The sequence below is a fragment of the Argentina anserina genome, chromosome 1, assembly GCF_933775445.1.
Source record: "Argentina anserina chromosome 1, drPotAnse1.1, whole genome shotgun sequence".
Lineage (NCBI taxonomy): Eukaryota > Viridiplantae > Streptophyta > Magnoliopsida > Rosales > Rosaceae > Argentina > Argentina anserina.
This window is the reverse complement of record NC_065872.1, coordinates 23472285-23615854: the sequence shown is the minus strand read 5'-3', so window position 1 is coordinate 23615854 and position 143570 is coordinate 23472285. Positions and strand designations below refer to the sequence as shown.

Sequence of the window (143570 nt, the reverse complement as noted above, 5' to 3'; positions counted from 1 at the left end):
AGGTAGTTTATAGAAAAACATGGATTAAATAGTGACCCTGTAAAAATTTCATCCAATTCGGATTTCGTTGACCGAAAATTCTGACGATTAAACGAGGTCCGAATTGGATGAAATTTTTACAGGATCCCTAAATATATATATCGACAACATTTCGAAAATAGAATTTATTTGTGACTTTTTTTTAGAATGTTTTCTAATAATTCTTTTATTGTTTTAAACCTTTAAATTAGAGTTTTATATTTTTTTTCTAATACAAGCCCGCAAGGCCCGGCCCGCAAAAGCCCTCAAAGCCCGTTTTAGGTAGGCGGGCTTGGATCTTCGTATTTGTGAAAATACCCAGCCCGCCACTTATTTAAATTTATTAAGGCCCAGCCCGGTGACGAGCCCTAACCTGTGAGGATCAATTTTTCTTCAATTCAACGTTGTTAGTCCGCATCTTCTCCAGCGTCATCAGTTCGGCGTTGTCAGTCCAGTCATCAATACTGATCCGCGTCGAAGCTTTGTCTCATATGTTCTTCAATTCGGCTTCTCGCAGTTAGCCATCCGGCAGGTCCCAAGACCCCAGGCCGACGTTTTGTCTTTGAAAGTCGGTAGATCGGTGTCTGTAGTCACATGGAATTCTTATGCTGTTGTCCTCCTTCAACAACCTCAGATCAACGTCGCCAAATCCCAAATCATCGCTGTTTTTTAGTCCAACCCGATTTAGCCATCTCTGATCCGTGTTTTAGTTCAACCCGATTTCTAATCTGATAACTGAAATTTGGTTATGGCATCACTGATTGGGACATTCATCTTTCTATGTTATGAAAAAAGCATGCCTTCCCTGTTTATTGGTGTGGATGAGTCTTCTTTGTGTTGTGAAACATGTGTCCTTGCTAAGAGTCATTGTTCTACCTATTCTCCGAGCTAGTCTAAGAGTCAGACTCCTTTTTAATTAATTCATTCTGATGTTTGGGGACCTTCCAAAGAGCCTACAGTCACGGGTATGCGGTATTATGGGTCTTTTATTGATAATTGCACTAGGTCGTCATGGGTTGTTCTTCTTCAAACCAGAGATGAGGTTTTTCCTGCTTTTCAAGCTGTTCATACTCATGTCCAAATACATTATGCTCGTACCATTAGGATTCTTCGTTTTAATAATGGGGGGGGGGAGTATGTTAGTCATGTTTTCAACAGTTTTTCAAAGATCATGGGATTATTCACCAAACCACATTTCCAGGAACACCAGAGCAAAATGGGGTGTCCGAAAGGAAAAACCGTCATCTCCTTGATATGGCTCGTTTCATTCTTTTTAGTGCTCATATACCTAAGTATATGTGGGGTGATGCTATAGCAGTTTTAGCTCATCTTATCAATCGTCTTCCATCTAGTATCCTTCAGGGAAAAGTTTCTCTTCAGGTTCTTGCATCTCATGTCCCCATTCCGTCTTTTCACAATATATATGCCCGTGTTTTGGTTGTGTGGCTTTTATTCATGTCCCTAAAACCCATAGAAAATCGAAGTTGGATCCCCAGGTGATCAAGTGTATGTTTGTTGGATATGGAAGCAATCAGAAAGGATAGAGGTGTTATCATCCACCCAACAGAAAGTACTATGTCACTATGGATGTTACTTTCTTTGAAGACATGAGTTATTTTACCTCTTCTGATCCAGCCCTTCGGGGGGAGAATTCAGTTTTTGAAGAGTTGTATCATGGCGAGGGGGAGGAATCAGAAAGAGTCATTGTTGGAGGTTTTTTTGACTCCAATAACATAAACTCATTGTGAGGTGGAAACTTCATATAATCAGGTACCAGTTGTAACCGAAACTCATTCTGAGGTGAAAACTTTTGATAATCAAGTACTGGCAGTGACATAAACTCCACCAGAGGTAGAAGAATCAGACACCCAGGTTCTAGAAGGAGCACCAATAGGTGAGAGAACAACTGCCCCTCCCGCCATCACTCATACTCCCGACCAACAACAAACTGGTGCAGAAGAGAGGGTGTCCTTCCACTGGTACTAATAGTGAGTCAGATAGTGGACAATATGTGTGACCAAACAGGTCTACTAGAGGTCAACCCCCCAAAAAATACGAACCTAGTTTACATGCCAAATCAAAATATCCAGTAGCAAACTATATGTCCACTAGGAGATTATCAAAGTCATATGAATCTTTTGTGAATTAAATATCTGTTGTATCAGTACCTAACAAAGTGCAGGATGCAGTAAGGATCCAAAATGGAGGAAACCAATGGAGGAAGAGATGTAGGCATTGCAGAAAAATGGTACTTGGGAACTTGTGCCTCCACCACATGGCAAGAAGGTTGTAGGTTGTCGTTGGGTGTTCACTATGAAGCATAATTTGGATGGATCAATAAGCAGGTATAAAACATGCCTTGTTGCTAAGGGGTTTACTCAGACATATGGTATTGAGTATGATGAGACTTTTGCTCCTGCTGCAAACATGTACACTATCCGAGTTCTCCTTTCATTTGCTGCTAGTTTGAATTTGTCAGTCCGACAGTTTGATGTCAAGAATACATTTCTTCATGGAGAGTTAGCTGAAGATGTGTATATGAGTCTCCCTCAAGGGTACGTAACTACTTCTGGTGATTATATGTGCAAATTGAGAAAGTCTCTATATGGTCTCAAACAATCACCTTGTGCCTGGTTTGGAAGGTTCTCATAGTTTATGCAGAAGACTGGTTACATACAGAGTAATTCATATCATACCCTGTTTCTTAATCATCAACAAGGGAAGATAATAGCTTTCATTATATATGTTGATGATATGGTGATTACTGGCAATGATACTGTAGAGATTGATCGGTTGCAGGGACAGTTATCTTCTGTGTTTGAGATGAAGGACTTGACTGATCTAAAGTATTTCTTAGGGATTGAGGTAGCAAGGGGGAGAGATGGGATCTACTTGTGCAAGAGGAAGTACATTCTTGATTTGTTGACAGAGACATGTATGTTAGATTGCACACCTATCGACACCCCTATTGAGCAAAACCATCGTCTAGCAGAGTATCCAGACCAGACACCAACTGATCGAGCTTACTATCAGAGGTTAGTTGGACGCTTGATTTATTTGACCCATATTAGACCATATATTGCTTATGCAATGTGTGTAGTGAGCCAGTTCATGCATAATCCAAGTGAGAGTCACATGGATGTTGTTGTGAGAATTTTGAGATACTTGAAGTTAGCTCGTGGGAGAGGAGTAATGTTCTCTAAACACAACAACATTTTTGAGGTTAGTGGCTTTACAGATGCAGACTTGGTTGGAAATATTACAGACAAGAGGTCGACATCAAGTTATTTTACTTTTGTAGGAGGTAATTTGGTGACATGGAAGAGTAAGAAGCAGAAAGTTGTGGTCAGATCGAGTGCTGAGGCTGAGTATAGAGGTATGGCTCAGGGAGTGTGTGAATTGTTGTGGCTGAGAAATCTACTACGTCATTTGGGTGTTAAGTTGAAAAGTGTTATGCAATTGTATTGTGACAACAAAGCAGCAATTGATATATCATAAAATCCAGTACAACATGATTGTACAAAACACGTGGAGGTGGATCGTTATTTCATAAAAGAGAACCTAGATGCAAAGATTATTAGCTTCCCTTTTGTCCCAACTGAAGAGCAACTCACAGATATACTCACTAAATGAGTTTCTAAGAAAGTGTTTTAAGACTCACTTAGCAAGTTGGGCATGGTAGATGTGTATGCGCTAACTTGAGGGGGAATATCAGCATGAGTCATAAAATGTAATTTAGGGATGTACATCATGTAGTTAGTAATTACCTATTATGTATATGGTAGTATGTAGTACATAGAGTTGTAGTGCAATGTATTCTATATATATAGCCTCTAAAATTCATTATCCAAATAGTGTCATATTTTACTATTATTTGTTGCTGAAAACACGATAAGATCTTTTTGAAGAACAATAAGTGGGGTAGTTGCCATGGTGACCATCACAAGGATAATGGCGCCCGATGTCCAGTGAGAGGAACTAATGAAAATGGAAAGTGTTTTGAAGAATTGGTTCTTCATTTGTGCTTAGTTTTCTTAGGAGTTAAACTATTATACTTAGTTATTTTCCTAAGTCTTTTCTATGTATGAATAAGATCCTAAATCTGAAAGATGAGACTAGGATCTCTTGTATTCTTCCAATTCAAATGAGCACCTATACTATTGAATAAAATTTATCAATCGGGATTTCTCCAAAAGCCACTCTTGAGCACATTTCTTTATAAAACTATTGATTCCAAAGACCTTAAGCCTCTTGAAACTTTCAATTGAGTGTTTGGTTGATTATAGTAAATACAAGACGCCGATCCTAGTTTGCAGGATTGTTTGGCTTCATCGTGTCCTCAAGGCTTATTTGCATAAAGTCCTTTACACACAAATAATGGCCGGAAATATAGTCTAAACAAAATTAATGTTACAACGTGCCTTGAAGTAATAAGTTCTCTCGATATACCATAACTCACATACAAGATTTCCTATTTTCCAACAATACTTGGGGTACCAGTAAACAAGCTCGCCAGATACAAGGAATACAACACCAAACGACACTGGTGTCTGAGCTCCCAAAACCACAACAATGATCGATTGATTGGTAGAAAATGTTACGGAACTAAATCCTAAGGAGTATGAAAAAAAAAATTGAAAGAAAACAGAGAAATAAAAATATTAATTATTATCGACAATGAGCCAAGAGCTCCCACACCACCCAAGCAATACGTAGAGAGAGCAAAATAGCTGTCACCTGCTGCGCACATGACTAAATGTGACCAAAATCATAACTGAGGTATTGTTTGTTTATTACTGGTAGTATGATAGAGCGTTAATTAAAACGTCTATAATAAACCCTGTAAAACATCATCGTTAGTATAGATTAAGCAAAGATCAATCAGTCCGGGAAATTGAAGGGAACTCTAAATTTTTAGTGTTAACAAATAATATGGGGTTTGAGATTGATTGTTAACTACTAAAATAAAACATAAATTATTATTTACATGATCGACTTCTCTTTAACAAACTTAGAAAGATGAAGACCCCTAATCCAACTTGGTTTCCTAATCCTACAAGAATTCCAACTCAAACTAGGACTTTAGACCAATTCTGCGTTTTTAACTCATATAAGCACACAAAATGCATCAAATACCGCCTAAGACTCTTACTATGACTCAATAGTATAACAATAAGGGCTAAGCAAAGTACAAATGGAGGTAAAAACATATTAAGAACGTCGCACAAAGTGCTTCTATCATAGCATAAGCCAGTCATTGTGCAAGCAAGAAATCATTTACACCCACACCCTATGATCAAGTGCACCCGACGAACAAGGTTAACGTTGAGACGATTAAAAACCTTACAAAAACAATTGCAATTACTTCTTCTCTGAGGAAAAAAAAATGATCCGAGAAAAAGAAATGAAATGCAGATAGTGCACAACGAACCCAAAATTCATTTTTATATATACATTATCTACATTTCTTTTGTCAAAATCTACCTAACAGAAAGAGAGATGCAATATCACCGATTAGGGCCAAACTGATTCCCCATAAACTCTTGAGCAGTCGAACATATCTTCCAACACCATAATTTGTCCAGCTTGTTGATTTTTGGGAACTGAAACTGTTTTAGTGGCAGCAGCAGCACAAGAAGCTGAATTGAAAGATAAAACGAGATCTTGTTCTAAGTTGATCTGAGCGGAACTGAGGATTGAAGAAGAAGAAGTGTAAAGCTGATGATCCAAGTCTGATGGATTGTAGTGTGTCAAAACATATGTATATATACTTACAGGCCGGTGGGTGTGAGTAGGATGTTGATTAAAGTAAATGAAGAGCCCACTAGCATGCCTAAACCACGTCCAAGGTTTTCTCGTTTGTAAATCTCTCATGACCATAATTAATTGGACAGCTTTTTATTTGCTCAACTAATTCCGGGTGGTGCTGCTACCAGCTTTAATGGCTCCATCTTTTTTTTTTCCCGCTTGATATCGCTGGTTTACGACATTTTGCTTTAGTCGGTCCATATTTACGCCCTTTTACTTCGCTTCAAAGTTCTACACTGATAGAAGCACAAAGTGTGACGTTCTTAATGTATATATGTCATATTCTTATTCTTTGTTACTTCTTATTTAGTGTGTTTTAGTTCATTTTGTGTGAATAAGTGTTTAGTTAGTGCTTATATCGAATATGAATGAATTGATGATGAAATCATACTAAGTATTGCAAATCCATATCAAGATTGGTTTCCTTATTCGACTAGGACTCTACCTTCCTATTTTTGTTCTTTCCTATTTTTAACTTGACGATTCATTTCTAGAAAGACAAATTCATGTTGAAGAAGGAAATGTGAACTCCTAGTTGAACAAGGAAAAACTAGAGATGAATTCCTATTTAGAGTTGGATTTGAAAACCAAGTTGGAAATGAATTTCCAAGGTATAATTGAAGATATTTTGTGCATAAATGTTCAGAATATCAAGGAGGTTGAAGATGTTCACTTAAAGCCCAATCCATACAAGAATCATAAATTTGTCAAGATTCATAGTCCAACTTCGATGGACTCCCTTGGACAGCTCAGAATGAATTAGAGGACGTTCCATATATGTATAGAAATCTATATGAGTTTAGTTTCAATAGAATTTAGAATCACATCAATATCTTATTCCTAGAGGAAGTTATGATTGAAACATTACTCGAAGGTCCAGTGGGCTCGGCATAATTATTTCAGCCATTGATTTGCTTTTGATCCAAGGGTTGTGAAGAGAATTTGGGGCCATGTTTTCTCCTATATATAGAGGTAAGAATGAACATCAGAATGATCATCAATCCTATGCAAAAGACTAGCCAAATCCCTGCACAAATACATCCTCAGCGATCCAAGAACCCTAACATCAAATTTCCATCATTTCATCATCTCTTGCTCCGAAGCACGAAGCCTAGGACGTTCATCCCCTTAGTAGTCTTGGACCTCCCCTTGTGAATTCCCCAAAGGATTTCTAAGTGCAACCATGACTTACTATTTACGAGTTCATGTAGAGTGTATGAATGATGTTGTTGTTTGTTTTGGTTTTATTTATCTCGACTTTGTCTATGAAGTTGCTGTGAATTTCAAGTTTATATAATGACAATGATTCTCAAGTTTTGATTCAATGATTTTTGGTTTTTGCCATGTATGTTCTTAGGTGATTTCGAGAGTGCTTACTTATTGTGTTTGCCCGAAGTATATCATGATATCTAGGTTGTTCGCTTTATGAATTGTGCTATGAACATGTTTATCTTCTCTCTGTGACTCAGAAATGCATGGTAGGATGTGTGTGACTTTTGAGTTTTATGGTAGGGTTAAACGTGTTAGATGTTAAGTAAGGCCCGAAGTTGTGCTTAATTTTGTATAACGTGTCTCCGTATTTAGGATAACCCCGAAGACTCCTAATTGCATGATCGATCCTTAGTCATTTATGAGTGTGCTCGACATGAACCCTAAGGAGATTAGAACTTGATTATTGTTTGTGTGTTGATTGATTGATCACATGTATATATTAGTTAGGTTTTATTTTTTCTGTTCTTAATCCATATATATCGAACACTTTTATTCCTTTGTTCATTCATTGTTATTTGATTGTGATTCAGTCTATAGTTGGATCCCCAATTTGTAACAATATCATCTTGTTTTATACTACTAATGATGCTTACATGGTTAATATTGATGTCGAGTAATCGAGCTAATCAAACACCGAATTGAACGGTCCCAAATCAATAAAACTGAGTTTTTTCATTTGGCCAACACTGAAACACATAGTTTTCTACGCTAAGTCAAAATATTAAACATTCTAGTTGTTCTAGAAAAATGTAATCAATGATCTAAAGCACGCTATCACTGACATAAGTCTCTTTAGATCAATAGCTAGGAAAATTATTCAACGCACTAAGGCGCAACTGAATTGGGTGTCATTAACGAATAAGAATCACTCATTTTTTTATCGAAATATAACCATTAATTAAAGATAAAAAATGTTACAAACATTAGAATCATTATTCATCGATTCCATAAGCCATCTTTTCCCATTTTCGATACAAGTAAATAGAAATCGCTCAGTTTAAGCAAACTTAGCAACACAATGAGCTACAAAATCGCATTCACGGCGTTGGAAGATAACTGATCCTACATCAGATGCATTCATGAGCTTTTTAATGTCTTCGATGATTGGCCCTTCTTTAGACCAACATGTGTTTGAGCAATCAATCTGTTAGAATCATGAATTTAATTTGATAGACACATGATACTAACCTCGATGTTACCTCTATTAAACCAAATCAAACCAAGAAAAAAAAGTCAAAACATGATAGATTGGATACAGTGGGTAAATTGTGGGAGACAAACAAATCTACACGCATCGAGCATCATCATATCTCTCTCTCTATCTCTATATCTCTCTCTCCTACAAATCCTAACTCCTCCATGCCTCCATGGACAACAAATAAGACGACCCAATAACCCTTTTCATGTGCCTCGACTATATTAGGAAATAGTCAAAGTTGTGAAAATTTCGTACATGGGCGGCTGATTGTTTCTCTGGTGATTTGGAGATCGTCTGCCCTGAGCCGGATAAAGATTATGCCAGTCTCTGTTGTTGTCCCAACGGTTCAGGTTATCCTGGCGGTCTGGTAGGAGTATCCCTCATGTGTCCGCCCAGCCTTATCTCAGCAGCTCCTATCAGAAACAGGGATTAGCCCTTTTGTATCATGGTGCCTGCTGAGTCTGGACCGGGGCATGCTATATTGAGACTATGGCTTAAGGTTTGGATTTGGAGGAATTAGGGTTATTATAGGAGTGTTTGCGCCCATTTGGTGGAGGTTACCATCAATGCCTCATAAGAGGGAAGGGGATGGTGGTTTAAGTCCATTAAGAATGGTCCGGGGAGGCAAGCCTACTGGAAAGCCGCCTCCGTAATAACGTGGTCCAAATTATGGCACCGGCACATGGTTGATCACCATCGTGAAAAAAGTCATGGAAGGACTCACCTTTCTTTTGCCGGATTTTGAATAGGGAAGTGGATCTGTGATATATGCTAGTTCGGAGAATGAAACATTTAAGGAACCTTTCAGACAATTCAGAGAAGTTATTAATAGTGATGGCCTAGAGATTCATGAACCAACTAAGGGTCTCTTCGATCAACTTTTCTTGTAATGCATGACATGCCATATGATATTAGGATTAGTGAATTAGGTGCAAGCCAAAGCGCGTTGGAAATGGTTTGGGTGAGTCCACAGATCATTTTTCCCATTGTATTTGTTGACTTTTAAGATTTGGCTTTGTCCTGACGTTTTTTGCATTTGGATGTATGGTGTGAACAGACCAGGTCAACCTCTATATCCGGGGAATAAGGGGTGGGTGGGGATCCTGGTCTCAATTCCCTCGACTCGGGAAGAGATATGCTGAACGGATTGACAGTTGGATGCGTAGGCGGGTTTGAAGATCTATACAAGGTTTTTTCTCTTGGAGGATTAGTACTGGCAAATTGTGGGGAATGGGGATCTGTTTGGGCTTGGGTTTAGGTGCCAATAGGTTACGGATCAGGGGGCGGGCTTGGAAGGGCATCGTTTAGAAGGGAGTGGGAAATATAGACCACATCCTAGGGACCGGAGCTTGAGGCGCCCAGGATAAGTTGGAAGTCGGGAATGGTTGTTCCAAGTGTTGGGATGGGGGCAGGGTTTTTTGGGGTAAAGTATCTCTGGTGGGCAGTGGCCAAGGTGGCCTCATTTCCCAAGCGGTTTTCCAATGTCGCTCGGATGCTGCTCTTGGTCTACCTCAACCACCCTACTATGTGCTGCGTGGGCTTCTTCCCATTCTCTATCTCTCTCGGCTCTCAGCTCTCAGCTCATGAAGTTCCCGAAGGGCGATATTTAGAGCGGTCTCTGCATTAGAGAAATTTCTCCAAGCGGGCTGCTCTGAGGTTTTTACTGGATGAGTGGTGTTGGTTAGGAAAAGGTTAACGGTGCTGACGTTGTCGTCCCGTGGGGAGTCTTCCACATTATCAACAACTACATGTTAGGATTATGAGCTCCTAAAAAATGGTTGTCGTCCCAATTGTTATGAGTATCTCTGGGTGCAGAGTTCAGTAAATTCGCTCAATCATAATATCTGCTTGTTTCTTTTTGTCTCTCCCGGATCCTGCAATAGTACTCGAGTCATAGGCCAAGACCGGTGGTGTGCTAGCCTATGACTCTTAGATACTTAAGTTAGTAAGTTTGAGGTTCTAAGCCGAGAGTTAAGGTTTTAGGAGGAAGTTACTTGTTTAGGAAATTTGGGCCTATTTATAGGCCTTGAGGTGCGAGCGTTTAACTCACATTTCGATGTAGAATGTGTGACTGTTTTGAGGAATGGAAAGCTGTCTCGGCAAGCCACCTTTGCGGTACTGTAGCCGGCCTTGAGGCCGAAATTGGAAGTTTCCAGCCATTGAGTTTTGAGGCCAGCGGTACTTGGTTTGAGTTCTACCACCCAGCGCGCCCATCAATGGCCGGAGCTAGGAGGAGCTCGTCGGTGAATTTTCCCTTGACAAGGGCTGGTGTTAACAGGTAAGATCTCTTTCAGACATCGTGTGTGCAACATTTACCTCTCATTTCGGTATTTGGCGTGCTTGTTCTTCCATTTTGCCTATTATTGCTTCTTTTACGATCTAAAAGAGTCTTCTTAGAGAGTAGGTGGTACTTCTGTAAAGAGGAGGAGACTATTCGACATGTGAGTAGAGATTGTGGCTTTATTAGGGACTTGGTGAAATCTGATTTCCCAGAGTTACAACAAGTGTTTGCTCATGCTACCCCCCTAGAAATTTTATTTATAACTCGCAAGCGCACGAATCATCATTAGTATAGTGTGCAAGTACGAGGTCGTCCCAACTAAGGATTGAGAACCGATTTAATCCTAACTTAATTGATCTAAACTAAAAACATAGATTTTAGGTTTTCAAATAGCAAATTATAAAAGAAACAAACAAGATAGAACCTATGGTATTAGAATCAATCACTACAATCTTATTTATGTATCAATGCAACTAATGGATTATTTCGTATCTCTAGATGACAATTCTCGTATCTAAGTCCAGGTACGACACTTAGACCATAGTTTTCCTTAAGTGTATGATACTCTCTAGGTACGGCAGAGGTTGTATATCCTAGCATGCAGTCTATCCAGGTACGGCATAAATTTAACATGAATGGCTCATTACGTTCTAGAAAACAAGAGAATCATCCAAACCATTACTTCAGTTACGACAATAATGTAATTCACAACTCTTAATCACAATAAGCTAAATTGAATTATATTGCAGGTACGCCTCAAATTCATCTTCTAATTACTAGATGCAAAGCCCTAAGGTGATCAATTAAATAACTTATTCATAAAGCATCAGTTCAGATAGTGACTAAGAATTCATCATAAAGAAACTATAAATCCATCAATTAAACATCAAACCACATAAACAATCATGATAGACATCATCCTAACCCTAGAAAAAGGTTTAACAAACTACGACTAATAAAAACATAACAAAAACAATAAAAGAATGGAATGTGGAAGATGGATGGATGATCTCTGCTCCTTTGACGTCTACATTGTGCTCTGGAAACTCCCCCCCCCCCTCATATGAAATTCGTGCTCCCTTATAGGGAAGATGTTTGCTCATCTTTGACTTCAATTTCCTTGTAAGACTTGGTTTAACACTCCTAACTTGATATGGAATGGGAAAACCTTGAAATATCTTTTGTAAAAGTAAGAATCCATGTACTCTTTGCATCTTCATCTGAATCATTGACCTTGATGTATTGAAATTGAATGAACTTAGAAACACAACTTGAATTCTCCATGAATGCTAACAAACCCGGGTAGGTTTCAGCTCTGACCTCTCGTAACTCAAACGATCATAACTTCCTCTCAGAGTATCGAAATCAAGATCCGTAAAATCCTACATAAACTAGACATGTGTATTTGTCCAATGATATAAGGCTCCTGATCGATCTGGAACTCACACAGTAGCTCGGCAAAATTGGACATTCTGCATAGGCAGATTTTGACAATGAAGAATATAATTGCTATTTAATATTTGTTAGCTCATTTTAGCTTTTTTCTTTTTCCTTTGACACACACCTAGAAAGACACTAAAATAACATAAATCAATCATAAATTAGAGAACTAAATAAATAAACTAAGAATATGATGCATAGAAATATAGCATAATATGAGCACATCAGTGGTACTTCTCTAAAGAGGATGACGAAACTATTCGACATGTGAGTAGAGATTGTGGCTTTATTAGGGACTTAGTGAAATCTGATTTCCCAGAGTTACGACAAGTGTTTGCTCATGCTACCCCCCATATATTGGATTGGCTATTTGATTGTTCTAACTATCCCAACAAGCATGAGTTTAGATTATTTTTTATTATTCTTTGGTTTAGTTTGAAAGAGATGAATTAGAGAGTTTGGTCTAGAAAGTTTAACTCTCTATCATAGTTATATTGCAAAATCCATTCTTATGTGGTCTTCATAAGGTCTGCTAGTACCAGAGAGAAGGGTCTGAAACATCAATCCAAGCCTTGGGTTCCGCCTTCTTTGGGGAGGCTGAAGCTAACTTAAAAGGTGGTTTTGATACTACTCGTATCAAGGGTAGTGTTGGGGTGGTCATATTCGATTATTCGGGAGGCATTGTAGATTATTCTTTCTTCAGGATCGATCTTGAGTTAATAGGCTTATGTTGGAAGAGCTACTTATGCTTTAGCAGTTGGTTATGGCTTGCCCCCAATTATCTTTGAGTCTGATTGTCTGATATTGGTCAAGGTTGTTCAAGAGCCAAGGCTGATCACTCAGGGTTAGGTGTCATTATGGAAAACATAAGAATTTGTCGTTACGAGATTTCTTGTTTTTGTAATCATGTTTATGTAGAATCTAATCTAGTTGTTTATAAAGCTACTAAGTTGGATCTTCATTCTGATGCCTCACGTTGTTGGAATGGTGGTGGCCTTTTTGAGTTTTTAAACATTCTGCCCTCTATTTGTAATCTTTGAATTTCTTAAATATAAATTTCGCCATTCTTATATGTTTTTTATTTGTATTAGGTTTATGCCTTGTGCCCTGTATATAAGCCACCTTCGCTTGTAATGTAACATCCTAGTTTATTTAGCTGAGATATTGTCTGTTTTTGAGGTTGCATCCCAAAACTTATCTCCTAGAGTAGCTACTAGTGCCCTCCAAGCACCCTCCCACTCACAGCCAAATTTTGTTCGCTCTGGGCCCCATGCCAAATTAGCACCCCACAAGTTTGCACGGATATTTTTCCTAAGGCCTTCTCCTAGAACGCGGCTCGCTATGGGAAGATAACACTGTTTATATAAGCACAACTTTCACTCTCCACTATGACCAACCTGCCTACTAATTTTATAGCCAGGCGTCACAATCCACCTCGTTAAGAGGCCGACGTCCTCATCGCACATTTTCGGCTGGCAACAGGCTCTGATACCATATACAACAGTCAAATCTACATAGCTGAGATATTGTCTGTTTTGGGCCCGCTAGCCCACACGGTTTATTCTTGAGGTTGCACCCCAAAACAAGTCTCACAATAGGAAGCTAACTCTGCTCATATAAGCACACGTTCCACTCTTCTCAGCGATATGGAATCAGTGTCCTACATGCCTAGCTTCCTAACCAAACGTTACATGTAATCTTAGAACCAATTATATCATTGTTAATCAAACTGAGAGTTATCACTTATTTTCTGCTACATTTATGAGTTTTTTCTTAAAGTTGTGCTTATAGTACTAGATTCTATGTTATCTCATATGGCTTTTGACACTTGGTGGAGCCTCTTACTATTGTGTTCACGCTTCCTATGTCATTTATCATTAGAGTAATATGATACAAGAAGCATGAACAACTAAAAACATGAGCAAAAAATTGCTCGTTCAAACAAGCTATGAAAACTTAAAAGCTACAATTCAAAAAGCTACCACACAATTACTATGGTAGCTTACCAAACCAGAGACTCACCGCATCATGTCTCCTTAAGGCGGGAGCAAACAAGATTTTGCCAACCTCACTCCCTTTTCGCTGCTTGGTGGAAATATATGCGCATAATTGTGTGCTTGTCTGCTGAGAAGAAATCAGAGACAAAGAAAACTTTGCATAGCCTATAACGTTGACTGCTGCAAGACCCGCTCCTCCTCTCGCTTCCCTAAGTCACCGTAGGTGAACGTCACCCTAAGAGTTGTTAGAGAAACAGTGATATATTGCATATATAATTTAATAAACTGAATTATAAATAATTATAAAGCAGAAACTAAACTTGTAACTCTAATAACGAAGAACACAAAAAAGAAATTCAACCAAAATACCGAACGATTGGTGATGGAAGAACTAGTCGAGATGTGTGTGATACCACACTGTCCTTAAGACATTTACGCCTCCTCTACCGGTGTAAGGATGCTGGGCGCTTGTCTCCCAGGATACAACGACTAAAAAGTTCTAGAAAGTTGCACTACTAACTAGAACCCTCAAGAACTCGAAATGTACATCTTTCTATCACCAGAGAACAGCTAAGAACTTTGAGAGTGGGAGAGCAGATTGTGTTTCGAATGGATGATTTTACAATGAAAGGATTGTGGCTATTTATACAGTGAGGATTTGCAATCAGCAATAAATAAGATGGCTATTATAGAAATCAAAAGATCATAACATATATGAGTTACATATGTTACAAGCACTTATTTCAATCTGTTATAATTCTCCATAAAACACAATAACACAGTTGTTACAAAAGAAAAATTTGAACAGTCAAGAGAATTTGAAACGTCCAAAACGAATTTTCGGAAATGCAAAAAGAATCTGCGTTCCGACCCTCAATTCGGTGTTGCATTCGTGTCCGCAGGTCGCACGGGCATACACGAGTTTCCCTTGTGACCTGGGATTTGCACCCCCCCATCTGCGCGTGCGCGAGAATGTATAAGGGGGCTTACACACTTTACAATCCATACACAATGGATTCTATATAAAGTCTTTTGAACACTTCTCTTTTCCAATGTGGGACAAACACCTTTCCCTCATTCTAAGTAGCCATCTTTGCGTGACAATTTCTTATTCACCCACAAACCAAATTACACAAACAAACATATTATCTTGTAGCCCTCATTATGGAGAACTCAAATCTATGTTCATCTTTGATTAATTATAAGTTTAACTTAATTTAATTAATCAATTAAATTTGGTTTTAAATGGTTTATTAACCATTTTTCCAACAATTCCCCACATAAATGAATTTGGCCACCAAAGACTCGATTGAATTTGGTGATAGATTTCTACTGTTGAAACCTGTATAGGATAGGTAGGTTTGACCCTTTGAACATTCCCTTATGAAAGTATGCTTACTTTACTAACTAAATAGTAGACGCGATGTCTTTGAACTATTCGTCATTTGTGTAAATGATGACATACTTCACACAGAAGTATCCCTGGTACACTTCGGTTCTTATTTTTGTGCCCATTTTGGCCATGGAACACACGCCTGGTTATGCAAGTAGTTTGATAAGATTTATGCCCTCATTAACTCTCCTAGAAGTGGCCCCAGTTCTCTCTTGCATAGATGATCTCTTAATTAAGGGTAACCCGCATTACTCTGCTCGATTTCTCGACGCATAAGAATCATTAAAAGTTTTAGCTTAACCTCATCCTTACGGGTATCACTGTTTTTCATCATAGGAATGGACTTAGGGAACTCCCCACAATGATCCGAACTAATCTCCACAATTTGGTTTTCCCTTTTAAACCTAGATCTTGGGATCTCCAGTCAGCTAGGTTGGGTATCCACTATAGGATTTTTAATTTCCAATGGGTTTTAGTCACATTTCCTTCGATGATTTTTCAACTAACTCCCTGTTTAACCCTTTGGTTAAAGGATCAGCAATATTATCCTTAGACTTTACATAGTCTATAGAGATAACTCCAGTTGAGAATAGTTGTCTAATTGTATTATGTCTTTGACGAATGTGTCTAGACTTACCATTATACATCTTGCTATGTGCCCTGCTAATTGCAGATTGACTATCACAATGTATACCAATCGCAAGCACATGTTCTGTCCATCTAGGAATGTCCTCTATGAACTGGCGTAATCATTCTGCTTCCTCCCCACAATTGTCTAGTGCTACAAACTCAGACTCCATTATGGATCTAGTTATAACTGTTTATTTTGAGGACTTCCAGGACACGGCTGCGCCCCCTAGCGTAAATACATATCCGCTAGTAGACTTTCAGTCTTTCATGTCAGATATCCAGTTCGCATCAATGAACCCTTCTATAACAGCTGGGTATGATGTGTAGTGCAACCCATAGGTATGAGTATATCTTAGGTATTTGAGTACTCTTCCAATCACTTGCCAATGCATAGCTCCATGATTACTTGTGTACCTACTTAGCTTATGAACCGCATAAGCTAGATCTGGTCTTGTACAACTTGTTAAGTACATTAGACTCCCAATTATTCTTGAATACTCTAATTGAGAAACACTTTCACCTTTATTCTTGGACAGATGTAGATTCAAATCTACAGGAGTTCTGACAATTCCAGAACCTTCATTGTTAAATTTCCCAAGAATATTGTCCACATATTGTGTTTGATTCCACACAAGTCCTTCTGATGTTCTCGTAATTTTAATTCCTAAAATGACATCAGCAAGTCCCAAGTCTTTCATGTCAAACTTAGAATTCAACATGTCTTTAGTGGATTTGATCATCTTATCGTTGCTCCCAACGATAAGCATATCATCCACATACAGACATAGTATGATATATCCATTTTCAGTGTCTTTGACATATACACACTTATCACCTTCATTTATTCTAAATCCACTGGTGATCATGGCATTATCAAATTTCTCATGACATTATTTTGGTGCTTGTTTTAAGCCATATAATGACTTAACCAATCTGCACACCTTCTTACTCTGAAAAGGAGCATAAAAACCTTCTGGCTGTTCCATGTAGATTTCTTCTTCTACATCTCCATTTAGGAAAGCCGTCTTTACATCCATTTGGTGTACTTCAAGTTTGCGCAACGCTGCAATTGCAAGTACCATCTATATGGAGGTTATTCTCCTCACAGGAGAATAAGTGTCAAAATAATCCAAACCCTCATTTTGCCTATAGCCTTTAATAACAAGTCTAGCCTTGTATTTGTCTATTGACCCATCAGCTTTTAATTTCTTTTTGAAAATCCATTTGGAAGTCAAAGGCTTACACCCAAGTGGCAAATCCACTAATTCCTAAGTGTGATTTTGCATGATAGAGCCAACCTCACTTTTGATTGCTTATTTCCACAGAGGACCATTAGTAGAGCTTACTGTCTCTTTGAAGGTACGGGGATCACCTTCAACCATATATGACAGGAAGTCAGGTCCATAGGACTTTGTGATCCTTGCCCTTTTACTTCGTCTAGGTTGAACCTCAGCCTCAGACTCAGATTCGGACTCCGACTCAGATTCTTGATCCTGAGCATCATCAGTTTCGATTCGGTTGTCTTCACATGCCCGTTTAGAAGAATTAAATTCCTCTCTAGACTTCCGTGGAAATACATTTTTAAAGAATGATGCATTTCTCGATTCCATTATCGTATCCTTATGGGTTTCAGGAATATTCGAATCGTGGACTAGGAATCGATAAGCCGAACTGTTATGTGCATATCCAATAAAGATGCAATCAACTGTTTTATGCCCATTCTTCACCTTTTTAGGTTTAGGAATTTTCACTTTTGCCAAACATCCTCATACTTTTAAGTATTTGTAGGATGGTTTTCTCCATTTCCATAACTCATATGGAGTTTTCTCTTCTTTCTTTTTGGGTACCTTATTTAAAAAGTAACTTGCTGTGAGAATCGCGTCTCCCCACATGTTGGGTGGCATCCCAGAATTGAGTAGCATAGCATTCATCATATCCTTTAGAGTACGATTTTTGCGTTCTGCTACACCATTGGATTGTGGTGAGTATGGAGCAGTCATTTGATGTATAATCCCATTCTGAGCACAAATCTCAGCAAATGGCGATTCATACTCACTCGGCTTGTTGAGTTGGTTCTCAACCTCATTTTTATAGAGAATGAACTTCTCTATAGCCTCACTTTTGCATTTTAGCAAATACACATAGCAACATTTCGTGCTATCATCTATGAAGGTAGTAAAGTATTTATTATTCCCTCTAGATAACGTTGATTTTAAATCACACACATCTGTATGAATCAGATCAAGGGGTTCACTGTTTCTTTCAACACTTTGGAAAGATGATCTAGTCAGTTTTTCCTCTACACAAGTTTCACACTTATATTTTGAATCAATTTGGAATTTTGGTAAGTGTTCCATGTTAATTAACTTTCGCAAAGTATCATAATTAACATGTCCTAGTCTACCATGCCATAAATTGGAAGACTCAATGATGTAGGTGGAAGTAGAAGCTTTATTCATTTTCTTGATCATAGTCATTACATTCATTTTGATCATCCCACCCTTACCCACAAACATTCCATTCTTGGATAAAAAAATGTTTATCAGACTCTATCACTATACGGAACCCATGAGAGTTCAGCAGTGCACCAGAAATCAGGTTCTTGCAGATCTCTGGAACATACAGGACATTGTTCATAGTCAACTCCTTTCCAGAGGTCATCTTCAGAATCACCTTTCCTTTCCTCTTGATGGCGGAGGTAGCAGAGTTCCCCATGTATGGAATCTCCCCTTCCTCAGATGGTTCGAAGGTAGAGAACATCTTCTTGTCAGCACATACATGCTTGGTGGCTCCAGTGTCCATCCACCATTCCTTGGGGTTTGAATCCACCATGTTCATCTCAGATATCATGCAACAGAGGGTCATGTCTGCAACATCCTGAGTGACAGCTTCAATCAGGTTTGCCTCCTTCTTTTTGTTCCTCTTTGGTTTGTTGCAGTCGACAGACTTGTGACCACACAGTTGTAGCATTTGCCTTCAAACCTTGGCTTTTTGACGATGCCTCCTTTCGGCCCCAGCTTGGACCCTTGGTACTTGCCTTTCTTATTTTTGGAACCTTGACCATGTCCATCATGTTTGCCTTGGCAGATACGTTATTGATCCATGCTTTCTTTTCAGATCCTCAGTTATCTTCCTCATGCAAAGCCTAACCTCTAGATCCTCCATGGTCATTTCCTTTCGCTTGTGCTTCAGATAATTCTTGAAGTCCTTCCAAGCAGGTGGTAACTTTTCAATAGCACATACCACTTGAAAACTTTCACCTAGCTGCATTCCTTCACGGTTTTTGAATCCACCATTTTATAATCAAGGAATCGGCCCACGATAAAATTCTTAGCGCCGGCATCCTCGGTTTTATATTTTTTCTCCAATGATTCCTATAGCTCCTTTGTTGTTCCCATGCTAATGTACACATTGTACAATGAGTCGGCTAGAACATTCATGATATAATTATTACATAAGTAGTCAGAATTATTCCATGCATTCACAGAAGCAATCTTTGCTTGATCGCCTTGGTCATCTTCCTTGAACTCAGGAGCATTCTTCCTCAGAAATCTTGCCAGATTCAGAGTGGTTAGATAAAACATCCTCTTTTGTTGTCACCTCTTGAAATGCAAACCGTTGAACTTCTCAGGTTTTTCCCCATGGGATACTGAGACAAGTACAACGGGGGTAGCAGGCACAGTTGGCACCAAATGTCCATTGCCATTTCCAGATTTTTCTCCGTTAGTCATTTTTGGAAACTAAAACACACACACAAGGTGTAAGTTTTCTTGAAAATTTGTAGAAAAATATCGAATACAAATTAGATAAGCAATATCCAAATTAAATGTCTTAAAATTGTTAGAGAAACAGTGATATATTGCATATATAATTTAATAAACTAAATTATAAATAATTATAAAGCAGAAACTAAACTTGTAACTCTAATAACGAAGAACACGAAAAAGAAATTCAACCAAAATACGGAACGATTGGTGATGGAAGAACTAGTCGAGACGTGTGTGATACCACATTGTCCTTAAGACGTTTACGCCTCCTCTACCGGTGCAAGGATGTTTGACGCTTGTCTCCCAGGATACAACGACTAAACAGTTCTAAAAAGTTGCACTACTAACTAGAACCCTCAACGAACTCAAAAGGTACCTCTTTCTATCACTAGAGAACAACTAAGAACTTTAAGAGTGGGAGAGCAGATTGTGTTTCGAATGGATGATTTTGCAATGAAAGGATGGTGGCTATTTATACAGTGAGGATTTGCAATCAGCAATGAATAAGATGGTTGTTATAGAAATTAAAAGATCATAATATATGAGTTACATATGTTACAAGCACTGATTTCAATATGTTATAATTCTCCATAACACACAATAACACAGTTGTTACAAAAGAAGAATTTGAACAGTCAAGAGAATTTGAAACGTCCAAAATGAATTTTTGGAAATGCAAAATGAACCTGCGTTCCTACCCTCAATTCGGTGTTGCATTCGTGTCTGCAGGTCGCACGGGCATACACGAGTTTCCCTTGTGACCTGGGATTTGCACCCCGCACTTGCGCGTGCGCGAGAGGGTATAAGGGGGCTTACACACTTTACAATCCATACACAATGGATTCTATATAAAGTCTTTTGAACACTTCTCTTTTCCAATGTGGGACAAACACCTTTCCCTCATTCTAATTAGCCATCTTTGAGTGACAATTTCTTATTCACCCACAAACCAAATTACACAAACAAACATATGATCTTGTAGCCCTCATTATGGAGAACTCAAATCTATGTTCATCTTTGATTAATTATAAGTTTAACTTAATTTAACTAATCAATTATAATTTGGTTTTAAATGGTTTATTAACCATGTTTCCAACAAGAGTTTCCAAAACAAACTCAATTGAACTCGAAACCTTGAACTAGACCAACGTAGGCTAGAAATAGACTGAGGCCCGCTTTTCACCTTCTCTACTACCATGACTAGGAGTGGGCGTTGTGCATTGCAATGTGGGTTGGAGATCAAACCTAATCCACTTTACATGGTTTGGCAATTCCGCAAACCATATCCACTTTCCAGATCAGTCAAATCATATATTTGGTGGAAGTACTTTTCCACGGAGTTTTAGTGTGTTTTTCCTCATTTATACGTATCAAATTGAAATAGACAACAAATTAACAACTACACAAAATTTCTAGTGTTATCAAATTGAAATAAACAAGTAGTTATCAAGTCTCCATATAATATTACAAACTAAGTTTTGAAACCTTTATGGTCACAGATAGAGAAAGAGATAAAAGCTTAGAATAGGTCTTGTGGTCCTTAACGATATGGCATTGGTGTAATACGGATTAGGATATTGGTGTATTACTAAATACCCCGGTAGTCTTAGGGTTAAAATCGATAGCTTATCTAATAACTAATAAAAATAAATGTTTAATTAAATAATTAATATATCGGCCTAGTCTGGTTTTTATCCAATATGGAAAGAGTCTAATCCTAATCTAATCCATTTACATGTGGGGTTGTATTTTAGAATCCAAATCATGTCAGCCTTAACCGATGTAGCATGTTATCCGAGATGAAGTTCCCCCTAGGCACCAAAGGCTTCTTACAACATTTGAACATTTATTGGCTCCTTGGTGCTTCCATGCACATTGGACCTAGGTTTTAGGTTTCGATATAGTGATTTGGGGAAAGTAGAGCTTTTTATGTGAGTTTTCTCTCCAACTTCTCTACCCACACCTCCAAACTATTTTTTTATTAAAAAATATAATGAATCTTGTTAACACCACCCCCTGAATGGAGTGATCTCCGGCTTAATTTCCTTTTATTCCGGCCACTGGTTCGGTGGCCGGAACCCTAGCGAGCCCAGCTGGTGGGAAATACGGTCTGGTAGCCTCACTGCATGCACGAGTATCACCATTAACGCCACTCCCGGTGGCTTGCCTAAATTACAGACGCTATGTGCTGACACACATTCCCACATTGAAGGAATGTCAGACACATTTCCCAACGCACTTATAAATAGGTTGCCTAAACGTCCTAAAAGAGATAACGTATTCCTAAGTCCTTAAATCTCAGACTTATTTTGTACCGGATTCTAACTTATGCTTCGGAGGGTCAAATGTCAGCGCACTACTGGCACTTTGACTTTGACATGTGTAGACTACAAGTCCCACTAAGCTGACACATCAGAATATAAGGCTACGAGGTTAGGTCCCCCGAATTTAACTCCCGTAAAATTTGGCGCTAGAAGGAGGGTCCTCGTCAGCAAGACTCTTCCAGCTTGATAAACAATGATGACTATGAACGAACACGAGGATCCACAATCGCCCTGCCAGTCCTTTCCCCGAAGGCAGACACGATACTTTCTCTAAGACTTTTCCCTGACCCGCAGCTCGGAGCCAGGGCGTTGTTCCCTAATTCACAGACCACAGCCGAAGGATCGTCCTAAGTTCCCTTCACTGACCCCCAATCAGCGCTGGAATTGGCTCTCCAAGACAACGAGAGGCTCCAGGCCGAGATGGAATTGGAGCGCCAAGGCACGCGTGCCGCCCTGGCACACTCGGTTGCGCTCGAGAAAGAGCAACAACTCATCTGGACCGCTCTTGAGGGCCGAATAAATGCATATAAGACCCTGGAAACGGCATGACAACGGTTCCATACCCCGGATACGCGGGCACTAGTCGCAATAGAAATGCCTGCGGCCCCACGATGTTTGGGACCACCACACAAAACTGTTTAGGTTACCCAGCCTCTTATCAATCTTTTACTAGACAGGCAGCCCGGCACCGCAATATGTAGACCTAGCGCGGAGAATCCTAAGTTGGATCTGGACAACCCAGAGGTCCCGGTGGGCCTGCCCACGTAAGATCTTCAGACTGAGCTCCTGCTACGCATGAATGATACAACGGCTGACCACTAGCATCGATGAGATTGAGGCCAAGTCACGCCTCGCCCATTGCACGGAGGATATAGGGGCCGAGCCGACCCGTTCACTCATCTGGTGCAAGTAGAGCGGCGCCCATCGGGGGATAAACCGCTTAAGATCACTAAATACAATGGGCGCTTTGACCCGTACACTCATTTGGAGAACTTTTGATCTTCCTTTGCCCACACGTGGTACACAGACGCCCAGTCCTGCCACACCTTCCAGGAAACGGACATTGATGAGACCTTGGGCTGGTTCCTCAATCTCCCCTTAAACTCGGTGGATAGCTTCGGTGAGTTTACGAGCAAATTCCTCGACTATTTCATCTTGCAAGTCGATGCCCACCATGACACCAGCTCACTATTCCAGATAAAGCAGAGGAACGACAAGAAACTCCGGGACATTGTATCTTGATAACAGACCGCCACGGCGCGGTACCATGATCTGGATTATGTTCTTGTTGTGGCAGCATTCTGGAAAGCTCTCAAACTAGGAGATTTTCTCCACAAGATCAATGAGAATCCTCTCAAAACATACGAAGAGCTAATAGAGACTGTGAAACGGTGGGCAGAAGTCGAGTACCATACTTATGGGAACCCCAATAGAGCAGGCTCCTCCACGCAAACCAATCTCGGGACGGTGGTCGCTAGTCCGCATGGGATATGTTAGACCTACCCCAGGGGACTAACAAGCAGGATGCTTGAGATGGGAGTAGAGGCGACAGACGCCGAGACCGCCCGGGAAGACGAGGTCGGCATCATTGAGCAGCTCGCCGCCATTAAGTGCTTCTCTTTCACAACGACTCCAACCTCCCTAGCTAGCCACCTCGAGTCTTGCTTCTCCAAACCCAAGTCTTTCCAAGCCACCAAACCCAACTCCACCACCGCCCCAAACAACACCACTCGTCTTCTCCGTTGGGCTCTTCCTATCCGTTGAGGGAGGACTCTCCCTCACCCAGATTCATGAAGTAGCAACTAACGTCGCAGTCAGAATTGACACGAGCCTCGAGAGTGGTAGACCGACCCATACTCTGCCCAGGTTTGTAATCCCCTAGCGGCGTACAGACAACCGGGAGCCCCCTAGAACGAGGTCCTCACGAGCCTCACCATGTCCTACACCAACATATACGAACGTCACAAAAATCTCCTTCCAAGGGCCCCCAGGCGAAGGTACGACAAGGGCCGAGGAGGAACACGGACACGATCTAATTCTCCAACGGGGAGATAGCAATCAGGGCCTCCCAGACTGACCCATTGCTGATAACTGCACAGGTAGACCACTAGTCGTGTCGAAGGGTATTGGTGGACACCGGGGCAACGGTTAGCATAATGTTTGCCAACTGTTATCGACAACTTAAACGGGATCGGGCGAAGCTTCACAAAAACCATGACCCGCTGGTCAGTTTCTTCGGAGAGGTTGTGCAGCCTCTTAGCTCAGACCGTATGACCCTATCGCTTGGTTCGGGGTAGAAACATGCCAAGATCACCACCCGGTTCCTAGTTGTAGATTGTACATCCTCCTACAACATCATCCTGGGTCGGGTTGTGTTGTGGGGACTCTAGTGCATAATCACCGGGCACATGCTTATGCTAAAAGTGCCAACCCCTGGTGAGATTTTAACAATCATTGGAGATGAGGTCGATACACTCAAGAACCATCTTCACCTCAGCTCAGTTGGACGGGGACCACTTGAGATACTACCGGTAGCTCCAATGGAAGCCATCGATGATCTGCGGGAGGAGATCCCAATAAAGTGAGAACCCTCCAAAGTAAAGAAGAAAACCGCCAAGCACCCCTAAAGGCACATCCGGTAGCGATTAAAGAGACCAAGTGGAAAAGTCTATCGGACACACATCCGGACCGAAATATTCGGATAGGGATGGATTTAGGACCAAATCTCCGGGACTAGCTGGTGGTGTACCTCCGGGAACATCAACACGTCTTCACCTGGTCATATGTAGACATGCCCAAAATCTCCACGGACTTCAATTTCAACAAGCTAAACATCTTAGAAGGGTCACGGCCTGTGCGCCAGAAGCGTCGGGCCTTCGATCAAGAAACGTATCAGGCAATTCAAGCCAAGGTCAAGCGACTCCAGGACATTGAATTCATCTGAGAGGTCGACTAGCTAAGGTGGGTCTCTAATGTGGTAATGGTCAACAAGCCAAATGGCTCATGGTGGATGTGTGTAGACTACACCAACTTAAATCAAGTCTACCCAATCGACAACTTCCTCCTCCCCTGAAAAGATTAGCTAGTAGATATGACAACCGGTTTTGTTCTATTAAGCTTCTTGGACACCTACTCTGTCTACAACCAAATCAAGATCCATCTTGACCACCAAGAGAACACTTCCTTTGTGACTGATAAAGGTCTATACTGCTATTAGGTCATGCCTTTGGGCTTAAAGAATGTTGGGGTGACTTATCAGAGGGCGGTCACCTGGATGTTTGAGAAAGAAATTGGCAAGACCGTGGAGGTCTATGTTAATGGCATGGTCATCAAGAGCAAAACAGCGGAAGGGCACATTGCCAACATTGACAAGATCTTCTCCATTCTTCTCCTCTATGGCATGAGGTTGAATCTAACCAAGTGTGTGATGAGCGTGGCCGGACAAAAGTTTTTAGGCTTCATGTTAAGCGAGAGGGGCATAGAGGCCATTCTCGAGAAGGTCCAAGCGATAATGGACATGAAATCGCTGACGACCCGGAATGAGGTCTAGTGCCTCGTCGGCCGAGTGGTGGCCCTCGCCCGATTTATCTCCCCCCTAACAGACAAGTGTGCCCCATTCTTTCAATTGCTTCAGACCCAGCACAAGAAGGACATTACATGGGGCCCCGAGCAGGAGGTAGTTTTTCTACAGATCAAAGAATACCTAGGATCAGTCTCGGTGTTGTTAACCCCGGTTCTTGGGGGTGTTCTATTTCTATACTTGGCAGTTTCCCGCTAGTCGGGAAGACAACAAGAGCTCCCGGTATATTACAACAGCAAAGGTCTAAGTGGCCCTAAGACCAGGTACCCCGAGATTGAGAAAATCGCCTTGGCACTAATCACCACCCCTTCCTGGCGGCTTCGGTAATACTTCCAGGCCCATGCTGTCCATGTATTGACTAACCAACAACTCCACCAGGTACTTCAGAAGCCGGAGACCTCCGGGCGTTTACTAAAACAGACAGTCGAACTTGGGTAATTTGACATTCAGTTCAAGCCTCAAACGGCGCTGAAAAATCTTGCCACAACTGATTTCATCACCGAATTCATCCCAACAGAAGGAGCAACAAGTAAAACCACCATGAGGCAGCTGCACCGGCACCGGTGTGGGAGCTATATGTGGATGGTTCAGCCAACAAGAACTGCAGCGGTGCAGGTGTGATCATCATAGACCCAGAGGGGAATGAGTACCCATATGCTCTTTGGTTCAAGTTCGAGGCCTCTAATAATACAGCTGAGTATGAGGCCCTGATCGTCGGGATATAGTTATGTCTAGAGTTGGCAGCCACCAACGTCCAGATTTTAAGTGACTTCAAATTGGTGATCAACTAGGTTGATGAAAGCTACCAATCCAACATACCCCGGCTCAACTTATACCAGAAACTGGCTGAGTCATTACTCCGGAAGTTAAATCACTTTGAAATCAAATATATCACCCAATTAAAGAACGCAAAGGCCGATGCACTCGACCGGCTAGCTACCTCTGAGACTGGAATGACAATGCCCGGTGTCCATCTGAAAACTCTAGAATAGCCAAGTATCTCCTGACCTTATTTAGAGATTTTTTCCATTGAGCAGGCTCTGCCACCATCTTGGATGGACCCTTTTGTCACATTCCTAACAACAGGAGAACTGCTAGCCTACTAGACCGAAGCGAAGCGCTTAAGGCATAAGGCCACTCTCTACATGGTCCGAGACGGTAAGCTTTACCGGCGCGGCCAGTCTTTCTCCCAGTTTAAGTGTCTGGCTCCGGAGCAAGGCCGACAAGTGTTGAGCGAATTACATAGTGGGGTGTGTGGGAACCACACCGAGGCAAAGAACCCGGCTTTTAAATCCCTCGGTCCCGGATATTACTGGCCCACAATGGACGCGGATTCCAAGGCCATAGTTGGGGCATGTGTACAATGTCACCAATACGCCAACTACGTCAGTCGCCCATATGTCCCACTTTCAATTATTGTATCTCCAGTCCCTTTTGCACAGTGGGGGCTCGATTTAATTGGAGAGTTACTGGTTGCCCCAGAGTAATTCAAATACGTCACCATGGCGGTAGACTACCACACTAAGTGGATAGAGGCAGAACCTATGGCTAAAATCACCATGGACCAGGTGATAAGCTTCTTGTGGCGATGTGTATACTACTAGTTTGGTGTTCTAGATTTGACAACGATAAGTTCAGGGAGTTTGCCATAGGAATGGCACCACCGTTTTGTATGCTTCTTTGGCACACCCCCAAACCAATGGACAGGTCGAAGCTGTCAACAAACTCATCAAGAAATATCTAAAAAAGCGCCTCAATGAGGCCACAAGACTTTGGGCTCAAAAACTCCCGGAGGTGCTATGGGCCCTCCGGACAATCCCCACTGCCGCCACGGGCCAGTCTCTCTTTCTGTTAGGTTTTGGCACAGAGGCCGTATTCTCAGTAGAGATTGAAGTCCCCTCTGAACGAGTCGAAAGCTACGACCAAGACATAAACGTCGTTAGCCTCCAGCTCAATATGGACTTGCTTGAAAAACGCCGGGAGAAAGCCCACCTACGGAATATTAACGGCAAGCAACGCATTTCCAAACACTACAACAAGCAAGTTTGCCCCTGGCCCATGGTGGTTAGTGATTGGGTGATGAATGAAGTCAGGCCCCGGCCTGTTGGATTAAACCTTAAGTAGGAATTACCCATGGAAATTATTAAGGTCGCCGGGCCAGCCACGTTCTATCTACGGGACACGTCCGGACGTAAGTTGGCACACCCAATGAACGCTCAACATATCTGTTACTTTCCCAAGTAGACCCTAGGGCATGTCATCGCCCAACTCTAGTTTGTCTCCAGATTATCTTTGTACTATTTCTCCTACGGACTTGGTCAAGTCATGAAGAATTTCCAGACATGTGTGCATTGAATATCTCCATAATGGTCTCTACCCTAGTTCAATCCCAATTTATTATACGATTACTCGTCAAATGAACTAAATAAAGGTTAATTACTAAGGGGTAAACTACCCTGGTAATTTTTATTCTCCAAATTCTTACAACAATGTTTACAACATTAAATGAAAGAATCAAAACTATTCATTACTACGGCTCGGCCGAACCGGCCGGGGGTACATTCAAACAACAAAATAAATGGGAATCGCCCCTGCGGATCCCTGATATCATCTCTCCCGGGAAGACCTCTCGGCCTCTCTTTTCCTTTCTCCGCTCTATGATGCTATCAGCTACGAGAAAACACGACAGCCATCATGCATATTGGCCTTACTACCCGCCTTTCGCCGCACTCAAACTCAGCAGAAAAATAGTGTAGTGGAGATCCAACTTGGCATCCAACAGGTTGCACTCTGCTTTTGTAGGGTTAGGAAGAGAGCTCAATCCTCCTACGAACCCTGCACTAGAGCCAGACTAGCTGGAGTGTTCCCAGCCGCCCTTCAACCGAAGGATTCCAAGAAAGTTTAACATGAGGATAGGTTTTTACGCCTATCTCATGAATGAAGATGGATTTTTACGCCTAAATCAATCTATAGAAACATGCAAAAAAGTCTGGAGGGAAAAATTTAGGGCATCTGAAAGGCTTCAAAATCCAGAGAGGAAACAACATATTCAAAACCATGGATACTTGTTGTGTTTTACCCTTAAGATAATCTCCTTTTATAGAGGAAAACACCACAATCCAACGGCCAGGATTCGTCGAGGAAACATAGGGATTAAAGCTGGCAGTTACGCCTAATTATGGTAATCGGATAAAACAGATGGACATGTTGAATGAATTTGTGACTGGCCATTTTCCCTAGGTTTCACTCTACAATCGCCATTTATTAGGTAATTGAACGTTTCAAGCAGATGAATTGGGACTGACACCGAGGCTTTATTTCGGGCCTAGGAGCGGGTACACAATAGTCCAATATTAGGCCCAGTGGGCTAAAAGTTTATAGAAGGATACATATATGAAAACTCCAATTTAAGATTGATAATTACACAAGTGTTTGAAGCTTCATATTCATTAAATCGCTCAGCTGAATCGGCGGAAGTACATTTACTATAAAAAAAAAGGCAAAACAAGTTATGGTTACCCTATCGCCCAACAACTTCACCTCTTCCCTCGATCGTACGGCATTTTTTGCGCTGAAGATGCCACCGAAGGATTTGCTAGTGTCAGGCCCTGGAGTCTGACATGGAGTTATTTGGTTGGGCGTGTGGAGGAGGCGTCGACGAGTTGGTTAAAGTTTGCCCATATCCACAGCCGACTCCGGGACTTCGAGTATGCACAGAGGGCGCCGGGGCGTTTTGGGGTAAGTGCACCAGGGGACTAGGTATGGTCCTGGCGGGAGGCATCACAACTTGGGAATGCTTCCCCGGCACCAAGGCCAAAATCTGGATATGCCTCCGGGCTTTTTCGAGGTTGATGAAGCCCTGCTCCACTCAAAACTCGAAGAAGTTTTGGCGCCCGTCATTAAACCCGTTACGCTAACCGTCGTTGAACTCCTCTAAATAGGCCTCATTCGACCGCTGCAACGCCGCCACCCTCTCCCTCTTTAGCTCCTCCACATGCTCCTTCTCCACCGCCTATCGCCGTAAAGAGAGATCTGCCTCTTTCTCCTTCAACTCCTCTAAATAGGTCTCTAGCGTCACCGCTGCCTGGTTCCATGTATTCTCCTTCTCCTTAGTCCGGTCATCTCCTTCTCTTTCTCTGCCAACTACCCCTCCAGCTCTAGAACCCTAGCATCGTTCACAACGAGCGAATCTTTGCTCTTCTGGAGCTCCACCTGCAGCTCCCCAACCACCTCGTTGGTCTCATCTACCCAGGCGACATTGACCACATGCCGGTCCTCAAGTTCCTTCGCCCTCACCAGGATTGACTCATTCGCTGCGACATACTCCTAGATGACATGTTCATCTTCGGCTGCCATCGTTCGATATTGGGCCTCCAGCTCGGCCGAGAGCATTTTGTACTACTTTAGGGTTAGCGACATGGGGTAGATGCATTCCTCCAGGATCTCCAGCACCGCGAAAAAGCCCTGCCTCACCTTGACATCCTTTAGGCCCCACTTTTAGACAATGTCCTTGATCCGATGTATCACCTCCTCGTCCGTCATCTTGTCATACGGCCCGGGCTCTTTCCTCACTAGCAACTTGATCCATCGTCGCTGCAATAAACACTTGTTAAATTCCCGCCATAAAAAAAACTCAACAACAGCTTGGACCATTCACTTCCTGGCCGATTTGACAACGTTGTACGCTTGATACACGCCCATCTGACACCAACGGTAGACTGACCGATCTGTTATCTCCTTAAAGGCGAGTATGCACCTCATCAGTTGCTTTTCCATTAACGGCAACAGCTCAGTGTGGATCAGCACTGCTAGCCAAAACTTTGTTAGATTACGAGTATGATAATTAACACTGGGCAACATACTCCACAAAAAAAAATTACTGAGAGCCTAAAAAGTCCCTAGGACCTGGAAAATTGACGTCTTCTTTTTCCACGGCCCCTCCACTACGAACGCCAAGTCTCGCCAGTTGGTCGGGGTGGAGCTTGGGGGGTCGAACACCAACGGGGCGTACTTCTTCCCCGGGGAGTCATCTTGATGCACACATGTGGTTGCAATGACCAGCAAGCTAGGAACTTCCGTCAGCACAGTTATCCTTGCCTCAATGCTCGGAACACCGATATGTTGGGCGTGACCTGCCCCGGGGCAATGTTCAGGCAGGACAAAAGGTACTGGACGCCGAATGCCATCGGGAGTGTCAACCTGCACGACAACGCTTGCTCTGTAATACAACATACTCCCTCCGACGGCATGTGGAACAACTCCACCTCCGCCGGGATATGATACCTCCTAGATGTTCTCCAGTTCCTCCGTCGTCGCATCCGAACAGGGCGGATCAACCCTCTTGTCGCCCAGCCACCATCTCTGGTCATCGTCGCTGGTTTCCGTCTCCTCGTTTCCTCTTCTCTCAGCCATCTCGATACCCTGCAACAAAAGACCGAGCGGGTTATTTGATGACCATGCATCGCTCATATAGGAAAACCCCCAAAATCGCCATCTCCCCACCTCACAGTCTGCTCCAGTGTGTTGGCAGCCGGTGGATCCGAGTACGAGTCCTCAGATCCGCAACACCTAACAACACAGATTAGCACACGCCCATTAATCCCATCCCAAACCAAAAAGCCGAAAGAAAACGAGAAAATACCTCTGGTGATTGTCGTATAACAGAAGTAGCAATTCATGTGGTTGCAAACACTGAAATCTTTACTCTATTCCGATCACATTCGCTGGGAATTCTTCTCTTTCTCTCTTCTTTTCTTCTTTTCCGCAAATGTGAAACAAGAACACAGTTCACTCTCCCTCTATCTATAGTCGCTCGGGCTGATCCGGGCCGTCAACCCAAACAACCCACATCCGTCGGATCGACACCACATGCCCCATTGACCATAAAACCGCCTCGGTTACCCATCCGACGCGCCTCACGAGCGCGCATTAACCCGTAAAAACCTGCTCCCTCACCTTCCCTCATACGCCATCATTGTCGCTAACGTCACCGTCACTTCGCTTCCTTGAAGTACCCATGCTTGTTCCCTGCATTAATTGTCCTGAACTCCGGGGCAAGTTGGCCACTCGCTCCGGGCGGTTTCGACCGTTGCAGCGGGGAATATTCTGTGACTAGGGACTTTGGGGACTCGCCATGTTACTCTGGATTAAGGTAAATCGCCGACCTGGGCCACTCTCCAGATCCATAGATGGTCCGAGCGTGTTAGTTAACCCACGTGCCTAACTGTGTTTGTTAGTTAACCTTCGTTTAACATTGAGATCCCGCCCACTCTCCAGGTCGACGACGCTTGCGCACCTGGTTAACCCATGCGTCTGATGTTGAGGTCCTTGACCAGATCCATGAGTGCTCCATACGGTCAGCACCTGACCAGGCGGTCAGTACCTGACCCCGGCATACTTAGGTTAAGCCAAATCCATGGACGCTCCGAGCGCGCTAATTAACCCATGTGCCTAGCCCTGAGGTCCTGGGTCACTCTTCATGGCCACATATTAGCCGGCTCAGGTCCCGAGTAATTTAAACTCGGATATTTGCAACGATGATGAAGATATGAAACTCCCCACCCAAGGAATCTCCTCGATCGGGGACATGTTAACACCACCCCCTGAATGGTGTGATCTCTGGCTTAATCTCCTCTTATTCCGGCCGCCGTACCGGTGACAAGAACCCTAGCGAGCCCAGCTGGTGGGCAATCCGGTCCGGTAGCCTCACTGCATGCACGAGTATCACCATTAACGTCACTCACGGTGGCTCGCCTAATTGACAAACGCTATGTGTAGGCACACATTCTCACATTGACGGAAGAGCCAGACACATTTCCCAATGCACCTATAAATAGGCTGCCTAAACCACCTAAAAGATGTAACGTATAGGCTGCCTAAGCCACTTAAAATATGTAACGTATTTCTAAGTCCTTAACTCTCGAACTTATTTTTTACCAGATTCTAACTTAAGCTACGAAAGGTCAAAGGCCGACGCACCGATGGCCCTTTAAATTTGACTTGTATTGTGTGTTGGTCTCACTGAACTGACACATCGAAATATAAAGCTACGAGGTTTGGTCCCCCGGATTGAACTCCCGTAACAAATCTTATTGAAGTGTCAGGAAGACATCTAATGTTTACAACATCAAACACTACTTCACCAACCACAACATTAGGTACACTATCAACTCATCGTGTATTACTTAGCTTATGACCTAAGTCCGCTACAGCATCGGCAGCGAAGCTTGTCTCCCTAAAATCATGTTAAAACAAGTGAAATGAGAAGCTATCAATCTAATGTCCCTCACGATTTTGTCCACACCTCCGAATTAGGGAGGACACATGTTGTCCCTGTTCATTAAAATTGCATAGTGAGTGAACCCGATTTACTTATTTGATGTGACTTTCGAACCACTATTTTCCTCCTAAATAGGTACCACAAATTTCGCTTATTTTTTATTTATTAAATCATGAATGTGTGACCGGGAGAAGAGGGTACTATCACGTTCGGTGTCTGAGTCCTAGGCATATTAATTAGACTTTCGATCTTAAGATACTTGGGAATACAGCGATCAAATCTTGAAGGCACTTCCTTTCTTCTCAAAGAAAAGTAGAAAACACAGTACGTACTTACTTGGAGGGGTAGTTATTTTTCTGATTGAATACAAGTGAAGAAAATAGCCTACAGAAAACTAATAAGCAAAATCAATCTTCTTTTGCTCTCTTTAGTTGGTACATGGAAAGCGTCCAGAAAACTAAAAAGCTCGGTCATTTCCTATTTGCTCTTTTTTTCTTTGGAACATCAAATTAAAGAGGCCACCTGAAGATGGAAAATGAAACCAGATGATCGATCATGGATCAATCGCTGTCGCTGCTGCTGCTGTGGCCGTCGTCTTTCTTCTTGTCCTTCTTCTTCTTTTTCTTCTTGTCGTCCTTGTGGTGATCATCGTCGTGGTCCTTGCTCTTGTGGTGATCATCCTTGTCGTCCTTGTGTTTCTTGTGGTCGTCGTCATGATCCTTGCCCTTGCTGTAGTGCTCGTCCTTCTTGTGGTGCTCGTCCTCCTCCTTGTTATGCTCGTCGCCTTTGTTTCCTCCGATGTGGAGCGCATCTCCGATCTTGTTCATGATTCCTGCCATTCTCTCTCTCTCTCTCTCTCTCTCTCTCTCTCTCTCTAACTAACTGAATGTGATGAATGGAATGTATGGGATGGATGGAGCTGGAACCGAACACACATATTTATATGCAAATTCCGCTTTAGGTGGTTTTTTGGAATGACCAATATGCCCACACCACGTCTACCATTTCCATTTGTTTCGCCATCATCTCACCCAAAATTCCTACCATGTCGGTAAGGGCATAAGAAAGGGTTCATTTTAAAAATAAATAAATAAAAGATTTTTTCCTATTAAATAAAAGAGTACCCTAACAAAAAGATGATAAAGAAAAGTTTTTCATAATCGATCACACTCGCATACTGTGTACAAGTAGAAACGAGAGAGATCAGAGAGAAAGATGACAGCCGGAAATGAAGGTGGGAGGAAAATGGCAGACACCCACAAAATGAGTCCAGAGGAAGTGAAAAGGGCTGGAGTGGAGGGATCAAAGAGGCCACCTGGCCACAACCCTGGGAATGTTCTTCACCAGAGGCGCAGCCTTCCTTTTAGCACCTCCGGCATGTTTCTCGGTGGCTTCCTCATCTGCACCGCCATTGGCTACTTGACCCTCTACACCCTGAAAAAACCCGAAGCCTCTGCACGAGATGTTGCCAAGGTTTCCACCAATATGGCCGACCCAGATGATACAAAACCCAGGATGTGAACCAGTGCTGGCGCTATCTGTTGAGCATGACTAAGCCTCTTGTTTGTTGTTGTAATCTTTGTGCACTAGTTAGTTCGTGCACAACACTAAAAAATCAGCTTGCCTTTTTTTTTTCTTTTCTTTTTTTTTTAAATGCAGCTTGCTCTTTCAAAAAAAAAATTAATAAAAGAAGGTTGAAATCGGCAATCAAACTCGTTCACAAATCTTTATGTCGCTGATGACCAGGCTGATTTTTGTTTCCACAATCCCCGGCCATCTAATTAGTCACTTTCTTCTCCAATCGATGAACCCACTTTCCATTTAGATCAGCTGACACTAGGGAGTAGCTACAAATTGTCCTTAAATTGTTGTTTTGCAGTGCTTTTTCTCGGAACTCGTCTGGAAATTCGGGTAACTAATTTGATCTGACGGAGAAAATGCCAAAATGGTAGCTTAGGGGCTGCCAGTGAAAGAAGTAAGAGGAGAACAGATAGAAATGTTTAGGCACCAATAACAAATAAATGTGAAAAAGAGACTGGTATGACTTATGAGGCGGAGGAGAGATATTTTGATTGCGGGGGAAGGTGACATTTGGATAAGGAGAGAATCTAATCTAACATGTCATGGATTGGGATAAGCCACAGTCAGAGGAACACGTGCACCATTTACAAACCGATGTCGGTAGATTTTTTAAATTCTTGAAAAAGATATTCTTTTTTATTCGCACAACTCCTTGATAATACACAACGGTCAGATTTTGTTATAAATTTCATTATATAAAAAAAAATATCTATTGACATAAAATCATAACGGATTAACAGCAACAAAGACCAAACATATCGAGCGACATGTCGCTCAACTATAAGCTAAGCTACTAAAAAAAATAAAAGCGCGCAAAGTGATTATTCAGAGAAACTAAAGTCGGAACGACTAGAAAAGCAAATGGACCGAACTAAAAATCAAATTTCAACTCCACACGCTAGTTTCAATAACAGCAAGCGACTCAGGCCTAGGCCATTGAATGTATACAATATATCGGATGATTTGTTGAAACTAATGTTTGAGGGTAATTTCCCCATATGGTCTAAAAATAGGACCAAACCCACATGAGAAAAAGGAAGGGGTTTGCCCAGCCCATCAGGCAAAACAACCCAAAAGGTTAAGGGTATGAAAATTAGAAAGGTTTCTGTTTTTCTTTTTCTTTTTCTCCTGCCTCAGATATCTAATCGATAGAAATCTACATATGTAGAACTACATGGAAACTGGGAGTCATCCTAAAAACAGCCATCTGAGGCAGAATTCTCCCCTATTAAGTAAATTATGGTAACTATCACAAGAGACTACCTTCTCTGTACAAGCCAATACCACTTAACTACTTTGGTAGCATGAATTTAGATTTGAACATCAATTTCTCACATTCCAGTCACAACGTAGACAAAGGGTGTAAAGTTTGGTTTTATACACACGTATTACAAACCTCAAGATGAATGTAACATCACTCCAGTGTCATCTGATTGCTCCAAGCAAATTAGCACCATCAAGCTTTGCACCTTCTAAATGCTGTTTAAACCACGATTATACAACCATCAATTGTATGCATTTACTCAGCACAATCATCTAGCCAACAGAAAAGATGCTTGCATTCTCAATGCCGATATGTCTAATAAACAATAACATAGAAATAATTTAAACAATATAACTAATTTACAAGATAATATGTTTTCTATTTTACGGCCAGAAATCCCTTTGGAACACATGGAAGAAAGTAAGTACCAATTGGAGAGCAACACTTTTCTTATTTTGGTTATATCAATTTTATTGGTTATGGAAATAAAAACCAAAAGAAGTGATAAAAGTACTTCATCTATTCATTACCGTATCTCGAAGATTCACTTGCCGCAAATAAGCTCGTTGAAGGTTTGCATCCTTCAAATTGGTATTAATCAACTTAGCGCCCTAGGAAAAAAAATTCAGGGAAAAAAATTATCCAATATATAAGATTATGCAGATGTTGTGCATATATTATTATTGAGCATCTAAAACACATAATTTCAACTCAACATGTAAAATTTCTTGTTTAAAAAATTGAACAAAAATTTAAGAAATGTCGGTGCTTCTAAAATGCAGTTATGCATAAGAATTACACAAAGGAGGGAACAACGAAAAAAGTATAAAAGAGCCGGTAGAAAGTGGACTTATTTCAACCATTAAACAAGTTGTTCAAAGCAATAATATATCAAATAAAAATCTAAATGCTAAGCCAACAGTATTTAAATGTCATTACGAATCCAATTTATAAGATCCTCAATGGATCGCATAATAAGAATGGACACATACATATGTCAACTCAATTTAATGGATGTGATGTTGAACCATAATCCACTTGTCTTTCTTCATTACTTGTAGGTTCCACACCTTTTTTTTTCTTTGATGAGAAATGTTCAGTTTGGGTTTAGGGTTTAGGGAACACACCCTACCAAACAACCGAAGATATCAGGAAAATTGCCTTTTTGTTACCATTACAACTTACACAGCCGACATTCCCTCTCCAGTATATGTCAAAGAAAGAATAAACTCCTGGAGTCATTTAGATTACAGTTTTGCTCTTGTTCGTTAGTGAACATAATGGAAACCTCAGCAGATGACCCATTTATAATCCTAAAATGATACCCCTCAAAATTCAGCCGTAAAGAGAAATAAATTGAGATTGCAAACTATCAATACCTTCCCCACCCGCCTCAATGTATATCTAGTCAATCAGCAGTGGTCATTTTAAAGAAAGCCTCACAGAAGTGTTTCAAACCCAGAGTATCAACATGGTAAGTAGAAGATATCGTGCGTCCCAGTACTCATACTGTCATTCCCAAGGCAATCGCATCCATACCGACTTAACAGTAAGATGTCTAGTCTATAAATAAATCAAAACGTCAGCATAATATTTAACATCACTGCTATTTCTTCTATTTGAACCTTGGGATAATATAATGTCTCTAACTCATCCAAGTGTCTCTTGCTGATTGATCGGTTGTCTGTCTTTCATTGCTTTTCAATCAGGAAATTGGAGCATATAGTGGAATAAAATAATCTTCATGTCCAATCCTTTCCCCGATTAACCCAGACCAAGTGTAGGAGAAAAAAACACACACACAGAGGATCTGCTAGCATGGAATACTAAATAAAATTTCTCCTTTGGAACAAAGGTGAACAAGGCATCTTTGCTGATGGTCACATGTGTTGGAGAGCCATGTAAGTTTGTGGAGTTAAAAGTTTGGAATTAAAGTAAAAATTGATAATATCATATTACTAGGTTCTGTCAAAGTCAAACAAATTTACTGATAGATGATTTTAAGCTATCAGTCATACTTCATATAATCTCACTGCCAACTTCCTAGACACTCAACATCATTGAGTCATACTTCATATAATCTCACTGCCAACTTCCTAGACACTCAACATCATTGATTTTACAACTTTGTCATATTTACGTCATATTAATCAACATTAGATTCTATTAAATGTTTGACGCATAAAGCACGAGTTTACCTTCAAATTTGCTCCTTCCAGAATAGCTCCCTCTAAATTGGCATTTGTAAGATCCGCATTCTGAAAAATAAGAGAACATAAGATCATGTATGAGATACCATGTCCTGAATCATAGGAATTCATGTTCATTTATCAGATAGTTAAGACGGCTAAATCCTGATCAAATGTAAAATCAGGAAACGTTTTTCTTCTTTTAAATCATGGAAAACATAAATAATTGCACAAAATGTAATGGAAACTGCAACACTAAAATATTCTTGTGTCATTAGAAAAATTAAGCTTTGCCTGATAATATATAAGCTCATGGGCAACAACTACTTGGAATCTAATACAGATCACATGTTAGACTTAGTGTTGGGCCACACATTCCACATCACCCAATATCAGAACTTGCCACTACATGCGACTGTACTGATCTTTCAACATTTTTGAGCCTTAAATTAACAATATAAGATCATAGGCTTCTCCATCTATTGATAAAATACTAAAATATATAAGATCTTGTTCTTGCTTAAATCTGAAATAGGTAAGCCGGTGCTAAAATTTATAAACTCATTCACCAGGTTCTACACCCCCACATCCTACTTTCTTCCACTTTTCGGTAACTCCAATCACAGTATAACCACACTGCATGCTTATTCCAAGCATCTGACCATTAGTTTCCAAATTGTCAAATCCACTCAGACTTGTCATATCAACCTAATAAATTCACAAGTCTGGCTAACTACTGAAAATTTTCTAATTTAATTTGGGTTGTATTCTATTATTGAGAAAATCTCATAGATTGCTCTGTTTATAGCAGTTGTTTAGGAAATTGGTTTTACTATTGACCTGTTTATCTATGTCAGAGCAACTTATGAAATCCTCCATAATCAGGCTTTCCCTCTTGGCAATAAAATCATCAGAGAAATTTTTTTCATTTGTCTTGGTCATTAGGGCCAAGTAATCTTCCAATAGCTGTACATTGTAATTTCGTCTTAGAGTGCTATTTAATTACAAAATCAACAGTGATGGTAAAATTAGGAGCTAGTTACGGACGTTGCATCTTAATTAAAGGGGACAAGACAGTTCTTATGGGTCAGATTAATAACAAGACTTAGTAAGCTTATTAAAAAGTACTAATGTCCTAATCATTCCCCAACTGTAAGATCCAACTAAAATCTAAGCCTAATCTCTACTTTCCTTTCATGTGTTTAATTACATTACACATTTATTGATTTCTTTGATACAATTAGTGTTACCAACAGAACGTATTAAACTTCAAAAAAAAAAAAAAGGAAAGTACAAAATTAAGGATACAGCAGACTAAAAAGAATAAAGGACTGCTGCAATATAGGAAATGACCATCATCAAAGACATTCAAGTAGGTTCACTTTCATTGATGGAAGATTGGAAGTATATATGTACATCATCATCTTAGGAATTGAATGGCGTTAGATAACTACTTTATTTTACTTGCATAAGCATGACAGGCAACCAAACAAAATGAACAGGTCAAGCTGAGAAAAATTATAGAAATTTATATATGCAGAACCTGTAGGTGTGCAGATCGAAGGTCTGCCTGGCAAAAGCTACAATCTATTAAGCATGCATCTGCAAGAAAAACAAATACGAAGGTGAATCATTTTTTGAATAAATGTAGACTGCCACCAGAACACAAGACACATTAGCATATTAGCGTTCAGGAAGTTGACATGAGCATACCAACAATTAAAGCAGCAGTAGTTTGAAGCTAACGAATAAACGATTAACAGACTTGCCTTGTAGATTTGCACTCTGGAGGTTTGTACCAGCCAACAAAGCTCCACGGAGATTTGCCCCAGTAAATTCACATCTTCCTTAGGCAGGAAATTGAATTAATCAGGAAGCCCATTAAAAAATTTTGAAATTTAAATTAAACCAATAGCTAATGTAAAGTTCAGATTCCTTACTCTCGCAAAGTTGCATTGTGAAATATGGCACCCTCAGCGTCTGCATCCTGTGACAAAATGTAAGAGCCTCAATTCCTATTATATGTTATAAACAGAAGGGATAGCGATATTGTCAATAATATTGATAGTATCTAACAGAAAGTTGGGGTGCATAACACATGATGCTAACCTACCCTGTCCTTCTGTTATTGAAAATGTCATGAGTTTTATGATGACATTTACATGTAGAAATAACGTTTTTTCTTAAAGAAGCACATTTACCGTGTAGTCTATGTAAAATTAAGACTCACCTTGAACTTAGCACAATGAAGGTTTGCACGTGAGAAGAACACATTTTTCAGACATGCATAGCTGAAGTCAACAAATGATAGATCCTGAAATTCCAGTGATAAACACAACAACAGCAGAAGCAGTATCAATAGATGTTTTCACAATCCAAAAGAAATTCCTACACAAAGAAAGCTAAGCTAAAGCAGCATTCTTTGTCACCCATTGGTGATATTATTAAATTGGCTGTCCTAAGGTTTATTCTAATCAACTGAAGTACTGCTCTGTTTGACATTCTTGTTTACTATTATGCAGCAACCAATTAAACTAAAGTAGCACCAGCAGAAGATAAACAAGACATAACCAACTGCATTAGCTTGAACAAGCATATTTGATGACGACTAGATGTAATGATTACAAAGGGCAAATTAATTAGCATAAGAACAAGAACCCAAAAATAGCATGGGTGAGGCAAGTAAAAAGTATCTAATTTGTGGGGATGTAATAAGAGGTTTCAATAATCAATTATGCCTGTATATTACCATCATCAAAACACTTTTGAGTTCATCCAGGTTTCACTTCTATTGATAAAGTGTACTTGCCACCCCAAATCATGAGATTCCAATTGATCAAAAGGTTCAAGTAAATAAAACAGGATGTGTCCTTTCTTAGAAATTTGATTTCAATATATATTCATATTAATGTCTTTAAATCTGACAATGCCACAGCTCATAAATTGTTATTAGAAACTGAAAATGCCATATGCTGTACACACCACGTTATGCAGCAGCCATGAGTTGGTTGGGAAATAAATATCCTCTTTGGAAATCTAAGACTAAGCCCAACCCTTTTTGGTCCAAAGGAAAGTATCCATGGTAGTAAAGGGGCCAGGGCCGGTCCTGTGTTACAAGAGGCCCTGTGCAAAATTTTCTTGCGGCCTTAGTGTGTGTGTGTGTGTCTATATATATATATATATATATATATATATATAATGTTGTAAAAAAAATTAATAACGAACAACAAATATAGAATTTTGATATAAGGAATACATATTATTCTAATCCTCAAAATAAAAACCAAAGAGTAACGCAAGAGTACAAACTGAGCGAAAAATTCATGTCAAACATATTGCTCAATAAGTTATTAAAACAAAAATAAAGAGTTGTCGCATAAATAGGAGGAAATTAAAAAAAAAAAAAAAAGGAAAAAAATCGCTGAAAAAAAACGGAGAGAAAAGGAGACAGAAAGTTAGAAACATGAGAGAGAAAGAAGGGAAAAAGCGCTCAAAAAAGGAGAAACTGGGGTTTGAACGGTGATTGCTCATTTATAAGCAACACTACTTAACCAACCCTACGACATCAATATTCATTGGCTTACTTGCTTTGTTTTTAACTTACCATCAATTTAGTATATATGATTATAAAAAATAAAAAAATATTGGCGGCCTTGTGCCGCCGCCCGACCTGCACATGCCAAATGCCGGCACTGAAAGGGGCTTACTGCCAAGTGCTAATGCAACAGAAAAGACTAACTGTAGAAGTTAAGTACTTGAAATATTAGAATTTCGTGTCCTGGGAGCCACAAATCTACTTACCAATTTCGAAAGATCAAGGCCAGAAAGATTAACACCACGAAACCTGACTTTCTTAGACTGTATACACTTGAGGATATCTGCGCGTGTTAGTTCTGAATCTGACTCTTCCTCATCCTTCATTTTATTTTGAACAGCATGTATTCCATCAATCAACCCCTGAAAACAGTTTTAAGAATTCATATCATCTCAATACAGAATTTCTGTGAAAGCATAAAGAGAAACCATCGAAGTCTATACATGACGGCAAAAATGGGACAAAAGCGATACGGACCAAACTCACCAAAGTGATGAATAATGTTAAACATGCAACTTTACAAATAAACTCAAAAAAAGAATAGTAAAGACCAGAAAATACAAAAATAATAAAAGGATTGTGTAGTTAAAATATACATGTGTGTGTGTAGTTAGATGAATGAAGACTAGTTATATCCGTGTGTAAGAAATACTAATTTAGTGATTTATATTCATGTAAATAGGTTCAGTTTTTACAGAGATTACATAAATAAGGCCAACCACCACCAGCAAAAGGCAACTTGGCAACCAAGATACGTAGCACTAGCATTAAAGGCAAGCAATAAGGCCCTCTATAGATATTCATACATCTGCATTTCATTGGCCTTCCTCTCAAGCCTAGCATACCATGTTACCAGAATTATGAAATCGTTCAATTTTAGTAATCAAATCTTTCTAAACAAAATTTTCACTATATGAGCAGCACGTACGCATCATCAACCATAACGCAATCCTGATGCAAAATATATTGAGTATGCTAAAATTTATATAAATATATGAACATAAAAACCACTTACAAGTAGTTGATAGTATTCTGCCTCGCGAAGAAGTTCTTCATATTTAGAATCTTTTAATGTGGGGACAACACCATCTCGTAACCAATTAAGTATGTGGCGGAAATGTTTCCCGTCCCGATCAACAAAAACATACCCCTGCAAGAATTAGATATAAACATGTTATCACTAACTAAATAAGAATAACTAGAACTCCTTGATACTCTCCTTAATGATTCATATTTCCATACAAGTCACGTGATTTTTTCTGATAGATTCTGCCCATTTACATGTCATATTCTCCTCTCATAACACTGTCCCCTATGTTCATCCAAGTCTCTATTTCTAAAGAAAATTTACAGGTCTTTGTTGAGCATGTCCAGACTGTGAACTAGGTGGTTAGTTTTATCTCATTTGTCTCCAAATGGTGCTTCTTAAACCTTGTCAAGTATCTTTAACTGAAAGCTGAATGAGTTGAAGGGTGTACCTGTTCCACAGACACAGTGTGTCGACCGCTGAACATGGCGGCGAGCATTGAATCGGGTTCACGTTGAGTCAGAGTAGAAATAGTGGTGTAAAATTTATTTCCTCCTGTTTGATACCAAATCATGATCTTAGTGCTGTTCAATATTACCAACTAATAACAGAAACAAATTCAATTGCAATTACTTGAAACTCTCAACAAGAATTAGGGTTCTCTCTCAGTTCGTGCTGAGATTCCGCAAAAGTTTGAAATTACAACAGAGAGAGGGATAGAGAGGTGACCTATGTTAAGGCGAATCGGAGAGGATAGATCGAAGTCCCTCATCATTACTCTCACAGTGGGTCAGCTAGTGTGATCCGATTTACCGCCTCGGACTCGGAGCTGGGTTTTATGCTTCCTTTCCCATTTTCCAAGCTCTCCCACTTAAACCTTGCCGACTTTAAATAGCACCTAATTTTGTCCTCTGCCCAAATTACACATAATTAGAAACTGCACACACCCAAAAGTGTGGGCGGTTATTAATGTAAAAAAAATTTATAGTTTAAAATATCTAAATTGTGACCGTAATACTTTATCTGTTTGTTTGTTAATGAAATATGAAAATAGTATTTTTGTAAGTTTGTATTTTGGTGATACATGGGTGTTTGTTTTATAATAGTAGTAGACTCGTACCCGTGTAATACACATGTTAATTTATATCACGGGTTATTGTGTAAAGATGACAAAATAAACTTTATTTATCGTTACATGTTTTATTTTATTTTTTAAGGGTTTATTCATTTTGATTTTTTTAAAAACAATCTTTTTATGTAATTGTGTTTAAAAAGGTATTTTGGACAAAACATAATTTGGTGATTTTTTAAGGGTGTTGGCTTTATAGTAGTGGAGATAAATATTACGGTATTTGATTTTTTTAATTATTATAATTCATTAATTCATCTTGTGAGGATGTCAAAAGAATCATCACTTATTACAAGCATCCTACTCTACCATGAAGCTCACTAAAGCTCTTACAATTTTAATGAAAAATCAAATGACACAAGAATGAAGGACTAATCGGCGATACCTACCCAAAAAAGATAGAGATAACACATATAGACCCGTCCCTTTTGACCAAGCAAGAAACCCCAAAATGCAATCACCCATCACGTCGCCGACCACCACCCTCGGAGTATCAAGCCTATAGTCAAATTGGTGCATCCCCTCCAAAACCACAACTGCACCAAGGCTTAAACCACTAGCGCCAGACAACCAATGGAAGCCACCACTGCTCTCTTAAATTATACCATGTATGTGGTTCATGATATCGAAATAAATTCTTGTGGGCATTTTTTTAAAGATTATTATTTCATCATTTTCGTCACATAAGAATGAAAAATAAAACAGAGAAAAAGATTGATTAAAAGACTATGGTCACTGAATATTGACGAAACAATAAAGAATCATCCACGTACTATTGCACTCCTGATCACCTAGTCAGCAGTTGAGCACCAGGTGGCGCTCAACTGCCGTCCGATCTGGCCAAACAGTGGTCAGCTGGTCAGATCGGACGACAGTTGAGCGCCACCTGGTGCTCAACTGCTGACCAGGGGAACAGGGCTCCGTACTATTGAGGGATGATAAATTATCTATGTGATTTATTTCCTCTAGATTAATAAGCTAATTATATATAGAACCATGACGCAAAATTCATGGGCAAAACTCTACTTTACTTCAACACTAAAGCTCAGAGTAGCCTATGTTTTAAATCAACTTGCCTCACACACTATATATCTTCTTTTTGAAGCTAAATATCAAGCACACCACTGTGCTACGCTATGTTAAAGTGACAAACGTGGCTTATAGATCACATTGCATAGATACCGTTATCTAACCACCTTTAAAGTGTTAGATTTTAATCACAAAATGTTGTAGGAGAATAATCTCCTATGCATTCTTAGTATATTGTGTCCTAATTAGTATTGCCTAGCTAGTTTAAGAAATGTTATCATATTCTTGATTCATCGGGATCTGATGTAATATCTATATATAAGGTCATCTATCTATCAATAAAATTACAGTTATTCTCTCGAATTCATTCTATTGTTTCACGCTATCAAACACGTAGCTCTAGCCATGAAAACACTAAGCCTAGAACCCGAAAAAAAAAACCTAAACCCTGGATTTTTTTTCCGACTGGCTACACATTCTCCTAGAGCCGCCGACCTCCTCCCTATCCCATGTCCGACCACTACCTCTCGGTGGGCTAGCTTCCACTGCCGCCACACCAAGTTGAAGACTAAGCTTCAAGATTATTGCCGAGCAAAGGAGAAGAAAAGAAGAAGAAGAAATTTCAAGACTTTTTTTTTTGCATAATCAAGGTAAATTTATAAATTAAACTTCTTGCTTTCGATGAAATTTACTTTGATGTGATTTTTGTCTTGCATCGGGAACTTTCAAACTCTTTTTTTCTTGTCAACCCGATTCTTCTGCTTCTCGGGTGAAACACAGGGTTATGACTCCCCTGGTATCGAGTTTTAGGAGCGGCTGGAAGTGCCGCTGTTACCATCCGTAGTTGTTGTGTGTAGCTATGTATGAAAAAAAAAGACGAACAATAAAAATTTCGATTGTGGCAGTCATAACCGCAAATTCGCATCGATTTGACCCATACAATTGTTCTGAAATAGTTTTATTTAATCAAACTTGTTTCGTTAATTTGAAACTAACATCTTCAATATTTTTCTTGTAGATTCCTGAAAATACACGAACAAAGTTCGACATCCTAGATTCTCATGGAACTGAGTATCATCGATGGGTGTCCGACATGCAAATCATTCGTTTGAAAGAAGTTTACTGCTGTCATCAACCCTCCAAAAGAAAAAGAGGACCAAGCGTCCGATGAGGTGAAAGCCCAAGCCCTGATGTTTCTCAAGCGCCATATGGACAAGGTGCTCAACAAACAGTACCTAAAGTATACATATCCGAGTGTTCTTTGGGACACTCTCAAGGAACAGTTTGATCATGTGCATGACGCACGGTTACCAACTCTTTTGGAAGAATGGATATATGTTCATCTATTGGATTTTGCCAAGGTTCATGATTACAATCAGAAAATGTTAAATCTCCAGACAAACTTAAATTTATGTGGCAAGGAGAAAACTGACAATGACATGATCGAGAAGACCCTAGAGACTTTCTCAGAATCTGCGAGTGAAATAGTTCACCCGTATCGCCTTGATTATGAGGCCAAAAGAATCAAGAGTTTTGCAGATTTGATGAACCTTCTCAAGAAGAAGGAACGTCATCATGAGATCATTCTCAACAACAACAATCTAAGACTTGCAGGGACGAAAAGAGTTCCAGAAGCTAATCAGGCAAGTAAAGGAAAAGGTCGAAAAGAGAAATCAAGGGGTCGATCTGCCTCATATGAAACTAGAGGAAACAGAGGGCCTCGTCGTAACATGACTTAGACTAGGGATGACGTCGCCGACAGCCCCCCTAACCCTCGAGGTCGTGGTCCCTCTCGACCCTCCAAATCTGACAACTCGGCCAAGGTTCCAAATCTGAACCTTCCATGCTACAAATGAGGTTCAAATAAGCACTTTCATAGGCAATGTCGTGCTCCTAAGGAGATTGTTCGAGCTCAGAAGAAGTGCAAGCAATACTTGTCCAATGAAAGCAACTATGTTGAAGATGTGGAAATGCCTGATGTTAATGCTACCATCAAGCTCAAAGTTGAGGACTTTCAGACAAAGGAGAAAGAGAAAGTCGGTCCTGAGGCTCATTCCACTCCTGATTTTGAATAAGATCTATGTCGATTGATTGTCGTGACATCGCTTATTTTATTTAAACTTTTTAAGTTTGATTCGTAATGACAGTATCGCCATAATAAAACTTTTTCAAGTCAAGTGTTTATTTTTCAAAAACAATGTTGATATACGATTATTTTGGCAATTAATAAAAGTTTTGTTTTTAGTTATTTTTTATAAGAATGTATACATGCTTTATTTTGTTTTTCTTAAAGCATAAATGGTTTGGAATCTATAAACGGAAGGATTCATATAACTAAATTCAACTGGTTTATGGTGATGATTGAGAATTAATGGTTCCACAATTGAACTAACACATGAAACTTAGGGGGAGTGTCAAACTATAACAGGTTCGCGAGTTACGGCCTTGGAAATCCACTAAGATGTTCTGTCTGCCGCTCGGTTTATCCCCGCAAGACGTTTAAAATGAAAAAAAAAACTTTTTGGCCTGAAAAAGTCGACAGAAATTTGTTGGAAAAGTCGCCTGAAAACTAGATGGAAATTGGCTGGAAAAAGTCACCGGAAAAGTCGCCAGAGATGCCGCCGCTGCAGCCCCTCTGCACGGCCCCTGTACGGCCATGGAGCTCCCTCAGCACGACCCATGTACGATACCCCCTTAGCACAACCCATGCGCGCCTCCCTGGAGTCCCTCCTGCAACACCCCCGCGCGGCCCCTGCAGCCACCTCGCAGGACCCCCGAAGCATGCTCTGCAGCTGCCCTGCACCCCCCCCCCCCCTCCCCCCGCGCAGCCCTTGCATGACAACACTACAGCCCCGCCTAAGCCCTGTAGCCTCGCCCTGGCCATGCGACCTTGCAGTGCTACTTTGATGTTTTTCGCCGATCATAGTTATTTGATCCAATGACAACGTGCTTACTCTTTGGCACACATAAGTTTCTCATGTGATTTCTCTAAGTATCTATGATACCGTTATGCACATTTAAGGGATCACAACTTGTTTTCACCCTTCATATTATAATTTTCTCTTCTCTTAGAGAATATTTGCATTGTCTTTTCAAATACTAATTATGTTTTACAATTTACTTGTAGATGTCCACTGGCGAGATATAATGCTTAGCAGATTATGAAACAACTCACACATTTTTGCAGGATACCCAACTCTTTACACAATTTGTGCCGTACAAATCCTCTGTGACTTTCTAATTGGGATTGATCAATTGATCCAAGGGCGTGGTATAGCGCAATTCCCTTGCTCCCTAATGATACTCCCATAATAATCAATTATGCATTTTATGCACCAGAGGGGAACCGAACCTTACTCAATTTTAAGGATATTCGTGCCAACAATTATCACTTGAACACCAAAATTATTAATAGAAATGAGTATCTTTGTGTTACCTCTTGTTATGGACGTCATCGTCGTAACCTAGAGATGTTTGAGCGTGTTAGCAGTGGGTTGTACTTTACCACATTACGTGCAATTGAATCCAATGAAGTTAGCAAGTCTTTTGGTGATTCTGACGCTTTCAAGCTACGGCATAATCATTTGGATCATCCTGGACGTGATATGATGATTCGTATATTAAAAACTTCACTCGGTCATCCATTTTTCAAAGCCAACAAGCATGTGGGAACCCCACACGCCATGGATGATGGTGGCACGGGTATGGCACTTGTGTCCGCCATGGCTTGGCCTCACGGCCTACCAAGGCTTTCCCACGGTCCTCTAGGCCGTGATGGAACCCAAGGAGTTATGCGATGCCTTTTTCGCGATCTCTAATGCCCATAAATCATTTTGTAAAGCTTGTGCATTCGCAAAGATGCAAGCAAAGCCTTCATTTGCAGTTGATAATACACATAACATTCCATTCTTACGAAGGATCCAAGATGATATATGTGGACCAATACATCCAGACTGCAGATCATTTAAATACTTTATGGTTCTGGTAGATGCATCGACACGCTGGTCACATGTCGATCTATTGTCCACATGCAATACTGCATTTTTCGAAGCTCCTTGCTCAAATAATAAAACTCAAAGCTCACCACCCTGACCATCTGATTAAGTCTATTAGACTAGATAATGCAGGAGAATTCACTTCGAAGACAGTTGATGATTATTGCATGTCAATCGGGATAGAGGTTGAATATCCCGTACGCCACGTTCATTCTCAGAATGGATTGGCAAAAGCGACAATTCAGCAATTACAGCTTATAGCTCGGGCTTTAGTTATGCATTGTAACTTGCCCATAACTGCTTTGGGGATATGCAATCTTGCATGCAGCTGTTCTTATTCATTTCAAACCCTCCGCCAAACAATCTGTTAGTGCGTACCAATTGGCAGATTCGATGCCTGACGCCTTTACGGATATTACAAAAGTGACGAGATCGAGTATACTTGCTACAAACTGTCTTGTGGGGTTAGAAGTCCCGAACTTTGGGTAAGATGTCGCCGTATCATAGCAAGACTCGGCCGAACCTACCCTAGGTGGAGGCATGGCGACAGTGTCGGCTCCTCCTAAAAAGAGGGGGAGGCCGAAAGGTTCCATTGACTCACAGCCAAGAAAAAGAGCTAAAGTCAAGATACGAACTAATCCACTCATCATAGACTCGAACAACTCGAGCTTCGAGATTATCTCTGATTATAGCTATGTCCATGAATCAACACTTGAGGATCTGAGGGACACTTCGGACTCATTGTTGATATCATAGAACAAAAAAAAATCTCATTGAGCGAGTTAAATGCTCCAGAAGTCATGGATAGGAATTCCATGGGCATAGATAATGTGTTTTCTTATTATGTCGCTCGGGAAATCATCGACGATGACGAATGGAACCGCGCTCGGTTGAAGAATGTCAACGAAGAGCATATTGGCCGAAATGGAAGGAAGCAATCCAGATGGAACTAAACTCTCTGAATAAAAGGAAAGCTTTCGGTCCAATCATTGAAGTACTGCCGAATGTTAAGCCGGTTAGACATAAATGGGTCTTTGTTCGTAAGCTGAATGAGAAAGGTGAAGTCCTGCATTATAAAGCGCGACTCGTTGCTCAAGGATTCTCTCAGCGTCCTGATGTTGACTATGAGGAGACATATACTCCGGTTATGGATATCATTACCTTCTGATATCTGATAAGTCTAGTGGTATCTGATAAGCTAGACATGCATCTATTAGATGTGGTGACCGCGTATCTTTATGGGGATCTAGATACAGAGATATACATGAAGGTTACTGATAGACTTCAAGTACCCAAGTCAAGTAAGCCACGCAATGCCTATGTCATTAGGTTACAACGCTCACTTTATAGACTTCAATAGTCCGGTAGAATGTGGTATACATGTTTGAGCGTTTAATTGATTGGGAGGGATACAAGAACGATGAACTGTGCCCTTGCGTGTTTATATGTAACATCCCTAAATTATGAACCATAAAAATTCAAATTTAAGGATACTAACACTCTAAAATAACTTTAATACAATTGAAATTACATTACAGTTGTTGAATATGCTTCCTGAGTTCAAACAACAACTCAGTTCACAACTAAAAACACAAACCCATAATTTACATCAAGTAAATAAGTACAGTTTGTGTTCCTCACAACCCTCACCAAAACTAAAAGGGAAAACAGCTTCAAGACAACAAGCTACTGCCAAGTTGTTAAACCATCCACTGCTGCTAAGTATTACCTGCATCACTAACTCATGCACCATTGATTGATACACCGGGATTGCAAACACAAACTCGGTAAGCTTTACAGGTTGTATGAGTAAACCAAATAATTACTCAACAGATAAACAACAACAATTATATCAACATATCCAACAACAACGACAATATGTAATGCATCAACATCTCAATCACAGTTAAGTTCTCAACTTAACATCATCATTTCAACGGCAACAGCCACAATCTCAACAACAATCACGCTTGACCAACTCACCCAACACAATCACTAGGATTACTGCGATCAACTTATCGCCTCTCTTACGAGAATATCGAATGACTTAACTCACTCAACACAATTTCTGAGATTACTGCGACCAACTTATCGCCCCCTTAAAATAACTCACTCAACACAAATTCTGGGATTACTGCGATAGCCTTATCGCCTCCCTTAAAACAACTCACTCAACACAAATTCTGGGATTACTGTGACCAACTCATCGCCTCCCTTATAACAATAATAACAACCACACAACACAACCCAACATGGCACAACTCAACACCACCACACACAACAACAACAACAAACCCACTCACACAAGACGAAAATATAAGAAAACAATTAGTGAATCCTACATGAAAGCATAGTTCATGATATCACTTAAACAAATAAATATAAAAAGTATAATCCATGCATAAGTTTAAATTCATGAGATTACACCTAAAAAGAAGCACATAATATTGATTAGTGATTCCTGCATAAAAGCATAGTTTAGGAAATCACTAGACAAATATAAGACAAACACAAATGAATAATTAGTGATTCCTGCATATTAGCGTAGTTCATGAAATCACTAAACATACAATAAGAACAAAGAAATGAGAAACCAATACTACAACCCACAACATCAACACAATGATACTCAACATTTAACATAGTGCTTGACCATAAACCTTTTGAAACCATTTTATAAAATCTTATTTACTTACCTATGAACCGTAGTCGATCAAGTTCATATATTTTAAAACAAAACATATTTTAAAATGATTTTATTGGTTAATGGTCCAAGGACTACGTTAACACAAAAAAACAACAACAAACATAACAACATCACAACATGCCACTAAGGCCACACCATAAAATCACACAACCACAAACACATCAACAATATCAACACACCCACAAACAAATCCATTTTACGGGGAGGTACCTCTCTTACCCTCCTGGTCCTTTTCTCCACTAACACAACTCAAGAAATCAATAAAACTCACAAACGCACCACAACATTACCGAAAGGTACATTTTATTCCCTTCCGGTCAACTATACAGTTATTCCATCCACAAACGTTCAATTTACCGAGAGGTACATTTTATTCTTTCTCGGTCTCATCCTCCACAATCAATATAAACCAACGAAATGCACACAATATCTCAAAGCATTAAATGAACAAAACACTATATAAGCAATAATATATATATATATATATGCATATCCTTTAGATATCCACATATATATCACCGAATATATACACAATCTAATTATAAATTAAAAGCAAGCAATTCAACAAAATGTGTCTAGTTACCGCTAAGGGTAACTAGCATAGACGTTAGGTTTACTCACCTTATTTGTTGCTTGCAACTTCTCACTACGTCAAGTGAGACTCGCTCACTTCCTTCCACAAACACACTTCAATTCGACTCGATTTCTTTTGTGGGAATGTTGTTGGGACTGAGACGACCAAAACCCCCCAAGAATCTCGAGCTATGGCAGCCGGAGGAGGCAGCGCTGACACATCAGTAACATCTAGCGGTTGCTGCACAGTGTGTGGTTGTCGCCGGCGTGTAAGGCGTAGCTCAAAAGATGGAGATCGTCGAGCCCGTCATTTTGATTTGTGGCACAACGCAAGGCAATGTGGGACGATGGAGAAATTGGCCGGAGAAGATGTTTTAGTCGGGTGAATATTACCCGAGCTGGTTTTGAAAAAACAAAACTGATTTTCTTAATTTCTAATCTCCTCTCCTTCCTTTTATACTCTTTCCAAAATTGCAAACCAAACTTTCGTTACTAACAACTTCCACATACGGCATTCGATTAAAGCGTGACGTACGTCTAAGAACTTGTATTGATGAACTCTACAACTTTCATGAAGGAAGTTTTCTGAAAAGAGTGACGAATTAAAAGTAAACTCTTGGGTCAAATGAAATTAATCGAATAACACACCGTTGGCTCTCGAAACCAATTTCTACTTCGAACAACGACAAATTAAAAGACGTAGAATGAGATTATAATCGAATTACCAAGCCTTTAATTTCCGAGAAATTACAAGAAATGAACTTGGAACTTCGGGTTATTACATTATCAAACGCAATAGTTCCGGTTTTGCTATAGTAGTTGTCTATGTCGATGACATGAACATAATTGGATCTTTTAATGAGATTGGTGAGACAATAAGCTACTTGAAAGCAGAATTTGAGATAAAAAACTCGGTTTTGCTTAGGTTTGGAAATTGAGCATAGAGTTGGTGGAATTCTTGTACACCAGTATACATACATCCAAAAGATGCTCACACAATTATGTATTGTCACACCTCAATTTTTGGTAAAAAAAAATTTTGAGGTGTAATTCATACTCTATATATGAAATGAATTTCCACAACAGAATATGAAAAAAAGTTGGAAAAAGAAACTCAAATGACACCAACTGAAGGTAAACGCGTTATTATTCAAAGTTCAAACATATTTCAAGGATGGACTCATCAAAGTCTATTTTTATTCTAGGAAACTAAAGAGCAAGTAAAGTTTCATACAAAAAAACACCCTTGAACAATAACTTCAAACAACTTGTTTCTCACCTGCAAAATATTATAAAAGGGTGAGCATATAAAGCTCAATAGGAGGCAAACCTCTTCAATTAATTTTAGCCATGACCAACATATTGATGCAACTTTTTCTATTTCACATAGTTCTTATATTAGAAAACACTAGGTCTACATGTCTCATACCATGTATTTTACCACAAGGGTGACTTATAGTTTTCTTTTACATGAACTATTCCCTCATCATTCCCATAAACCCCTTTTGCTAGTCGCCCATTCCCCTTTCACCAATCCCAAATTACCCTTCACATATCATATACTACTTGCGCATTATCTTGGGCATACATGAGATATGGTACTCGTTGAGGTCATGGACTCAAGTACACAAAAGTTTGATCCTAACTTCTCTACTTAAGTGCCTTCACCATAGCACCATCCATTCCTACAATTTATTATGTAGTAATATTAGTACACATAATCAAATCAACAATAGGATCAGAAACCAGCAGCAAAAGCAACCAACTCAGACAAGAAAACCAAAAAGCATATATATACAATCATAAAGGATCCCCAATGTCTTTCTACCTTTGCTGATTTCCACCTCAGGTCTCAAGCTCCTAATAAAAGGGTAAAACCATAGAATCAATGTCATATAATTAAAGGATTACACTGATACAAAGTTTAACAAACAAGCACAACCTTTGTTTCCACAAAAGTTGGTTTTTAAACAACACAGAACTAATATTTTAGTTTTTTGACCTTAATACAAACACACTGAAATCTGTACCAAACTAATAGGATTTTGATCTCAAATTATTCTAAACACTTGTAGGTAACACTCTAACAATACGCTGAGACTTGGAATCACTTTAAAGCAATGTTTCTAGAATAAATTATGAATTTTCAAAGTTCCACTACAATTTCAGGAATTTTGGACGAGTCTCTGAACAGGAAAACTGTTTCGCTAAAAACAAATCATTTAGACTGGGAAAATCATGTAGGTGTCTTCATAACAATTAAACTAAACATCCTAAAGACAATTTCAGAGTTGGAAACACCTGCAAACGAATTTTCTATAATTAGTTATGGAATTTCAAATTCCAGGTACATAATCAATCTTCACATGTTCTAAAAGAATAAAAATTTGGAGATCTAACAGTAAACTTGACCAACACATAATTTATAAAACCAAAACCAATTCTAACTTTACAAAATCAATTCCAATTAAACATCTAAATATAGATATCAAATTCTAATTGTAGAAAACTAAGAACATCAAAATCTCAACTTAGCCCAATAATTATAGAACAAAATCCAGTACCTATTCTCTTCCAATGCTCTCTATTCAGGTTAAACCTCTAGAATCCTATCTTAAAACGTAGAAACACACCCCTATTTATAGTATTTGGAAAGGGATAGAACTTGGAGCTTAAGAAATGAATCAATGAAACTTATCTGAATTGTTCACATGAAACCTATGTAGCACAGATACGGACACAATTTGTTACGCGGACACGGCACATGAAATTTTTGTTGGACACAGACACGTTTCGGACATGTTAATTAAATATTTTTTTAATATATATATCTAATTAAGAAAAAAAATATAGTTTTATAAAATAAGTAATATAGCTTTGAGATTAACCTTAGGGCACCCCACAATTCCCCCTCTTTCACTCAACAAATGTGCCCGAACTCTAGTATACGAGCCATTGTTGTACATATTGCAAAAATTACATTGCCACCTCCAATTACCTCTATTTGACGATCTTCATGACCACTTCCATCTCCAACATTACCACCGGCATTAACTGATCTAGCACTAGAACTAATAGGAGTTGATCCTCCTGCACTCATACTTCCTGAAAAATAAAAACAAATATGTCGACACAAATTCAAAATCTGTGATTTTTTCAATGCAGGTCTGCAACTTTAAAAAATGATAAGTATTGTAGAAAAATTCTTTCACTGTGATTCAAGTTCCCAATTGTTCTTTAGGATGTCTATTACAAATGTCTAGAATATATCATTTGCCAATACCCAACCTAACTACTTCATTTTCAGCCACAATATTTACTGCACAAAAATCACAGATTCAAAATCTGTCATTTTTTCAATGCAGGTCTGAAACTTCAAAAAATGATAAGTAATTATAGAAAAATTATTTCTCTGCAATTCCAATTCTCAATTATTCTTTAGGATTTCTATTACAATTGTCTATGGGACACCATTTGCAAATACCAAACCTAACTACTTCATTTTTAGCCAAAACATTTACTGCAAAAAAAATCACAGATTTAAAATATATGAGACAATTAAGATTCAACCTCTAATGTATATGTAAACCATGCACTGAAGTTGAACCATCCCACATAATCTAGCATTTCCAAGTCAAATGCATGAAATATTTTCTTCCCCCGAAAAAAAAAACAACACATATGGCTAAGAACAATATTTGCCAAAGTTTAATTAAACAGACTTCTTATGAAGCCTGCTACACCAGCAATCAGTCAAAGTTTAATTATGGAAACTTAAGAAATGTTACAGACGATATATCACTATGGCCTAGCGTAAAAATCCTAAACCTAAAGAGATTTAGTTGAATAAGCAACTGAAAGTCTGAAAAGCCTATTTAACAGAAACTTGCTAGTCTGAAAATAACATACTTCATTCTCACTTGATGAAACTTCAAGCAACTTAAATGAACCAACTCCAAAGAAGAACAATCCTAGAAGATACAACTTTTAGTTGTAGGCTTATAGACAAACAAACTCCAAATGAAGCACTGAAGCCTAGACTTGAACAGTTTGTGTAATTGCCTTGATGCCAATCCAAATTCATTTCACACAACCCGTCAAACATAACGAAAAATAAGTAACAAATTTCCAGTATATTCCATCTTCCTCCAGTTAAGAATGAACAATAACAATTAAGCAATGGTAAAAACGCTGATACACAATTTTCTCCTTCTATCTTTACTTGGAATGATATTTGAAATTCTACGAATCTTGTGAAATAATATGCTTAGCTAGAAACAGAGAGAAGCTATATAGAAACATTGAATACCAATAAACTTGAACCATAAACACACACAGTCACCGAATTGAGAGATTGAACCCTAAAAACAATCCCCAAATTATGATAACAAACCAAAATACAAGAACACTGAAAAGAGGAGAAAAGAGACTTACAGTAGAAGAAGAAGACTGAAAGGTGTTTGGGGATGAGAGAAAAGGAAGGAGCTGTTGTTGCTGGGTTTCGATGACTTGGTGAAAAAAAGAAGTGAATTCAATTTTGTTCTCAGTTTCTCAAACCTAGATTCTAATTTTCTCCCTTTCTTCTTTGTTCTTCCTCTATCGCCGACCACGCCCTTTTCTTCTTCAATCTGGACGACTCAAGAACCACGAGGACTCAACGGAGGCTATGAAGTAGCAAGTTAAGGCTTGGGACGATCTCTGATGTAGCTGCCATGGACCTGAGCGAGAAGATTGTGGGTAGTGAGGGTTTTGGTCTAAGATTTTTGTATGGACAAAAATAACCCACCGTGTCCTCCTTAATTGCGTGTCCAATGTCATAACCCCAAAATTTCGAGTATGAAACTCAAATTTTGAAGTCATGAAAAACTCTAAAACAATCTCAATAAATCGAAATAATTTTAATGTCATAGTGGATCATTACTGAGTTCAAAGTACAACTCAGTCAAATGGATTATTACAAACCAAATTTATAATTCAACATTATATCAAATGGAAATGTAAAAATCTTCACAAATCCTCACCACACAATAGAATAAAACAACTTCAAGTCCTCAGAGTTGTTCGTCGATTTTCGCTAATCCACACATGCGGAATTATCCCCTACACCATCGAATAGGTGCACCGGGATTGTAAACACAAACCCGGTAAGCTTTACAGCTCGTATGAGTAAAAATGACAATACAACTCGCATAAGAATATATACGAAAGATCAATCATAAATGCACTCATGAGTCATTAGACGGCCCATCTGGTTGTCTAAAAATATGAAAATATATATGCTCATGAGAAATTAGGCAATCATCTGTTTACCCAAATGCATTTATAATACGGATACTCATGAGATTCAGGTACACCTATGTTACCCTTCATGTTAGTACACCACCGACATTGGACAACCACCTGCTACCCAATATTCACAATATGGGTACTCATAAGCCGATATCCCAACTGTTACCTCTTATGTAGTACCTCGGCAGACAGACTAGAGCTCTAACTGTATCGTAAGTTTCGCCCGGCCAAAGGCTAGGTTCTGACATGCCAGCACGTCCGAAGACTGGTTCGAAGACAGAAAACACGTCCGAAGACATAAACACGTCCGAAGACAAAAAACACGTCCAAAGACAAAAACGTTTTAACAAAACTCAATGTTAAAACCACGTACATTAATCATCGCACTAAATTGTACAAATCAAATCAACATGCTCAATATATATATCTCAACACCAAAATGAACTTATTCACAACGAAAATTACGACAGTATATAATATAGCAAACCATATATATGTACCTATTTACCATTTATACACATACACAATCCACTATATCAAATACATATCATAGTTCATTCTTTAACACTTAGCATATTCATGAATCTCCACAAGGGTAGATTCGTCACTGTGAGATTTTACTCACATTATAATCTCGAAAGTAATTTCCACAATTCCCAAAAATGAATCATTTACTCGATGTATCGATCACCTAGAATAGATAATAAAAGAATTTAGAATCGTTACGTAAAACCTTAAATGCTGAAACAGTAATAATATTTTACTGTTTAGCAATTTCTGGTTTTACGAAATCACTGTTCACGTAGTTGTTGTTCACATATTACTGTACAAATACATATTAATTACGTATTCATGTACGAGTATATACTGATTACATATTTCTGTACATATACATACTATTTACGTATTTATATACATCCATGTACTATTCAAATGTAAATTCTGTCTCAGTAAATAATAATTACTAATTTACCCCTTCCGAAATTATTTTTACAATTACGGTATGTAATTTTACATTTACCGTATGTAAAATAAATTTACATTTCACTATACGTAAATTACTTTTTACATTCACCGTTCATAAAAATAAATTTTACAAAAGTACTATTTCGAAATCACTATTCACGCGCCGCCGCACGTGGCGGCGCGTGGGGTACACGCGCCACCTTCGACGACCGTGCGTGGCTCACCACCGCTGGCCCCAAACCACTCCTTTCTTTCTCCTCCACCCCTACGCGGCCCAAGGCCACCTCCAAACCTCCTCACGCACTCACACGCGCCGCCTAAGGCGGCGGTGTTCACCATTCCACCCCCTCCTCCGATCCTCCCCAAATCTTCCTCAAACAATCCCAAAATTCATCACAATCATCACAATCATCGAATTGAATGCATCCTTACCTATATGGTGCCCTAGAACGGCCGGAGACCGCCACAATCGCCACCGTAAGGTCTCAGATTCGAGAGGAGGAGATCGCTGGCGTCGCCGCTCGAATCAAGTCTCACCGTAGGTCATAATGCGTCGAGGAGGAGGAGGGAGAGCTCGTCGTTGTGGCTCCGAGCTCCTGCGATGCTGGCGACGTCGAAATCGACGGACCCGAGGTTGAGCTCCGTTGGCACTACTCGATCTCCGCCTGGGGTGTGTCGCCGTCACCATCGGTCGATGCGCTGTGGTTGTGCGTTCCCAAAGACACCGGCGGTGTTGAGCACGGAGGCCGGTGGAGGGAGATCGCCGGCGAGGGAGGTGAGGGTCGGGGAGAGAAAGCGATCGGGGAGAGAGAGAGAGGAGAGGGAGGCGGGGGTTGAGGAGAGAGAAAGGGTTTCCAAAAATCGAAACCCTAATCTCAAAAACTTCCTTTTTATGCTCGTTTCCAAAATCGGAAACTAAATTCCGACGTTAATAACTTTCACGTCCGACGTCCGATTCGAACGCGTGACGTGTCCACGAACTCGTATCGACGAGCTCTACAACTTTCGTGAATGACGTTTTCACAAACAAACGACGGAGTAAAAGTCGATTCTCATGTGGCAGAAACGTAACGTTTTTCTAATTCACATTTCCGATATCGATTCCGTTTTTGATTTCCGACGTCGCAAAGCGAAACAAACACGTTTAATGAATTTCACAGACTTTATAAATTTTAAAACAATCCAATAAATTATTTCAAAAACTCGGGTCATTACATCCAAACAGGACACACGCGTGTCCATTACGTATTGCAGCGTGTCCAAACCGTGTCCAAAATCAGTTCGCGTGTCCAAGCGTATCCGAGTGTGTCCGAGCGTGTCTGTATCCATGTCGGACACGTGATACGCAGCTCAGGCGGGCTTCTTAGCCTGAAACCTTAGCCATTTAGGGTCTAGACTTGCCACCTTCATACTTCTAGGGTTCCAGTTTTGCATAATAGCTTTGAGGCGTCATCTGCTGGAAAGCTTGCTCTCCACCTAGTTGACACCTCATACTTCCCCAAGTTTTTGGATAGAAATTGGTGGCTTAATCAACGTCGGTGGCTAGGTTTTGGATGAAGGAGAATCTGAAAGGAAGAAAAGGGGAATAACATGATGAATAGAAGAGACAAAGTTTTGAGTTTGTGAAGAGAATGTAGGGTGTTTTGATCGTTGTCACTGTAATCATCTTCTTTCTTACTTGTTTTTTGCTGAACTAGGTTTGGGTCAGTTCATGAGTTTTAGACCAAAATTTGGGCTTCTCTTCTATTAATACCCAAATCATAGAAACAACCTAAGACTTAAAAAAAGATTTTCAGCTAAATACATACTTATATATATATAACACAACAAAATAGTTTTTATATACTATATATATATATATTCTAGTTGTTACATGTATGGACAAAGTTATGCACCCTTCTTGTACTCCAATAGTCGTAAGAAGTCTGGATACTAAGAAAGATCCATTACGTCCGAAAGATGACGGTGAAGAGATACTTGGTCTTGATCCATATTTGAGTGCTATAGGAGCTTTGCTTTATCTAGCTCAATGTACTCATCCAAACATTCATTTTTAGTGAACTTGTTGGCAAGGTTTAGTTATGTACCAACTATGCGTCATTGGACCGGTATCAAGAACATCTTTAGGTTCTTCATCATTATTCCGACAAGAAAAGTGTTATTCTGGCAAGAATTGATGGTCAAGATCAACACAACGTCACCGCTATGCTCTCCCGGAAAGCCGGACACGGCTCTGCCGCTGCCGTCGTAGCCACTGCTGGTTCTCGGCACTTGAATGGCAATTCCTCCTTCTCTACAACTTCTAATGATGAGTTGGTAGGATTCGCTGATGTGGATACTTTCGGATTCACACAAAGGACGTTCCCAAATTGATTATGTTTTTACCATGGGGAATACAGCGATTTCTTAGAGATCAACCAAGAAAACCCTTGTTGCTACTTCCTCGAATCATTCTGAGATTATAGCAATGCATGAAACAGTCAAAGAGTGCATTTGGCTTCAAGCAATCATTACTCATATTCGGGAGGCTAGTGGATTACGTTATACTATAGTTGAACCTACATGTCTTTATTGAGCAGATGAAGTTATGTTATATTAAGGGTAATAACACAAAGCATATTTCGCCAAAGTTCTTTTATAATCAACAATAACAAGAGATGTTGAATATCCAAGTTAATCAGATTCGTTTTGAGGATAATGTGGCAGATTTGTTCATTAAGTCTCTTCCAAAATCTACATTTGTGCAGTATGTGAGACGTATTGGCTTGCGTCCTCTATCAGAGCTCCAAGATTGAGTTAAAGATCAGGGGGAGCAGTTTTGTAGACATCAGGGGGAGTCTACATCACACGCATTGACCATTTGTAGTTAGTGCGTTGTGCTCTTTTTCTCATTTGACCAAAGCTTTTAATTTTACCAAAGATGTTTTTTTTTTGCTTGGCAAGGTTTTGACTGAGGCAACAGTATTGCACTATGTCACATTAGGATCGCGATACAAGGGGAGTGTTGTAAGAGAATCATCTCCTATGCATTCTTGGTGTATCTTGTCCTAATTAGTATCGCCTATCTAGTTAAGGAATGCTATCTTATTCCTGATTCATTTGGATTTTTGATGTACTGCCTATATATAAGGCCATATATCTATCAATATAATTACAGTTATTCTCTCGAATTCATTTTATTGTTTCACAAAATTATTTGGTACATGAAGGATGTGGTTAGTAAATCGCATCATACCCACATTGTCCCAACTTGATTACCATGAAAGATTTGAGTTTTAATCACGAAAAGGTTTAATACGATTGTGTAGTATCCATCCACTTATAAGTTATAATTTATTTTTCACTTATGTAATACAAGACTTCTCATCTACAATGTGTTAAGTACTTCCATGAATTAAGCTTGTAAAACTACTTCTAGTAAGGCTTTATCCAACACCCTATATGTTAAAAAATTAAGTTAAAGGTAGCCACCTAAAAAGTTACAAACCAAATTCCCAAACCCAATAACTTAGAAGCCCAAACCAAATACCATGACCACGAGCCGGCGACACATACAAGGCACAATAGACACCCCAAGTTGTCACTGTCAAGCCTTTGGTTCCACTTTTAGAGTCATTTTCATTAGACAACCTTTCCAACACAACAACCTTGTCTATGTCTCGCTTTAACAAAACAACAACCCAAGCCAATAAGCACCATTATCAAAGCATAGTTGGAACCCATTGAACTAAAATTAGTCCAAACCCATATTCCAAATCAGTCTACTAGAGCTTGTACCTTCATATCAAACTCTCTACAATAAGCATAACTAATGGATCACATTGTACAGATATTGTTCCAATTTAATAATCCTTAATGTGTTAGATTGTAATCACAAAACGTTTCTGTACAATTAGGTATGATCCACCTAATTATATCTATATTTTATTTGTCACTTTTCCGACGTGCGACCTCTTCAAGACGCCCCAACGTGCAATCTAACTTCTAAATCTATACGTCAAATAGATTGCCACACCAATTTCACACTGTGAGAATGATATAAGCATATATTGTGACAATATTAACATCTCTCTCATTTAACTAAGTTATTCTTTTTAAAATGGTCATTTTAACTTGGTTTGTTGTTTTTAGGCACATTGGAGAAAAAAAAGTTTGAAGAATCTGAAATCTAGAATCTGTCTCAGTAGAACAGTTAACTTCGATGGAACATAACTGGTAGCTAGCCTACAAGGAGGAAAATTACAGAGAAATATATGTTGCTTGATGAATAATAGATGAGAGTAGTGATTTTGGTTGCATATCTAAGGCTTCTTGGTTTCTCTGATGCTTCCACATCATATATACGCTGACATATATATCACATCTAAAAAAACACGTAGACGACATGCAAGCTAGATTTGTCTACTATACATCTAATGCATGCTATACATCCAACATCCAACGGTTGACAACATATATTATTTTTCTGACCACACTCATAAAATTATGTCAACTGTCGGATGTAAGATGTATCATATGCATTAATGTATACTAGAATTTTTCATAAAAGCCAAGACAAAATTTAAAAAACTAAACATGAAAACTACAAGACATCAGAGATAAAAGACTGAATAAATTTCTCCGACTTCAAGGTCTGCAGAGTCGATCCTCTGACAATCTTGTTCGTATGGGCTCTCTTGGTATATTGAAAAAGCGGCCAACACCGGTTTATCCATTTTAACATGACCATGCAGCGCTGTACGCTGGATTTTTTCATTAGTTTCTTAGAATTTTTCTCAAAGGGCCTGTGCCTTAAAAAGGCCCAACAGAGAGGATAAGAGAGATTGATCGAGGGAGGGAGAGAAAAATGGGGAACGGGCAACAGGTGTTGCACTCCTGCATGGCCGTACAAACGTGGCACGTTGGTGAAGAAACAAACACAACGCTGCCTCTCACCTCTTCTCTCCTCTGCTATTAAGTAAGAAGAATAAGAAAAAAGACGAAGGAAAGGAAAGATAGGAGATAGCTACAATGTCGACAATGAGAATGAAACATCTCTCATCGGTTGCCAATGATGTTGTACAAGCCTGCGCTGTGTAAGTCTTATTATTATTATCATCACCATCTTCTTAGCTTTCAAGAAACTGATCAACTATGATCATGAATTCATGATATCAATTCTACGTACACGCCCTCCAGGAGACTGAACACTTCGGTGGATAAGTTGGTGGAGGAATTTGAAGCGACCAGCTCAGGGAACGATGAAACGGCTACGTCCCTCGGTGGCCGTGGCGGTGGTGTTGGCACTTACACAAGGAAATTTTTAGAGTTCTGCAGTGCAAAAGGTGTGAGAGAGTTGAGCCAAAACAATATTGAGCAGAAGATTGCCGATGGAATCTTCAGTCGTTTCACATTCGACATGATGCTCGCCTGGGAGATTCCCGACTCTGCCCAAGAGGACTCTTTCACCGTGAGTTCATTCCTAAATTTCCCTCAGTTTATTCTTCTGTGGAATCAGAGTGACTCATAATCTAGTTTTGTTTTACTACGTATCTGCATTATATGTATGAGCAACCAAAAATACTTGCAGTACTTCACAGAGATTTGCTACAGCTACACTGAGTGCGTGTGCAATAATATTTCAAAAATGAATAATTATTCAATATGTATACCGGGCTTATGACTATGCATACTAACTCTATCCATATGAAACTATAACCATTGTCTGCAGCATTATAATGAGTAATGCTATTGGGCGAGTTGGCTGGCTACATATAAACCTGCTCTTAGAAGTATAGGAGACCATGCACCTGAATGATTTTTAAAGTGTCTATATTATCATTTCATTGAACTCGCATTAGTAGTTCATGCTATCGCATCCTTACTAGTTATTACCCCACACCCAACCACAAAGTTAACACTGTTATTCTAGCCCTATTTTTTTTTAACGATCAATATATCACACTAGTCTTTCTATCTATAATTGATTAATCATATCCTTTTGTCTGCCTGCATCACATTGTTTGGGTTTTCAGGAGTGTGAGGGGAAGGAGAAAGAAGACAGAAAAGTTGTTGCAAATTTTGCTGCAGAACAAGAAGATGTTTCTTTGTTCTATACAGACCTCATGCCACTTCTAGTAAGCTCCATGTTTAGAGCTTCCATTCTTTATATAGTAGGCATTCATTTTTTTAAAAGACTAGTGTACCTTTTGTTTTAGGTAAGTATATCTTCTGTTCTTGTTAATGATTGTGTCTCGCAGGTTGATAACGAGCGGAGCGTTGGAGAAGACGCATTCGTGTGGTTGGGATCACTTGTTCCACTAGTCACAGATATTGTTAATGGAAGATTTACCTTTGAAACTTTAACGGCACCTACAGGAAATAGGCTCCATTTTCCTGCATATGACAAATACATCAAGGAAATCGACAAGTAAGTGCATCTTTCGAATGTCTAGATGACAGATTGATACAGCATCTGTACACAAATGATTGCTATCAATTTATTAGCCTCAGTTGGAACCAAAAGCTTCAGGAAAGTCTGGGAATTTTCTAGTGAAGTCGAGAAAATTGTACATTTGGCATGCCACAACTCATTCTTTGGCCTTTGAACAACGCACATACAAAACTTGAACTTCCATTTTCCTTTTGGTCGGGGAATCTATTTGTTCAAGTAAACAACAGCCATCTGCTTGCTGATGTCTGTGTGTGTGTGTGTGTGTTTTGTTTTTGTTTTTGGGTCTGATGTGTGTTTAATCCAATACAAATTGGAAAAATAAGATCGAGAAGAGTAGCATACCAACTTATAAGCATGCTTTTATGTCAAATTCTGAGATATATATATATATATATATATATATATATGAATTGTTTTCCATGTTTAGATGTATAAAACATCTGCAAAAACAAGCAAAGCCAAAGGGTGTGGAGTTTGCAGATGATGAGTTTATTTTACATGTGGAGGGAACTGCTAGCACACAAAGAGTGGTACGCCACATTGGAGGAACTAGTTGGCCTGGTATGTTCAATACAGAAGGAAGTTGGTCGTCTCTGAGTTTTTTTTTTCAGATATTAAATTATTATTTGTATCTGTGTACTTGCTCATCTCAGGTAAGCTTACCTTGACCAACTATGCCCTCTATTTTGAGGCCTCTGGTGTGATAACGTATGAAGATGCTCTTAAAATAGACCTCTCAAAGGATAGGGAGCAGAGTGTCAAATCAGCCTCAACAGGACCGTGGGGTGCCCCACTTTTTGACAAGGCTATTGTTTACGAGTCTCCTGAGTTGTAAGTTGCATATATATATCGTTGCTCATTGATTCGAACTTCTAACTAGTATCACAATTACGGCAGTTAAATGAGTAATACGGTTAATATGACTCCTTAGCAGATTGAAAGTCCCTACTTAATTACAAATGGATATTCTTGAAAGGTCGCAACCCTCCTTATAGCCTCTGATGCCATCCCTAGAGGAAAAAGCTAGTAATTTTTGTATATTTGTTGAATGTCTCATTTTACCAACATTTTAGATCAGAGGGGGTTGTGCTCGAGTTCCCCGAGATAACAAGCTCCACAAGGCGTGACCATTGGCTTGCAGTAACAAAGGAGATCATGTTGATGCACCAGTTTCTATCAAAGTTCAAATTAGAATGTCCACTACAAGCATGGGAGATGCATGCAAGGACAATACTGTCAATAATAAGGCTCCATGCAGCAAGGGAAATGCTGAGAATATCTCCACCTAAACCGACAAGATTCTTGATCTTTTCCTTGTCTGAGGAGTTACCTAAAGGGGATTATATTCTAGAAGAGCTTGCTGAGAGTCTAAAGAAGGTCAATAGTGGTCATCCATGTAGTGCGAGTTCAATCCTAAGGAGCATGATCATTACTGAGTCAATTCACTCGAGTGTAGAAGTAACAGAAGTGGCAAAGGAAAGAGCAGGTCCAAGTGGTCCTGGTGAAGACACATCCTTACTAGAAAATGTAATTAGTCAAGCAAGAGAGGAAGAGAAAGAAATTGTTATTGCCAAAGCAAGCGCAGAAGGACTGAAAGAAGAGGGAATCACTGAAAGTACTACAATTTTCATGGTAAGCATCTTAATAAACCATCCCTATCAGGAATAGCAACTTCCAGGTAAAGATGAAGTTACTCATCTTGAGTTTAAAAATCCAATGGTGGGGAGTAGGCTACATGAAGCACCTTTATCCATTATATTTGATTCTTTTGGTAGAGTCTAATAAAATGCCAGCAGCTATTTCTCGGTCTGCTTTTCTTTCTTGTCCTACAGGCTTTATTCCTAAACATGTTTGTAAATGACAGATTGTAATCAAAATTATTCCTTTGCTCAAATTTTCTTCCCCCAAAACTGGACAATATTTTGGATCTTCTCATACTTGAATCAGCATATTATTTGACCATTTTAAGTCATCCTTACCTAGCTATTTGAAATCCTGATATTAAGTTCAGGAGCTTTCTTTAAATGGTTGATTTAGTTTATTCCCATTTGCTTCAGTTTTGTCAACTTTTCATTACACTGTTAAGAGATGGCATTGGTTTTATCATGTAGGAGTTACTAAAGCCCATTGGGAATGTGTGGCCCGGGTTTGAAGAAGTCCTTACATGGGAGAGGCCAGCTATTACACTAACTGTGATCAGTGTGGCTCTAGTTGTCACCTATGAGTAAGTGCCTGTTGTCAAACTTCAGTCATAACTAAACGAAAAACTTGGTGCAGATATGTTATGAGTAGTTCAATGCATGATGAGAATTTTTGCAGGGAGTGGGTGGGCAAAGCCATTGCTGCTTTCTTGGTCTGGGTGGTTGCAAAGATGATTAGAGCAAGACAGGAAAGAATTGATGAAAAATGCAATGAGCTAGTTGTGTACACTGCATCTGAACAAACTACGGTGGAAAACATAGTGTCGGCTCAACACGGGATGCAAACTGTACATGAGGTAGTGAAGAAAGCAAATGTCTCGGTGTTGAAACTGTGGTCCATATTCATTTCAAAGGCTCATAAGGTACTGAGTTTGCCATGCAATTTTACAATTGATTGGAGACTATTTTCCTAAATCAGTATAAGTAAACCTTGGATGTTGCAGCATGCAAATACAGCAATGGTGGTGCTGATTGCAGCGTCTATACTTTTAGCAGTGGTTCCAATTAAGGTATTTATAATGGGAGCCTTGTTGTCTTACTTCACGATGACATTAGTATCGAAGGTAGGGAAGAGCAAGGAGAACAATCAAGGTTTTCATAGACGACTGAAAGAATGGTGGGATTCAATCCCTGTTATTCCTGTGCGTGTTGTGGATGAGGTTCCCAACAGTCCTAATCGCATGAAATGGATAGGGGTAGAGGCTGAAAGGTAGATCTTTTGTGCTCATGTAAAACTTAACTAAATGTTCTTTTCTTTTCTTTCCTTTTTCCTGTAGCAAATCAGAGAAAGGTATACGAACGTAAGTAGATATTTTTCAGTAAAATTAGATGCATTGAGAAACTGGGATTCAACACTGCGGCCGCACCATATTCAACATTGCATCCAAGGAACGTAGTCTGTCAGTCTACATTGAGAACATTTTCAGGCTTTGTAGAAAGGGTGATGCATCTTCTGAATGTTTGGGGACAATTTGTTATACCAATGAGTAAGAGATGCAGCAGCAGCAGCGGCTAACATGAAAGTTTTTACTGGCAGTTTCATACTTCACATAGTACTGTGAAGGGCTGCAATCTCTCCCATTCTTTTAGGTTGAGACAGAAAAAAAAATTAAAACAATTGAGCAAAAGCAAAAGGGTCAGCACTACCAAGCTCAAAACAATACGAAGATAGTTACAAGCATATGTAATGTGCATAAAATTTGACCTTAAGGAGTAAGTTAACCTATGCTATCCTAGAGAAAGTCGATGGATCATCTCGGGCCCTAGCTAACATGCGATGATGCTACTTTTGTTTCCTTGCCTTCTCCAAGTCCGGCAGATCTGTGAATCATCAAAGAGGAGGATGTTAATAGTCACATGAGAGATGAAGAAAGTGATATCAGAAACCAACTGCAACATTTCGCACAGGCCAACATGGTTAAATAACAAAAGTGCCTGTGCGAAAGTTACTATACCAAAATGCATTGCCAATGTCCCTTCACCTTCAAAGACATTGACAAAATTAAACTTGGAGCTAAAACTACTTAAAGAGAGTTTTTTTATTACTCAGGAAAACAGCAAGTGCAAAATTGCGAAATTTACATAAGAGGAGCAATGTGTGCACAGATTCTGGTAATTACTAGAAATGATGTCAAATGACTGGATAACATTAGATGTCGCTAGAATTTCTACAATGGTTACATCTGAGTGGACCTAATAATCAATGGGTCTGACCATTGAAATGCTCCACAGTACTGGATCTTCCATATTTGCAAAACTCACTGACTATATAACTAAATTGGTCGTTCAACTTCAGAAGGTGAGATCCATTGATAGGCTCTGACTCATAGCCAACATAGTTAATCTTATATGAACAATTTTGAGTAGAAATCAGACAAGCTGGTAATAGCATAATCCTACATGCACAAATCTGCAAAATCTGGTATAACAAAAATGAGGGTGACATCCAAACCCTATATTTCTGTATATACTTACTGAAAAAATCTCTCTCCCCTATGACATGACAAAACAGTGGTTTTAGTAAAGCTATTGGTGGTTAGAGTAGATATACCCTCCTGAGAAATCTGCTTAGTCCTTTTCGGTCCAAAATTAAGTCTTGATGGTAGTCTAGTATTACTGTCTGAATAAGTAAAATTATAACACAAAAATAAACCAAGAGTAATCTAGATTCTAGAACTTATTATTGTTCAATTTTATTAACATCAATTATTTGAGACTGATCGCTATGTTTTAAGTATTTCAACACCAGCTCTTATCTGGTATTATAGGACTTTGGGGTGATAAATTTAATAATAAAGCCGAATATATGATTGCAAGCGTAAACAGGTTGGAGAGAATAAAGTCCTAGTTCTTTTGACGGCTTGGTTACCTCAGTATTTCTTCTTCATTAACATTAATTATTCTTCCCTTTATCCTCTCTCTCAGTAACCACTAGAGCTATAAGCCCTTAATCCTAAACATTACACTATTGTTTAATTTTACAACGTCTAAGCCCAACCACAACCAATAATCACCATCTCCCAATCTTTCCTGCATCATCTATAAAAATAAAAAAGAACAAAAAAAGAAATAGAGACAAAACAGAACGAAGTTTATCTATCTAATGGATGATGAGATGGACAATGACAGGGGTAATGCACAATTCTGCCTGTACTATATAATGTTGATGGGTAAGACAGAAAGTTGGACTTACAGAGCATTCCTTCATCTTCACTGCTTCCATCCTCTTCACCAATATTCTGTAGATTATAAAAACATTTTTCCTGATTAAGTGGATCTATTCCATTAATTTAAATGGTAAGGGATGTCAATTTACCGTATCGACATCATCATCAGAGGCCAAATCAGCTGCACAGACCATAAAAAACAAAGTACCATCAAAAACAGGAAAAACTTGGAGATAATAAACCAAACTTTCAGGAACTTGTGTTTTAAGTAGCTTTATTACAGGCAGAGTGCTCTTAAAGAAACCAAAAATGAAATGAAAGATCCAAACAACTCAGGTCTTAAAACCTTAACTCAGAGTTTTACATTTCCAAAATCCAAAGTAACAAACCTATCAGTCCTTAATGATATTAGGATAATCATAAAAAATGAGTTCAGTTATATGTTTGATACACAGAGAGAAGAATCAAGGGGGACATACAAGTAGAGTCTTTTTCGTCGTCCTCATCGCACCAATTGTTCCAGTCAACCTTAATGTAAGGGGCGGGCTTTTCTTGGGTCTTGAGAAGCCGTTGCCACCAGCCTTTGTGTTGTTTCTGGATGGAGCAGATGATGTTCCTTGAGCCTGTCTTTGTTTTACAACCCTGCAGCAGCAAAGCAATGAAACTATCAGACGACATGAATACGGAGAGAGAGAGAGAGAGAGAGAGAGAGAGAGAGAGACCTGAGGTAGTATCTGGCCGTAGAGGTGGAGAGTGAAGTGAAAAGGGTGGCCTTGGTCTCCGGTGGCGGAGAAGGTGAACAAGCCCTCAGCCTCACATTTGACGTCAACGTCCTTGGCATCCGGCAAGGCCACCGTCAGGTATACTTTGTCGGACCGCTGCGCCCATAGAACCTCCGGGTGCCGACTGTGCCAATACCCAAGTTAGATACGGAAATACTTACAAAAATTGAATTCAGATTTTCAGAGAGAGAGAGAGAGAGAGACCTCATTTGGAGAGAAAGGGAGAGACAGATTGGGTCTGTAAGATCGATTACGAAGTGGTTCAAGCCAAGAGTGAGACAGCCGAGTATCAACCCTAGAGATAATAATATGCTCTGTTTTGGGGAGCCAACACTTCAACTTCCAATTTTACCCCTCAAATCAAAAAGACCACAAAAAACTATGTTCTCTTTTTCCGGATTTACTTAAAACACAAAATCAAAAATAATACTCACGCGTGCTTATTCAAATTGAATACTGAAGTCACCAAGGCAGAAATGGGAGACTATAAGTAACAGAAACATGCAATTGGATAATATACCTGAAACATCCTTCCCACACCCGTCCACAAAAAGAGTCCAGCTCTTTTCAGTGTGACCCAACAACTTTTCATGTTCGTCAGTGTAAATCTCCAGACTTGCGAAAGGAATCAAGCAATGCATTGCAGCAAGAGGCAGGGACTGGAGAAGATGACAACTCCCTGAGGACATACTAGAAATATACATAAACACAGAAATTTTTAAAAACAGTTTATAACCTGAGAATTCTATAAGCTAAATTAAAAATCCAACATTTTGTTTCCAAATGAATTACCTTGACACAATCAACAATGACATGCGCATCCTCATTAGGAGAAAACTTAACTTTCTCTGATTTCTAAAACTAAATAGAAAATTCGATCAACCTAGAACTTGAGATTTAGATGCATATTTCAATCCCAATTCTTATCCAGGGACTCCTCCCAACCAAAACTCAATTCTATCGATTTCACTATTTAGATCCAATTAAACTATGCAGAAAAATTATCAATACATAATTAACCAAGAAGTAAATTGATCCAGTCTGATCTTGATTTAAAACTAACTACCCAATTAAGTTCGTAAGCATAGATTCATCAACACCAATTACCCAATTTGACAGTTTCATATCAGCAAAGGAATGAAAATAGACATATGAATTCAAACTAACTAATCAGATCAAAACCTTTTGATCCAACTCATAGTCGTATACGATAGCAACGTCGGAGGCCGCCGGAGGAGGGATGCTTGTACACTTGTACGGAGAACATAGAGAGATTTTGATCCAACTCATAGCCGTAGTCCGTAGATGATAGCAACGTCGGAGGCCGTCGGAGGAGGGACACTTGTACGGATAACACAGAGAGAGAGGTGGGTAATTTGTTGAAACTTCGGAGGGCACCCAATGGTATTTTGAAAATATCATTTATTCGCTACAGTCCCCCGTGTGTTTTTGTGGCTGGCTTATAAGCTAAAGTAGAGTTGGAGTAACTTCTCCTTTTCAAGAGAAAATGACCCTGACTTAAAAGAAAAGCCACTCACTTCTATCTCTGCCAAACACCAAACACCTCCTCATCTTATAAGCTAAGGAGCTTATAAGCCCCGCCAAACGCAACCTATATTAGTATATTATCCACCACAAAATTGACTTTCTCTACGTACAAGAATGGAGTAACAAGAAAAGTAATATCTTAAACCAGAGACTTGATTTGATACACAAGAGGAGGAGTAGATGCCCACTTAGTTAAGTGCTGAATTTATACTTGAAAGAACCTTCAATGATTATTTTAAATAATGGTTGAAGAGAAATAAAACACAAACTTTCGCGTAAATCAGGTGAATCAACTACTTTTGACGTAAGATAGGAATGAGTATGTGAATTTTTGTCCACAACCTACATCCCGGTTTGTAGAGTTAGCTTAATTTATACCAGTCTCGTGTCTGTGCAATGCATGTGTTTTAATGACACGAGTTGTAAAATTTTATTTGAAATGTATTTTTAAAAGACAATCATTTTATGCAATTTTGTTTCCTACAAATGATAGTTTGGTAAAACACACTTGTGAAAATATTTGTGTTTTTACATAATTGTTATTCTTCATACGTGTAAAGATAAAATTAAAGAGAAGTAGATTTAGTAATTTATAATTTAGTGAAATAGTAGTAGAGATAATGTACTTATATTGTAGAACAATATATTTGACATGTATGTAGAGGGTGTACCATGGTATCATTGATACTATATGTTGTTACCTATTATTGCCAACGTCGTTTTAGTCATGTGAAGATGGCAAAACACAAGAAGTGGGTTTTCCAAAACTCACAAGGAAGTTGACGGCACCCAGGCCACGTGACCTGCCGTAACTAATTCCATATCATCGAAATCGCTGTCCTCCTCCGACCAAACCCAGATCAAAATACCTATCTGCAAACTGGAAACCCTAGCAAAACCCTAAAGCCGCGCCATGAACCATGACTCTCCGCCACCGAGGCCCCGATTGCTCCATAACCTAGCCACCGGCCGTCTCGCCTCCTCCGTATCCAACCTCTCCGGCTCCTCGCGGGCCATCCCTTCTAGCGAGGACTTCTTCTACTTCCGCAATTTCGACGAATTCAAACTCCCCATCGAAGAAATGGCCCGGCAATCGCAGTCCATGCTCGAATCCATCGCCGCCTCGGACAAGACGCCTTTCCCTTCCGATTTGGACGACGCCTACGATTGGCTGGTCAATGCCAACGACGACGTCCTCGAGCGAGTGGACGCGTCGGTGGACGAGTTCAAGAGGACGAGGAAGGAGGACGAAGAGGGCTTCCAGTTGGTGTCTGGGAAGAAGAAGAAGGCTGATCATCATCCGAATCCGACTCAGGTCAAGAACAAGCCCAAGGTCCCATTTCACGTGCCCTCCATTCGTAAGCCTCAGGAGCAGTTCAACATTCTGGTCAATAACTCGAACCAGCCCTTTGACCATGTTTGGTTGGAGAGGAGTGAAGATGGCCACCGATTTGTTCATCCCTTGGTAAGCTTCTCACTGCTTCCTTATGATTTCATGTTGTTTTAAAATTAATTGGGGACTGATTATTGTTCTCTTATGATAAAAAGGAAAAGCTCTCTGTTCTCGATTTTGTTGATGAGGATATGGGGGAGGATGAGCCACTGAAGCCGCCGGAACTAGAGGCTACTCCATTCAAGCTTGTGGAGGAGGTCAAAGATTTGAAGGAGCTGGCAGCTAAGTTGCGTGCTGTTAATGAATTTGCGGTAAAGTTTGATTGCAATCATATGAGTTGGAATATCTGTCGTACTTGGAATTCCCGCATTTCATGTTTTTTAACGTCTATATGTGGAAATCTAGGTTGATTTGGAGCACAACCAGTATCGATCCTTCCAGGGATTGACTTGTTTGATGCAGATTTCTACAAGAACGGAAGATTTTCTTGTAGATACTTTGAAGCTAAGAATTCATATTGGTCCATACCTTAGGGAAGTTTTCAAGGACCCTTCTAAGAAAAAGGTTTGTTTTTCGCTTGTGGTCATCTGATTTTTTAGCTACATTTGTCGGTCAATAATTAATAAGACCTAATTAATCAGGTGATGCATGGAGCAGATCGAGATATTGTGTGGCTCCAACGTGATTTTGGAATTTATGTCTGTAATTTGTTTGACACCGGCCAGGTACTGTACCTTGAACCACTGAGCAAATTGATCCTGTTCTCAATTTAAAATAGTACTCTTTTTTTTTTTGTGGCGAGGCAATTTTGGTTTGTGTTGTAGGGTATTTCTTTTCAAAGTCTTTCATTCTATGTACTTTATTTTTTCCTTTCTGAAGAATCTTTTACTCTTCATTGTGTGCTTCTAATAAAAAAATTGACCTCATGTCTTGATCATCAGGCGTCAAGGGTATTGAAATTGGAAAGAAATAGTTTGGAACATCTGTTGCAACATTATTGTTATGTTTCTGCCAGCAAAGAGTGAGTGTTATAATTAAACTCCCCCCCCCCTTTTTTTTAAATTTCAGAAGCTAGTTGCTTCTTTTACTACTCGCTGCTCATATTGTTCAAGTTTGACCATGTAAACTCTTTGCAGATACCAGAATGCAGACTGGAGATTCCGCCCTCTTACCAAAGAGATGATCAGGTGAAAACATAAATGATGTTATATGTTCTGTTTAAGTTGATTCAGGTGGTAGTTGGATGAGCTTATTGCCTCGATATTGTGCTGATAGAGTTGATTGGAAATTATGGTCCTGTTTGTTTTGTTGGTTATAGGCTTGGAATGGGATAAGAAATTCCATATCCAACTTCTGAAGCCTAATATGTTTTAGAACTTGAGTTAACATCCAAATTGAACAGTTAAATTTGTTTTAGAACTTTAGTTGTACAATATGAGAAGTTGTCATTACAAACTTTGTTTCACATTATAAAAATTTCTCTATCTGAGCAGATATGCCAGAGAAGATACACACTATCTGTTATACATATATGATTTGATGAGAACAAAGTTATCTTCCATGCCAAAGGAATCTGAGAACTCTGATGCTCCTTTGGTAGAGGTATGCACATTATTCTCGATGATGATATTATGCTTATCCTCTAAATTCCTGTACTGTGTAGTATTATTATTTATCTAGTTTAGCTGTAATTTTATTCTTGCTCATAAGGATAATAATCCTTTTTTTACTTATCTTTTTTTTATCTAAACTGTTCTTTTTAATTGCATTTTGTTATGGTTTTGATGGTTATAACTCAATATTATTAGCTTGCTGTCAGTTCTTGGAAGATGTAGATCATATTAATAAGCATAATTTGGCGTGGTTATTGTAGCTTGACCCTTTGGGAGAGGATTTGTTCAGTCTTCTTTCATTCATTTTTAATTAGTTTGGTAACTGCATTTGAATACTATTCGTGATGGCCCTGGCTTTTGGCTTCACTAAATTGCTGAAAACCTCTTCACTACTCTTACAAAAATTGGCCGCCGTATGCATTGAAAACCTCCGATGATGTATACTATATTGTAGTCTTATAGGCATTTTTTTTGGGGTGTGAAAGTGGAGTCATTTTGCCTGATGGTGTCTTGTGCGGTCATAAAAGTCGCTATCAAGAGTTATAGCTATGAATGATCTGAATGTGCAAGGTAAAAGATGGAAAAAGTTACTTTTGAACCCACTAGCACAGATATTCTGAAATCATGCCGGTTATGTTGTTTTGTGGTGGCTGCTTTTTCTGGTGCGTTATTCAATTGGCACATTTGAAGGAAAAGTCGCTTTCAAGTTTGGTAGCTGCTTTAATCTTGTGTATTGAGTTTGGTGTCTATAGGTCTGCAGCATTACTCGTAGCAGTAGATTAAATTGTTTGGAAATCTGTAATTGTTTTTCTACTTTCAGTGTGGTATATTAAATGTCTTGACTGTATATAGTTTAGAAATGATTCTTTCGGTCGTCGTTATTATTGTCATACCGTTTTTCACTTTTATACTTCAAACTTTAAACAGTTTCAATTAAAACTCTAATTTTTGACAGGTTTACAGGCGCAGTTATGATATATGCATGCATCTCTATGAGAAGGAAGTTTTCACTGAGAATTCATATCTCCACATATATGGGTATGTTTCACTCATGTTTTAAATCTTTTTGATTAGATAACGTCTTATTTGTATATTTTGATGGGCTTTCATTTATCCATTCTTCTTATCTTTGTGGTTGGTTTGGATGCAGGTTACAAGGTGCTTGTTTTAATTCTCAGCAGCTTGCCATTGTTTCCGTAAGTTGCTTCCCTTATGGGAATCTTCCGTAATTTACATAGGGTTGATCTTGACATACTTTTGAAAATATTGAAGAAATTCAAGGTGCTTGTTTTTAATCCTTAGCTGCTTGCCATTGTTTCCCTAATTTACTTCCTATGGGAATTTATACATTGGGTTATATTGACCTCATCACGGTTCTAGTTATGTGATTTAACCACACCATTTACCATCAATGACCACATGTAGGAGAGTAGTGTAAATGTCAAAGTTCAAATGATTAGATGGATTTTTTTTCTTATTTGGGATTAGTTGGAATTTGAAATCAGGACTCACATTCAGGATTAAATGCTTTTGAATGAGCAGTGTCTGCAAATACTCTGGCACATTCATAAGTTGGTAATCACATTGTTCCTCGTTACTGTTGAGTCATTGAAGTGTTAGGCTATTGCTAATATATTTGCATATAATTTGCAATACATGTCTACTTATTATAGATGCAAAACTAATTTTGTTTGTATCTTTTGCACTATTCGCCACTTACTGTATATGCACTTGTAAAAATTTGTTATCAGGGTTTATGTGAGTGGCGCGATGTTATTGCCCGCACAGAGGATGAAAGTACTGGCTATGTATTACCAAACAAAACTCTACTTGAACTTGGTAATGGAATATTACTTTTAAATTTCTCTTTTTAAACAGTTTCTTCAGTAAACATTCAGCTAACTCCTCTTCTCTATCTCTCTCTTCTTTTTGTTGGGGATAAAAAGCTAAACAGATGCCTGACACAACTAACAAGTTAAAGAAAGTATTGAAATCAAAGCATGCATATATCGAGCAACATCTCGCTCCTGTTGTTAGTGTCATTAGGCACTCTATGCAGAATGCTGCCTTTTTTGAGGCTGCAGCTGAAAGTCTGGAGGTGGAACGTTCGAAAAAGGTAATGGCTGTTCTCATTAGTCTGATGGTCATCGTGGCTAAGCATTCTTGTTTACTTTTCTTATGGCCGTTTGCATGCATAGTAGACATGTGATTGATTAAATTATCAAGTGTTGCATGCCTCTGGTTTGATGATAAATGTTATAAATAGCGGAGATAGTTTTGTCTGACCTTGTGCCTGGCAAGCCTTGAGGTGGAAGCTTTCCATGTACCGCAGAATAAGACTAAGAGGAGTGTGGAACAATGCTGTTATGTTTTTGTGAGGTTTTCAAACCATTTAAATCCCCAAGCTCAAATACGCAGGGTCTGCATTTACAGAGTAGGGTTAAAATGATAAATAAATAGGTCTAATAGTTTCCATTAGACAATGACTCATAGTTGTCAAATATATATCTCGTGTGGGATTATTAGGTCTAATGAGATGTAATTATGACATGTATGTGTGTAATTTTCAGCCACATGTGCTAGACTTCAGATTATTTTTTTTCTTCTTTTTCATACACTAGTCTGTTGAAAAAGAGCCCTCAGTATTATATAAAATCAATAGAAAGACAATAATTGGTGGTACTCTGAAAATTTATGTTAGATTTGAAGTAAAAATTAGACGGCGGCCTACACACACACACACACACATAGTTAAGAGTGTTGTGTACAGTATTCCGTCTAACCATTTAATTTATATTCTTTTTATTTTGTTTTAATCTTGGTAACAGTTTGCATTTCTTCGTGCAGGCATTTGAAGAAAATGTATTGGTCAGTGATGGGTCTGAACCTTTAGTAGATGAATCTGGACGTAATTCAATCGATGGTGACGTATCTGCACCTTTACAAGCTGTTCTGCCTCCTACACAGGAGTCCTCGGAGCACGGAAGTGGTGCGTCTGATGGAGAAGGAAAGGTTGGATATGAAGTTCATCCTAAAGACAACAATTTAACAGGAAAAATCAGGGAAGGAAATAGCATCAGCTGTTCCTTAGAATCTGCCAAGGTTCTCATCTGTTGCTTCTCTAGATGTTTGAATTGTTTTACTTTCTCAATTCTTACATTTGTCTTAGTATGTCAACCTATATTTGTTGCAGGTTACTGGAGCAACTGTTCAGGTGCAAAAGAAGCCTAGTCGTGCTTTCAGTGCACTCTTGGGGTCTGCAGTTCCAAAAAAAAAATTTGATGCTGGTGTAAAGGTTGGTAGTGATCGTTTACTGCTTTTTAACTTGTGAACTTTTCCTATTTTGCAGTTTTCTTTGGGAAAGGGGCGTAAAACAGAACCCCATTTGTGTTGCAATTAATTACAACTAGAAATGCTATATTTTTTTTCCTCATATACTCTAGTACTAAAATAGAAAGGGCGTTAGGTTGGGCTATACTAATAGCTAGGCCTGGTATCCAGGCCCCACCACCTGATCTCCTATAGTTGTGCAAGAAATTTCCAGATCTCATGAAATTTTGCGAACTTCAACTTTAGCTGTAGCATGTCAATGGTTCATTAGTAGTGGCTTTTCAGTGCTGAGCAAGTATTTGCATTTTGGGGCTTTCTGTGAATATTTTGTGCTGTATTTGGAATTTACGTTTTGATTGTCTTTGCAGGACAAGAAAGAGAATAAGTTGGAGCAAATTAGATCTTCGGTCAACTTCCCATTCCACTCATTCTCAGGTAGGATGGAACAATCAAATCCAAGGACTGAAGAACCAGGACGAGGTTCTGTAAATCCCCATTCTGAAACTGCCGTTACCGTATCATCCACATCATCCACCAGGCCAAGTTTAGGAGATTTTATAACATTAGAAAATGGCTCTCAAGTACCTGAGCTCAAGGCTTCTGCTTTGGGGATGTATGGAGAAGATGATCCAATGTCTCTCTCAGAATTGTCCTCAAGCTTCAAGAAATGCTTTCCGCCACATAATCATAATAGGAAAGCCAGAGAACCAGAAAAATCCCAGGAATCTGGTGGCTTACAGGTGAAACCTTTTGACTATGAAGCGGCAAGGAAACAGGTCATATTTGGAGAAAAACCAGCCAAGGATGCTGGGGCTGGGGGAGAAGGCAGCATGAAGAGCCTGGGATCAAGGGGTAAGAAAAAAACTACAGTTGATGGGGATGATGGTTCAAAAGAACTTCCACAAGGGAGACGACGTCAAGCTTTTCCAGCAACAGGAAATAGAAGTGCAACTTTCCGTTGAACTGTTGTCTTAAAAAGAGTTCAAAGAGATGACAAATTGTTCAGATTCCAAAAGAAATCCAATAGAATGAGAAAATTTAATGAAATTCAGATTGATTTTAATTTTTAACCCTTGCCTGTAGGTGGTAAAATTTGGAGGTGCAACTGAAATATTACCTGGGAAAATCACTGTTTTAGTCGTTTATTTTTCCTTTTTGTCAAATTTGTGAAAGTATAAGCATCTAATAAGGAACACCAATGGGATAAAGGAATACGTGGGAAAGAGAGTACTGGATTAGTGTCAGACGGAAAATGGTGAAAATTTGTTTAAGATTTCAACAGATAAATAGTGATCGTTGGGCAACGGCTTCAAGACCTGGCAATGGGGTGAACTATGTAGAAAAACTATGATAGCGGTTTAGGGATTGAATTTGAAACGGTTAAAGTGGCCTAGTAAAATGAGTATAGGGTTTCAATATACATGCGTCATCCAACACGTACTATCAACTTAAAAGAGCTTTATTGTGCTGGATTAGATACTGTCTTAGCTTGATCACTATGTATTGATGTTGAATTCTAATCAAGGACTAAAATATCGGATTCAAAGAACTATCGAAGGTCCGAAAATTGAATATTCCGATAGAAAATACCGAGGATATATCGAAATTATGGAAATTGTAAAGAAAATTAAAAATATTGTGCGTACATATATAATTATGCTGCTAAGATAAAATACGTGAGTCGGCAACAAAGATGGTTATATCAATTATGTGAGGTATATCCAACCAGAGTTTGAATCCCCGTAGCCCATTTTGCCATTTTATTGAATTTCAAAAACACGTGGGCATTAAGTGGTAGAGAAAATCACAAAATATTTTAAAATTTCAAGACTATCGTGAATTATGTGAATATTTTAGAAGCACAAGGTCGCTCTGCTTGGTAGCCAAGACTCGTTTCCGTACTTATGAGCTTGTGTTTTTGTTTTGATTTTGCAGGTTGAGTTTCTTTTGAAGATTGAGTTAGGACTTATTTATGAAATATAACATCACTGTTCGCAACCAAGTTAGCAACTTGAAGGTAATTATAATTATATAATTTTTTTTGTCAAATCTATATCTGTTTAATCATTGTGTCCTAAATAGGTTGTGTATGTGCTTTGATTGACTTTTTTTTTAATTTTGTTTTATCATGGTTTATAAGGATACTCAATTGTAGCGTAGACATTGATCTATTATGTTAAATATTCAAAAAAGGTGGGAATTTTTTTTTTGCCTCTAATTGAATTTTTAAAGCACGTGGGCAGTGACGTTTTACATACCCACATATCTTTTAATACACACTCTATTATCAAAATTTTCAAATTAGATTATGTAAGTAGGTTAAAAGACCAAAATATACATATTGCTATAGAGAAAATGAAATAGGAAATGAAAATAAAAAAAATCGCTAAAAGACCAAGAGGTATTTGTTTCAAACTTTCAATACATCATAGTATACGCCTATCATCCCTTCTCCAAAAGTCATGAATTGAATTTTGAGTTTTTAACTATTAAGGGAATTAATTACATGAATCATTCCGTTAAGGTATGTATTCTTTCTACTTTGTCTATCTTTTCAAATCAATTTTTGTTTGGATTCCTACTTATTGATGTTATAGTAGAGTGGGGACGTTGGGTTATAAGAATTCTCTGTTGAATTATAATTTGAACTATGATGGCAATATTTTTAACTAAAAACATGGAAAATATGAAACCCTATAAACCATGTTAGTTGAATGATTATTATGATTGATAAAGGGTAATTTGGGTACTTGAAATGTGTATTTAGAGAAGTATATACATGAAATTTTGGATTGGTAGTGTATTAAGTAGTAATTATGTATTAAGAGAGAATATGTGTGTATTTAAAACTTCTCAACATTAAGTGGGAGAGAGAATCACGGAATATTCCTAAAACTTTAAGACTATCGTGAATTATCAAAAAATATCTTAAAACTTTGGTAAAAATCAAGAATGACACACGAAATCAGATCAGTTACCATAAGAAATATCAGGACTTAAAAAAAATGAAATTACTGTTGATATTTCGACAAACGTTTTTCGATTTTTAGTCCTTAATTCAAATCAGCTTAGAGATAATCTTTGCTTCGAGCCAAGTACATCCGTATGGGATGATGACATTTCCATTTTAAGTATCACTACCAATTACATGAATTTTCAATTTTTTGGTATATTCTACTTAGAATCAAAGACTCAAGTAAGACTCTATGAAGTACCCTTGTCGGATACTCGAGTTTGGTGAGTCATTGTAATTTAGATTTTGACATGATAAAATATGCTTAGGGTGTGAGGTTTGAGTTTGTCTACTATAAGGGCATCTGCAACAAATTCTCTATAATTCTTTATTTTTTAAAGATAATTTCTATAAGTAGCAAAATTCAAAATCTCCACAAGATCAACTCCAATAGTTTCTCTATTTTGCGGATACGTATTATTAAAGAAAATTTATTACTGTTTTTATAGATTCATATCTAATTTCATAATTTTTTACATTTATTACTTTTTTTTTTTTGCATGCTTAGGCCCCAAGCCCCCCTATGCCTTTGATGTCGTAAAGTCAACTTTTAATTTGTATTGATTTTGAGAATTTTTGTTTTTTTATGTGTTATAATGTGTAAGAATTTATTACTTTTACTATCTCAATAATTTTGTAGATTGCTATAAATTTAGAGAATCAACTCTTATTTTTCATCTATTTCTATATTTTGGAGAATAAGATGAATAAGCTGTTGGAGTGGAAAAAACTCAATATTTTACATAAGTTGTCGGAGATGTTGTAACATATTTAATAACCTATTTAATAATTCAACATGATGTTGACATGACCCAATCTACCCGTCGTATTTTAAGCTAGTTAGCATTTAAAAATAAAATAAAAAGACAATAAATTATATAAAAACAAAACTGAGGAATATATGGAGCGATACCGCAAATTGAAAGAAATTTAAATACAAAAAAGTGCACAAACACATTTGTAAAAGTTTAATAATAAAAAGATAATAAGACACATAAAAACGTTAGAATCAAGAGTAACCAAATGACTAGATGTCAAACAACATTGCATACATCTTTAAAGGGGTTTTGATAATTAAGGGCATTTGGAGACCCAAAATGTTCATTAGAGCTCTTAGTTTGGGTTTTTGATAAATAAGGGTCAGTGCAAAACCTCTACCATTTTAAGTTCAATTTATTACAAGAGTGCCACTTTATTGGTTGTTGTCATTACATGCGTTATGTTGAGTGATGACTCCTCTTTCAAATTGAAACCTCTCTCTCTCTCTCTCTCTCTCTCTCTCTCTCTCTCTCTCTCTCGAACCCAGCCACCATCTATGCCGTCACCTATGAGGATCACACATATATGACGGAAGAGTCAACCACACCTCGTCGGTGTCAGCGTCGCCATTAAAGCTATTGTCAAGGTTTGTTTGTTTCGCTTATTTGGCAAACCAGAGACTGCGTCAAATTGATCAAGGCCTCAAGGTTTAGCGCATGGCTTCCGTCGACAAATTGATCAAGGCGTTCACAATCATGATTTAGATCAGCCAACTATGAGGTTGCTCCAACGATGCATCCGATTTCAGGTTCCTTCAATCCAACACATAAGGTTGTTTATGGTTTTTTTTATCTCATATTTGATTGATTATCTATGAATATGGATATACGTATTGTTTTGATTGCTCAAGGCCTCTGGTTCAATTGGTATTGTTTAATGTGTTCATGATTATTTGAAGAAACTTGTCTCATTGCGTTACAGTATTCACGGTAAAATTCATAGATCCAATGATAGTATCTAATCTGTTTTCTTTGATGTTATGTATGACCATGGTGCCATATTCTTTTGTGAATGATTTTGTAACCAATACTATAACTGGTATGTAACAGCCCTTGTAACTATGATAGCATAAGTACTGTATTGGTAACCATCTATGTAACTATGTTAGTAGTTGTGTTTCTATTAAGTAATTGTTTGATAACTGTGTAACTACTACTTTCTTGTAGGTGCGATATTGAGAGATGCAACAGGTTCAATTGGTAACTATCTAAGTAACTGTGTTCTGCAACTGTGTGATTACTATTTGGTAACTGTTCTCCTAGCATTTTGTATGTCTGTGTACATATCAGGTTACATTAATCTCTTTTTTCTTATATATGCAGAATAAAATAGCCCTAAAACTAGGCAGTAGAAGAAAAAAGGACGTTAGTAGCAATGATGATGATAGATATCACGAGCTACAGACAAAGATAGTTTTTTGAACTCAATTGCGAATTGTAGAAGCAGCATTAGCATGAGAGTTTGTACCTCATTCTAGCATGTTGGTAAATGTACATGTAACCACCATCAATACCATATAACTATTAGTATTAAGTAACTATTTCGGTAACTGTATTGACTATTGAGTTTACTGTCTATGTAACTGTTACGATAACTGTATTGACATGAATAACTATCTTGGTAACTATTCATGTAATGAATAACTATATCGGTAACTTTATTAACATAAAGTAACTATTTGGGTAACCTTAACCGTGTTAGCAAATACTCATGTAACTATTCAAGTAACTAATTAGTCTTGTAACTACTGATAGGAGCACAAAGTGTGACGTTATTAATGCATTTATGCCCTATTCTTACTCTTTGTTACCTCTTATTTAGTATGTTTTAGTTTCTTTTGTATGAATAAGTGTCTAGGTAGAGCTAATATCGATTATGAGTGAATTGATGATGAAATCGTGCTAGATGTTAAAAATCCTTGTTGAGATATGATTTCTTGTTCAAGTAGGATTCACCATTTCCTATTTCTTTGTTTCTAACGTACTTATTCTTATTAGGAAATACAAATCCATGTTGAAGAAAGAAATGAATCCTAGTTGCGCAAGGAATAAGGAGAGGTCGTGCGTCATTAATGGTTTCCTATTGAGAGTTGGATTCTAAAACCAAGTTGGAGATGGATTTCCAAGGTGTATATGAAGATATTTTCATACATATAAATCAGAAATATTAAAAAGAAGAAGATATGCACTTAAAACCCAATCCATGCAAAAAGCATAAAGCTGTCAAGATTCGTAGTCCAACTTTGACGGGCTCCTCTGGACGGCTCGGATCGAATTAGAAGATATACCATATATGGATAGAAAGCTGTGTGAGTCTAGTTTCTGTAGGATTTAGAATCAAATCAATATCTTATTCCTAGATGGAGATATGACCGAATCATTACTCAGAGGTCCAGTGAGCTTGGTGGAATTATCTCAACCATTGATTTGCTTTTGATACAAGGGCTTTGAGGGAAACTTGGGACCTTGTTTCTCCTACATAAAAAGCACAGATCTATATTAGAATCATCTTAAATTTCTGCACCAAATAATGTCAAAGAAGACATGCAGCAAATAAATGAGAAGAGGTAAGAAAGTCAAAGAAGACATGCAGCAAATTAATGAGAAGAGGTAAGAAAATTCAAACAAGACTGCAACAATTAAGATTCTTGATGCCTCCCTAATTCAAATGAAGAAATTTTGGCAAAAGAAATCAGCATTAAATGAGGAAGAAGATATGCAATTAATGTACAATCCTTATAGAAATCTGAATTCTGGCAGTGCATGTCATCCAACTTTGACGGACTCCCCTAAATAGCTCACAATGATTCAGACAATGCATAATATATGGATGGAAAGCTACGGAAGTCTATATTCAAATGTCGTTGGAATCACATCAATATCTATTTTCTAGAGAAAGTTATGGCCACAACAAGCCACAAATGTCAGATCTGCCTAATTGAGAAAATCTAGGAAACCTAAACCAATTTGGTTTGAACTTTGTGGACTTTGTGACGAGCCTCCCTTGGGTTTCTTCCTCTATATATAGCACCTCATTTCTACATAAAAATATTATCAACCTTGCACAAAAGTATAGCCAAAGCTCTGCCTAAACACTTTCATTCACCAAGAACCATAGAATCTGAATTCACCACCTTTCACCATATTTTCTGTCCAAAGCTTAGGAGCATAGGATACCATACTCTTGAAGATTTCATGCTACCTTATTAAGGAACCTTGGGAGGAGAATTATAAAGTGTAACTTTATGATCTTCATGTTTAGTTTTCGGGTTTTTATTTTCTTGTTCTTGGATGATTTATATTTAGGTTTTGTTAAAGTTATTTGTATTCTTGTCTATGAGATATTTGTAACTTTTGAATGACATGATGAATTAAGGTTTTCAATTTTAATTCAATGATTTTAGGTTTTATGCCATGAGTTTATGTTCTTGATTAATTTTCGGTGTGTTCTTATATTGCATGTGTGAGTAAGACAAGTAGTTGATGTTACATATGTTAATCATTCAAAGTTGAAAATGATTTTGATACAAGTAGTTGATTAGTTGTTTGTTCTTTATTCTTCCACCGATTATGATCTTAAGTTCGACATTGGATAGGTGCTTAAACATGTTGATTTCTCTATGTGATACGTTTGACTTGTTCGTTTATTGATCATGTAACTACTTAGGTAACGTGATATGTAACTTCGAAGTAACTAGTCATTGGTCATGTTACAGATTATTTGTAGTGTGCCGCTGCACGACAACATCACATGTTTGATCATGTCACTAGCTCATGTAACTGGTCTTGTAAATGATTATGTAACTAGTCATGTAGCTACTCAAGTAACTGATCATATAGCTAACCACATATATAACTAGACATGTAACTACATTGGTAAATGAAGCAGCAACTACTAAGCTACTCAAGTAACTGATCATATAACTAGACATGTAACTGTATTGGTAACTGGAGCAGTAACTACCAAGCTATTGGCCATGTTGTTGATTTTGGAAATGAAACTGGAGCAGTAACTGATGTACTGTTGTCTAAGCTATTAGGTAACTATAATGATAATTGTAGCAGTATGGTATTAAACCCAACACTGTACTTCAATATATTGACCAAAATACCTCGATTTGAAAAGAAACAAGCCACAATATGAAACTGAAGAATGTAGGAGTTACCACACCATGAATCAAAATAGAAATTGTCAATAATTAAATGGCTAGGTAGACATCAGTACCTTAGTAAGTGAAAAATAACTCATTGTAATATTACCACACCATTAACACTAGCAACATTCCTAAACGCTAGGTTTTTCTACATTCACAAGCTCATTGAGAACTTTTATCAAACACCTTATATGCATTAATTCATAAACACATGAAAAAACAGCATTTAAGCAAGGTCAATGCCGAGGGGCTATCATTGAATTATACAACAATCAAAGCATCATATATATTCAAGCTCATAACTAAACAATCAGATTTGAGATAAAAAAAATCATAAACAACCTTGCTTCAACATGATTGTGAATCGATGGAATTTGATGCTTGATGCGTCGATCACTGAAGCTAAGACTCATATTATCACCAATTTTGAGAGGATAACTATGGAGGAGTCAAGGTTGATGTCATGTTTCCGATCTAGTATCAGGAGATATAGTATGCTGAGCCATCGTCGTTCTTGACCACTTAGTTGTAGTTCCTAAAAACTCAAGCTTTAGCCTAGCCTCCTCCTTCTCCTCTTGTTCCATCGCGAGCAAAGTCATTGGAGTCGGTGCTGAAGCCGTAGATCGCGAGAAAGGTGTCGGTGGTGTTTTAAGTGAGGATGAGAGATGAGAAAGGTCGGAGGAGATCTCATTGGCGAGTTCGGTGGCTCAGATAGTGATTTGGTCCAGAGAGAGAGAGAGGTTCAAAAAAGAGAAATGAATCAGTTTGGTAGGAGTAAAAATCATGTTACGAGTGAAAATTAGGTTAAAAAATGGCATAAGGAGTATAAATGTCATATTAAAACTGAAAATTGCCCCATTTTATCATTTTGTCAAAAGAATGTATCATTTTATCATTGACACTCTTTAATAAGGGACATTTTTATCAAGTGATAAACTAGGATCTTTTTTTAACATTTTGATCTTGAAACGACCCTTTAAAATAATTTCTTCATCTTTAAAACTGTGTGTGATTTTTTAGACAATAATCGTAATCGTAATCGTAATCGTAATCGTAACGGGGGAGGTAAACTCTACTAGATTTGATCGGATAACGAGATATGACAGAGAGAGAACAAAGGTGACCAAATGTAAGCGGGCTTGGCCTGGCTTTAAGGACAAAGCCCACGCAAATCTGGTTTCAGCATGGGGCTAATAGATAATGACAATGCTCTGTTTCATGTTGTTTATACAGTCTCTTTTGTTCTTTTTTGTTGTTGTTTTTTCTCGCTTGTGTGGATTTGTAAATATAATGGGCTACTGGGACTACTGCATTTTGTCATTTGGTGAGTTAGGCGGCCTTCAAAAGTTGGGATTCCCAAAACCAGGGGTCGGGCAACCGCCAGTTTCAACTCAATCTATGGCCTCTGGGGGCACCACTTCACCTCATTTTCCTTAGTTTTTCCCGAAACTGCATCCGAACTTATAATTCAACAATGTCGCCCCTGGTTTTGGTTCTGCTCTCCACCCCGACTTCCCTCATTTGGCTATTTATATTTAAATCTCCCACCCCGGTTCCTCCTGCCATACCCAGAAATAGTATAGCACCTGTAACTCTCTCATTTCTACAGTTCCTGGTATATTCCCATTCGGTTTATACGTCTTCCGACACATCTCATTCCCTTCCGCATTTGAGCAGACACCCAGATCAATTTGACAGCCCAGAAAGGAAGAAGCTAGTTACGTACCATACCTATCGATCAGTTTGTTTTGTATGGTGTTGAAAGTTGGAGATCGAGGCATCAATTGATATCTTAATGGAGGGTGGTGGGTTGGTAGAGCAGGCTAGGGATCATCATCACAATAAGGTTAATGTTGCTGGGCATCATCATCATCATGTTGGTTATATGAAGAGTAAGGTCATAAGGAAAAGAAAGAATTGCAGCAAGAACAGGAAGGTTAAGCATTCTTCTTTTGATTCTGCCCTGCAGCGGCTCTTTGTTTCGTGTAGAGACGTGTTCAAGGGCATTGGAACTATTCCTTATCCTCACCATGTGCAGGAACTGTGCAGCATTCTAGGTAAGTTACTATGATTGATTTGATTTTTATGCCTTCATCTGTTCTATTTTGGTCCAAACTCGAATTGTGTATATTCAATAGCTTTGCTATATATAGATCAGCACATATGCTTTTGCCATGAGAATTAACGCAGAAGAATGATTCTTTTGTTTGGACTCAGTTTATAATGACGCTCTAAGTTGCGAATTGAATCACTTCTTTTACAAATGGTGCTAGGATAAATGTTGCTTCTTTTTTTGGCAATAATTGAAAATAAATCCATTGATACGGTGGTACGACCGTACAAGGTCAAGCTAGGTTGTCCTGTGACAACTCCATTAGAAGCTCGGAGCTCATTCATGAGTGCCTTGAAAAAATGAGAGCAAAGAACTAACTACGTTTCTAAAACAATGAATTATTCGATATTTTCCTGAATTTGCTTCTTTTTGTAATTCAAATATTGGTCTTAGCCTCATTTGTCCATTTTGACTATATTAGGCATTGATCGGTCCCGTTGCATCAGAAATTAGTTTGTGTCGAGTTTGGACCTAGCTGGTTTTGATTTGCTTGTTGTAAAGAATATGTCTGAGCGTATAAAAACTAAAACAAAAAATGTCTGAGTTGTTTTAGTAACTATGTTATAAATGTGGTGAAGATGGGTTATAGTATTTTGATGTCAGCCAGAAGAAAAAAAATTTCCTCTTCTGTGTAAGCCATGCATACTTTGGTGGTTTAGAAAATGCTAGCAAGCAGTGAGATATGAGAATCAGTATCTTTATCATGTGTATATTACATGACAGAGACATTAATCTTTTACAAATGACCACCATCGATTGTAGCTCTCAAACTGGTTTTTGATGGTATACAATAGATTGGCTAGTTAGTAACTCACTCGGTTTCATAATCTTTGTGTAGATAAAATTAAGCCAGAAGATGTTGGGCTAAGCAGCAATTTGCCGTTCTTTAAGCCTGAAACTAAGGTCAAAGGGAATCTAAGGGTAACATATACGACAATATACAAGTGCAGTAACTTTTCGGTAAATACCACTGCTTGCTTCTTTGCACTGCGCTTTTAAATCCCACTTATTTTGTTCGCCATGAGCCTCATATATGGTTTGAGTTTAAATTGCTTCTCTTAATAGTTAATATTTGTTGTATGTGCATGCAGCTGTGCTGTTTCTTTATTCCAGCTACTGGTGTTATCCCCCTGCATAACCATCCGGGAATGACTGTTTTCAGTAAGCTTCTACTGGGCAAGATGCACATCAAATCATATGATTTGGTTGACCCCATCAAGAATTCAGATGTTTCTCAATGTTAGCCTCTCTTAATTTTTTAAACCCTCTAGGCTTGTGTGTGGAATTTGTTGATAGATGAATCAAGTACTATTAACATTATCCTCACTTAAATTTGTTGATGGTTTATTGATTTGCAGTGAGATTAGCAAAGTTGAAAGCAGATAGCATATACACTGCCCCTTGCAATACATCAGTACTATATCCAACAACTGGTGGCAACATCCACGCCTTCACTGCCATAACTCCTTGTGCAGTGCTTGATGTGTTTGGACCTCCCTATTCCAAAGAAGATGGCCGGGACTGCTCATATTACAAAGAACATCCCTATGATGCTTATTCAAGTAATTAACTAGTCAATTTATTAAAAGAACTTTTAATTTCTTGACCATCTTATTGACGTTGATCATCATGACAACTATCCTATTTGGAAGTTGGTATTATTATGAAGCAATCATGTTCGAGTCTACAATTAACAAGGAACTGATCTGTCCATGTTTGAATGCAGATACAACAGTAGTTGAAGAGGAAGGCGATTATGGTTGGTTGGAAGAGATTGAGGTGCCTGATAACTCAGAAATGGATGGAATCGAGTACTTGGGTCCCGGGATAATTGAGTCTATATAGTTGCTTGGTCGAACGAAAAGACCTTGGAAACAAGGAAGCCTAACAAAAGAAAGGCTTCAGAAAACCACATGTTGTTGTTGGTTATGGTAGATTGTAGGAGGCTGCTCCTAGTTCTTTTTAATTTTTCTTAATGTGATATAATTTAGCATTACGTACTCGGTGTCAGATATATGGATTAGCACTTCTTTACCCTTTTTTTTTGGGGAGAGAAAAGCACTTCGAAGTGCCCTCGTTTGCTCTTTATTTCGTAAATTGGCTAGAAAGAAGACCATCCAAATATATTATAGTACTAGAGCAGACAACAATGTTAATCGAATCATAAAGTACTAACAAACGAGTTTTTGATGAATCGGATCCGTATAATACGTGCTTTACACCCAAGGATTGCAGACGCGTATCAATACAAAGAGAAAACAAATAACTCCTCAAATCATATTAGCGAATCAATATCCTAGGCCACTGCTGCAAACTGCCAATATCAACCTTGGCCACGCCACACCACCGCCAGCTACTGAAGAGCCATCAAAATCTTCAACTTAGAGCCAATATTGGAGAAAAACCCTAAGTTGCCTCCAACATCTTCCCTGCCAATGTCAATTGTGTATTTCACACTGCGTTGTACGGTAATCGGTTCAGAGTGAGTATGGTAGTAAATGAAAGAGCGAGAGATCTTTCCAACAATACCAACCATACTCAAATCAGTCGCCCGATAACAAAGTTTTGGCCGAAGTTAGAAAAAGTAGAAAAAAGATGAAGAAGATGAGTGTGAGAAAGAGCAAAACAAGTGAAAAAAAAAACTGTTTTCTAATTTTATTTAAACCTTGTTGACCATTATTTAATTTTTATTTAGGACATATTTACTAATTAGGAAAGAGAATGACTCTATAAGGAGTGACTCACATTCCCCCATAAAATTGATGTTTACCAACCTTCGTCTTTAAGAGAGAATTAATTTTTTATTTCAAAATTATCCTCATCAATTATTGATAATCCAGAAATGCCCCTATAATTATATATGATTCTTATTTTGGATTCTGATTCATACATGTTAGTAAACACATAAAATAGAATCAATCCTATTATTGATTATGATACCGGATTACAAGTAAATACAAGGATGTGAAATTGGGAATGACTCATCTCACATTCCTTCTCTATCTTATTCCTTGCCAATCCCATTACATATTAGTAAACATACCCTTAAATTAGATGATCATCTTATAATTAGGAAAATTTGATTAACAATTATATAAGGATTAAATACTTGTAACACCTTATACTTTAGGTGTAAAAATAGTTTTGTCTTTCTACTTTCAAATTTAATATGTATATCCTTCAACTATTATTTTTAACAGTTTTGTCCATTCCGTTAGTTGACCGTCAAAAAATTCCGTTAAGCCGTTAAAATATCTAGAATACCCTCAATTCAAATCAGATTTTTTCCTTTCTTTTTCTTCTGCCTTTTTTATAATCTCTTTTGATTTTTCTTTTTATTTTTCATATTTTTAAATTTAATTCATCATATGTGCTATCAAATATATATAATTGTATGATTAAATACTTATGACACCTTATACTTTTAACTCTTATTTGTCACCTTATACTTTAACCCCATAAGCACAAAAAAAAAATTTCTTTCTTTCTTTTTTTTTATAAATATTTTTCTTTAACACTTTTATTAATACTATTTCTCTCTAGGTTAATACTAAGAGGATTTTTTATGATGAACTAATGAGAAATTTGACATTTTATGTTGATAGCACTGTCATATTATATTTATATAAATAAATAAATAAATATATTTGATAATTTGTGTTGATTACAATTATATATATTTGATAGCACATATGGTGAATTAAATTTAAAAACAAGAAAAATAAAAAGAAAAATCAAAAGAGAAAATAAAAAAGGCAGAAGAAAAGAAAGAAAAAAATCTGATTTGAATTTGGGGTGTTCTAGACATTTTAACGGCTTAACGGATTTTTTTGACGGTCAACTAACAAAATTGACAAAGCTGTTAAAAAAATAAGAATTGAATAAATACAAATTAAATTTGATATACATAAAATATAAGGTGTCACAAATATTTTATTCATTATATAATTTAAGTTCGACACTTGGTATTTATAATCTGTCCTAAATTTTTTAATTAAATTCCACGTGAAAGTAAAATTGGGAGGGAAGACCATTAGGTATTCCGATGTGATGCTGCTACCTTAACATCGAAAAATTCCTCGGGAACTTGGACCATGGGGACAGCTGATCTTCAGTCATACAGTATTTGCTCTTACTTGCTCATGGAAAACATTAGATTTCCCTTCCGGTTAAGTTTGTTTTCCGGCCAAATTACAATGGAGGAGAGAGAGAGGAAAGAGGCGGCAAAAGCAGTCGAAGATCATGTAAACAGTGGGCCAGACGACATCACAATGTGACAAGAGACCATGGAAAGCCAAAGCTCGCGAGACCCAGAAGAAAGCGAAAGCTTACATTACAGCTAGTGCCTGCCTACCTTTTATTCTAGCATATTTCCGATATTTATTTTATATCTCTATATCTATATGTATTACTGTATGTGGGTTCCAATCATTTGAATCCAATGCAGTTCCTACTTCCTAGTGCACTCCACAATCAGAGCATTATAGCTTTCTCACACAGAGAAACCCAAAAAGCCACCCTTCTTCCCTGTTAGAATCTCTCTCTTTTCTCTTTTCAGTCTTTTGCTTTTAGTTCCAGTCCAACTATGGCTTCCCTTTCATAAAGCATATCTGAAAATAAAGAGAGAAGAATGATGGCTTTGTGGGGGGTTTATTTTCGAAAGAAAAAGAACACGAATGTGGGAGTGTTTGTTTGAACTTTGTTTGTCGCTGGATGTAGATTGTCTTGTTGTGACTGTGAATCTGTGATGCAAACAGAAAATGACTTCTGGAGAAGAAACTCAGTTTACATTTGTCTGCTAGGAACATGTCGAGGGGATAACTGAAAGAGGTTGTCTTTTGAATGAGTGGTTCGAAATATTTTCTGGTGTTACTAAAGCAGTTAATATTTCTTTCTTTTTCTCTGGAGATTAATTTAGAGTTTTTCTTTTCTTTCAGTTCAGAGATTGTAGGAATTTGCTGCAGGTGGTCAGCAAGTACCGACTTCATTTGGAAATCAAAATCGTTAATTTAGCCGAGAGGCTTTCGTGTGCTTCTGGAGGTGTAATTGGCCAATTTGTTGAGGTAAACCTTCATGAATCCTTACTAGCTATATCCAGTTGGGATATAATAGGAGCCACTCGCAACGCGAAAATTAAGTATAAATTGCTTTCATTACTTCTTGTACAAATCTTGATAGAAATATGTCAACCTCAAGTTGTTGATAATGTCAAGTTACATTTGGCACTAACTTTTGTCTCACTGATCTGTTCCAATGCTGACTTTAATCCTAATATATGACTATAGAACTGCATACACATATAAAATCTTTAAGTATGATGCTAATATACATGATTGTAAGGATTTATTTTTACAATGTTTGAATCTCAATCTTCAGACGTATTAAAAATGCTTTTATATGATGTTGATATGATTGCAGGGGTCTGTTATGCTACATCAAGCAGAGCTGTAGTGATTGGGATCAGTAATGCAGAGCATAGTCTCTCATTGAGAATATCCCTGCAGCTCGTCCAAACCTCCATTTGATTCTTCTTGTAGTGCCATGGCAAGAGTATCACCCCTTTTGATGCATTTGATTCTTTTTGTCATTCTATTTTCAGTCAGTCATGCCAAAGGCAATTCATCCTCCGAAGCTGTCACCCTTCTCAGAATTCAGCGACTTTTAAACCTTCCTGCTGTTTTCAGTAGATCATATAAATATTCAAATTTTTGCAACATTGAACCAAGTTTGTCTTTCACAATCATATGCTATGAAGGAAAAATAACCCAGCTGCATATAATTGGTGAAAAAAATGCTCCTCTCTTGCCAAAAAACTTCTCAATGAACCTGTTTGTCACGACTCTTGTCAGACTTCCTAGCTTGAAGGTCCTCACATTGGTCTCTCTTGGTTTATGGGGACCTTTGCCTGGTAAAATCTCAAAATTATCAGCATTGGAAATACTTAATGTTACTTCAAATTTCCTTTATGGTGTCATCCCTCAAGAGCTTTCATCACTGTCAAACCTGCAAACAATTGTTCTTGATGATAACATGTTTTCTGGACCACTTCAAGATTGGATGAGTTCATTCCCTCTTCTGGCTGTTTTTAGTGCAAAGAAGAATTTGTTGAATGCATCTTTGCCCAACACATTGAGTGGTTTGGAAAGTCTTCGAGTTCTTGGGCTTTCTCATAACCACTTGTTTGGGGAAGTTCCTGATCTTAGTGGTTTGACAAATCTTCAAGTTCTTGAATTGGATGATAATGCTTTTGGTCCTCAGTTTCCTAAACTTGGCAAGAAGTTGGTGACCCTTGTACTCAGTAAGAACAAATTTAGGTCTGGCATACCTGCTGAAGTGAGCTCCTATTATCAGTTAGAACGGCTTGATATTTCTTGCAATATGTTTGTCGGGCCATTTCCACCAACATTGCTATCTCTACCTTCCATAACCTATCTTAATGTTTCACAAAACAAACTCACAGGAATGCTTTTTGAAAATTTGTCTTGCAATGCTGAGCTTCAATCTGTTGATTTGTCCTCAAATCTGCTGGCTGGAAGCTTACCTACATGTCTTCTGTCGGATTCTAAGGACAATGTTGTCTTGTATGCTAGGAATTGTTTATCAGTTGGAAATCAGAGTCAACATCCACTTCCATATTGCCGCAATGAAGCATTAGCGGTTGGAATCATCCCAGAGAGAAGCAAGCAAAAAAGAGCTTCTAAATCAATTCTTGCATTAGGTATAGTTGGTGGGATTTTTGGAGGAGTTGTACTTGTCAGCCTAATTTTTGTTGCACATAGAAGAATGAATACCAACAAAGTAATGAAGAAGTCTCCAACAAGATCAATAACAGAAAATGCATCAAGTGGATATACCTCAAAGTTACTATCTGATGCAAGTAATCTCTCTCTCTCTCTCTCTCTCTCTCTCTCACACACACACACACACATAGAGACACATGGGTCCATAAGTAAGCAAACTGCAATTAGTTTCAGATGTGTATTAGTTTCAAAGTGCTTCTTTTCCCAGTAAACAGATCTCTTTAGCGTAGATAGTTGTGGCTGCAGATTGGAGATGAAAACAGACTAATAATCAAAATGCAAATTTAATGATATGAGTGAGACCGAATACTCATATTGAAAATTACTTTGCTTCACCTGAAGGATATATATCGCAAACAATGAAGCTGGGAGCGCTTGGCCTACCAAGTTATCGAACATTTTCATTAGATGAACTTGAGGAAGCAACAAACAATTTTGATACATCAACATTTATGGGTGAAGGCTCGCATGGGCAGGTATATATCATGAATCTAACCTTTGTAATGGAGCAGTATATGACTGATGAGTATTTTATGTTGTTGAATGCTACTTTGCTCGATCATTATTTAGAACTTTACAGAAAACTCTCCTTATAAATTTCTATAACTTTGATACAACCACGGTCAACTCTGGTAACCATATATAATTCTTTACAGCTTAAATAAATGACCATCCTGTTGCATGTGCTCCTTTTCTTATTGTTAAAATTATTCAGTTGCATATTTTCATATCTATAATGGTTTACTGATTTTGATCAGAAATATCAAGTAGTTTTATCTGTTTCCCTCTAATGCAAAGAAAATTTTGTTAAATTTTTTATTTTTTATAGCTTTTAATCGCCTAGGTTTATGTAAAACTGTAATTCATATGGAGTCATTAGTGTATATGGAAAGCATTCATTCTTTGTAGTTGGACTACCAGAACTATCTTTTGGTTTGTCAATAATAGCCTCATTAGAATATAACTCCTTTATTTGTTCTTCTGATTATCACAGATGTACAGAGGCCAGTTAAAGGATGGCTCTTTTGTAGCCATCAGATGCTTAAAACTGAAAACAACTCACAGTACTCAAAACTTCATGCACCATATAGAGCACATTTTGAAACTAAGGCATCGTCATTTGGTCAGTGCTCTTGGACACTGCTATGAGTGTTACCTGGATGATTCTAGTGTCAGCAGAATATTTCTTGTTTTCGAATATGTACCAAATGGCACACTAAGAAGCTGGATCTCTGGTAATTGATGAACTCCTTAATTTATTTTCAGGATAATTAATAGAAAATTACCAGTATAATTGCCTCATTAATTTTGTATTTCCTTTCCTTTTCTTTTCCTGAAGTAAACTCCTTTCATATGTCCTCCAGGGAATACTTTTTGTTTGTGGAGGTAACTTATTTGAATAGGAAATTGGCAAACTTTAATGTCTCCCCAGATAACATATAATTAACATATTTAATTCTTTTTATGTTCTTCGTGAGACTACACAGCAGGGGACACCAAACACCACTTGTCTCATCCATCCTGAACTTTTCGTATCTGTTTCATACATTTTGTTGTTGAACTTATCTATTTTTTTAACACATTTTATTATGTAGAGGGACATCCCAGACGTTCACTTACTTGGACTCAACGTATCTTAGCTGCAATAGGCATAGCAAACGGCATTCAGTTTTTGCAGACAGGGATCATCCCTGGTCTATATTCAAATAACCTTAAAATAACAGATGTTTTACTGGATCAGAATCTTGTTGCAAAGATTAGCAGTTATAACCTTCCGCTCCTAGAAGAAACTATTGAGCAGGTAAGTAGAAAGTTGCACTGCATTGGATTGTCAGTTTAATATTTAAAATCGTTGGAGTTGGATTTCAGTTCTCTTCATCTTTGTAGGTTGGTCAAGGAGTTTCTTCAGGTGCATCCACAAGTTCCCATGGTCGTGCAAGGTCTGCAATAGAAATTTTTTAATGGCTTAAGTTACATACATAACTACTTTAATAGATAGAGAGCTCTTGACCAACATCTCGTCACTGTTCGATAAGGACTATATATTAAATAATTTGCTAACACGTATGTGGCTATATGTAGTATTTTAATCAAAATAGTTTGTATCTTATTAGGATGAAACATGGTGCAACTGATGTTCATGATTTTGGAGTAATAGTGCTGGAAATGATAAAGGGGAGACCAGTCAAATCAAGGACTCAAGTCGGAGTTTTGAAAGATCAGGTAAAAGACATCTTCACTCTTTCTTGTAGTTTCTGCAGAATCTCCATTTCCCCATTTGGAAAACAAAAAGTAGATACTTATACCTGAAAGTCTGTGCGGTGATGAACTTCCGTAAGCTGTTATCATAAAAATAAACCAAATCTCAATTCTACATGCCTGGGTGAGTAATCTAACCATAATTTGGAACCCCAAAACAGGGTCGTGTGGTGTATATATTTGAAACAAAATTAACTGCTGCCTACTCATTTTTGACCGCATGCAGCTACAAGTGGTTATTGCAGCTGATGATGCAGCTCGTAGAAGTATGGTTGATCCACGAGTTAAGCAGACATGCTTGGCTCAATCATTGATGACGATGATGGAAATTTGTTTCAGGTGTCTGCATAACGAGCCAGCAGATAGACCTTCTTTTGATGATATTCTGTGGAACTTGCAGTATGCCGCACAAGTTCAGGATGCATGGCAGCAGGGAGAATGCCCGAGTAGTGATGGCTCTCCAATTTCACCTTCACAACCTCCACGCCTCACCTTTTAGCATATTGAAAGTTACCGGGGTTCCATAATCCTGAGTATCATATATATTTCTCCCTAAGTTTTTGATTCCTTGTGGAACAGATAAACATATACGCATGATGATTAAAATTATCAATCTGGTACCATTTGGCTACTGAACTTCTCCATACAATGTAGAGGGGAAAAAGGAAAAGAAGAAACTAGAACATAATTACTGAACAGCAGAAGGGGCAGTTACCTACATTCCCCAAAGAGATGGCTTCATCTTCCTCACTCAAGCAGTGTGATTGACAGTGTGAGCCATTGCCAGGCCATGCACTTTGAGTCCCACACGCCACGGGCAATACAAATCTTGTGCCCTTTCCATCAACAAAACATAACAGAACCCAACCAACCTTGTGCAAATTCCACCCAAACCAGACTCATTATATATATATATATATATATATAGTTCTTATCCAAAGTGAAGCTTTATTCTGAAATTTCAGAGTGAAGTTCCAATTTTGACACACTTTTCGGTCAAATTTTTTTACCATAAGCGATTCAATATTTAGGTATGCTATTCAAGATCATCTATACAAAATTTCATCTAATTCGGACATCGCTAATGTATTGAAATTAGATTAAATCAATGAATGAATTAAAACTGTTCAACATGAACCGTTCGTGTAAATATCAATTTTGAAAACTCAAACCATTGTCAAATTGGATTAAACTTTGTAGAGATGATCTTGAATAACATACTTAAATATTGAATCGCTTATAGTGAAAAAATTTGACCGAAAAGTGTGTCAAAATTGGAACTTCACTCTGGATAGGAACTATATATATATATATATATACATGCTCCAAACTAACACCAATTAGTACAATAATTAATTGTTCTAAAAAATATTCCTTGTCAGCCCTAAACCAACTTCACCAACCATAACGTCTCTTCCTCTCTGCGTTGCCAACGGTTTCACGAGAATAGTGTGCGCTTCTTTCCCTCCAGTAAAATGCTGCTGTTATATATGTAGCCTTTATATAAGGGGCTAAGCAGTGACTACCAGACAGCTAGCAACCACCGGCAGCATATATAGACTGTAAGACATACATAATCCACCCTCTACATTGAGTAACAGCAAGGCTCCACAGCTGCTAGACATTCTAGCAAGCTATAGCTAGCCTGCGAATGGCTGACCAACGACAAAGGAATCATCGTGGCACTTCTGAAAGCTGCCGTCGAAAGGTCACGTCCGCCGGCAATGGAAAGCAGCAGCGAACAGAGGTAGATCAGTATCATCACAAATCCAGCAGTACTGCGGCTTCAGCCCCGTGTGGAGCATGCAAGTTTTTAAGAAGGAAGTGTATTGGTGGTTGCATCTTTGCTCCGCATTTTGGATCAGACCAGGGAGCCGCGCGATTCGCTGCAGTGCACAAGGTGTTTGGCGCAAGTAATGTCTCAAAGCTTCTGCTGCACATACCTTTGAACCGCAGGCATGATGCTGTCGTCACAATATCCTACGAGGCTCAGGCTCGGCTCTCCGATCCGGTTTATGGTTGTGTATCCACCATACTTGCGTTACAGCAGCAGGTTAACAAAGAACATTATTAGATAAGTTGACCTGCTCGATAAGATTACTCACGCTACTTAATTTTCAGGTTGCATCTTTACAAACCGAGCTTGCGATGGTGCAAACTCAGCTGATAAACAGTAGATTTGCATTTGCAAATGCCATTCAAAGCTCACAGCAGCAGCATCACGAACAACAGCAAAATATGGAACTGTTGCAGCCGGCCTACTCCAACAACTCATCGGCTTCCACTAACCTAATCAACATGAGCAGCTTCACCTCTAATTTTCATAATCTCGCAGCTGAAACAGCACCATGTTCCCACAGCTTGGAGCCTCTTCTGCTCTCAAGACCTTCACAGGATGAAGACGATGAGCAACAAAGTCAAGTACCCCACCATTTTAACTAGTGATCATATACATAAATAGTTCACATAATGCCCACATATACAATCTGCTTTCTTCGACAAAGTCAAGCCTGATTAACCCTCAAATATATGAAGTGATCGAGTCCATGAACGTGATAGTCTCCTCCTCATTGCTATGATTAACGTATGTGATTGTAAATTTGGTTCAATAGTCGAGTCCATGAAGGTAATTACAGCAACAAAATCATGAACCGTGCGTTGCTTACCTTTTCTTTTAGTAAAAATCTGTTTTTGTGACACCCTAACCTAACCTTGAATTTAAATGAAAGAAAACATATTTGACAAATGACTAATCAAAGCCAAACACATTCTTTAACTACTTCATGGAGAGCAATAATCTCCGCCTGATTTGACGAAGTAGCAACTAGATATTGCTTAATGGATCTCCAAGATATCGTCGTCTTCCCAACGGTAAACACATAATCGGTTTGAAAACAAGCTTTGTGAGGGTTAGAAAGGTACCATGCATCAACATAACCAACTAATACATTGTTTGGAGTCTTTGCATCGGAGGATGGAACAAGAGAGGACAAATCCTTGTTCTCAGCACCGTACCGCAAACGACCTCCATGCCGTGGCTATCAGTGGCGCCGGTGGCAGGAGTGTCGATCACGATGTTCTCTCTGTTGTATGGGTAGAATAATCTCAAGTCAATGGATCATTTCAAGTACCGAAACAAATGTTTGTCATCATTCCAACGATGTAGCGTAGGCGCAGAGTTAAATATAGCTAACAAGTTCATTGTGAAATATATATCTGGTCTAGTGCATTGAGCTAGATACAATAGTCCCCAATTGCACTAAGGTATGAAACCTCAGAACCAAGAACCTTTTCATCATCTTCTTTAGGACGAGATGGATCTTTTTGATATCTAGACTTCAGACGACCACATGAGTTGACAATGGACGACATAGATCCATATTGAAACATCAGAGCCATTACAATACTTGAATACTTAAAGCTAGAAAAGTCAAAATGTGACTAATCAAAATCTAGAGTTTCCAATGAAGGTGTCAGAGGCTTAGTCTTAGGAACAAGAGGCTTGGGCTTAACAAAAAGTTGATGAGCTTCAATCTTCGGTTCTTCATCCACATAATGTGATTCTGGTTACAAAAACTTTTTGTAGGTAGAGTATGTCTTGATTATCTCTTTACTTGTGCGACAATCGCGATAAAAATGCTTGAAAGAACCGCATTTGTAGCATGTGGAGGTCGTGCACGGTAATATCCCATATCGGCCAACAGAGAGAGTGATGTGCATTATTTGTACATACCCACATCCATCTAACACGAGGTTTATTGGGGCTCAATGGCTTCGAAGGGGATGGGAACTCTGAAGTTAAGCTTGCTCTTGCTAGAGCAATCCCAAGATGGGTGACCTATTGGGAAGTTGCTCGTAAGCTCCCATAAACAAAACCGTGAGATTATGCCCAAAACGGACAATATCGAGTTACTACGGAGCGGTCCCGGGATGTGACAATTTGGTATCAGAGCCACTCTGCCGTGTGCCGTCGAGGATGTTGGACTTCCAATGGGGATGGATTGTAATATCTCACATCGGCCAACGAAGAGATGGTGATGTGCCAACGAAGGGGATGAGAACTCCGAAGTTAACCTTGCTCTTGCTAGAGCAATCCCAGAATGTGTGACCTACTGTGAAGTTGCTCGTAACCTCCCAGAAACAAAACCGTGAGAGCTATGCTCAAAGCAGACAACATAGTTTTACGGCGGCCAACAGAAGTTCAAAGACAAAGTGATTCAGACATCGACAAAAAACTTTGCCGTCGTCCCGGAGCAACCAACAAAGAAGAGGGAGAGCCCCCTTTGTGACTGAAGGTTCACGGCTGAGCCAAAGCCGCCGCCTCGCACCTCCTTTTTTGCTAGAGAGAGAGAAGGTCATTTTTTTCTTTTGGTTCTTTTTTACATTTATACATTCTTGTTTGCCTTAATGATTTCTTAATTCTTTATATCTATAGCAATTTAACCATATAGTGTACCCATGTTAGAAAATAATTGGACTTTTGATAGAATTATAATACGAAAACGTGAAGTACTAATCCTAGTTCAACATGGATAACTAAATACAGACAATCTCAGTTTCATATTGAATCAGTGTATTGATTCAATATGGTAAGTGAACCTATTCAATATCTATAACAAGATGCAAAGCAATATTACATTCAGTATCTAATTAGGATACTTGTGCCTAAAGGAATCCTTTAATTATGGAAGGAACTCTAGGCTTTAGGATCCTACCCTATATAAATAGATGGTATTGTCCGGGCATGTTATTCACCGTCATAATCAAGCGTAAATTCTGTCCATATCAGAGGCTTTAGGTAGTGAACTAACAAAAGGCAAAGCCTAGTACTTGTTGTTTCAGGTTGAGCAATTCGAGGGAGTCAATTAGAGGTGCAGATGGTAAGTTCAAGTTCTTGATCATATTGTTGTTTGATTGAGCATATGGATTTGGTGTGAATGCTTAGCATGTTTTATATAAGAATCAACAGATCATACTTAATCTTCTTATCTGCAGGCCCTGTCATTCTTTCTCTAAGGGTGGTGGCCGCTGCTAAAAGTTGGACTAGTTGTATTCACTGCACAGCTTCCTCTTAGTTTCTAATGAACATTGACCATTGCCGCTTTCACTGCTAGCTTTGTCGGCGCAGTGGTTTTGATCTCAGAGCTCCTTCATCAATCCATGCATGCATCTGCTCTTGCAATGCTTTAAAATGTGTAATCATGTGTTCTGCAACTTGCAACACAGAAAGGAAAATGCAGACCATCAAATCCTTGGACATTATATCTATTAACTCTCAGCTCAGTTAATCAAATGAACCATGTGAGTACTCTTTTTCTAAGGATTTTTTCAGACAAATGCAATGGTGAGTTGAAAAACATACTTCAGATGATATACAAAACGAAATTGACCATTGAAATTACCACAAGAAGTTGCCACAAACTTTGCAAAGCCATAATGTTGCGCCCAGCTATCCGTTTGGGGTAATTCTTTTTTTGAAATGATGTAGCTCGTCGAGATATATAGGATGGCGGAGGGTTCCGAAGGAGCCTTGTCAATATTTTGGTCAGAAATAGGACATTTTAAACATCTGAACTGCATTATTATGTTTGAAACACGTCACATGCTTTCTCAGCGACATTATCTTTATTATTTTGAAATGTGATGACAATTTCGACTTCAAGACATTGTAATTTATCTCATTTCACGTCCCAATCTATGCTCTTTTATGAGTGTAGTGGAGGCGGAGGAGATGCGGTTGAGACCTTATGAAGCTAGGTGAACATGGTTTTAGTAGATTGATTGTGCATAACCTTACGGCTGTGATGATACCAGCAATAATGCACCGAATCCCGTCAGAACTCCGAAGTTGAAGGGCCTTATGCTATTGTTAAAACTAAAAAACAAACAACAATAAATTTAACGCGGGACTCATGGTTAGTGACTTTTTTGTCTAGTAATCTTCTGCAATTTTTCTTTTTCTTTTCTTCATATTTATGTACTATATCATCGATATGTGAAATCTAGTTGGTAGCATGATTTTATATCAACTAATCTCATACCCGTCGAAGAGCATGCTATTAATACTAAGGGTAATATAACCAATCCACAATTAGGTTGTGCTTGGGATGTCTGGCTTTACTATAGTCGAGATAGATTTTGCTGCATTAAAAAAATGTCGTAGTCTACCATAACTTACACAAGAGATTGGAAATTTTGGTACCCTTTTGTCACATCAGGTACCGAACATAAGCTAAAGCGAGCCATTGAAATTCACTGGGACGCTCGAAAAAGATAATGAAAAAGTTTGAGGTTTATATTAGTATTATCTACATTTCATTGAATGAATGGGTGAAGCTATTTTTGAAATGTACAGTACTAGCCATCCTCAGTGCTATCTGCTAGTAGCATTTACTAGGCTGACTATGTTTTGAAACTTTAGACGCATCGCCATACACTGAATTAGGAAAAATTGACTTCTTTTAAGTATAATACATCAAAATGTGCTAACAAGACCTATTCCTAGCTCCTCTGCAAGCTCATCCCATACTGGAAGGAGTGTCAGCACCACAAGGAAAATAGCCACTGTAACAATTGTTTTCCTCCATGTTCCGACATCTGTTACATCATTTAGGCAAGGCTTCTCCGGAGTCCTCTGAGCATATAGTTCAAATAATATCATGATATAGAAGATTGTGGATTAGTGTAAATAGGAGTGTATGAGTTTTATTTACAAACCTGGCATATGAGCACGTAGAGTCCCCATGGAAGTGACAAAGGTCCACCGAGCTGAAAGAAGAGCAACTAAAATGATCAAATTTACAAAGAAAGTAGGAAGACAATACTAATACAAAGGTTATGGAAGTCAGATGTAAGAGTAAGTACCAGTGGAGGAACTTGAATTTTCATGTAGGAGGGTAAAAATATAAATAATAACTACGTGAAAAAGAAAAGAAACCCCTAAATTTCTATTCAGTATTCACACACACCCCTCCATGACGAAAGCCAATCATAAAGCTAATTTAAGGAGTGAGTTATAAATTTAATTTAATTTTAGTGATAGAATAATGTGTGATAAAGCTAATTTAAGGAGTGAGTTATAAATTTAATTTAATTTTAGTGATAGAATAATGTGTGTGTGTGTGTGTGTGTGGGGGGGGGGGGGGGTAAGTTACATACTACTTTAGAAGCTTAATCTCTTTCTTTTCTCTTTTTTACTATTTGATACTCTTAATCCCCTCTCAATTTATTTTCAGAAAAAAATAATAATCTGCTTAGGTACTTCTCAAGCTAGATATTACACAGTTTTGTAAAGATAAAAACATGAGCACTTTCGTTTGATAACATTTTCTTATGAACGAAGACAAAAATGTTACTGAAGTTGTACAAGTTTGACATACCACTCCCAATCCGAGCAACGTGTAAGTAGTCAAACCAAACGCAATCAGTGCATTTTTTCCAAAAGCACCCTGTAAGTATATGTCATTCAATTTCCAAAACAGTACTTGAAAAAAGAAGAAGAAGGGGAAATCAATAGTTAATAGAGTACTAATCATAATAATACTAAAGATAATTGACAATATCATTATTATAAATAATAGCAAACTGATATATCAAAACCAGGGTTCTGCCTTGAAGAAACCCCACAATTATCACCATATCACCATTATCGACAGTCTGAATAAATTTATACCAGGATTTTGAAAAGTCATTGTAATCAAACAGAGGAAAAGATGACTTCCCAATCTTGCAAAACAAGATTTCAGAAGCTCCACTAAACAGTTTGCCTCTTCAACCTCAAAGATATAATTATTTACCATTTTAAATCATAAGGGAGAAAATTGTCACCTGCACCGCTCTTCCACCATCAAGACAACCCACTGGAAGCATATTAAAAGCTGTAGTTGTTAACCCACACCTGCAGTTGTTGAACTCAAGTCACATGCATGTTACACATTGCAATAAAGCTAATATATATTGTCAGATATAGAAAGTTACCAGCCAGCAATCATAAGAGGATGAATTGCAACTGTTGCAGCATGCATTGATCTGCATGGGTTCACACTATCATGTCAACTATTGTGAAGATAAAGAAAAGAGATAGATGAGGCTTAGATGTCAGAATAGTCCTCTATAATTTCCAACTAGATCAGATCTTTTCTGTTTCATAGTCATAGTATTATAGCCTTCTAGATCATGTACAAAAAATATGCTTGTTTCAATAGTGCTACAGAAGCAAAGAAAGAACATACGCATAACCAAGAGTAGCTCTACTGATGAGTCCTAGAAGCAAAGAACCTTGAAACAGCATGCTTGGAACCTGTACCAGCTCTTCTGTGGCATTGGGATTAGATGAGAGCAGCAGACCTACAGCAAACATTGACAATGACAGTGCAAAACCAGCGAATGGGCCTGCAAGTGATATGTCGACTTTTGTGCTCCGATCGGGAAGAATGGATTTAAACTACAAAACCAGACTTAAGTATCAGAATATCATAAGAAATATGGCTTTAGACGCACAAATGGTGTCCTTTATAAATACTCGAACGAAAGCAGCTATGACTATTCATCAAATGATGGCATCAAATATGGTTAACAAAAAACCACAACCATGAGAAGAGTAACTGGGGTAAATTCCAGATCTATTGTAGAGAATTTCTCCTATGTGGACCCAAACAAAAATAGCGGTGCCAATTTTACTATGATAATAATAACAATAATAATAATAATAATAATGATAATAATAATTTCTTACTATCGGACACAGTCAGTGTACATACCAGCTAAACGGTGGTCAACCAATAATCGTACAGGTTCCACGAAACCTACTGACCACACAATGTGATGGCCAGGACCCACCTTACCCAACTAGGTAGATGCCACCCTCCGACATCAACCGGAAGAAAACTACAACATGTCATCTGAAGGCTTCAGAGAATGCCTTTCAGACCTTTCCCACATCAAATAAGAGGATTTTTTTTGGCGATACATGGGAGCTAAAAAGCCGAACAGACAAAATAATCACATTACAGAGACTTCTCCTAGAGCTAGAAGTTTCACTCATATCATCTAACAAAGCCTGAGTTACAATTTACAAAAGAAGGTGTTCGTATGGATCAATTTTTAGAAGTTTAAGTCTCTTCTGTTATTGTTATTATCAAGCTGAAAGCTGTCTGTTATCACCCTTCTGCCATCAAGGATGGGCTCTGTAGACTAGGTCTCGATTGTGGACTTGTTAGGCTTTCTGTACAAAGCCTGAGTTACAATTTACAAAAGAAGGTGTTCGTATGGATCAATTTTTAGAAGTTTAAGTCTCTTCTGTTATTGTTATTATCAAGCTGAAAGCTGTCTGTTTTCACCTTTCTGCCGTTAAGGATGGGCTCTGTAGACTATGTCTCGGTTGTGGACTTGTTAGGCTTTCTGTACACTGTTATGTAAGTAAATGGAAATTTATGTTTTGCAAAATTTTATGAATAAAAAAAATATATTAAAAAGATAAATCTAAATACCAAATGTTGCTACCTCTATATTAATAAAGTTTATACTAGCAACTATATCTTTTGTATGATATATGGGTCCAAGGATCAAAGTATAACAAATAACCTGTTGAAATCTCTAAGATACCTATTTCCCAACCGAACTCAATCTATTACACCAACACTGCTAAATTGATTCAGGGAAGTGATTCCTACATTGATTATATAAAGCAGTAATAAAAACACAATCAATCAAGCACCACTACATGTTTTGAATTGCTATACATGGATTGTTAGGATACCTGAGTAATTGCGCCAAAGCTGCCAAGTGTAATATTAGGAATGAAGTAAGGAATACTGAGTTTTACTTTCTTCGGAAAAGCAGCCAGAAGATGCCCAACTTCCTGCAAGTAGTTGACTAATCGATATCATCATAATCATAGTTATATAAATCCAAACATAAATTTATTGAAATCAGATTTATAATATATGGAGTAGGAAGCAGCTTTGGTATGAGGGTATATCTATATCTCTGTTCTTTTGTTAATATCAAAAGAGAAAGAACAAGTTCAAGGTGTCGACAGAATATAAAAGGTTGACAACAGCTAAAGAATATGAAAAGGAAAATCAGTGAGAGAACACAATATAGAGGAGGTATATGTGAAAAAGAATAGGTAGAGAAATGAACTACTTGTGATACTCACACAACTACCGAATAACAGATCTCCACGTGCTACTAATTGGCAAATAAGTGACAGACAGAAATAAATGTACTTTATCATAATCATGTGTGAATTTGGAGGAATCATAATTAGCATACTTTACCATGACATTGGCTATCGCTTATATTTTCACACTTCTAGTCAAGTTGATTAATTTGAATATGTCATATGACATTATGACGGGCTTCAAATGTAAGATCTGATGCACTTAGTTTAGAAAATTTATTAAATGTCAAATTGCAATAAAAATGCCTAAAACAGCAACAGTAGGATAAATGTTTTTTTTTCTTTATGCTGGTTGCTTCCAAATAATATAGATTCTTGTTTGTAGTATATTTACAATTGAGCTCATCAGTCAACTTGAACAACAGACACGAGGATACAATTACCACCACATCATCCATAACAATGTAGTATTCAACTTTGGTTTATCTTAGGCCTCAGCATGATGGTACTAAATGAACAACTGTGATATATAACAGGGAGAAAGAGGATTACAGAAAACAAATGAAAAACTTGGATAAATAACCTAATAGGCATTCTATACATATAATCATGTAAAAAACATAGGTATATATATATAACACGAAAATCAAGATACAGGAAGAGATCTACTTACATGAAATAGCAAAACCCCAAGAACACCATAAGCTAGGGGCAAAGCTGACTCCACAAACGGGAATAGCAGCTCCATATCTGGTGGGTCAATAGCGTTTGGATCTGTAAAATACTTTACAACCTCTGGTGGAAGTCTGTTTATCTGTTTGATTAATACAGGAAAGCACATACTTTATTTAAATTGAGAAAGAAAGAAATCAATGAAGACCAACTTGAAAAATAAGGAGGAAAATTATAGCATACCTGAGATGCAATTCCTAACTCCACAGATGATCCAATTGTTAGAAGAAATAACAATAGCGCGATTACATATTGCCAAAGTGTTGTTTCCCCTGGTTCTGACACCTCTTTCCGGAGCAGGCCAAAGCTAACACGAGGCCCACCACGTGGATCTAGATCTTCTGAATTGGGTTCCTCCACCATAAAAAGGTTGTACTTATTGCCTGTAACCTCAGCTAGCAGGGTCTGGAATTTGGCAAATACCTCTTCTCTCTTTGCCCTCAAATTACCAAGGAAAAGAATGCCCTCCCCAAGGTCTCCAAACGGCTCCTCTTTAGTCACCCAAAACGTTGAATAGCCGAAAAGCTTTTCCTTAATGAGCTTCACATCAACAGGATCAACCTTCTCAGGTCCAAGCAGTTCCATCAGTTTAAAAGAGTCAACTTGAAAATTATTGTACGCGGATCCGAGTGGTGATGTAGGCGGGGGCTGAAGGAAAAATGGATACATCAGATATAACATAATCAAATGTTCTAAGAGCATATGCATATATATCACTCAGGAACCACGAACAGCATTTCACTCAAGACATACCATAACAAACATAGAAAAAAATGAATGCCAATCAAGTCAGTTTATGAAGGCAAAGGGAACACATGTGCGAGTATAATGAAATGTGCACAGCTTGAGGAGCTCAGTCTCAGACATAGACACAAGTACTAACACAGAAGATGAACCCAGAAGGATGAAAGGCAGAGAAGAAAGAAAGGAAAGTACCCTGGAAGAGTGCGAAGCAGGGTCTTCGGCTTCTTCTTCTTCTTCTTTAGACTTGTTGGTGTTGGTGGTGGTGGTGGTACTAGTAGAAGTAGCCTCTCTGTCCTCGTCGTTAGAGGAAGTACTATAACATCGCCATCTTAGCCTCTTGGGCACAACAACAGCGGCCCTCTTAATGCTGCCGCCGCACAACAAGCATGAGTACTTGGCTTTCTTGCTCGATTGAAATCTCGTTGGAAATTCTGGGTATTTTAATTTGAAATCGAGGAAGGTGTTGAAACTGATGCTACTGAGCGTGCCCATTTAACCAAGGGAGTTGGAAGAAAAAAGGAAACTAGAACACCATTAGGGACTGAGAAGCTCAGGTTTCCCTGTGGCTAAAAAATGATATCCTTCTGGGCACAGAGCAGCAGTAATTTCAAATATATATGAAATTTAAATTTAAATGATATTTCTAATTTTGTTATATTGTCCGACTTTTTAAATAAATTATCTGATTAAAATGTGTTTTTTTTTTCATAGGAGAAGTCCTTACAAAAACAAAAGCTGAGAATATAAACAAAGGCCAAAAACAAAACAAAAACTTAAAATAGGCAGAGAAGACCGGAAAGCATATTTTAATAAACTTCCCTCGACTCTAGAGAGAGTAGCAATGACCCTTGTTCATCTCTCGTTCGTTGTTTCCTGTCTCTTAATTTCATTCTCCTGTTCATCAACTTCCGGAATCACTCTCAAAGGTTTTGTTAGTGCTTCTTTGGTTTTCTCAACTGGAGCAAGTGCTAGGTTTTCAGGGTTTGATGTCTATTGAAAGCTTTAGTTGCCACTCTGTTGCAGGTATTGATATTGAAAACCCACAAGTAGATGTCAACCCAGCACGGCCTTCTGGCTCCAAAGATGCTTTGTTTTGTGAACGGGTTCGAGTTTCTGGAATATCTAGATCCAAACTTGGGAGCTATGCAAATTCCTTTCGGATTGCTCTGTCTCCGTCTGTGCTAGTCCCAGAGAGATTGCATAGCAAAATTGAGGTCTGTTTTCACGGGTGAGTCTAATGCCTTGTATATCTCCACACAATCTGAACATGCAATTATTATACGCGTTTTTCTGTGGCTTGTTTTGATTGACCCCGTGGACTATTTGCAGTAATGCTTCGGTTGGACACTGTCAGTGTAGAAAGGACGAGTGGAAATCTCTTGATAATGGCCTATGGGAAGCTGTCATGTCCCCCTATGATGAAAGATACATCGATGTCAAGTACATTGGCGATTTTCTTGGCTCGTCCACCATCACGGTTGAAGAAGGTCCCTTGTCAAAAATAAAATGACAGTCGGCTGAATTCGTTCTTTAAAGCTAACATTTTTGAGATTTGATATTAATCTTAACTTTATCTCTGCAGTTTCTCAGCAATGGCGCCTTTGGTTTCTGGCAGTCGGCTTCAGTTTACTATTGCTGGCACCGAGCATCAGTAATTGGGTTCATTTTTATTACAGCACTTCAATGGTTATAGGAGTTTTTATGGTCATTATATTCCTTCTCTTCCAGGTACTTTATCTTTTCTTTTTCTGTTTTATATCGTTTTAGATTCTTTTTTCTTTTATTTTCAGCTTTATATTTTTCTTTCCTATACTATTAACTTCTATCCTTATAGGTCATGTTTTCCTCCTTTTTTTAAAAAAAAAAAAGAAAAAGAAAAAAGGTGTTTACACAGTACCAGGAATAAGTTTGGTTATGTTCATGTTTTTGCGGAGCATGTCTACTTCTGCAATAACAACGATATTAAAATTTAAGAGCTCATCAGCTCTTTTGGTTCCCGTCTGTATTTCCAACAGGTGCCAACTTCACACATTCCATTTGTCCTTGACCACTCACAAATTCTGTGTATGTGTGTGAGTCCGTAATATCAACTAGGTGAACAGCTCTGGGATGAAGTTTAGTTTTTTTCAGCTTTGTATGCTTTGGTTTTATAATCTTGTTCAGAACTCAGTTTTAAGAAAAATTGTATTTGTTTCCCTTAATTTTATGTAATTCATGATCTTTTCTCCTAAAAAAAAACTTTGATGTGCATCTTTTTTTTTCCCGGGAAGTTGTGCTTTTCATATATATCTATGATTTTAGCTTGCAAATTCGTAGGTAGCGTTATTCATAATACGTTTTAAATAATTCATGTAGGGAATGAAATTGCTGCCATTTGGAAGAAAAAACTTCTTGTATCTTGTTACTCTATATGGATCAGTGGTAAGAATTGTCTCCAATCTTCTGTTTTTTTTTTAGATTAACTTCTTTATTTGTGTTAAGCTATCTTATAACTTACATTCCATTTTCAGCTTGGAATTGGATCTTATCTTTTTAATCACTTCTCTGCCATGGTAAATTCAATTCTTGTAAACTTTGGGATAAGCGAGGACATGCATAATCTGGTAAATATTTTTCCTCATTTCTTTTAGTTTTAATGACTTTCTCTTGGAATATTCCTGTCAATATTTACGATCCTAGGGGTTACATTCCAATATTGTGTACTTTCCATATTTAATTTAAAACTATAAATATGGACTAAAGGCCAGGTTAGCATGACGAAGCTGGTGGTGCACCAGAATCCTAATTTGAGAATACCACCGATATTCAGTATAATGCATAAGAGAATCAAGATTTATAGTGGTTTAAGAGAATACAAAGAGATCATAAGGTGTTTGGTTACACACCAATTCCATTTACACCCTCAACCTTCATGCTACGAGTAGAGAAAAATTGGGATAAATAATATCAACTACACCTAGAACCCTCATAATAGTAAGAGAGTAAAAGAGGGATAATGAGGAGTTGAATTGATCAGGCAAGAGAGAACTCCTTGTAAAATTAAAGCTTCATTGTCAGTTTCCTTGTCGATTTAATCTCTTCTTTGTTTATCATAAATTAATTCTTCTTGGATTTGGACCAAGTGTGCGACTCATTCTCAAGTCCATACTCAAGTCCCCTTACAATTTCAGACCAAGTAAATGAGGTTAGCTCCGCCTATTTGGAAGACTTGTGGCACAGAAATACAATCAGAATTGAGGCTTAGGCGTTCTCCAATTGTAGGTTTACAGTCTAAATTTAGACCCTTGTTGTTTCAAACCCACCTCCAATGAGCGGTTTGTTTGGGTTACCCGAGAGTTGTTGGTCTAGTGGCCAGACACTTGGTTTTTCCCATGTCGTCTGGGGTCCAACCCTATCCCATGGTACCCACCTAGCAATTGCTAGTGCTTTCAGTAACCAAATGTTGTGGTTCAGGCAGGAAGCCTAGGGATTAGTTGGTCAAAATAATCGGGTACCCTTAGTATAATATGTATATATATATACAAGCCGTTTTAGGTGCGGACCATCACGGCCACATTACCCACCTCCCAGCAATCACGTCTGTGCCGGCCGGAGCTCGAGCAGTGACCCACGGCGGCCGGAATCTGCAAAAATCAAGTTTCTGGGCAGATTCCGGCGATTTCGCGATTCCGGCCGCCGTGGGTCACCGATGGAGCTCCGACCGGCACAGACGAACCGCCGAGAGGTGGGGAGTGCGGCTGTCGTGGTTCGCCCCGCTGTCGCAGCCTATCGTCGCTGAAATTGGCAAATCCGTACCTTACGTAAGGTACGGACGTCCGCACCTGAAAATTCTCCTATATATATATCATTTATGAAGGTTTAAAGTCTATTGATTGGTCTAAATGTAGACTTCGGTTTAGACCATGGAAAGGAGAGCAACAACTTACCCACCACTTGGATAATGTAATTAGAGTTTGATAAGACGGTAGAGTATACTAGAGTCCATAATTTAGATCCCAAAGTATTGGAGTGCTGAAAATTTATAGACCATACTACTTGGATGAGTAGTACGTTTAAAAGGTCTAAAATTTTAGACCATGGATTATTGACCATAACAGTTTGAGATGGCCTTAGTTTTGTGCACCAATTGAAATGTGGATCAGTAACATCTTTTTGAGATGGCTCATAATGCCTACAAAGATATCAGAATAGGGGTTAGAAGCATTGCATAGTGTTTCTTACATTATTATAGAGAGGAACAGTTACAAAAAAGAAAAAGAAAAAAGAAAGACAAAATCAAGCAGATGGAAATGGGGAAGACCGTTTAGTTCATGAGCTTATGGCCCTGGAAGACTTTAGAGTGTTTTAGATTTTGTCTCTTATGTTAGGAACAAAGGCATATTCGAGTTGAATTTGGCAAATAGTTATATAAGCTCCTTATGTATCTTTGGGGCTAATTACATACTGCAAACATATTGAACTGCTTCCACAGGTCCAAACTTTGCTCTTGCAAATGTAACATTCTAAACCCTCTGAGTTTGAGTAAATAAGCTAGAGTACTTGGGCGATTAAAAATTTTCAGAATCATTATTATTTATTCTATTAATAATTTTTTGTTGTAAAAGGAAAAGTAAATGAAAACTTTTTCCCTTTCTTTCCTGGCTAAGGAATATCTGCCATTTCTCTTACACCGAGCCTTTCTACCCTCTCTGTTTCATTTCATCATTCCTGTTTACCAAAAGAACAAGAAGCACAAATGCACAAGCCCCATGTAAATAACTTTTTGTAGTGAAGGGTAGGGCAAGCAGATTCAATCTCACACAAACAGATTTGCTATGTTAAAAGGCAATTTCACATTTAAAAACAAGAACATTGATGAATAAAATCAAAAGAGCAATTTTTAAAGTTCTGTTTACTACGCTGCATTTTCTTTATCATAATGCAAACAAAAGCATATTCAGTTGAGGCGTAATCAGCAACTTTAATTGAAACAAAATACTTCATTTTGGTAATATTTTGGTTCCAGTCTCTTTAAGTAACAACATATAGTTGCTGAATCATCATGTTCCTTTTATTTTTCTTGCAAGTTTCTTCACCAAATAACCCATCAACTTAAAATGACACCAAAATTATATCACCCGAGTCCCTGATAGCTCCATGAATCTGAAACTTTGCTCTGCTCTCAGAGCACCTTGGTTTTGGCTACTCCAACAGGCATTTTGATCAATAATTGCTTCCAGGAGGTCTTATCATGCATGTTTGCAAATCACTAGCTTTCAATGAGATAACTATATCAACATGATAATAGTTATTATAAAGCTGGACAGAATAAAGGTCTAGATTAGTTTATCTGCATCTGTCTCGTGTCACGCAATAGTATATTGCCTTACCTGGTTACCCTGTCATTGTTGTTTCTTGCAGATATCTAAATTTTTATTGGGGGCTATCATCCTTACGGGTGCTGCACTAGGTTTCTGGATTGGGAGGAAGCTTTTCATCTCAAAGGATGGAACAGTAGATATTGTTGTAGCCCAATTTGCTATGTGGGCAATCCGCTTTTTTGGAATCACATTCATCTCTCAGGTTTTCTATTGCGTTCATCTTGGCTGAATATATAATAATTAAATAGAGTTTGATATGCTTCTGTATCAATGTGAATGTATGAACCCATTGTAGGGAAGTACTCATCAGCAGACACATAAGTGGTTTGGGTATTTTCTACAGATGAAAGAATTGTACAGTCCTGCCTGTATGTGCCTAGATCATATGCAGTCAAAGTTTCAGAGCAATTTTCGCTTTAAGCTTATCTAAGAATAATTGAAATAATCTTTTGATATGATTATGTCTTTGTGTTCTGATTTAGCTTTTATATATAGTTATATTCTCAGTAGACATAAAACACTTGTTCCTTTGAGAATCAATATTTGCATTATTTGGACTGTACACAAGTTACCTGTTAGGAGAAAGTTAATGCGAACCTTTCCGTATTTGCATTTCTCTTGTGACCCACATGATCCCTTGAGTAGTATTATATACTAGCACATTGTCCATGCTTTTGTTTAAATAAGGGCTCCATGAGGGTTTTCAAATTAAGGCTCAAAGGACTGCTATATTGAATAATATAACATTTCAACTACAATTTGAAACGCTTATTAAACTGTGGATTTGGAAGTCCTCGAGGAGTTGTCATTTTTAGCGTTCTCATTAGTCTCTCAGTGATTGCTGTTGCACTTTCTTATCTGTTATTCCTTTTTTTGTATATTTTTCCAGAGCACTCTCGATACTCCTTTGGCTATTGGGGCGTTGATTTCCTGCTCAGTGATCTGCAAATTTATCAGTTCTCTAAAATGGCATTGCAGAATGTAAGTCATGCGTTCTCTCCCTGAAGTACTTTCTTTACATTGAAGAAATGAATGCATCACACTGGGAATTAGTTTAAACCATGTTAAGGTAGAATTGAGAATTCGTTGGTGATTCATCATTCAATTAATGTTCTTCATAACATTATATTTGCCTTAAAATAAATTTGCCAAATCTAATTATCTCATATTCAGAAAATGAATCACTAATTATAAAAACATTTGGTAGAACAATGATGCAGCCTTGAAAATTAATTGAGAGAATCTTTGAATTTTCAATGGATTGTGGTCTCCATGGTATTTCTATGTGATATTTGAGGCAGATTTTTTCGTTGTATGCTTTTCAATGAAGACATAATTTTTTTATTTTTTAACAGAAATGAGTTTAGTAATGCGAGTGGGAGTCCCTCAACGCAGAAAGGAAGACATAGTCCAGAGTTCCTTAGCAGGTCCAGCCCACTAGAGGCATGGAACAGAACAAGGGGTGCATCTGCTTGGTCTGATTCTCCTGTTAGAGGTATAATTTTTGTTTATGATGGATTGTTATTGTGGTACTTTATGCATATTCTGGTTAGTACTGACAATGCAGGTGTTCTAATATTAATTGAGAAAACCTACAAAGTTCTAGCCTACTATATCACATCTGTTGATGTTCTTGTTTGCTTACTGTAGGTGTTGTGTCGCCATCTTTTAGCACATGTAATCAACATGAGTACTATTCAACCTTCCATAAGATGCGAAGCCGAAAGAAGTTCACAAAGAAAGAGTGGGATGATTTTACACGGGAATCAACCCGACAAGCTCTAGCAGAATGGGCAGCATCTCCTGAATTCACCAATTGGGTTATTGAGCATGCTGACCGCATAAAAATCCTTCCAAACGATAGTTCAGATGAAACTGTGGGAAGTGAATCTGATTCTACTGATGAGAATGTCGTGGGTAGCACGGATCGGTGTGGTTTTCTATGGTAGTGGTCAACATAGAATGTATTGCAGTTTAGGTTGTCTTAGTACCTGCTGATGTATATCACACAGATTTGGAGTGCCTGCGGAACTACGTGTAAAACTAGTATAGAGCTGGGTAGGAAACTAGGTACAACTGGGCGTCTCAATTTTTTCACCATCCAATTATGGTGAGCAAACCCAAGTTCTAGTAATTAATCATACTTTCGGTCAGTTATTGTTAAATGTAGTAGCTGCTATTAGTTTAAGGCACATAGAAGCTGCCGTAAAAGTAACTATTCCTAGGTCCAGTTTGGCACAGATGTGTTGTGAGCAGAATTGCTTTTGAAACTGTTGTTAAAAAAATTAGTTGGGGTGTTTGATAAACTATTTTGGAAATTGGTGTGAGACTGAAAATCAATTCTAAGTGTTTTATTTTACAAGCATATATGTTGGATATATATTATAAGATGATTCGTGCCGATAAATGCATAAATCTTTTGAGAACTAAGTCAAATTTTTTGTTTTGTAAGAGGTTGTGCACATTATTGTTTCTTTATTAATATTGATTTGTTGATAGTTAATTGAGCTGTATCTAATGCATTTCTTTCCTCACTCTTAATAAAGTATCACTGTAAACAATCGATCTTTAGATGATAATCATCATAATCACATTCTCATTTCATCTAAGGCAGAGAGCAACCCATTGTCAGTGACAAGCCTACAAAGGCACACTCGGGCAACAAAAAGATGACACAAAAAGTCTGTATGATGCGGATACACCACTATACAGATGTAAAGACTAACGCATCCATGGATCCTCACCAATCCCACCTAAATTTCAATGTATAACTATTTATTGGTGTTCAGAATGCCAGCATCACCTATGAAAGAATTTCATTCCTCTTAAAACTCAATCGATGATGTCTCCCACGCTAAAAGCACAACTGGAGTTGATATACTACTTCTGCCTGCAGGTTAACGCACAACTGGTAAGAATTGCACCTTGCAAGTACGAAACACATCATAGTTGCCCTTACACAAAGTGGAAAAATGCAAGTTTGTCCGTCATATACAATTGTTACTTATAACTGCTGAAGTGCATGCAACTCATGCCATGTTGGATAATCCATCCCCTGAAGAGCTGGTATCTGTCTTAAATCCTCCTCTGAATATGCAGGAGTGAACCAAAACCACATATCTGTCACAAACACCTGAGAAACATATAGGCAATTCAGTACACTAAACTAGTACAGTTTTATACATGAATACATGGATAAACACTTCTACTACACAACTTGAGTTTTGAGTAACAATAAACCAGTTTGCCAACATAAACAGGTTCACGTATTTCATTTTCTATAATATTGCACTGAGTTCAGTTATGCCAACATTAAGTGCTGATTTAGCGAGTGGAAGTCAGTGCTTGAACTAACTACAGAACACACATCTAAAACAGTTTCGATGATTGGGTACAAATCACATAGAGAAGGTAAATCAAAGGCTTTAACAAAAGGACAGGAAAAACCAAACCAATTCAAAGTTTTTCTTTTGACTGAGGTCATAATGCCATTTGGGTGGATAGTGAATCAAATTGATATGGGTAACTAGAGTATAGTTTAATGATTCATCAAACCACAAACTCAACTCAAATTTTGCCTCACGTTGCCTCCATCTCCTCTCATATTTGGAACTCTTTATTTGTTTTGGTACATAAAGAAACACCAAAAAGCTACTAAATATTGATCTAAATACAGTTTGATAAACTAATTTGGCTAATTTAGGTTTGCTTGGATTCCACACAGTGTGAGCTTCAGTGTGATTCGACACTTATAATATAGGTTTAAATATATGAATCATTAATCTTTGTTAGTCCATTAAACATCCTTCTGATCTTTACATTTTATCTTTTCCAACTAGTTCTACTTGCTGAAGCCTAACATCGGTAACATGTAACTTTTCCATCTATATTTTAATTATTGTTATCAAAATAGAAAACCCAAGTTGCTTGTCCCTACATTCAAACCAATATTAGAATGGTTTAATCTCACTCAATATGAACAAGTAATTTGAGACGACCCGTCCCAAAATTAACTTATTTACGCGTTAAAATCCAATTTATAACAAACAAACCAATATCTAATCTAAAATAATTGTGGCTGAACTCAAACCTTGGTTGGGCTGCCTACGTACCCTTTAAGAGGGATCAAGTCATTCGTAGTTCAACTATAAGGTATAGCACCATTATATCGAAGAAATAAGTCGAGAATAGGATTCTCGAGTAATGAAATAACCAACATGTCTGGTAAGTCCGATAAATAAATCCTTACGCCCTAGGACGACAACAGGAACAATCCAATGGGTGGATTTTCACGATTCACAAACCGAACATCTGTATTTTCAATAAATCCTAACGATTCTTAACTTCATCGATTCGGTCTCACAGTCTACTCATAAATTCCCTACACTGAGAGGGTTATTCTTGAACCCTACAACCAAGCCGGAGTCCGGCGCCACGCGCTGCCGGCGGCCTCCGATCATCACCAAATTCCATCAAAATAATCTACTCAACATTTTTAACAACTTTCTAGTTCACTACTAAGGCCAATTCGGAGTCTAAGCACATCAATCAAATACAAATAGAAAAACCCCAAATCATGAACCCTAGAATTTCAAATCGTCGATTCCCTTACCTCAAGGCGAGATGGTTCAATTCCTTTGGAGGGTTTGTTGCTGGAGATGAGACCTTCAAAACCCCTCAAGAAATTTGAGCAATGGCGGCCAGATGAGGGATTTCCGACGAGGTGAAGTTCGGCGAAACTGTGCACTTTCGAGGGAACTTCCGGGCTTCACCGCTCCCAAATGGCGGCGAGATGGCGAGAGGCGCTACCACCAATCGATAGGGGACGCAACAACCTTTCAAGCGGGACCGGTGCGCCGGTCTATGGTGGCTGGACGGCGGAGATCCGGCGGCCGAAATCTGGGTTTTTTTTCGGGTGAACTGTACCCGTGAACAATACCCAAATAGCTTTTTGATTCGTAACTTTTTCATACGAACTCTATTTTGGACGTGCCTCGTGACTAAGAATTTGTATCGACGAGTGCTACAACTTTCGTGAAGGAGGTTTTCCCGAAAATCTTACGCATCAAAAAGTCAATATTTAGAGTCTCTACACTTAGTACGACTCCCGATAAAAATAAAAGTAAAATCGTAAGGGTAAAAGATTCGGAGCGTATCATAATTGACCAATTTAACCAAAGATACCAAACTTTTTTACCAGGAGCAGAAATCCATCCTCTTGAGATGATCTACAACGTGCAGTAGGTGTCAATACCATATATGTATACCTTTAGTTATAACTATACTAAACTCAACCGTTCTGCAAAATGTGGTTGGTTGATCCAGACTGATCTAGACTACTTATTCCACAACAATATCCAAGTACCCATAGTTCATCATCAAGAAGCAGTTACCTGATATTTGGAACTCTCTGTAGTACATAAAGAAACACCAAAAAGCTACTGAATATTGATCTAAACACAACCCTATTTCTCTCCTCCCCAAAACGAAACTAATTCGCATAAAATATAGAATTCCAGATGACCCATGCTTCAATTAAGTAAATTTCAAACTACAATATCACACCCAGAAACAAGAATAGAAAAGAAATTTGAAAAGCAACACAAATCTGCGTAATCATTAATTCTATTAACTGAATCGCAAGGTCATCTATCCCTAAATAGAAAAGAATATATTACCTCTACAATCTGAAGTGAACTTGATCGATGGGTTAAACCTTGACTGATTCTTCGAGCCTAGGTGATAAAATTAGCGATGTGCTTTGAGGTATTCGACGACAAAGAGGATGGGAATGAGAGAATGCCAGAATGGGATGAGTTTACACGGGTAGGTTAGAAGGAGGACAAAGCTGGAAATTTAAAATTTTCATCAAGGTTTGTACATATATACCTCCTTGGCTCCTTAACTAAACCCTTATGACATCTGCTCCTGAATCAAGAGATATACAATCTCTCTCTCTCTCTCTCTCTCTCTCTCTCTCCTGAATCAAGTAGTTGATTATAGCATGCAAACTGTTGTTTAATTTATAATTCAATTGGGTAGGTTTTTTCTCCTAGTTGTTCGGTGTATGTTCACATACATTGTGAATGACCTAAATTTATTGATATCATATATAGTTATATCATCTGAGTTCTAAATATAAAATACACGCCGTGCAAATAATATGTTCTGATTTTGCATGCGTCGGTAATCAAGGTAGGCCTTATATACTTGGTGAGGCATTAGTTATTTGGGTTTTTTTTTTCCAAATTGGACACGTTTTTGATGTGCCATTGGATTTTATCTATTTCAAACAATTATCATGTCAAATTTAGCACCGAGTTCTTCTGACCTCCTCTTCATTCCTTAATTTTTAATGAAAAACTGAAAAAGCAAAGGGGTTGGTGAGGTGGGTTAAGGACTTAAAAGGGATCTATAATAATTTTATTTTTCCAAAAAAGAAAATAAAAACTTCACGCCCATAATACGGCCACACTTTGAGACTAATACAAGATACGTATGGCGAATGATTGATGGGCGGACACGCATTGGACCAACAAGTTGACAATTATTACAAGAACGAAGCCAAAAACATAATTGAAGGAAAACAAAACAAAAAGAGAAAAGAAAGAAAAAGATAGATAGGTGCCGTCCACGAAACAACCAAACACAAAACCCAATCAATCTGCCCGCCAAGAATCCCTCTTTCTGTCTCTGTTTTATGTTTGGGATTGCGGGCAGGTTGGATTGTACATAATCGAACAATAAAAGGGTTTGCGTTTGCGTTTGTGTTTTTGATGGGTTTTGATTCCCATCAAAGTGTTAATGGATGGGGTGGTCGTCTGATCAGGCGCAAGCAGGTCGATTCCGTTCACCGCAAGTCTGCCTCTTCCCATAACCAATTGGCCAAGGAGCTGACTGTTCCTCATCTCGTTGCTATTGGTATATCAATGTTTGATGCTTCATATTTCAACTGAACAAAGAACATATAGTTATTGTCGTTCTTGTTGTTTGGGATTCATATAGGTGTGGGGTCGACAATCGGAGCAGGAGTGTATATTCTGGTGGGAACAGTTGCTAGAGAGCATGCTGGACCAGCCCTCACAATCTCATTCTTGATAGCTGGAATAGCAGCTGCCCTTTCTGCCTTTTGCTATGCCGAGCTCGCCAGTCGCTGTCCTTCTGCGGGAAGCGCCTATCACTACACCTACATATGCATCGGAGAAGGGTAATTGTCTATTACTTTACTCTTCTTTTTTTTGGCATCACTCACTTACTATTACTGGATATGTGTTATGTGCAGTGTTGCTTGGTTGGTTGGTTGGGCTTTGATTCTCGAATATACCATTGGCGGTGCAGCTGTTGCTCGCGGCATTTCACCTAATCTGGTATGTTTCAATTTACTCGACTTTTGATAGATGCATATGTTAAGATACATTTGTATCGATGGTATATACATCTTTAATTTATTGTCTACTGAAGTGGAACTTGCGGCTTAAAATTTGACCTCATTATTATTCAGGGCACCTATTTTTGAATTTTAGTGAATATTTTAGACGAATCAGTTCTTTGTCTTTTCATCATATCATGTGTTTTATTTCCACTATGATATGAGTATAGATATGGCAATTGTACAGAGGTCCTAGGATTATTGTAAGAAAATATGTGCATAAATACTGGGTATCAGCCATAAAGTTAAAAAAACTGCATGCAATCTGTGCTCCTATGCCTGCATTGAATTTACCTCCTACGCTCGAATTGGAATCCCCTTGAGGGAAATATTTAGTGTTCCTTTTAAAGCTTTGAGATTTTCCTGACATCTGGTATGTTGGTATGCCCTGCATCCTTATATTTGTCTTCTATTTCAAGGCATTACTCTTTGGTGGACCAGACAGTCTGCCTTTCTTCCTAGCCCGTCTGCACATTCCTGCGCTGGATATTGTGGCTGACCCATGCGCAGCAATTCTAGTTTTTATTGTCACAGGGCTCTTATGTGTGGGAATCAAGGAGGTACAGATGAATCTTTCTATTTTCTTCTTCTTAAGAATGATTAAAATTTCAAGTGCCAAGTATCTTCTTGTATTTGTATAACAGTTGTGTTTTCTACTCTGATGGAACTGTCATGGAACACTGTATGTGCAGAGTACCGTGGCACAAGGCATTGCGACAATAGCAAATGTATGTGCAATGGTATTTGTCATAGTTGCTGGTACTTATTTGGGATTTAAGACTGGCTGGTCTGGATATGAACTTCCTACTGGGTATTTTGCATCCCTACATTAGTATTCGCTCTTATAAGTCTAGAGGAAAATTTTCATCATTGCTCCATTTCCGTCAAAATAACAGGTACTTCCCCTTTGGGGTGAATGGTATGCTTGCCGGGTCTGCAACTGTCTTCTTTGCTTACATTGGTTTTGATTCAGTTGCAAGCACTGCCGAAGAGGTAAGTACATTCTTGTTCTGTAATCTGATATATGAATCCACAAATACTTTAAATATTTGTAATTATTGTATTAAACTTTTGGTGAATCTGTTTCCAAAGGTCAAGAATCCCCAACGAGATTTACCTCTGGGTATTGGTGTTGCACTATCTATATGTTGTGCCTTGTACATGTTGGTTTCCATGGTCATTGTTGGTTTAGTGCCTTATAATGCAATGGATCCTGACACACCCATCTCAACTGCATTTGCTAGCAATGGGATGCAATGGGCTTCGTAAGTTCCATAAGTTTGTTTGGTTTCTGTTTCTCTACCTTTCTTCAGGCTATTAGGTTAGATTATGTTAATTGAAGGAATTTTCTCCTTGTGTTTGAAGCTATGTCATTACAGTTGGAGCTGTTACGGCTCTCTGCTCGACATTGATGGGGTCTATTCTTCCTCAGGTGTTTAAACTGAATATATGGATTTTCATTTAAATATTGTAATATATTTTGATCTTGTCCATTTCTTGCTTTTACCTTCTGTTAATTGATCATGCTGTATATTTGATTTGCAAACTTATTCCTGTTAACAATTGAAAATTTTAATGTCGTGATTTGTATATATTTACTATTTCCCATTTACCCTAACAGTAAAAGTACACTATAAATGATGAGGACATCATGCCAACCCTTTCAAGGTTTCAGAATGAAAGAGATGGAAATTTAGAGCAGCTGATCATTACCTTTCTTTATGGTTGATTAATTGCTCTCAGGTTATTAATTGGCAGCTTAGAAGAATTCTGATCCTAGGAGTCTTTAGGCTTAGTGTTATTTTTCAAAAGTCTACTTGTGTCTTTTTGTTTCTGTTCAGTTTAAGAGTTTAAGTTTTTATTTATTAGGTCTTTTATGTTTCAGTTTCTGAATTTCAAGAGTCTTAAAAGCTAGTTAGTGTCAGTTATAGAACTTAGTATAAATAACTGTAAAAGCCAATAGGCTGGGATATGTTATGTTGAATAAGAATATCAGAGTGTTTTCTGAATTATCCTGTGATAGGATTAAGGTGAGAAACCTGGAAGAGATTCCCAAATTATAGTGTTTTGGGTGTGAAGCCTAGACTAGGGTGTGAAGCCTGAGAGTGAATCCTAAAATCAGTGTGTTTATCCTATAATTCTTAGAGTTTGTGATCCTAGTTCCTAAGCAGCTACTGTCCTGCGTCATTAAACAATGCACATTGGCTACCTACCTTCCCCATTGTGCGTTACGCGTAAGACAGCTTCTGAAAGTTTAGACAGTCTTTTTAATGTGTTGAATAGTGAGCGGTTATATATATATAGTGGTGGACAGGATTAGAAGGGCGTTTGATCATTTAAAGGGTGAGGAGGTGGGCCATTTAGAAGGAAAGTGGTTTTTGACATGTTTATGAGATCTGCTTCGGAATTTGCTATTGTATATTGTTTGACTGAAATGCAGCTGTGTAGATATACTATCATTAGGCTTTTGTTTAGTTAGATTTTAGATGAAAAATAAACTTTTCCAAGTTTACAGCAAAGTACTTATTGAAACAAGAAAGTCTGTAGGACTTGAAAGGGATCAGTAGAGCTATAGGATTCTGTCACATATAAAGTAATTCACCAGTTATTTAAATTTTCAGACTTCAATTGACACATTCATAGATCCGTTATCTCTTTACTGCCTACTTCAACTCTGTATAGTGTTAATAGCATTCACCTAGGTAACTCATATCGCCCGTAACAAACTTGGAAGCTTTGTTCGTGCACTACTGGATCAGCCACTGATATTAATTTAAATTATTTGAAGGGTTAATATTCTAACCTCCCAAGTAATGAACTGTTACAAATATTAAAGAAACTAATAAGTTTACTGGTCTTTTAAACATGTGGTATAGGTTCAAATCCTGTTGGATGCAATTTCATTCCATTATATATGAATATAATGTATATATATGAAGCATATATGTACTTATTAAATCTGTGTCTACGAGAAGCACTTTATTTCCTTTTATGCTGTGTTAATTTTCCTATTGATGGATATGCATACTACCTTCAGTAGGTTTGTGGATATTGCTTTCTATTTATGTCTTTCTTTTCAAGATCTAGCAAGTAGTTCTTTAGCTCTGTTCTGTTTGTTTATTACCATGATTTTTATTACTTCTACCACCAAGTGAGATACTTCCGCTTCTATTTATTTTTGATTTAGTTGGATGAAATAACGATTTTTTTTCTTCTCTTCCGTAGCCACGAATCCTGATGGCAATGGCTCGAGATGGATTGCTGCCACCATTTTTCTCAGAGATTAATAAACGCACTCAGGTTCCTGTCAAGAGTACAATAGCAACTGGGCTTGTTGCTGCAATCCTGGCATTCTTCATGGATGTTTCACAGTTAGCAGGAATGGTAAGTTCAAATTCATGGAAAGATGTGAAAAGTTGGTCGCTCATTAGGCCTTATTTTTGTAAAAATAAGTTGATCACTTGTTAGCCTTGGGGGTATGCTAAGAAGTCTCCACGTCAAATGCTATAATTATGGTCCACTAGCTATTAACTTTTTAATGCTGTGTAATAGCCTGTAGTCATGTTATTGATATCTTTTCCATTTTTATTTCTGAATTCTGAACTGCTTTCTGTCTGGATCACAATAATGACTCTGAAGATGATATAGTTCCTGTCATTTTAGTTCTTTTTTAGCTGGCACATTCCCTTTGATCTGTATTAATAATGTGTGATATGGAGACTGACATGTAGTGACTTATTTGATGTAGGTTAGTGTAGGCACACTTGTTGCATTCACTATGGTAGCAATATCTGTACTTATACTCAGATATGTCCCACCGGATGAGGTGCCTTTGCCTGCATCTCTGCAGGATTCTATTGAATCAGTGTCCTTGCGGCATGCTAGTAGTTCTCAAGATATCATCGAGGATGATCCTAAGGGTAGCGTTGGTTCTTCCAAAGATAGCTCTAAACCTCTACTTGAGAAAGTGGATATTTTGGTTGATTTTCCTCTGATTGAAAAGCAACTACCCCTTGTTAACTGTAAGTTCCTTTTTAGTTTATATCTGACTTCAGCTCATCAGATCTGTGTTGTTTAGTGTTCATGTCTACTGGAGTAGCATAATTATTAATTTTTGAGAAACACCATCCATTGAAATAATAATAAGGAAAGACAAGGATACAAAAGACAACTGCAGCAAAACAAACAGAATAAATAAAACATCAGCGAAATAAGACTAGCCATAAAAGCTACTGCCCTTCCAGGTACTATCCTGCGCTAAAACTAAAACTCTTCTATGAACACTATATCCTCAGTCACATCCCTGCGGACTCGTGACACGAGTCTAGAGAGCAAAGAGAAAAGATCTTCGATTTGCATTTTACTAAATGAAGACAAGATCAATAGTGCCGATTTGTAGGTATATAAACAAATACGAGTAAAAATCAACTGCTGCCAGTATGTTTTCTATCAAGCTCATGTTTGATCTCAGCGACTGTTTTAGTCATAATCAAAAACATATTCACCCAAAGTGCCATTCCAGGTTCAGTACACCTAGTTTAAATTCCATGTAGATTGCTTTCTTACAGTGTACCTACTGTGATACTTTATAGGAGTCAACATTAAATCAAGTTGATATATTGCCATAGAAAATTTAGACATTAATAGATAATCTTTATCCAAATTAAGATAAATTACACTTAAAGACATGAATGTAATAGAGATCCAAAATAAATTTATGCATGATTAATTGTACATTTGAAAGGCCTAAAAGGTATGCTTTCACAAAAGCTGTCTGTTTTCTTTGAAACTAACTAATGTTTGAAGTTCTGCTCGACTTCCTGCTTATTTACCATGTATATATGATTTATTACAGACACAATAAGTGAAGATAACAGGCGAAAAATTGCTGGCTGGACCATAATGTTTACATGTGTAGGGGTGCTTCTTCTGACATATTCAGCTTCAAGTTTGGGCCTCCCCAGGTGTGCTGACTTTGGTGTCTAGACTTGGTTCTGGTTGATAATTTTCTTATTATCTTAATCAAATAGATTATTGATGCTTCTATTATGAAGAAATTGTGTTTAAGTTTTTTTGTTCCTCCATTTGATGTTTATTTATCTTTCTGCTAACATATCTCATCTCTCCTTTCATTAATCATTTAACTTCTTTTTTTTTTCTTCTAATTTCCTTTTCAGCCTTGCTCGCTATGCAGTATGTGGAGCTGGTGGTATCCTTGTTCTATCTGGTCTAACTGTGCTTACTTTTATAGATCAAGATGATGCACGACACAGCTTTGGGCACACAGGAGGTGGGGACACTGTTAACCATATCACTCACAAAATTCATAATTAGTCAACTACAGTTATAGTTTTATTTACACGTTTACATACCCCCTAATTGTAGGTATAGTTCCTCTAGATGTTGACGGACTAGGATCTGAACTTATTGATTGTAGTCATATAATCGTATATTTGGAATAGGTCAATCAAGAAGTTTCCTGCTGCCTACTCCAGGCTAGAGCCCATTGCTCAGACCTTGTTTTCCTCCTCCTATCATTGTTATTATAGGCTTGAGCTCACTGTTTAAAGCCTCACCGTCTTCCTCTCTTAACATCCAAACTGATATATCTAGGATTCACATCCAAAACCAATTGGCAATGGATGAAGTGGCCCAAACCCTTATAAACCCACAGGTAAGGTCTGAATCCATAATGGGTTTACCTTGTAGAGTTCGAGCCCTGCCTTATCAGAGATTGTACAACCTACTGTGAAAAATGTTAGAAACTCTGGTACTTCACCAGAAAATTTTAAAAAGGTTTCCTTTGCAGTCATATTTGTGTGCAGTGTACCACCTTAAAGAACAGTTTTCCCTATACTGTGGCATACTCCTTGCTTCAGCGTAATTTTATGAGAAGAAAATCTTTGCAGATGCTAGTTATCGGACATAGTTACTGTAACTTTGACTGAACACCTTGATGCTAATATTTTACAATTTGATTTTATTGAAAACTATTTACGTTTCTAAGGAAATAAAATTAGAAATTTCTTCAGGTCATGTTTGGTTAGTTTCATTGGACATGGTACTCTGTTGTAAATGGTTTGGGGCTTTGGGCTCAGTTGTTATGTTACAGTAGATTGAGGCTACTATCGTTTTATTTTTCCATAATAGTGGTACATTGATTTACTTTCAGGTTTCATTTGCCCATTTGTTCCATTGCTTCCGATTGTCTGTATTCTCATCAACGTCTACTTACTTCTCAACCTTGGGTAAGTATTACACAAAAACTGTTACTCTAATTATGTTTTCCTTTCTACCAGATATTCACTATTATGAATCTGCCTTATAGTTGAGAAATTGCTAAAAATTTATAATTCAATAATGAAAATGATAATATGTAATGTCTTCTTATTGATCAAACAATCTAACAGTTGGGACGTCCTCAATTTTAGAAAATAATTCAAATTCATTTTAACTTTCTACAGTAATGTGAAGAAGAAAATCTCGCGCACTCCCGATTGTACTAGCTGCATAATCTGTGCTGTAGTTGTTGGGATAGTCGAGTCATTTTCTCCGTTAAATGCACAAAATCCTTTTTCTAGAGAGATGATTGATCTCACAAAGGATACTTGTGACATTCTAGGAAGTGATAAAATTTTGAGAAGTATAAGGCAACAGCTAATTCACAGATTATTTTGGTAAAGCTGAGCAAGTTATTAATGATTAGCAAAGTAGAGGTAGAGTTGTGGGTAGAGATAGGGAGAGCAAGGATAATTAGGTTCTAAAGAAAGCTGGTGAAGTTATGGAGACTGGTAGGCGGATAAGATAGAGGGTTGAAATTGGAAGTTTGGTCAAGAGAAAAATGCTAGGGCACCTTATTGATTGCTACAAGAATGTTTTTCTTTGTAATGATACATCTTATTTATTTTTCTGTTGAGTTAAAGAGAAGATGGACGACAGTTGCTTCCAGATGCATCAGTATCTTTCATTGTTTTTCTCTTTTTGCCCAGGCATCTAATACAGTTCAATTTATTCTCTCATATTCAGAGGTGACACCTGGGCTCGTGTTACTGTATGGCTCATGATAGGAGTGGTTGTTTATGTATGTTATGGCCGAACACACAGCTTACTGGAAGATGCAGTCTATGTGCCAGCAGCCCATGCCAACGAAATTTTTCAAAGCTCAGAAAATCATGTTGCTTAACTAATGAATTTGTACAGAGAAAGCAATGGGGTCTTCTGTTATGGGTTTGTACAATACGTTACTTCTTTCTTTGTACTAATTATGTTAGCAGGGACCCAAATTTACACTGTATAAATGTATAATAGGATTATTGGTTAATGGCGAATATGTACTAGAAATGTAAATAAGATTCAATCAATAAAACTTTTCTATATTACATTTTTACGAAGCTGCCTTGAAATTCTTATGATTACAGAAGCAAGTAAAGAAATTCTTAGGCCCAATTTGTTTCGCGGAATTGAGGGTTTGGAAAAAGTTCATTCCTTTCCAATAAAGGTATTCACAGAGAAATGAACTCCTTTTGTAACAAAAAAAAAATGAAGCAAGGAACTGCTTCCTTACATGAAGGGAAAATGTGGGGGATAATACTTCTATTCATGAATTTAAGGAACCACTTAATACAATTTTTTGTATTTATTACTCACTATTCATGTTAGTGTATTAATTACAAGTTTTTTTTTTTGACAATTATCCGGCTATTTTCCATTGTGTTACCAAACACCGGAAAGAAAAGTTCACTTACTAAGTTTCATTCCTATGGGAATTCCAAAAGAAATACTCATTTTGGATATTAAACGGGGCCTTTCGGATTTTAGGTGGAATCGGGCATAAGAGAACACAACAAACACCGTTAAGAAAATTTTAAATGATATGGAATCTAAAACTTAAAATTTAAAAATTGCACTTTCTATAATTTCGTTGTATTTATTGACGAATTTTTTTTTTAACTCAAGGCCATCTTTTATACTGCAATCTCTATTCGAAACGTCTTGAGAGACGCGTTTGAAAGCATCAGCCTAGCTAGGTTAGGTCGTTAGAGTGGCATTGATGACTGGTTGGTTTTGGGTTGCAACGACGTTGAAAACCGGAACTAGCAGACCATTTACCAGAAGAGCTGAAAACAAGGCGGCTGTGTAGCTCAACTTCAGATACCACCTCTAATCACTGAATCAGCACAAACAACAAAAAATTACAGGGGCAAAATATGGTTTCTTGTGTTTCTCTTTTTACATTTCTATCTGCCATATGTCCAGAACAACTGACACAATTTAGCACATCAGCCTTCTTGCCCAGGACTCATTCCTCTAGCATCACTGCCATCCAAAGATTGGACCCAAATTCTTTGACCTCTCTCTCCATTTTGCAGGGTTTGTTGCCTTGCACGCCGATCATTCGAATTCCCACCATCCGAAAACTGTGCCCATACGCTTTGACTCTTACCCCCTCCACTTAGTTCCTCCTCACTACCTGCAACTGTCTTCAGAAGCTCTGACTGCAGCAGTGGACAGTTTTCCTTGAGCAACTCAAAACCATCCGTTTCCATGACAGCTAAATCAAAAGGAGGGATAAATTAGAACACAATTATAACGGTAGATCAAAACTGCCATATAAGAATATAATGCAATTTTCAGGAGTTTGAAAACAAAAAAATTCAGCCAAAGCCCTCTCAGTATTTGTGGTCTGCAATCTCAAATGTCAGATCAAATATGATTGCTACAAATACGGCAGTGTAGCTAAAAACTACTGCACAATAAATAGAGTAATTCCAAACAAAGAAGAGACAAATTAAGGGTGAGCTACTCATAAAGTCTAAAACTAAGAAACAGACATTAATCTTATCATTTGTGCAGGCCAAGGTCATAACAATAGGAGGCTCATGCAAGGGTCTCAAGAGAAATGAATAAAGTGGCCATCCAGAAAGTAATGCTCATAATGACACCCAAAATCAAACTCTACCGCACAAATTACAAAGTCCCTCAAATCTTCATATACCCTTTCATTACTTTATGTCCCAAATATCCAAAAATGATAGCTGTCATACCACCATAGTACCAAAATCATTGCCTTCTTCTCACATAAAACATTGTGTCTTCCCCTCAAAAGGGACACACAATTAACTAGTTCACCCGGCTCCAACATAGCCTCCTCAAATGATGTTTTCCAAAGTGCTAAAGCAATTAGACGATTTACGAACACTGCACATCACACCAATGAAAGACAAAAAGGCCCTTCTCCAGTGCACCATATCAGGATTTCCAATCTTCCGACAAGTAACAATCACTTTCTTTTCATCCTTGACTAGGCAAAGATATATTTCCCTTTACCTTCAATGTTTCGTTTCTTGTTTGTTCATAGAATTTGAAACTTTTATCATAAACAACAACAAAAGACATTTATCCATGCTAGAACAAACAACACTTTCTCATCTTTTATCTAAAGAGAGTGAAACTGGACCACAATTCCAGTTTCATATAGCTAAGGTACGAGTTCCACAACTTCCATGACATCCAGGCAGTAGATGAAGTATAATCTGAAGATTTGCATTGACACACATACACCATATGCAGTTGAAACACAAATCACACACACCACCAGGAAACTGCAAAACACAATAAATGAATTGATTCAATGCTAGCCAGGACATGCAGCCCCATATCTACACAAGATGACAGGGTAAAAAGATGAGTTTCTTTCCCTCCTGATACCCCCTAGCAATTTCCCATAAAGCCCCCCATTTTTTGTGCACCAACTCCACACCCCAAATCCACAATTTTCATTTACTTGCGTAACCAATTCCACAACCAACCCCACCCCCCCACCCCCCCCCCCCCCCCCCCCCCCCCCCACACCACCCCCACACCACCCCCACACACACACCACGGCCAATAAAATAAAACAAATATATAAAAACTAAAAATAAAAACCAAAAGGACTTGATTAATCTTTCTTAGATAAGCCAAGCTCTGATTAATCTAAAATTAATTTTATCCCCCAAAACACATGGGTGTCTTTATGAAAATGCAAAACTCAAAGTTACCCTTAAATTAACTTACCTGATGGCCTTAATTTAAGATTAAAAAAAAACTTCTGCCTATTTGCACATGTAAATGTAGCGAGCAGATAGACAGTTCTGCTTGCTAGAATTCGGGGACCAGGGGGTGGGGTGGGGTTTTGGGATGGGCAAAGCCAAGTAGTAATATGAGAAATGACATGCTATGCCAATGGAAAGATGTAACAGAATATAAAGATATGGTAGCCATTAGACAAAATGAAGTTAACTGTAGTGAGCAGTGCCAGGTTTAGTTCCAGGAAAAGTCACTGTAATATCATGTTAAAACAATGCTGTAGGCAACTTATGAATAAAAAATAACGCAAATTTTTCCTTTATTACATATATAAGACAACAAACCATAAACATGCACTTAAAGGCTGAACTTGAGGAAAATGATGATGTAAATTCATGATCAACATGTGCTTCGGATTTTAAGAATGAAACGATCCTGTCCAGAGAGAAATTTGAACAATCCAGTCTAACAATCTGCCACAAACTTTCCAGACAAATTGAATACAGAAACCAAAGAATTTACCTACGAGAATGTCTGATATGACCTTATACATAACAGCTTCACAGCATCCTTCAGTGTACCCAAATTTAATTTACCACACAAAGTTTTCCATCATATGCATAATATGTTCAAAAACTAAGCGCATGAACCCAGAGTCACCCTTGCCTACAGGCCATGCAAACAAGCATACCTCTACCCAGACCATTCTGATCCAATCATCTCCCGTTTTTACTAATCAAATTCCTCATAGTCTTTAGAGTGCTCAATGAGGTTCCAATGAACCATATGTAATCAGCATTCAAGGCCATCTACAGTAAAAAATTTAAAATAAAAACACCTAAATTGGGGATACTTAAGAAAAGGTCATTTGGACACTCTTGATTTTGCTCATAGGATATTGACGATCCATGGGAAAAATTATTGGTTAGTAGAATCAAGAGTCCAGTACACCTTTTTATTAAGACAGGAATAATAACTGGGAGATGATAGCCATAATGTACCATTAATGTGAAAGAGCAACTTAACTAAACAACCCAGAAAAAGCACTAGTCCTATTTTACAACGACTATGGTGCCATTACCACTAGGATCAGTTTTTAAACAAAACAACAACTAATCCTAGAGATAAATTTTATTACTGAACAGGGCAGGGCTATATAAAATGTATACACAAATGGACTACAATACACGTATACACGATTTACTGAAGAGTATAAACAGAACAAAGAGTAAAGCAGTCAATTAAAAGACGATCTCTTATACGCAACATCATCCCTCTAAGAACTTTTCAACTTCTCCACAGCAGTCCAGTTACAAGAGTAAAAGCAGCCATCAAAATAACCTAATAGCTGACCCAAAGTAGATGGCAATGACCAAATGGCAACCTCTCAAAAATATCACTGAAGAAACCGGCAGAAAAAGAATGCACAAATTACACCATTTTCCTTCTACTGATCAACAGGGTAAAGATAAAGTAACTCAAGGTAATACTTACGACATAATTTCTAATGTAACTGCTAGTTGGGTGCCAATCCTTGAACAGAAATTACGAGGCAATTCATACAGAAATGACACTGGCCTGACTTTTCCTATATATAGTACTTGAGTTCTGATACATTAAAGCTGAACACAAGGGGAGAGAGAGAGAGAGAGAGAGAGAGGTACCAACTAGATTTGCAGCAGCAAACTTCAGGCAAACAGATTTTAGTTCAACAGCAGAATAGCGATCAGCTAAGGCGAGAATATTGGCAACAGAATTGACAGATATATCCTTGCAGAGAACAGATTCGCACATGAGTCGAAGCCTTGTCAAGCCATACTTGTCTGCAGCTGCTAGCAGCTTTGCCGCTAATACATCCGATAACGAGGGCATACAGGCTGACGAACTTGACTCCGAGAAGTCCTCATCTTCAATGAGATTATCTGTATATAGGAAGTGCAGCAGAGCCTGCCCCAGCAAAACAACAAATATCAATCACATCTTCTCAAAGCCACAAACCATCATTATCGAAAAAACAAGTAAATTCGACAAGTGCTACCTTAAACACTTTAGGTTCCATGTTGTCGACGAGTATTTCCTGACCGTCCGCATCCAGTCCACTAAGGAATTCATTGTCGAACTGCGGGGAACGGGCAGCCAGTACAAGCTTGTGAGCAGGGAACCGGACCCCGGAGACACTGAAAGTAACATCGGAGCCTTCCCCATTGTCCAAGAACACACCGAAATGCGCTCCGATGTCAGACTCGGGCACATCAATGGAGTGCAGCCTGGAACTATCGATTGCAGAGACCACGACTCCGACGGTGCAGTTGATTTTCAAGCAATCATCCTTGAGAAAGGTCGAAGACTCGAGCATAGTGCGCCGGTAAAACCGCTTGTAGCCCCTGGAACAAAACACTGAGCGTGTAGCGTTGGTAAATAATGCAAGTACAACTGTAAAAGGGGACTCACCACATGCTGCCTCGGTACTTGAGGGTGTAGGGCCCGCTCTCGAGGGAGCGGTCGAAATGGGAGTGGACCTTGTGCTTGGCGCCGGGGCCTTGGTCAACCAGGGTCAACTCGAAGAGGGCGCGGACGTCGCTGCCTTCGGAGGCGAGGGCGATGAAGACGGAGACGTAGGCGGAGTTTTCCTCGGGGTTCTTGCCGTCCGGGTAGAAGTAGACGGCCCACTGGTAGCCGCCGATGGTGAAATTCTCGCTGGCGATGTGTTTGCCGACGCCGATGCCTTTGGCGAGGGAGTAGCCTTTGATCAGGAACTGGTGGGACCCGTTCACGGTCTGGGTGACGAAGCGCGAGCTCGACGGCAGCACCACGCCGCTGCTCTTCTGGCGAGTGTTGATGCTCTGTGAAGACATTGTTTGAATTTTTGATTTCCTCTGATCTCGATCCCCTTTTTCCTTTTCTCTTCTCCTTTTTTTTTTTCTATCTCATTTCCCCTCTCCCCTTACAAGGTTACCCTCATTGGCTTTATTATAATAATAAAATTATCTTTCTTTTTTTCAACAAGAAGAAAAATTTACGAACTTAAAACCGCTAACACAACCATGGCCGGCTCTAAGGGATTTGAGGCCCAGTGCGAAGAAAAAAATGGCACTTACACAAAAAAAAACAAATTTTTCTTTTCGGGATTTGGAACCGAGCCAAGTACAATATTAGGAGACTCATCCCCACGCCTGAAATTTTTTATTGAAATGTTAAAACATGGTACAATGGGGGGAGACATAAAACCATTACCCCAGAGAAAAGTACCAACTTGCACCTCTTGTACATACAATCAGATATGAACCACATCTCATCTGAAAAATGACTCATTCTTGTATTTTTAGAAGCAAAGTCATGAACAATATGTTCAGCTTCAACAACTTTCAACATATTCTTCTCAATACTCAATAGTGCCAGTCCATTCAACCTATCTTGAGCCATAGATGTCCGCAAATAAGATTTTATCAACTTTAGTTTTGAAAACTTCTTTCCGCTGATGCCACAGTAGTAGGTACAGTCAACAAAAGCTGATAAGTAACCAAAATATTTGGAAAGAAATCCATTTTTTTTTTTGTGAATTCCATAATTTCAATGGAACTCCATGGTTTTTCAGTTTCATATGTTTCAGTTGGCAGCATATCTTGCAATATTTGCAATTCTGAAAGTAAAACCTTAGCATCAATATCACAATCCTCACCATGTTTCAAAGCATTTTCAAGGTTTAGACAACAATTTTTCATTCCTTCATCATCCAATACAATCAACCGTGATGCATCAAATAAGAAGCCAAACATAGATTTAAAAAGTTCCATTTGTTCAAATCTGGTTTTCAATTGAGAAATTGCCATATCAACCAAAACAAGAAAGTAGTCTATTCTAAAATTTTCTTGAGCAGATTGTTGTTCTCTTTCTGTATTAGGATTTTCATCAAAATGTCTCTTTCTTGTAGCCTTACGCGGTACATGAAAAAATGGTTCAATTCCCATTTCATCAACAATTTCTTTCGCATCAGTGATAGTAGAATTAAACTCATTCTCCCTATATTTCTCAAAAAATGAAACCAGCCCTTTCAAACTTTCAATAGCTACATCAAGAAGCATATCCTTAGACTGCAAGTTTTTGCTCACCAAGTTTATTTTGAACAAGATGTCATACCATATAACCAAACTCAGAACAAAATCAAAACTTGAAAATTCACATGAAACTAATTTCTCAGCATCCCAACTTATCTTAGAATCATCAGAAACTTCAGCTAATTTGATCAAAGCATTTTTTATTTTTGGAAATTGACTTTTAATTGCTTTCACACTTTTTATACGACTCTCCCATCGTGTCACACACAAAGATTTCAAAGTTAAGTCATCCGCATATTCAAACAAAATGTCCCATCGCTTTGTTGAATTAGCAAACACATTATATAAGGCTTGGCATGCACACAAAAAAAGAGTTTCCTTTTAAACAAGAGTTTGCCATATCAGAAAGAATCAAATTTAGAGAATGACAACCACAAGGCATATAAAAAGCTCTAGGATTTATGTCAAGTAATCATTTCTGAACACCTTAATGTTTCCCTCTCATATTAGAACCAATATCATACCCTTGTCCCCTCACATCATCAATATTCAAACCGAGAGAGTTAAGAGCAGCTTGTAATTCACCAAAAAGACCCAAGCCAGATGTGTTTTCCACATTTAAAAACTCCAGAAAATATTCTTCTTTTTTTTATCGGGGGACTTTCAACATCAACACATCTAATTATAAAAGTCATTTGCTCTTTGTGGCTAGCATCAGGAGTGCAATCAAGAATCACAGAAAAATATTTAGCTGCTTTAATTTTTTTTATTATTACAGTCTCATTTTCAAGCACATTTGTTGTTTCTTCATTTATTTCATTTTTATTTTCAGGCACATTTGTCGTTTCTTCATTTATTTCATTTCCATTTTCAGGCATATTTGTCGTTTCTTCGTTTATCACATTCTCATTTTCAGCCTCGTTTGTTCTTTGATTTTTAGCAACATTTATTGTTTCTTCATTTACTTGAATTTCATTTTCAGGCACATTTGTGGTTTCTTCAATTATGACATTCTCATTTTCAGCAATATCTTATGCTCTTTGATTCACTACATTTTCACTTTGGTTTCCAGAAGAAAGGTTTCTTTTCTTATTCTAAAGTTTTTGAATAGAACCTCTTTGAGGTTTTATTATTGTTTCTTCTTCTAGTTTATTTCCTTTTTTTTAGAACCACCCTATTCCTTTTTTTAGAAAACATTGCCTTAAACTAAAAATTGCAATACAGTAATAGAACAATAGAACATGAATGGTGAATATTGCACAGCTGATCAAAGAGCACATCTGCTATTCCACTTCAACTCATTTTATCAAACCAAAGCAGTGAAAGCACACATGACACATCCAATCTTCTCTGCAGAAACATAGCAGTACAACACAATTCCATAAGTACAATTTCATATACCAATTTCATATTATCATATATCAATTTTATATGAAACAAAGAGATTCGAAACAAACCTTTTTCAATGGCAAAACCAGAAATTTAAGATCAAGATTTTAAGAGGGAAGAAGATTGAAGAATGAATAGAGTTAGATTTTTTGGAAGTTGGAACAAAGATTGTGAATTGAAGGCTGTAGAAAAAAAGGGGAGAAGAAGACTGATCGACAGGTTGGAGAACACGATTGTGTGGTGTGTGGTTTTACTTCATTAATTATATTAAATTTATTACCAATAAACAAACAAATAGAAAAAAAAATTGGAATTTTGGGCCCTGGGCCCCGTGCGACACTGGCTGCCCTCCCTCAGGGCAGGCCCTGAACACAACCACTACCGGTTCGATCAAAGAAGAAAGCAATGAGCGGCAATGGATGAAGCCGAACGAGTAAAACCCACTTCATGGCCTGCCTTTTGCCAAAGCATGTACCACAAAATTCTGTTGTCGCTTTACATGAGAAAAACAACAAACACGAAGCCTTGAAGCAAGCTGCAATTATCTTTAATTTTTTTCATCTGATTCATTTCTCCTAGATTTTGGTTACTCCATTTTTTTAGAGCTGGGTAGAAACCGAACCGGACCGCAAACAATAAGGTGACGTCCATCAACGTTTTCATACCATATTTTTTTATTTTTGAGAAAATGAAGATATGGTGAACATTTGTTCGTTAAAGTATTTTTCAACATGCTTAAAAATGAATATGACAAGACCACAGCGCGACTATGACAAGTGTAGACACGAGAATCTGAAAACAAAATATAATGCAGACACGTGTATAAATAAAATATAATTTTATTGATAATAAAGTGTGGGGTTACAATTTTTGTGAATCCCTCTGATTCTATCTCCGGATGTGAATTGACTGAAGGGCGACGAGCACTTAATCTTGAGACTTTGGATTTGGATTTGGTGAAGAACGCGCAATTTGGTAGATTTATGGTTCTTCGTAGATTTGAAAGACTTTATAATTTCTTCATAGTGATTTTGCTCTGTTTTGCCGAAGTCCCCCTCATGAGTTTGGAGGGAGAGTATTTATAGTGTCAAGGCTTCTCCTCATAAGGAATGTTTTGATGACACCTAATTAATTATGTTTCCATAATCGTATAATTAAATCAATTTATATTTACTAATTAATAAAAAAATATTTATTTCCATAAATAAATTAATCTGATTTAAATAATTGATTTAATTATGACCGTTTAAGAAATTTATCAATTTAATTAAATGTCTGACTTCCATTTCGATAATCAATCTAGTTTAATTAATATCGAATTTGTCAAAGACATTTAATTTCTCATTTAAGTCAGAATCACACAATTTTGGTTATGATAACTCATTTACGTGCTGACGCGTGTCTTCCTCGGATCCACGCTGACTTTGTTGACTTTTGGGCCACATTGCAATTTGTCGGGCCCATGGTCGATTAATATTTTAATGAAAATTATTTATTTCATTAAATTTTATGTGTCTACAAATGCCCCCACTTCAAGACGCGCCGCGAACATGTCGTTGTCACGTGCCGGAGATGCAGCTTGAAGTTTATACTTTGACTTTGGGAATTTTCGGAGCTAGTTTCCAGGTCCGCAACGTGTAGAAGTTTCCCTAGACTTGTAGGGACTCATGAATTTTGTAAAGAATTCCCAACTTTGTAGGGAATCTAAAATTTTGTAGACATTCTCTAGGATTGTACAGATCATGAGAATTTCCCTTTTAAGTAGGACTTCCAGAATTTAATCTGACATGAAGGAAAATCTTCGACATCTTGATCAAATTTGTTATTTGAATTAAATTGGGTAAGTCACAATACCCAAATTATTTTCACCGCATTTATATTGAAGAAATTCTTGGTCTGCCATGATTCCGTAACATATTTATCAGCAAAATATGGGTGACCGGCTCCTTTTGGCGCCTTAAAAGTGGAAGTTACTCGATTCCCTCATATTTTCCAGGTTTTCATTAGGGAACTACCTTCGCGATATGCCCTAGGCATCAATATAAATTTAGGGTTTCTGTTGACAACTTCTCCATCCATCGCAACAACATCATGTTAGATCGATTTTGGACATATCACATATTATATGATTATCATGTTTAATGTCATAATCTATTTCTACATGGAAACAAAGATAGTATCAAATCTAATTCCTAATGATTTCGTGTATTATATCATTATGGTAAGGAATCCTAATTTAAGTCTAGAAGCAAGACTACAAATCAGTATTGAATCAGGAATCTAAATAAGATGACTTAACTTACAATATGTCTTTAATGGAAGGACTCTTAAGGGTTAAAGATTCTCCATATATAGATGGTAAACGTCCCTGTTATCACTACGAGTTATTTGCGTGAGTTTATGTCCATTGAGAAAGCAGAGAGTAGTGACTAACAGAAGACTTTGCCTAGCACCTTGTGACCTCGGATTAAGGCACAATAGATCACGGTGTCGTCGTTCATGAAGATGGTAAGTTAATCTCATTCACTAAGTTAACGATTAGTTGTTATGCATATGATCTTTGGTTTTGTACTCATATCATGTAATTTTGATTTACATTTTGGTATCAGAGCAATTATGAGCACAAAAATTTTCAGTTTTGCATAACTAAAAATCGGTTTTAGATTTTAACAAAAAAAAAGGGAGATATACTTGATGGTCGCGAGCATTACTGATGGTCACGAACGTCACTGGTGGTCGCGAGCGTCACTGAGGGTCGCGAGCGTGACTGCTGGTCGCGAGCGTTACTGCTGGTCGCGAACGTTACTACTGAGAAATTTTGCTTTACGGGTCGAACCGGTTGCAAACACGCGGATCCGATCTCAACCCAATCCGAACTCAAGAACAACAACCCAGAAAAATTTTAGCCGTTGTGTTTTTCAAAACGTTGAGCTTCTGGATACGGGAAGACGACTGGATCAGAAGCGATTGAGACCTTTACGTCTCTTACTGAATTCATAACCCAAACTGAATTGCTGCTGATTCATTAAATTGTTCTATGCTTCCGCTCAAAAACTGCAGCAAATTTGGGAAAAAAGCAAAACAGGTTTTTCTTAAAGGTTTTCCGATTTCAAATTAAGCAGATTATATGAAGTATATATATATATATATATATATATGTATATACATAAGAACCCTAGAGCACACCCAGCGTGCATATAAGAGTAGCTTAGAGACTTGGATTGTGGTTGACGTGTGGTTCCTGTATGGCTGGGAAATTTAATTTTCTATGCAAATATATACTCTATGGTTGAATTGAATGAATTGAATGATTGCATTCTATGTGTGTGCTGTAATTGACGGACAATGTATGCAGAAGTTTAAAATCTCCCAATTTTATACATTGTAAAAGGTTTACAAGGCACAAAGCTTAGTTTTCTTATAAAGATTGTATGGGTAGAAAACAAAGTTATAAGCTCAAAATTGGTTTGTGGGTTCCTGTTGGTATAATTGAACATATTGCACAAAGCATTCTTCTTTGATATCTGCAGGAATTTTCAAGATAACAAATTGAAAAGATGTGTTCTGTGTTTTTAAATTCATATTTTATTCTTCCAAAGAAGTGGTTAAAATATGATTTTAGAATACAGACAATAATAAGCATATTTGATGAAAATAAATTCGGATACTTGGAATTAAATCTTCTGTCTAAAGATGTTGATTTGGTTCTTTGGATAACATGTTTTTATCTTGTGTGGCTTATTGAAAAGAATTATAGGATGTTAAGTAATTGCTCAAAAGTATTGCTTAATGTTGATTAAAGTTATGGATTAAATTACATGCAAGTATATGACTGTGTTGTTTTATGATATTTTTTGTTTTATGCTTGTCTTGATTGGTATTGTATGACAAAACAGAAAACACTGAAAGCTAAGAACTCATAAAATTTTCTTTTGCTCTTTAGGTAGCACCTACCTCACCTTCAACAGTGTTTTAATGCTTACTGGGTCAAACTTTAGAGCTTGGAAGGATTCTGTAGAAACCTATATCACCATGAATGATAAGATAGGCTATTGTTTTCAAGAGGATAGACCTGAAACCCCAGCAGAAGATGATAAAACCACAGTCAAAGCTAACTATAAGAAGTGGATGCATTCAAACATGATGGCTAAGAATGTTATTAGGCAGTCTATGTCTAAAAGCATTAGATGATGCGTGACTGAGCCGGAATTTGCTACTGATTTTATGAAGGCCGTGTCCGCTAAGTTCAAGGAGAGTGAGAAAGCTGAGATAGCTAGGCTAAACAAGGAATATCATAGCCTACAATACTCAGGAACTGGAGGAGTCATGGAGCATTTATTAAAGTTGATTAATATCAACAATAGGCTTAAAGAGATGATGATGGGAGTACAAGACACCTTGCTGGTGCATCATGCACTGGACACACTCCCAAGCAGTTTTGACCATCTCAGGACTAGCTATAATGCTCAAAAGGAAAACTGGACTCTAGATGAACTAATAGCCATATGTTCTGATGAGGAGGAGAGGATTAAGAAGCAAACCCCAACTATTTTACCTACTTGAAAAGCCTAAGAAAAGGAAGTCACATCCACAGAACAAGCTTAAGCCTAACAAGATCATCTCTAAGACATCAGCAACCACAGGGCCAAAGGATAACAAACCATTCAGATTCAAGTGCTACTTTTGTAAGAAAGTAGGACACATGAAAAAGGATTGTACTGGCTATAAGGCTTGGCTAGCTAAAAAGGGTAAGATTATTTCTAATATAGTTTTTTCTTTAGAAGTTAATCTTGGTGGATTGATTCCGGGTCACCTATTCACATAACTAATTCCTTACAGGGGTTCAAAAAGACCAGGACTCCAAGAAGTGAGGATGTTAGCTTGCGTGTTGGAAACGGGATGAAGGTGGCAGTAAAAGCTGCAGGATGTCTTAGACTTGATTTAGGATCGGAAAATTTCTAGTTTTGAATAACGTTTATTATGTACCTTCCATGAGAATGAATTTAGTTTCAGTTTCCAATTGATTAAAACTAGATGTAGTTTTTTGATTGACAATAAAAGAATTCTTATTTTTCGAAATAAAGAGCAAATTGGTTCTGGTGTGATATTGGATGATCATATAAAGTTAAATTGTTCAATATCTCAACAAGATATTTCTTTTGTTGAAACATATAACACTAAAAGTACTAGCACCTTAACTGGTGTTAAGAGAACCAGGAACAATGAAAAATCTGCATATTTATGGCATAGAAGATTAGGCCATGTATCCAAAGAGAGACTGAAACTATTAGTAAAGAACAACATTTTAAACGAGTTAGACTTTTCAGACCTTCATGATTGTATTGAATGTTTTAAGGGTAAGATGACAAACAAACGGAAAAAGACTGCAGTAAGAAGTAAAGAGTTGTTGGAACTCATACACACTGATATCTGTGGTCCATTTAAACACTAAACTATCTGTGGAAACGTGTATTTCATTACATTCATTGATGATTTCTCTAGATACGGTTATGTTTCTCTACTCTCAGAAAAATTACAGGCACTTAAAGCCTTTCAAATCTATAAGGCTGGGGTAGAGAATCAACTAGAGAGAAAGATCAAAACAGTAAGATCAGATAGAGGTGGGGAATTTTATGGAAAATATACAGAAAAAGGTCAACAAAAGGGTCCTTTTGCCGTGTATCTGCAAGAGCATGGAATTAAAGCTCAATATACAACACCCTATAATCCCCAACAAAATGGTGTTGCAGAGAGAAAGAATAGAACCCTTATAAATATGGTTAGGTGTATGATGTGTACCACTGGGTTGCCAAAATTCTTATGGGGAGAGGCTTTAAAAACTGCAAATTATATTTGCAACAGAACACCAAGTAAAGCCATAGAGAAAACTTCTTTTGAATTATGGTGTGGTAGAAAACCAAGTTTTTTTCATTGTCATGTATGGGGTTGTCACCAGAAGCTCGGATTTATAATCCAAAAATGAGCAAACTTGATGAAAAGTCTGTTAGCTGCTATTTCATAGGTTATCCAGATAAATCTAAAGGTTACAAGTTATATTCTGCTAAACACTCACCCAGAATTTTTTGAAACTCATCAAGTAAAATTCATAAATGAGAAAATTCACAATACAATTTATGAGGATTTATCCTCAGATTTTGAAGAACTTGTGATGGATGAGGATTTTGCAAATACATTACCTTTAGATAATGAATTATC

General features: G+C 38.1%; 14 protein-coding genes across 14 annotated transcripts; 9 read left to right on the top strand and 5 right to left on the bottom strand.

Annotated features, from left to right (window-relative positions):
• The first annotated feature begins 27210 nt into the window (after window positions 1–27210).
• On the top strand, window positions 27211–27832 carry LOC126804410 (uncharacterized). Its single transcript, XM_050531966.1, has 2 exons — window positions 27211–27276; window positions 27347–27832. The coding sequence occupies exons 1-2, from the start codon at window positions 27211–27213 to the stop codon at window positions 27830–27832; spliced, it is 552 nt and encodes a 183-aa protein (XP_050387923.1).
• Window positions 27833–33264: 5432 nt separating this feature from the next.
• Window positions 33265–33886, bottom strand: LOC126789029 (dehydrin HIRD11). The gene has a single exon (XM_050515077.1). It carries the CDS (start codon window positions 33824–33826, stop codon window positions 33548–33550), a length of 279 nt encoding a protein of 92 aa, XP_050371034.1. The 5' UTR covers window positions 33827–33886; the 3' UTR covers window positions 33265–33547.
• Window positions 33887–35756: 1870 nt separating this feature from the next.
• Window positions 35757–43539, bottom strand: LOC126788741 (FH protein interacting protein FIP2). The gene is made up of 11 exons (XM_050514760.1): window positions 43373–43539; window positions 43095–43198; window positions 42632–42766; window positions 41823–41978; window positions 40252–40335; window positions 39962–40008; window positions 39791–39864; window positions 39565–39623; window positions 38031–38090; window positions 36363–36443; window positions 35757–36047 (listed from the first exon to the last, which is right to left on the bottom strand). Exons 1-11 carry the CDS (start codon window positions 43416–43418, stop codon window positions 35994–35996), a joined length of 900 nt encoding a protein of 299 aa, XP_050370717.1. The 5' UTR covers window positions 43419–43539; the 3' UTR covers window positions 35757–35993.
• Window positions 43540–46009: 2470 nt separating this feature from the next.
• LOC126804394 (uncharacterized) lies at window positions 46010–46876 on the top strand. Its single transcript, XM_050531965.1, has 2 exons — window positions 46010–46444; window positions 46700–46876. Exons 1-2 carry the CDS (start codon window positions 46010–46012, stop codon window positions 46874–46876), a joined length of 612 nt encoding a protein of 203 aa, XP_050387922.1.
• Window positions 46877–63341: 16465 nt separating this feature from the next.
• On the top strand, window positions 63342–67678 carry LOC126804378 (uncharacterized). The gene is made up of 10 exons (XM_050531964.1): window positions 63342–63406; window positions 63510–63780; window positions 64346–64447; window positions 64571–64740; window positions 65192–65325; window positions 65418–65595; window positions 65838–66396; window positions 66876–66988; window positions 67084–67327; window positions 67409–67678. Exons 1-10 carry the CDS (start codon window positions 63342–63344, stop codon window positions 67676–67678), a joined length of 2106 nt encoding a protein of 701 aa, XP_050387921.1.
• Window positions 67679–67971: 293 nt separating this feature from the next.
• Window positions 67972–70746, bottom strand: LOC126788981 (co-chaperone protein p23-2). The gene is made up of 6 exons (XM_050515026.1): window positions 70618–70746; window positions 70354–70537; window positions 70111–70273; window positions 69781–69812; window positions 69658–69703; window positions 67972–68285 (listed from the first exon to the last, which is right to left on the bottom strand). The coding sequence occupies exons 1-6, from the start codon at window positions 70620–70622 to the stop codon at window positions 68248–68250; spliced, it is 468 nt and encodes a 155-aa protein (XP_050370983.1). The 5' UTR covers window positions 70623–70746; the 3' UTR covers window positions 67972–68247.
• Window positions 70747–72731: 1985 nt separating this feature from the next.
• Window positions 72732–79406, top strand: LOC126788411 (protein RRP6-like 2). Its single transcript, XM_050514404.1, has 14 exons — window positions 72732–73426; window positions 73510–73665; window positions 73760–73918; window positions 73996–74079; window positions 74296–74375; window positions 74491–74541; window positions 74848–74956; window positions 75923–76005; window positions 76118–76163; window positions 76719–76806; window positions 76914–77083; window positions 77815–78069; window positions 78161–78262; window positions 78666–79406. Exons 1-14 carry the CDS (start codon window positions 72875–72877, stop codon window positions 79257–79259), a joined length of 2529 nt encoding a protein of 842 aa, XP_050370361.1. The 5' UTR covers window positions 72732–72874; the 3' UTR covers window positions 79260–79406.
• Window positions 79407–87667: 8261 nt separating this feature from the next.
• On the top strand, window positions 87668–90429 carry LOC126788802 (plant cysteine oxidase 1-like). The gene is made up of 5 exons (XM_050514817.1): window positions 87668–88339; window positions 89234–89355; window positions 89487–89634; window positions 89754–89957; window positions 90122–90429. The coding sequence occupies exons 1-5, from the start codon at window positions 88078–88080 to the stop codon at window positions 90238–90240; spliced, it is 855 nt and encodes a 284-aa protein (XP_050370774.1). The 5' UTR covers window positions 87668–88077; the 3' UTR covers window positions 90241–90429.
• A 2608-nt stretch (window positions 90430–93037) lies between these two features.
• LOC126788422 (probable inactive leucine-rich repeat receptor-like protein kinase At3g03770) lies at window positions 93038–98088 on the top strand. The gene is made up of 9 exons (XM_050514414.1): window positions 93038–93225; window positions 93333–93458; window positions 93814–95272; window positions 95538–95671; window positions 96190–96430; window positions 96791–96996; window positions 97083–97135; window positions 97310–97418; window positions 97681–98088. Exons 3-9 carry the CDS (start codon window positions 93937–93939, stop codon window positions 97951–97953), a joined length of 2352 nt encoding a protein of 783 aa, XP_050370371.1. The 5' UTR covers window positions 93038–93225; window positions 93333–93458; window positions 93814–93936; the 3' UTR covers window positions 97954–98088.
• A 1017-nt stretch (window positions 98089–99105) lies between these two features.
• On the top strand, window positions 99106–99896 carry LOC126804362 (LOB domain-containing protein 20). Its single transcript, XM_050531963.1, has 2 exons — window positions 99106–99507; window positions 99576–99896. The coding sequence occupies exons 1-2, from the start codon at window positions 99106–99108 to the stop codon at window positions 99894–99896; spliced, it is 723 nt and encodes a 240-aa protein (XP_050387920.1).
• Window positions 99897–103746: 3850 nt separating this feature from the next.
• LOC126788528 (probable zinc metalloprotease EGY1, chloroplastic) lies at window positions 103747–109617 on the bottom strand. The gene is made up of 10 exons (XM_050514532.1): window positions 109246–109617; window positions 108493–108957; window positions 108251–108391; window positions 107212–107313; window positions 105686–105897; window positions 105432–105482; window positions 105282–105351; window positions 104834–104902; window positions 104172–104222; window positions 103747–104088 (listed from the first exon to the last, which is right to left on the bottom strand). The coding sequence occupies exons 1-10, from the start codon at window positions 109543–109545 to the stop codon at window positions 103930–103932; spliced, it is 1620 nt and encodes a 539-aa protein (XP_050370489.1). The 5' UTR covers window positions 109546–109617; the 3' UTR covers window positions 103747–103929.
• Window positions 109618–109826: 209 nt separating this feature from the next.
• Window positions 109827–116778, top strand: LOC126788565 (uncharacterized). Its single transcript, XM_050514571.1, has 10 exons — window positions 109827–109979; window positions 110077–110281; window positions 110383–110540; window positions 110636–110781; window positions 111409–111474; window positions 111564–111656; window positions 114454–114615; window positions 115303–115394; window positions 115769–115908; window positions 116064–116778. Exons 1-10 carry the CDS (start codon window positions 109895–109897, stop codon window positions 116360–116362), a joined length of 1446 nt encoding a protein of 481 aa, XP_050370528.1. The 5' UTR covers window positions 109827–109894; the 3' UTR covers window positions 116363–116778.
• A 4221-nt stretch (window positions 116779–120999) lies between these two features.
• On the top strand, window positions 121000–129229 carry LOC126788470 (cationic amino acid transporter 2, vacuolar-like). The gene is made up of 14 exons (XM_050514470.1): window positions 121000–121334; window positions 121419–121620; window positions 121696–121780; window positions 122262–122402; window positions 122535–122653; window positions 122739–122835; window positions 122935–123107; window positions 123208–123274; window positions 125068–125226; window positions 125591–125864; window positions 126698–126806; window positions 127020–127132; window positions 128015–128090; window positions 128869–129229. Exons 1-14 carry the CDS (start codon window positions 121190–121192, stop codon window positions 129023–129025), a joined length of 1917 nt encoding a protein of 638 aa, XP_050370427.1. The 5' UTR covers window positions 121000–121189; the 3' UTR covers window positions 129026–129229.
• Window positions 129230–129979: 750 nt separating this feature from the next.
• LOC126788590 (BTB/POZ and MATH domain-containing protein 4) lies at window positions 129980–134827 on the bottom strand. The gene is made up of 4 exons (XM_050514599.1): window positions 134362–134827; window positions 133949–134294; window positions 133575–133857; window positions 129980–130393 (listed from the first exon to the last, which is right to left on the bottom strand). Exons 1-4 carry the CDS (start codon window positions 134763–134765, stop codon window positions 130122–130124), a joined length of 1305 nt encoding a protein of 434 aa, XP_050370556.1. The 5' UTR covers window positions 134766–134827; the 3' UTR covers window positions 129980–130121.
• Between the last annotated feature and the right edge of the window lie 8743 nt (window positions 134828–143570).

Coding starts and splice junctions, on each gene's coding strand:
- LOC126788528 (XM_050514532.1), bottom strand. CDS start 109,545: ATGGGCACGCTCAGTAGCATCAGTTTCAACACCTTCCTCGATTTCAAA. Junction 108,392..108,492: donor AGTTAGGAATTGCATCTCAG/GTATGCTATAAT, acceptor TTAATCAAACAG/ATAAACAGACTTCCACCAGA. Junction 104,903..105,281: donor ATGGTGGAAGAGCGGTGCAG/GTGACAATTTTC, acceptor ATATACTTACAG/GGTGCTTTTGGAAAAAATGC.
- LOC126804410 (XM_050531966.1), top strand. CDS start 27,211: ATGGCGGTAGACTACCACACTAAGTGGATAGAGGCAGAACCTATGGCT. Junction 27,277..27,346: donor CTAAAATCACCATGGACCAG/GTGATAAGCTTC, acceptor CGATAAGTTCAG/GGAGTTTGCCATAGGAATGG.
- LOC126788741 (XM_050514760.1), bottom strand. CDS start 43,418: ATGATGAGGGACTTCGATCTATCCTCTCCGATTCGCCTTAACATAG. Junction 39,865..39,961: donor CACAATGCAACTTTGCGAGA/GTAAGGAATCTG, acceptor TGCCTAAGGAAG/ATGTGAATTTACTGGGGCAA. Junction 39,624..39,790: donor CCAGAGTGCAAATCTACAAG/GCAAGTCTGTTA, acceptor TTTTTCTTGCAG/ATGCATGCTTAATAGATTGT.
- LOC126788590 (XM_050514599.1), bottom strand. CDS start 134,765: ATGTCTTCACAGAGCATCAACACTCGCCAGAAGAGCAGCGGCGTGGTG. Junction 134,295..134,361: donor AAGTACCGAGGCAGCATGTG/GTGAGTCCCCTT, acceptor GTTTTGTTCCAG/GGGCTACAAGCGGTTTTACC. Junction 130,394..133,574: donor TGCTGCTGCAAATCTAGTTG/GTACCTCTCTCT, acceptor CTTTTGATTTAG/CTGTCATGGAAACGGATGGT.
- LOC126789029 (XM_050515077.1), bottom strand. CDS start 33,826: ATGGCAGGAATCATGAACAAGATCGGAGATGCGCTCCACATCGGAGGA.
- LOC126788411 (XM_050514404.1), top strand. CDS start 72,875: ATGAACCATGACTCTCCGCCACCGAGGCCCCGATTGCTCCATAACCTA. Junction 74,957..75,922: donor CTGATGCTCCTTTGGTAGAG/GTATGCACATTA, acceptor AATTTTTGACAG/GTTTACAGGCGCAGTTATGA. Junction 77,084..77,814: donor AGGTGGAACGTTCGAAAAAG/GTAATGGCTGTT, acceptor TTCTTCGTGCAG/GCATTTGAAGAAAATGTATT.
- LOC126788565 (XM_050514571.1), top strand. CDS start 109,895: ATGACCCTTGTTCATCTCTCGTTCGTTGTTTCCTGTCTCTTAATTTCA. Junction 110,282..110,382: donor ATTGAGGTCTGTTTTCACGG/GTGAGTCTAATG, acceptor GACTATTTGCAG/TAATGCTTCGGTTGGACACT. Junction 110,782..111,408: donor TTATATTCCTTCTCTTCCAG/GTACTTTATCTT, acceptor TAATTCATGTAG/GGAATGAAATTGCTGCCATT.
- LOC126788802 (XM_050514817.1), top strand. CDS start 88,078: ATGGAGGGTGGTGGGTTGGTAGAGCAGGCTAGGGATCATCATCACAAT. Junction 88,340..89,233: donor GGAACTGTGCAGCATTCTAG/GTAAGTTACTAT, acceptor ATCTTTGTGTAG/ATAAAATTAAGCCAGAAGAT. Junction 89,356..89,486: donor ACAAGTGCAGTAACTTTTCG/GTAAATACCACT, acceptor ATGTGCATGCAG/CTGTGCTGTTTCTTTATTCC.
- LOC126788422 (XM_050514414.1), top strand. CDS start 93,937: ATGGCAAGAGTATCACCCCTTTTGATGCATTTGATTCTTTTTGTCATT. Junction 96,431..96,790: donor ACTAAGAAGCTGGATCTCTG/GTAATTGATGAA, acceptor TTTATTATGTAG/AGGGACATCCCAGACGTTCA. Junction 97,419..97,680: donor TCGGAGTTTTGAAAGATCAG/GTAAAAGACATC, acceptor GACCGCATGCAG/CTACAAGTGGTTATTGCAGC.
- LOC126788470 (XM_050514470.1), top strand. CDS start 121,190: ATGGGTTTTGATTCCCATCAAAGTGTTAATGGATGGGGTGGTCGTCTG. Junction 121,781..122,261: donor GCGGCATTTCACCTAATCTG/GTATGTTTCAAT, acceptor TTCTATTTCAAG/GCATTACTCTTTGGTGGACC. Junction 123,108..123,207: donor AATGGGATGCAATGGGCTTC/GTAAGTTCCATA, acceptor TTGTGTTTGAAG/CTATGTCATTACAGTTGGAG.
- LOC126804378 (XM_050531964.1), top strand. CDS start 63,342: ATGTCGACAATGAGAATGAAACATCTCTCATCGGTTGCCAATGATGTT. Junction 63,781..64,345: donor CCCAAGAGGACTCTTTCACC/GTGAGTTCATTC, acceptor TTGGGTTTTCAG/GAGTGTGAGGGGAAGGAGAA. Junction 64,741..65,191: donor TACATCAAGGAAATCGACAA/GTAAGTGCATCT, acceptor TTCCATGTTTAG/ATGTATAAAACATCTGCAAA.
- LOC126788981 (XM_050515026.1), bottom strand. Junction 69,813..70,110: donor CGACGAAAAAGACTCTACTT/GTATGTCCCCCT, acceptor TGGTCTGTGCAG/CTGATTTGGCCTCTGATGAT. Junction 69,704..69,780: donor CTGATGATGATGTCGATACG/GTAAATTGACAT, acceptor TATAATCTACAG/AATATTGGTGAAGAGGATGG.
- LOC126804362 (XM_050531963.1), top strand. CDS start 99,106: ATGGCTGACCAACGACAAAGGAATCATCGTGGCACTTCTGAAAGCTGC. Junction 99,508..99,575: donor TACTTGCGTTACAGCAGCAG/GTTAACAAAGAA, acceptor CTTAATTTTCAG/GTTGCATCTTTACAAACCGA.
- LOC126804394 (XM_050531965.1), top strand. CDS start 46,010: ATGGACAAGGTGCTCAACAAACAGTACCTAAAGTATACATATCCGAGT. Junction 46,445..46,699: donor GAGTTCCAGAAGCTAATCAG/GCAAGTAAAGGA, acceptor CGTGCTCCTAAG/GAGATTGTTCGAGCTCAGAA.